Source organism: Mobula hypostoma, chromosome 10 (genome assembly GCF_963921235.1).
Source record: "Mobula hypostoma chromosome 10, sMobHyp1.1, whole genome shotgun sequence".
Taxonomy (NCBI): domain Eukaryota; kingdom Metazoa; phylum Chordata; class Chondrichthyes; order Myliobatiformes; family Myliobatidae; genus Mobula; species Mobula hypostoma.
The window spans coordinates 16,407,492-16,520,000 of NC_086106.1; the positions used below are offsets into that span (position 1 = coordinate 16,407,492).

Here is a 112,509-nt window from a genome sequence, read left to right on the forward strand (position 1 = left end):
TTGTCCCAATTGGCCAGAATCCACTGGATAGAGTACAGGAGTTATGTTGAAGTTGTTGAAGATATTGGTGAAGCCAGATTTGGAGTACTGTGTGTGGGTTTCTGGTCACCTACCTACAGGAAAGATGTCAATAAGGTTGAAAGAGTACAGAGAAAATTTAGAAGGATGTTGCCAGGACTGTAGAGCGTAGGAGAATGAGGGGAGATTTGCTAGAGGTATACAAAATTATGAGGGGTATAGGTTGGGAAAATGCAAGCAGGATTTCTCCACTGAGGTTGGGTGAAAATAGAACTGAGGTCATGGGTTAAGGGGTGAAGGGTGAAATGTTTAAGAGTAACCTCTCCACTCCTTGTGTGGTGAAACGAGCTGCCAGCAGAGGTGGTGGATGTGGGTTCATGGGAAGCGTGGACAGGTACATGGATGGGAGTGTTATGGAGGGCTATGGATCGATGAGACTAGGCAGAATAATGTTTCATTGAAGACCTGTTTTTGTGTTGCATTTCTCTATGACCCAGACCAGTGAAGAAAGAGCAGTCACAACAGTCAGCCAGTGTTCATCAAGTTTTTATTGGACTCCAAGAGAACCTCTGACCCCTGAACCCCACCCAGTTTTGACTCCTGACCCCTGACTCCCAAACTCCAAACCCTGAAAACCCAGGGCTGAACGAGGAGATGGAGGAGGGTGGAGTGAGGAGATGGAGCTAAGAGGCCAGTCCTGACCCAAACTCCCCTCCCCAAACTTCCTCTCTGACCCCACACCCCTCACTTCCCCTCCAATATCCCCTCCCCCCACTACCTCCACTTTACCTACCCTCCCTCACTCTCCCCTTCCCCCGCACTCAGCTCCCTCTCCTCCCTCCTCCCACATTCTCCTTCCCTCTCCCCAACTCTCCGTTCATCACCTCTCCTTTTCCCATCTCTCCCCGCCCAATCTTCCCCCTCCCTCACTCTTCCCCATCTCCCTACCCAGTAAGTGTCTCCCCCGCCACCACCACCACAGCCCCTTCCATGGCCCGGTCCAGCCGGTGCTGGGATCTTGCTGTGTGCCGAGGGTGGGGTGGGGCTAGGAGTAGATGGTGATAACCTCGCAGCCCCCTCCTCGGACCAGCAGCACGCGCTCCAGTCCCTCGGTCAGCACCTCCAGGAACTCCATGTCTGGTGGGAAGGTCAAGGAAAGGGAGGGGAAGTCTGCCCTGGGCGCCCATCCCATCTGAAGCACAGAACACGCACCTGTATGCGCGTGCGCGCGCACACTCACACGCGCGACCCCGTCCCCCCACCCAGGGCCTTTCCAAACTTCTACCGATACAGAGTGCAGAGCTCTAGGACTGGTTGCATCATTGCTGTCTGCTTTGGAGCCTCTGATGTACAAGATCACACGAGGTCACAGGGGGTTGTACACTCTGCCCGTTCCATCGCCGGTCCGACCCTCCCCGCCATCGAGGCGCTACCTCAAGAGCACAGCATCCATCCCTAGGGACCCTCACCATCCAGCAGACGCCCTCTATTTGTGACCACCATCAGGAAGGCACACACTCAACAATTCAGGAACAGCTTCTTCCCCTCTGAATGGTCCTCGAACAGTACCTTTTACACCATTTAATTATTTTGCAATTTATAGTGTAACACCCTGGGAAAGGTTTCACTGCTAACGTAATGGTCTTTCTGTGTTTAGAGATGACGGGTGCTTTGGAATGTGAGGTGTCCAATGGCGGGAGCCAGTTTCTGTGTTGCGTGCCCAACCCCGGTGTGAGCTGGGTCCTTTGTTTGGTGGGAGATAGGGGTGGGCATGGAGACTTTGTCTCCATCAGCAGGGGAGAGACTCCAGGATCCACGGGCACAGACTCAGGATGGAGGGACGACCCTTTCAGGACTGAGTTGAGGGATTTCTTCAGAGGATAGTTAAGCTGTGGCCAGAGAAAGCTATGGAGGCCGAGTCATTCGGTGTGTTTAGGGCAGAGATTGATGGGTTCTTGATCGGGAAGTGGGGGAAAAGGTAGGAGAATGGGGTTTGAAAAAGAAAATCTGCAGTGATTGAACAGGGAAGCAGAGGGAGGGAAACGTCCTAACTCTGACCCTCTATCTTATGGCAGACACAGACACACAGTCCCTAATCAGCCTACACTTCTCCAAATGCTTGTAAATCCTGTCTCTAAGAATCCTCTGCAACAGTCTACATTTCACTGATGTAAGACTCACTGTAATTGCCAGCATTATCCCCATGACCTTTCTTCAACAAAGGAGTAACATTTGCCACCCTCCAATCTTCCAGTACTCCTCCCGAGGCCTGTGAGGATGCAAAGATCATCGCCAAAGGCGACGGTCGGATAAAAGGAGAAGAGAGTACAGCACAGGAACAGGCCATTCAGCCCACAATGTTGTGCTGAACCACCTGAAAAACAAATCAAAAACACCCAAACACTAATCCCTCCTACCTACACCATGTCCATGTCCCTCCACCTTCCTCACATCCACGTGCCTATCCAAAATGTCTCTTAAAAGCCTCTAATGTACTTGTCTCCACCACCATACCAGGCAGCACATTCCAGGCATCCACCACTCTCTGAGTAAAAAAACTTAACCCTCACATTCCCAATTGAACCTACCCCCTCTCACCTTCAATGTATGCCCTCTGGTATTAGACGTTTTACTCAGCCCACTCTATCTCTGCCTCTCATCATCTCATAAACCTCTATTAGATCTCCCCTCAGTCTGCAGCACTCCACAGAAAACAACCAACCCCCACCCCCCTCCTCACTTGCAGACCCACTACCCCAGCAGCCACAGGGAGGATACAGTTCTCATCACCGTCGCTGTTCCTTGGGGGGCCTGGCATGTTGAGCAGAACCAGCCGTGCGTCGTGGGATTTGTTGACGATGACCTCGTTCAACCGGACCGCCGTGTGCATCCGCCGGACATTGGAGTGGTCACTGCGGACAATGGCATCCTTTACACGTCAAGACGCTACAGTCCACCCTGGCTCTCCCCTTTCCTACCACTCCCCACCTCCCCCTCCTTCCTCCCCTCCCTCTTTCTCTCCACCCCACCCCCCCAGCTCTCCCTGCCCTCCCACCGGACTCACGGGCGGATGTCCATCAGGTCCCGGAAGCCATCGGGGGTCTGGCATCGGCTCCACTGCGGTTCCTGGTACCGGTCCCGGGTCCAGGTCATCTGGATCCGGTCGGGAATTCCGTCAGCCTCGTCCTCCTCGTCGGAGCCCAGGCTGGCCAGCCGCAGCGTCGAGTTCCGATCCTTTACCAGCTGCGCCTGGGGGGGGGAGGCAGGGGTTAGACAGCAGTGAACCTGGACCAGGAGGAGGGATTGTGGGGATAGAGCGAGGGATGAGGAGGGGAGGAGAGGCCGTGGGGGAGGGAGGGAGGGAGGGACTCAGTGTTGTGGGATAAGAGGTCTGTATTGTTAGAGTGAGTGTGTGCATACACTCTCTCTCTCTCTCTCTCTCACACACACACACACAACACAAATTAAAAAATATGAACCAACAGGATGAAGCAAGCAGGAGCAGAAAGCAAAGTTCTAACACTACCAGCAGCTGGACAGAGAACTAAAACGAGGTACAACAAGCTGGCGTACAACTCCCACCCCACAACACACAACCCCCGACCAACTACTGGTCAACACAGCGAAAAGCGGAGAGCGAGGTAAAACGTGTACTGACTTGTGGGACAGGCAGACTGCTGAAGGAGCTGGTGATTCCCTGAGGAGAGAGACTTGTTTAACGATCGCTCAGTCCGGGCACAAAACTTACCTAAACACCCGCACCCACCCACACCAACCCCCCACCCCGGAACTCCTGGATCAGATCCCAGCCTGTAACCCACTCCCGGAGATCTGTTATTCTATATATAAACCCCCCAAACACCCGGCTCAGATCCCAGCCTGTAACCCACTCCCGGAGATCTGTTATTCTATATATAAACCCCCCCAAACACCCGGATCAGATCCCAAACTGTAACCCACTCCCGGGGATCTGTTATTCTATCTCTAACCTGTGAACCCCTGAATTAGATCCAAGCCTATAATCTGCTCCCGGGGATCTGTTATTCCCTATATAAACCCCTCTGAACCCCTGGATCAGATCCCAGTCTGTAACCAACTCTCGGGGATCTGTTATTCCCTATATAAACTCCCCTGAACCCCCGGATCAGATCCCAGTCTGTAACCCACTCCCAGGGATCTGTTATTCCCTATATAAACCCCCCTGAACCCCTGGATCAGATCCCAGTCTGTAACCAACTCCCGGGGATCTGTTATTCCCTATATAAACCCTGCTGAACTCCTGGATCAGATCCCCGTCTGTAACCAACTCCCAGGGATCTGTTATTCTATATAAAAATCCCCGAACCTCTGGATCAGATCCCAACCTGTAACCCGCTCCCGGGTATATTACTTTGGGTACCCAGCCCACCCGAGCCCCCTACGTACACAAGCTGGTGTGGGACATAAGATGTGAAGGTAGGTGTGGCAGGCCTGATCTGTGGGACGTTACCTCTCGGTCTCTTTCAGTTTTCGACAGCCTCATCTGGCGCAACATCTGGGATCGCTGCTCCATCATCAGCGTCCTCTCGTAGGTGTAGGCTGAAATATCGCTATCGTGCTGGGTTGGGAGGACAGAGGAGTCAGAACGCAGGACGGTGCAGGGCAGGAACTGGCCCTTTGGCCCACAATGTAGGTACTGACCACAGTGTCAAACTAAATTAACCCCTTATGCCTCCACTCCCTGCACAGCCACACGCCTCTCTAAGAGCCTTTTGTGATCGCTCTATCATACCTGCCTCCACTACCCACCCCTGGCAGTGCAACCCAAGCACTCACCCACCATCTTGGACTAAAAAATCTTGCCCCACACATCTCCTTAGAACTTATCTCCTCACCTTATCTGCACGCCCTCTGGGATTAGACGTTTCCACCCTGGAGAAAAAATACCTCTCACCTCTGCCTCTCATAATCTTATAAACCTCTATCAGGTCTTCTTTCCGCCCGCACCGCTCCAAAGAAAACAACTCAAGTTTGTCCAACCTTTCCTTATTGCTTCTGCCCTCTAATCCAGGCATCATCCTGGTGAACCTCTCCTGCAGCCTCTCCAGAGCTCCCATGACTTTCCTATGATGGGGCTTCTGGGGCTGAATGCAATATCCAGATACAGATTTATAAAGCTGCAACGTAACTTCCCAATGACCCAACTACTAAAGGCAAGCAAGTTACATGCTTCGATAACACTCTGTCAACCTGAAAGGCCACTTTCAGGGAAATGTGGACTTGGACACCAAGACCCCTCTGTATATCAACACTCTTAAGGATTCTGTGTTTTGTCCCTTTACGTTTGATCTCCCCAAGATGCAACACCTCATATTTGGCTGGATTAAGCAGCATCCGCCATTTCTCTGCCCATTTCTGTCCCGATATATTCTTTAGCAGTTCACACCCACTGTCCACAACACCACCAATCGTTGTGTCACGTGCAAACTTAGTAACCCCCCCAACTACTGTACATTTTCATCCAGGTCATTCATATTTCATATAAATGCCACCAGTGACCTACGGCGATGTTTTGCAAACAGCTTACAAAACTACTAGATACTCTAGTAGACATACTTCTGAACTGTGATTGCTGCAGTCTGCAATTTCCTTTTTAAGCAAGTTCTTTTGAACCAACTAAATGATCTGGCGCTTTTGCGATCTCCTGGGGGTTTCGGCCAACTAGGCTCTGGAGTGTGCAGGTACGGCTGGGGTGGCCAACGCTGGGGGTGGATGCAGTGTCAAGGCCTGATAGCGGAAGGCAAACCCGTCAGCTCTTTTACTCTGCGCCGATGAGAGCGGCGAGCAAGATTAAAATTGTCGGGAACAAGAGCAGAAAATGAACAGATGTTCAGCGCTGTCTGCCTGCATTTGACCATTCTCCTCTTCTCGCTGCTACCATCGTGCGGGAGGTGCAGGAGTCTTGGGCCCCATACCACTGGGTTTGGAAGCAGTTGTTGCCCTGCCACCTGGAGCTTCATTCGACTCAGTGCTGAACGGGTTCTGCAGCTGTGGCCTGCAGCCATTGGGCTCAGCTCAGCCCTGAACTGGCTCTGTGACTGTGGCCTGCAGCCATTGGGCTCAGCTCAGCCCTGAACTGGTTCCGTAGCTGTGGCCTGCAGCCATTGGGCTCAGCTCAGCCCTGAACTGCTTCCGTAGCTGTGGCCTGCAGCCATTGGGCTCAGCTCAGCCCTGAACTGGCTCTGTGACTGTGGCCTGCAGCCATTGGGCTCAGCTCAGCCCTGAACTGGTTCCGTAGCTGTGGCCTGCAGCCATTGGGCTCAGCTCAGCCCTGAACTGGTTCCGTAGCTGTGGCCTGCAGCCATTGGGCTCAGCTCAGCCCTGAACTGGCTCTGTGACTGTGGCCTGCAGCCATTGGGCTCAGCTCAGCCCTGAACTGGTTCCATAGCTGTGGCCTGCAGCCATTGGGCTCAGCTCAGCCCTGAACTGCTTCCGTAGCTGTGGCCTGCAGCCATTGGGCTCAGCTCAGCCCTGAACTGCTTCCGTAGCTGTGGCCTGCAGCCATTGGGCTCAGCTCAGCCCTGAACTGGTTCCATAGCTGTGGCCTGCAGCCATTGGGCTCAGCTCAGCCCTGAACTGCTTCCGTAGCTGTGGCCTGCAGCCATTGGGCTCAGCTCAGCCCTGAACTGCTTCCGTAGCTGTGGCCTGCAGCCATTGGGCTCAGCTCAGCCCTGAACTGGTTCCATAGCTGTGGCCTGCAGCCATTGGGCTCAGCTCAGCCCTGAACTGCTTCCGTAGCTGTGGCCTGCAGCCATTGGGCTCAGCTCAGCCCTGAACTGCTTCCGTAGCTGTGGCCTGCAGCCATTGGGCTCAGCTCAGCCCTGAACTGGCTCTGTGACTGTGGCCTGCAGCCATTGGGCTCAGCTCAGCCCTGAACTGCTTCCGTAGCTGTGGCCTGCAGCCATTGGGCTCAGCTCAGCCCTGAACTGCTTCCGTAGCTGTGGCCTGCAGCCATTGGGCTCAGCTCAGCCCTGAACTGGTTCCATAGCTGTGGCCTGCAGCCATTGGGCTCAGCTCAGCCCTGAACTGCTTCCGTAGCTGTGGCCTGCAGCCATTGGGCTCAGCTCAGCCCTGAACTGCTTCCGTAGCTGTGGCCTGCAGCCATTGGGCTCAGCTCAGCCCTGAACTGCTTCCGTAGCTGTGGCCTGCAGCCATTGGGCTCAGCTCAGCCCTGAACTGCTTCCGTAGCTGTGGCCTGCAGCCATTGGGCTCAGCTCAGCCCTGAACTGGCTCTGTGACTGTGGCCTGCAGCCATTGGGCTCAGCTCAGCCCTGAACTGGTTCCGTAGCTGTGGCCTGCAGCCATTGGGCTCAGCTCAGCCCTGAACTGGTTCCATAGCTGTGGCCTGCAGCCATTGGGCTCAGCTCAGCCCTGAACTGGCTCTGTGACTGTGGCCTGCAGCCATTGGGCTCAGCTCAGCCCTGAACTGGTTCCATAGCTGTGGCCTGCAGCCATTGGGCTCAGCTCAGCCCTGAACTGCTTCCGTAGCTGTGGCCTGCAGCCATTGGGCTCAGCTCAGCCCTGAACTGCTTCCGTAGCTGTGGCCTGCAGCCATTGGGCTCAGCTCAGCCCTGAACTGGTTCCATAGCTGTGGCCTGCAGCCATTGGGCTCAGCTCAGCCCTGAACTGGCTCTGTGACTGTGGCCTGCAGCCATTGGGCTCAGCTCAGCCCTGAACTGCTTCCGTAGCTGTGGCCTGCAGCCATTGGGCTCAGCTCAGCCCTGAACTGCTTCCGTAGCTGTGGCCTGCAGCCATTGGGCTCAGCTCAGCCCTGAACTGCTTCCGTAGCTGTGGCCTGCAGCCATTGGGCTCAGCTCAGCCCTGAACTGGCTCTGTGACTGTGGCCTGCAGCCATTGGGCTCAGCTCAGCCCTGAACTGCTTCCGTAGCTGTGGCCTGCAGCCATTGGGCTCAGCTCAGCCCTGAACTGCTTCCGTAGCTGTGGCCTGCAGCCATTGGGCTCAGCTCAGCCCTGAACTGGTTCCATAGCTGTGGCCTGCAGCCATTGGGCTCAGCTCAGCCCTGAACTGGCTCTGTGACTGTGGCCTGCAGCCATTGGGCTCAGCTCAGCCCTGAACTGCTTCCGTAGCTGTGGCCTGCAGCCATTGGGCTCAGCTCAGCCCTGAACTGCTTCCGTAGCTGTGGCCTGCAGCCATTGGGCTCAGCTCAGCCCTGAACTGCTTCCGTAGCTGTGGCCTGCAGCCATTGGGCTCAGCTCAGCCCTGAACTGGCTCTGTGACTGTGGCCTGCAGCCATTGGGCTCAGCTCAGCCCTGAACTGGTTCCGTAGCTGTGGCCTGCAGCCATTGGGCTCAGCTCAGCCCTGAACTGGTTCCATAGCTGTGGCCTGCAGCCATTGGGCTCAGCTCAGCCCTGAACTGGCTCTGTGACTGTGGCCTGCAGCCATTGGGCTCAGCTCAGCCCTGAACTGGTTCCATAGCTGTGGCCTGCAGCCATTGGGCTCAGCTCAGCCCTGAACTGCTTCCGTAGCTGTGGCCTGCAGCCATTGGGCTCAGCTCAGCCCTGAACTGCTTCCGTAGCTGTGGCCTGCAGCCATTGGGCTCAGCTCAGCCCTGAACTGGTTCCATAGCTGTGGCCTGCAGCCATTGGGCTCAGCTCAGCCCTGAACTGGCTCTGTGACTGTGGCCTGCAGCCATTGGGCTCAGCTCAGCCCTGAACTGCTTCCGTAGCTGTGGCCTGCAGCCATTGGGCTCAGCTCAGCCCTGAACTGCTTCCGTAGCTGTGGCCTGCAGCCATTGGGCTCAGCTCAGCCCTGAACTGCTTCCGTAGCTGTGGCCTGCAGCCATTGGGCTCAGCTCAGCCCTGAACTGCTTCCGTAGCTGTGGCCTGCAGCCATTGGGCTCAGCTCAGCCCTGAACTGCTTCCGTAGCTGTGGCCTGCAGCCATTGGGCTCAGCTCAGCCCTGAACTGCTTCCGTAGCTGTGGCCTGCAGCCATTGGGCTCAGCTCAGCCCTGAACTGGCTCTGTGACTGTGGCCTGCAGCCATTGGGCTCAGCTCAGCCCTGAACTGGTTCCGTAGCTGTGGCCTACAGCCATTGGGCTCAGCTCAGCCCTGAACTGGCTCTGTGACTGTGGCCTGCAGCCATTGGGCTCAGCTCAGCCCTGAACTGGTTCCGTAGCTGTGGCCTACAGCCATTGGGCTCAGCTCAGCCCTTAACTGGTTCCATAGCTGTGGCCTGCAGCCATTGGGCTCAGCTCAGCCCTGAACTGCTTCCGTAGCTGTGGCCTGCAGCCATTGGGCTCAGCTCAGCCCTGAACTGGTTCCGTAGCTGTGGCCTGCAGCCATTGGGCTCAGCTCAGCCCTGAACTGGCTCTGTGACTGTGGCCTGCAGCCATTGGGCTCAGCTCAGCCCTGAACTGGTTCCATAGCTGTGGCCTGCAGCCATTGGGCTCAGCTCAGCCCTGAACTGCTTCCGTAGCTGTGGCCTGCAGCCATTGGGCTCAGCTCAGCCCTGAACTGCTTCCGTAGCTGTGGCCTGCAGCCATTGGGCTCAGCTCAGCCCTGAACTGGCTCTGTGACTGTGGCCTGCAGCCATTGGGCTCAGCTCAGCCCTGAACTGCTTCCGTAGCTGTGGCCTGCAGCCATTGGGCTCAGCTCAGCCCTGAACTGCTTCCGTAGCTGTGGCCTGCAGCCATTGGGCTCAGCTCAGCCCTGAACTGCTTCCATAGCTGTGGCCTGCAGCCATTGGGCTCAGCTCAGCCCTGAACTGGTTCCATAGCTGTGGCCTGCAGCCATTGGGCTCAGCTCAGCCCTGAACTGCTTCCGTAGCTGTGGCCTGCAGCCATTGGGCTCCTGGATGGGCTTCACTCGCCTCAGTGCTGAACTGTCTTTGTGGCTGTCGCCTCACTTTTGGGGATTCAGCGGTTAATATTCTGTGTGTTATTTGTGTACTTTTTTCATTGTTTGCACAATGATTCATTCTTTTTTACCAAGTATCGGGAGTCTGACAGTCTTTGTTATGTGGTTTTATTTTTAAAAGGTTCTATCGGGTTTCTTTGTTTTGTGGCTGCCTGCAAGAAGACAAATCTCAAGGTTGTATATGGTATACTTTGATAATAAATGTACTTTATCCACAGTATCTCTGTGTCTGACCAACATGTTATTGCATTTGTTACACTGATAGCTAGGAGGGCCATTTTGTTGAAGTGGAAGGACACATCAGCTCCCACTTTGTCACAATGGTTGTCCCAAGTGATGCGATGTCTTAGTTTGGAGAAAATTAGAAGCTGAACCTTTGAACCTTTATTTGATCTTGAGAAAAGATGGGGCTCGTTACTATCATTTGAGTTGATTGATAGATTTCCTCCACGATCTAATTGTAAATTTTTGGTACATTTTTTTTCTTGCTGCCGGTTTGATGTTTATCTTTAGAAGCTTTTAGTATGACGCATGGCTCCAGGGTTAAACACCTAATGGGGATTTTTTTCTCACTTTTTCTTGCTTAGTAGGGTTTTATTTTTCTTTTTTTTTGTCACCAAAATTTTTTGTATCTTTAAAATAGTGTTTTTTTTCTTGAGACGTTGTAAGTGTTGCTTACTTCGATGTACTCATGTTAATTTTGGATAATAATAATAAAAAGATTTCAAAAGAAATGTACTTTGAACTTTGAACTTGAACTTTTATCTCAAAGAGCTGAGGACCCAGCACAGGTCCCTGTGGAACACCAGTGGTCACACACCTCCAGCCAGAATAAGTCCCATCGACTACTATCCTCTGTCTTCAATGGACAAGCCAACTCGGAACCCAGACAGCCAACTGACCATGAATCTCGTGCATCTTAATCTTCTGGATGAGCCTCCCATGAGGGACCATGTTGTCCATGTAGACAACATCCAAAGCTCTACCTTCATCATCTCCTCGAAGAACTCAACCACAACCTGTCCAACACAAAGCCCTGGTTTCCCAACTGCTCATCAAACCGATCCCTAAGAAGCCTCTCTGGTAACCTCCCCACCACTGACAGAGATCCACCAGTCTGTGGTTTCCAGAATTATCCCTGTTTCCCTTCTGGAATAAAGGAACAACATTAGCGACTCTTTATTCCTCTTGAGCCTCACCTCTACAGGCTAAGGAGAGCCTGAAGATCTCTGTCAAGGCCCCCACAATCTCTATCCTCTCTCAGTATCCTTGTGGTAGATCCCATCTGGTCCTGAAGACTTACCCACCTTAATGTCCTTCCAATGATCCCAGCTACACCTCCCCTCTGATCTCCGCACTCCCTAGAATGTCAGCAGGACCCTCCCTGATCGCACTGTCCTCGGAAACATCTCGGCCACTCCCTCTCCCACAAGCAGGCACTCACCATCTCCACCACCTCGACCTGGGCCTCGATGCGCAGGTGGTACAGGAAGGTGGCCAAGTCTGCCTTCATCTGGATGCTGTTGTCCTCCATTTGGGCCACCGTGAAGATGCGGATACTGCACTTCCGCCATACCTGGTGGTGGGGAGGGGGGAGACAGAGAGTCAGAGACCAACATGGGGGTGGGGGGAACGGGGTGAGAGATCAGTCTGGGGGTGCGGAGACCAGGATTTGGAGAGACAGGAAGCATGGAGAGTGAAAGACCAGAGGGCTGAGAGATGGGCAGTGGAGTGCCGAGGTTGGGGAGGAGATGACGAGTGATAGACCAGTGGGTGGAGGTGGTGGGGACAGAAGGAGAGAGCATGGGGGGGGAGATGGGGATAGATGACATGTGACAAACTGTGGGTGGGGGAATGGAGAGTGATGGAACCTGGGTTGGGAAGAGGAGAGGACAAGAGACCGCTGGGGGTGTGGGGAGATGGGTGGAGAGGGGAGAAGGACAGGGGAGTGGGGAGAGACCATCATGGGTAAAGCTCTCCCCATCCAGAAGCACATCTACATGGATCATGGTCGCCAGAAAGTAGCATCCATCATCAGGGACCCCCAGCACCCAGACCATGCTCTCTTCTCACAGCTGCCATCGGGAAGAAGGTACAGGAGCCTCAGGACCCACACCACCAGGTTCAGGAACAGTTATTACCCCTCACCCATCAGGCTCTTGAACCAGAGGGGATAACTTCACTCGGCCCACCACTGAGTTGTTCCCACAACCTATGGACTCACTTTCAAAGACTCTTCATCTCATGTTCCTGATACTTTTTTATTTATTAATAGTTCTGTCTATTTGTATTTGCAGTTTGTCGTCCTTTGCACACTGGTTGAACTCCTAATTCGACGTGGTCTTTCACTGATTCTATTATGGTTATTATTTTATTATGGATTTATTGAGGATGCCATGGGAGAAAATTAAAGGCAGGATGAGAAGATGGCGGTGCGACGCAGCTCTCCGGTGAAATGATATCGTATCTGTTAAATAGGAGCCGTGGACAATTCTGATTTGATGGAGACAGACGTGAGAAGCAGAGGAACATCGGGAGAAATTTCTGAAATGCCCGGTTCGCTGCCGCTGCTACTGTGCGATCAAGAATCTCCAGAGTGAAGGCCCTAAAATCCCCAGCTTTGCCTGCTGCTGGCGACCGAGGCTGGGGTCGAAGCGTTCGGTAGAGATGGTGCTCGGTACTCGGTGTCGGAGAGCTGATCAGAGCTCGAAGTTTTCGGACAACTCAGAGTCGGACTGTGGTCGGGCATGGCAGGGAGAGTTTTCTTCCTTCTCCCGTCTGCGTGAGATGTGGGACTTTCGAGAGACTTTGAACTTTTTTACTGTGCCCATGGTCTGTTCTTCATCAAGTTATGGTATTGTTGCACTGTTGTAACTATCTGTTATAATTATGTGGTTTTTGTCAGTTTTTCAATCTTGGTCTGTCCTGTGTTTCTGTGATATCACACCGGAGGAATATTGTATCATTTCTTAATGCATGCATTACTAAATGACAATAAAAGATGACTGCGAGTCCTCATAATCTAATCTAATCTCAGGGTTGTATATGAGTACTTTGATAATAAATTTACTTTGAACTTTGAGTGACGGACAGGGATGTTGGGTGGAGCCCAAAGGTTGTGGTGAGGTTGGGAGAGACAGACTGAGGAGGAACCCACCCCACCCCCGCCACAGGTGACACATCCTAAGCACCCCGAACCCCCTCACCTTGTGCTGGCGTAGCAGGAAGGGCAGTAACATGAGCAGCCCCCCATCGTGCACAATCCACCAGACGTCGACAGTGCCCTCGGTGAAAGGCTCCCCGTTGCCAGGGAAGAAGCTGATGTTCTTGGGCACCAGCAGGGCCAGCTGTGCGGCTGTGGTCACTCGCACCGTACCTGGGAGCAGAGACGCCGTCAGAGGGCCGGTTCGAGCACAGGCGGAGGCTGGGGGCAGCGAGGGAAGAAGGGCGAGTGGGTGAGGGAAGAGAGGGATAAGCGGGGCAAGTGATGGATGAGGGAGATGGAGAGGTAAAGGGAGAGGAGGGAGACAGGGAGGTGAAGGGAGAGGAGGGAGAGGAGGGAGTCAGGGAGGTGAAGGGAGAGGAGGGAGAGAGGGGGGTGAAGGGAGAGGAGGGAGACAGGGAGGTGAAGGGAGAGGAGGGAGGGAGGCATGAGCAGGTAGGGAGGGGATGAGGAAGGAGCAAGGGTTGGGACAAAGGATGAGGAGGAGGGTGTGGAGGAAGAGAGGGAGGGAGAGGAGAGAGGGTGAGGAAGGAGGAAGGGAGGGTGAGGATTAAGAAGGAGTTTGGAGATTGGGATGAGGCAGCTAAGGAAGATAGGGAGGCAGGGAAAAGGGAGATGGGGTGTGGAGGGAGGGGGGGAGTGACACTCACCGATGAAGGTTTTCCAGGCGCGGGGGTCTTCACTTTGCCTCCAACAGTTGGGCCAGCCCAGCACCACAGTGTTGTGCTTCATCCCACCCAGCCCACAGGACTGGATCAGGTGGGAGATGCCCTCGCGCACCTTGGCTGCCACAACCACCTGACAGAAACCCTTCACCCGCTCCCTGCTCATCAGGGACTTGATGGTCTGTGAGTGGGGAGAGGAGAGAAAGAGAGGGGGGAGAGGGGGGAGGGGGGAGAGGGGGAGAGGGGGAGAGAGGGGGAGAGGGGGAGAGAGGGGGAGAGAGAGGGGAGAGAGGGGGAGAGAGAGGGGAGAGAGGGGGAGAGGGGGGGAGGGGGGAGAGAGGGGGGAGAGAGAGGGGGAGAGAGAGGGGGAGAGAGGAGGGAGAGAGAGGGGGAGAGAGGGGGAGAGAGGGGGAGAGAGGGGAGAGGGGGAAGAGAGAGGGGGAGAGAGGGGGGAGAGGGGGAGAGAGGGGGAGAGGGGGGAGAGAGGGGGAGAGAGGGGGGAGAGAGGGGGGAGAGAGGGGGGAGAGAGGGGGAGAGAGGGGGAGAGAGGAGGGAGAGAGAGAGGGGGGAGAGAGGAGGGAGAGAGAGGGGGAGAGAGGGGGGAGAGGGGGGAGAGAGGGGGGAAGAGAGAGGGGGGAGAGAGAGGGGGAGAGGGGGGAGAGAGGGGGGAGAGGGGGGGAGAGAGGGGGAGAGAGGGTGGGAGAGAGGGGGGGGTAGAGGGGAGAGAGAGGGGGAGAGAGAGGGGGGAGAGAGAGGGGGGAGAGAGGGGGGAGAGAGAGGGGGAGAGAGGGGGAGAGAGGGGGGAGAGACGGGGGAAGAGAGAGGGGGGAGAGAGAGGGGGAGAGAGAGGGGGGAGAGAGGGGAGAGAGGGGGGAGAGAGGGGGGAGAGAGGGGGGAGAGGGGGGAGGGAGGGGGGGGAGAGAGGGGGGAGAGAGGGGGAGAGAGGGGGGAGAGGGGGGGAGAGAGGGGGAGAGAGGGGGAGAGAGGGGGGAGAGAGGAGGGAGAGAGAGGGGGAGAGAGGAGGGAGAGAGAGGGGGAGAGAGGGGGAGAGAGAGGGGGAGAGAGAGGGGGAGAGAGGAGGGAGAGAGAGGGGGAGAGAGGGGGAGAGAGGGAGAGAGAGGGGGAGAGAGGGGGAGAGAGGGGGAAGAGAGAGGGGGGAAGAGAGAGGGGGAGAGAGGGGGAAGAGAGAGGGGGGAAGAGAGAGGGGGAAGAGAGAGGGAGAGAGGGGGAGAGGGGGGAGAGAGGGGGAGAGAGGGGGAGAGAGGGGGAGAGAGGGGGAGAGAGGGGGAGAGAGGGGGAGAGAGGGGGAGAGAGGGGGAGAGAGGGGGAGAGAGGGGGAGAGAGGAGGGAGAGAGAGGGGGAGAGAGGAGGGAGAGAGAGGGGGAGGGGGGAGGGGGGAGAGAGAGGGGGAGAGAGAGAGGGGGAGAGAGAGGGGAGAGAGGGGGAGAGAGGGGGAGAGAGGGGGAGAGAGAGGGGGGGAGAGGGGGAGAGAGGGAGAGAGAGGGGAGAGAGAGGGGGAGAGAGAGGGGGAGAGAGAGGGGGAGAGAGAGGGGGAGAGAGGGGGAGAGAGGGGGAGAGAGGGGGAGAGAGAGGGGGAAGAGAGAGGGGGAGAGAGGGAGAGAGGGGGAGAGAGGGGGAGAGAGGGGGAGAGAGGGGAGAGAGGGGGAGAGAGGGGGAGAGAGGGGGAGAGAGGGGGAGAGAGGGGGGGAGAGAGGGGGGAGAGGGGGGAGAGAGGGGGGAGAGAGGGGGGAGAGAGGGGGAGAGAGGGGAGAGAGGGAGAGAGGGGGAGAGAGGGGGAGAGAGGGGGAGAGAGGGGGGAGAGAGGGGGAGAGAGGGGGAGAGAGGGGAGAGAGGAGGGAGAGAGAGGGGGAGAGAGGAGGGAGAGAGAGGGGGGAGAGGGGGGGAGAGGGGGAGAGAGAGGGGGAGAGAGAGGGGGAGAGAGAGGGGGAGGGGGAGAGAGGGGGGGAGGGGGGGAGAGGGGAGAGAGGGGGAGAGAGGGGGGGAGGGGGGGAGGGGAGAGGGGGGAGAGAGGGGGAGAGAGAGGGGGAGAGAGAGGGGAGAGAGAGGGGGAGAGAGAGGGGGAGAGAGAGGGGGAGAGAGAGGGGGAGAGGGGAGAGAGAGGGGGGAGAGGGGAGAGAGAGGGGGGAGGGGGGGAGAGAGAGGGGGGAGGGGGGAGAGAGAGGGGGGAGAGGGGGAGAGAGAGAGGGGAGAGGGAGAGGCGAGAGGGGAGGGAGGGGGAGAGAGGGGGAGCGGGGGGGCGAGAGAGGGGGTGGGGAGAGAGAGATACACACACCATCAGGGTGACGTTCAGCAAGACACTGTGCAGTGGTTCACGTCCAAATTCAAAGCAGCAGTCTGCACGAGGGGGTCGGCTGTGGAGGGGCAGCAGCTTTACATCGCTAGGCGTTAACATAGCGGATGACCTGTCCTAGGCCCAGCACGTCGAAGCAATCATAAGGAAAGCGTGCCAGCGTCTTTACTTTCTTCGAAGGTTAAGGAGGTTTGGCTAGTCACTGAACACACCTCTACACATGAACTGTTGGAAACACCCCATCTGGTTAGACCACGGTCTAGCAAATCGAACATACAGGAATGCAAGAAGCTGCCGAGGGTAGTGGGCTCCGCTCAATACATTCCAGGCACAGCCGCAACTCCTCCTAGGGGACCCCAACCTTGTCGTAGGGTTTGGAGGCTTGCGTGCCTCAGTGACCTGGAGAGCGATGCTGGCTGGAGTCAGGGCTTTGTGGTCTTGGTATGGTCGGCCGTGCTAAACAGGTCAAAGGGTAGAGGCCGGACTAAGAGTGGTCCACCAGTCCTCCAGCGTTGGGTTAACAACCCTGACTGGCAAAACAAAACTGTTACGGAAACAGCAATGAGGAATCCTTCTACATCTGAGTCAAGTAGTATTCCTGAGTCTCCACCCGGGACTTGCAGGGCAGAGGGTGGGGAGTCTGCAGAATTCATTGCCACAGATGGCTGTGGAGGCCAAGTCCTTGGGTATAATTAAAACAGAGATTGATAGGTTCTTGATTTGTCAGAGTGTCAAAGGTTACAGGGAGAAGGCAGGAGAATGAGGTTGAGAGGGATAGTAAATCAGCCATGATGGAGCAGAAATTGATGGGCTGAATGGCCTAATTCTGCTCCTATATTTTCACGGTGAACAGCAGGACCCTGGAGAGCATTATAGAACGTGGCCCCCTGAAAGTCAGGTTGCAGGTAGACAGGGTGGTCAGGGCACTGAGTACAGGAGTTGGGAAGTCATGTTGCAGTTGTACAAGACGTTGGTGAGCCTGGATTTGGAATATTGGGAGTTGCCCTGGAACACGGAGGTGTGTAAAGTCACCACGACCAACGTTAAGAGTTCCTTCAGCATTTTGTGCATATTGTTCCGATTTCCAGCATTTGCAGGTTTTCTCTTGTGGGTGCACTGAGTCTCTCTCGCAGGGTTGGGGAATGAAGATCTAGAGGGCACAGGGTAAAGGTGAGGGGTGGGGGGAGAGAGGTTTATTAGGGACTCAGGGCCATCACTTTCACCCACAGGATGTTCTGCATGTGGGATTATGGAACGAGCTACCAGAGGAAGTGGGTGAGACAGGTCCATTAACAACATTTCAGGGATACTTGTACAGCTACGTGGATCGGAGAGGTGTGGCTCAACATGGATGGGTCGGGCTGAAGGGTCTCTTTCTGAGCCGAGCGACATTGGGACACGTCGGCTAGGGAGGAGGGAGGCCCGCTCACCTGCTCTGCGGCAGCCGCCTCCCCGTAGCTCTGCAGGAAGTTGCCGGTCAGCACGGAGCCCACGATGGTGAGACCCTTGCCCGCCTTCAGCTGCGACGCAAAGGTGAGGAGGCCCGGGTACTTGACGTGCAGGTCCTCGTCCAGCTTCAGCAGGACCAGCAGCTGGGGTCTGGGGAGGGGAGGGAGGGGAACAGGAAGGGAGCGGAGGGGGAAGAGGGGAAGGGAGGGGGTGAGGGATACAGAGGGGCAGAGGTGGTGGAAGGAAGGGGGAGGGGGAGATGGGTGGGGAAGAAAGTGGAGGGGAGGCAGAGAGGACAGACGGGAGTAAGGTGGAAGGGAGAAGGTAAGGGAGGGTAGAAAAGGGAAGGGAGAAGAGAGAGGAGAGTGGAAGGAGGGAAAGAGGGAGGAGGGAGAGCATGGAGATGGGGGAGGGGGAGGGAAAAGGAGACGACAGCCCGATGAGATGAGGGGAGGGACAGAGAATGAGAGACAAAGTCACATTAGTAAGGTCAGTGCGGTGGGAATTTCATCCAAACCATCCCCTCCCTCTCTGCCCCATTTCTGCCCTCCCCCTCCTCCCCTCTCTCCCCGTCACTCTTCTCCCCACTCCCACCCTCTCCCCCCTCCCCCCTCCTCCCGCCCCTCACCTCCAATTCTTGGTGTGGGGCGGTCCCTCTTCCAGACGGAGCAGTGCGTACCTGGCCGCACTGAGGGAGAGACCGCGGATCCCGTCTCCCCATTCCTTCTCCGCCCTGCGGACAGTCGATCGTCAGTGACAGTCAGAACATGGGGCCCGCGCTGACCACCCCTCCCCGGCCCCACGCCGATCCGTGACCCTCCGCCAACCCACTGTGACCCACGACCCGCGAGCCAGCACATATCCATGGCCCCAATCACACCCACCCGTCACTCTGTGCCGATCGATGAACCCCACATCAGTGTGACGCCAGGCCCTGGGCTAAGTCAAATCCAAACAAATCAAGTTTAATTATTAATCAAGCATATGTGAATACAACCAGGGAAAAAAAACATGGTGCCTCTGGGACCAAGGTGAAAAATGCACACAGTGCATTCAGAGTAGCTCACAAAAAAACCCATGCAAATAAAACACACACATGTAGAGTCCGAGGCCCTGAGCCACATTGATGGTACAGTTTCCCGGCAGTCGACCCACATGGCTGAACCAACCTTCCCCAACCACGGTCCGCACCTCTCCCTCCCCTCCTACCTCCATCCGCCCCGTCACTCACCCCTGGAACTCAATGTACTTGTAGATCATGCTGGCGATGAGCATCGCCGCTATGGCGTAGTACCAGGAGGAGATGAACATCAGGGCCAGGCACAGGCTCATCCCCAGGAACGAGAGGCTCCTGCAGAGAGAGAGAGGGAAGGTCACCCTGTCAACTCTGACCCCGGGGGTGGGGTTCACCCTGTTAACCCTATCCCCAATAGTGGTCCCCCTGTGCTAGTTCTGACCCGAAGGAGAAACTCCTTCCCCTCTCTCACCAGCAGCAAAAACATCAGAGATGGAAACAACGCACATCAAAGTTGCTGGTGAACTCAGCAGGCCAGGCAGCATCTCTAGGAAGAGGTACAGTCGACGTTTCGGGTCGAGACCCTTCGTCAGGACTAACTGAAGGAAGAGGTAGTAAGAGATTTGAAAGTTGGAGGGGGAGGGGGAGGGGGAGATCCGAAATGGTGGGAGAAGACAGGAGAGGGAGGGATGGAGCCAAGAGCTGGACAGGTGATAGGCAAAAGGGATACGAGAGGATCATGGGACAGGAGGCCCAGGGGGAAAGAAAGGGGGAGGGGGAAAGCCCAGAGGATGGACAAGTAGTGAGAGGGACAGAGGGAGAAAAAGGAGAGAGAGAGAAAGAATGTGTGTATATAAATAAATAACGGATGGGGTACGAGGGGGAGGTGGGGCATTAGCGGAAGTTAGAGAAGTCGATGTTCATGCCATCAGGTTGGAGGCTACCCAGACGGAATATAAGGTGTTGTTCCTCCAACCTGAGTGTGGCTTCATCTTTACAGTAGAGGAGGCCATGGATAGACATGTCAGAATGGGAATGGGACGTGGAATTAAAATGTGTGGCCACTGGGAGATCCTGCTTTCTCTGGCAGACAGAGAGGTGGAAACAGAGATGTGGCACGGTAGCAGGCCATTCTGCCCCACTGAGCCAGTACCAACCGATTGCACCCACGTGACCAATTAACCGACTAACCTGTGCGTCTGAGCTGTGGGATGAAAGCAAAGCACCTGGAGAGAATCCAGGTGGCCACGGGGAGAACGCGCAGGTTCCTGAGAGACAGCGTTGGGGATTGGACCCGTTATAATTGTGTTACATTAACTCTACACTACAGAGTCGCCCCACCGCTCTGCCCTCCTCACCCCGCCAACCCCTCCCCCTCTGGCAACACTCTCCACTCACCTCCCCACCCCCACTGATCTCCCTCCACCCTCCCCTCTCACCAGTGGTAGTATCGGAAGCGAGGCCTCCAGTTGGGGGTGCGGAGGAGGGTCTGCAGGGCACAGGCCAGGTTCACAAACAGGTAGCACATCAGGAAGAACCTGTGGGAGAGATAGCATGGTGAGCACAGGGCGATGCCAGAAATGGGGAGAGAGGGGTCAGCGGAGAGTAATCCCAGAAATACGGGCAGGGGGTCAATGAAAGAGGTAAGGGGGTAGGGGGTCAGATGGAAGAGGGTGGGGTCAGAGGAAGTGGGAAGAGTTGGGCAGGGTCAAGGGTGAAAGGTACAGGCAATGGGGGGGGTGGCAGAGGAAAGAGGAGGGTTCGGGCTGGGAAGGAAGAAACAGGGTCGGAGGTCGGGGAGGATGGTTGATGGGGAACAGGGTGAGGGGTTTGAAGGAGTGGCGAGGGTCAGAGACAGACGAGAGGTTGGGGGGGGTCACTCACATGGAGAGGATGGGGGCCACCATGTCCAGTGAGGCGATGAGGATTCCCAGCTCAGCAATGGCCGCCGTCAGCAACAGGGCCCAAGTGGGCTCTCCGTTCCCCTTCTCCCTGCCGAATATCTGTGGGGAGAGAGAGCGTTAGGAGGGGAGAGGGAGTAGGAGGAGGGGTGAGGGAAGGGAAGGAAAGGGGTGAGGGGAGCGAGGGGTGAGGAGGAGGGGTGAAGGAAGGGAGGGGAGAAGGGGAGAGTGAAGGGTGAGGGGAGGGGTGAGAGGGGAGGGGTGAGGGAAGCGAGGGAGGGGGGAGGGATGGGTGAGAAGCAGGGGAGGAGGGTTGAGGGAAGGGAGGGGAGAAGGGGAGAGTGAAGGGTGAGGGGAGGGGTGAGAGGGGAGGGGTGAGGGAAGTGAGGGAGGGGGAGGGATGGGTGAGAAGCGGGGAGGAGGGTTGAGGGAAGGGAGGGAAAGGGGTGAGGGGAGCGAGGGGTGAGGAGGAGGGGTGAGGGAAGGGAGGGGAGAAGGGGAGAGTGAAGGGTGAGGGGAGGGGTGAAAGGGGAGGGGTGAGGGAAGCGAGGGAGGGGGGAGGGATGGGTGAGAAGCAGGGGTGGAGGGTTGAGGGAAGGGAGGGGAGAAGGGGAGAGTGAAGGGTGAGGGGAGGGGTGAGGGAAGCGAGGGGGGAGGGATGGGTGAGAAGCAGGGGAGGAGGGTTGAGGGAAGGGAGGGAAAGGGGTGAGGGGAGTGAAGGGTGAGGAGGAGTGAAGGAAGGGAGGGGAGAAGGGGAGAGTGAAGGGTGAGGGGAGGGGTGAGAGGGGAGGGGTGAGGGAAGCGAGGGAGGGGGGAGGGATGGGTGAGAAGCAGGGGAGGAGGGTTGAGGGAAGGGAGGGAAAGGGGTGAGGGGAGCGAGGGGTGAGGAGGAGTGAAGGAAGGGAGGGGAGAAGGGGAGAGTGAAGGGTGAGGGGAGGGGTGAGGGAAGCGAGGGAGGGGGGAGGGATGGGTGAGAAGGAGGGGAGCAGGGGTGAGGGGAGGGAGGGGAGAAGCGGAGGGTGACGGGTGGGTTACTGACCTGCAGGAAGGGGACGATGTTGTCCCTGGCGATGGCCTGCAGCAGTCGGGGGGCTCCAGTCAGGCTCTGCAGCCCGGCCCCACACGTGGAGAAGAAAGAACCAACAACAATCACCCAGTGGGTCGGCCAGGACAGGGCTCCCACCACCAGCGTCCCGTTCACCGCCCCTCCGAACCTGGGGGAGAGAGGGGTCACCCCAACACACACTATCACTTCCGGGGAACCTTGAGGGGAGGGGGAGAAGTCTTCCCCATCACACATTGTTAACCACACACACCATCACCAGCAGAGGCCCTTCATTATCCCCAAACCTGGGAAGTGAGGGTGTGAGTGAGAGAGTGTGTGAGAGAGAAAGAGAGAGACAGAGATAGTGATAGAGAGATAGAGACAGAGGGACAGGAGGGGATAAAGAATTATCATCCCAGTAATCGATCCAATCACTGGCAATGCCTGCCTTCTCCTGTCCCGCAGTCTGGGCAAAGAGAGAGGGTTAGGGTGCCCCTCCACACAGAAACTCTCAACCCACAGACACCCTGTTACCCCGAACACCGCCGTCCCCTGCTCTCCCCACCCCGGTGCGGGCAGCCGAGAGACAGGGTGTCAGTGACCTTACTAGTCCCTTTGAGGTGAGTTTGCCTGATAGAGTCTCTGCTCAATACGGGGGGAAAAGATGAGGTATGAAGGTAAACTAGCCAAAAATATAAAGGAGGATAGTAAAAGCTTCTTTAGGTATGTGAAGAGGAAAAAATTAGTTAAGACCAAAGTTGGGCCCTTGAAGACAGAAACAGGTGAAACTATTATGGGGAACAAGGAAATGGCAGATGAGCTGAACAGGTAATTTGGATCTGTCTTCACTAGGGAAGACACAAACAATCTCCCAGATGTAATAGTGGCCAGAGGACCGAGGGTAACAGAGGAACTGAAGGAAATTTGCATCAGGCACAAAATGGTGTTGGGTAAACTGAAGGGACTGAAGGCTGATAAGTCCCCGGGACCTGATGGTCTGCATCCCAGGGTACTTAAGGAGGTGGCTCCAGAAATCGTGGATGCATTGGTAATCATTTTCCTATGTTCTATAGATTCAGGATCAGTTCCTGTGGTTTGGAGGGTAGCTAATGTTATCCCACTTTTTAAGAAAGGAGGGAGAGAGAAAAAACAGGAAATTATAGACCGGTTAGCCTGACATCAGTGGTGGGGAAGATGCTGGAATCAATTATAAAAGATGAAATAGCGGCATATTTGGATAGCAGTGGCAGGATAGGTCCGAGTCAGCATGGATTTACGAAGGGGAAATCGTGCTTGACTAATCTTCTGGAATTTTTTGAGGATGTAACTATGAAAGTGGACATGGGAAAGCCAGTGGATGTAGTGTACCTGGACTTTCAGAAAACCTTTGATAAGGTCCCACATAGGAGGTTAGTGTGCAAAATTAGAGCACATGGTATTGGGGGTAGGGTACTGACATGGATAGAAAATTGGTTGGCAGACAGGAAACAAAGAGTAGGGATTAATGGGTCCTTTTCAGAATGGCAGGCAGTGACTAGTGGGGTACCGCAAGGCTCAGTGCTTTAGATGAAAGGAATTAAAAGTAACATTAGCAAATTTGCAGATGACACAAAGCTGGGTGGCAGTGTGAAATGTGAGGAAGATGTTATGAGAATGCAGGGTGATTTGGACAGGTTGGGTGAGTGGGCAGATGCAGTTTAATGAGGATAAATTTGAGGTTATCCACTTTGGTGGTAAAAACAGGAAGGCAGATTACTATCTGAATGGTGTCAAGTTAGGAAAAGGGGAAGTACAATGAGATCTAGGTGTCCTTGTTCATCAGTCACTGAAAGTAAGCATTCAGGTACAGCAGGCAGTGAAGAAAGCTAATGGCATGCTGGCCTTCATAACAAGGGGAATTGAGTATAGGAGCAAAGAGGTCCTTCTGCAGCTGTACAGGGCCCTGGTGGGACCACACCTGGAGTATTGTGTACAGTTTTGGTCTCCAAATTTGAGGAAGGATATTCTTGCTATTGAGGGAGTGCAGCGTAGGTTCACGAGGTTAATTCCTGGGATGGCGGGACTGTCATATGTTGAAAGATTGGAGTGACTGGACTTTTATACACTGGAATTTAGAAGGATGAGAGGGGATCTGATTGAAACATATAAGATTATTAAGGGATTGGACACGCTAGCGGCAGGAAACATGTTCCCGATGTTGGGGGAGTCCAGAACCAGAGGCCACAGTTTAAGAATAAGGGGCAGGCCATTTAGAACGGAATTGGGGAAAAACTTTTTCACACAGAGGGTAGTGGATCTGTGGAATGCTCTGCCTCAGAAGGCAGTGGAGGCCAATTCTCTGGATTCTTTCAAGAAAGAGTTAGATAGAGCTCTTAAAGATAGCAGAGTGAAGGGATATGGGGAGAAGGCAGGAAAAGGATACTGATAGTGGATGATCAGCCATGATCACAGTGAATGGTGGTGCTGGCTCGAAGGGCTGAATGGCCTACTCCTGCACCTATTGTCTATTGTCTAGTTACAGTATGGAGTCAACTCAGCCCAGCTGAACCTGCCCATGCATCTGTTCCACAGCGGCCCTTTTAAATCTGTTGCTGCTTTTCACCTTGGGCGGTGAGCTCCTAGTGGAGCACAGGATATGCTGACCTTCCATTTCCGCCGTCCAACGTAGGTGGCGTGGCGAATTTCATCAATGTTACCGTAAACCATCGTACAGGAGATTGGCCTATACAGCTTCACCAGAGCCCTGTTGACCGGCCTTACCCATTTCCAGCTCTCATGATGGGGACATGGGTCCAAATAATCACCACTATGGTTGTGGCTTCCAAATAATCACCACTTTGCAGGTGAACAGGAAAACTCACAAAATCCATATGTTTATTTATCTATCTTTTTATCTATATTTATTTAGCGATATGGTCCTTCCAGCCCTTTGAGCCACACCACCCGACAGACCCGATTATCCCTAACCTAATCACGAGACAATTTACAACAGCCAGTTAACCTACCCGGTACGGTTTTGGACCGTGGGAAGAAACCAGAGCACCCGGGGAAAACCCAAGTGTTCCACTGGGAGGACGCTGACGGCGTTGAACTCTGAACTCCGTAACGCCTGGAGCTGTCGCACGAACTGCTACACCACCATGTCGCCGCTGTATACCCGACATGTTCTTCAGCCCTCCGATCTCCGGGCCGAGGAATGTCTAATCATCTACCCTTGACGTTCACTGGCCTTGCCATTGCTGAGTTCACCAATGTCAGTCACCTCAGGGTCACGGTGATCAGAAAATCTCCAGTTGCAGCCAGGTAGAAAAGCATTATCAGGGATGCATCTCACCCTAACCATGGACTTTTTACTCTCCTCCCATCCGGTAGACACTACAGGAGCCTCCGCTCCCACACCAGCAGGCACAGGAAGAGCTTCTTCCCTGAGGCTGTGACCCTGCTGAACCTCTCATCACAGTGCTAAGCAGTATTGCATCCATATTGTACTGTCTGAGTACTTTTATATTTGTGTGCTGTAGCATTTACTTTTTATTTGCAGTTATTTTGTAAATAACACTATTCTTTGCATTTCTGGTCAGATGCTAACTGCATTTCATTGGCTTTGTATCTGTACTTGGCACATGACAATAAAGTTTAATCTAATCTAATCTAAATATCACGTGCTCCGAGGGACACGCCCAGAACTGTTAAAATATATCAAAGGACAGTAGGAAAACAGCCAAATCAGACAGATGATGGGCAGGACTGACCAATTATATTACAGACAGGTAGATAGGGAATTCAATGCTGACTCCAGGTTTCTGAACCATGACCAGATAGACGGTGAGGATTTGTTATCTTAGGTGGAGGCTCCCAGTAGCAGTGCAACGGCAGAGAGGGAGGGTGCCCCTCCACACTGAAACGCTCAACCCACAGACACCCTGTTACCCCAAACACCGGCGTCCCCTGCTCTCCCCGCCCCGGTGTGGGCAGCCGAGAGAGGGGGGTGTCAGTGACCTTACTTGTCCCGGAGAACGACTCCGTCCATACAGGCACCAAACAGGATGATGGTGGTGATGTCTGTCCTGGGTCAAGGAAAGGTTGGACCCACACATGGGGCGGGACCACGTACACACAAAGGATGGGGGGGGCTGCAGACGCCGGACCCTGTACACACACAGGACAGTGCCCATGAGCACCAAACTTTGTACACACATGGCGAGGACTGCCTACATTAGACAGTGTACACACAGGGTGAGACACGCATTCTGGACTGCAAACACTCGGTAGGAACCGGGTATACACATGCGGGCACAGTCTATATACGTACACAGGGACACGGACTACGTACAAGGGTAGACGGATGGGGCACACGGCCACACAGGAATGTGCACAGATGTAGGCGCAGAGTACGCAGTTACACACATCACTGGGGACTGGGAGCTCCCTCCTTCCCACCTGCCCCCAGGTGAGAGCCTCGGCTCTGTACCGTTCCTGTTCCTCAGGGAGGGAGGGAAGGAAGATAGGGGAGAGAAGAGGGAGAGAGGATGAAGGAGGAGGGAGAGAGTGAGGATTAGGAAGGGAGGGAGGGAAGGAAGATAGGGGAGAGAAGAGGGAGAAAGGATGAGGGGGAGAGAAGAGGGAGAGAGGATGGAGCAGGAGGGAGAGAGTGAGGATTAGGAAGGGAGGGAAGGGAAGTGTGAGAGTTGGGAGAGAGGGAGAGAGAGAGAGAGAGAGAGAGAGAGAGAGAGAGAGAGAGAGACAGGGAGGGTGATAGGTGGAGGGACACAGGGGTTCAGCCAACCCCCTTATAACCGGAAGGATACAGACGAGGGAGGGAGGGATGGGTAGGGAGAAGAGGGTTGATGGGGTAGGGGCGGGGCATGGGAGACCAAGATTGGTTCACGTAGGAAGGATACAGACGAGGGAGGTGGTGAGAATGGCCAGGATGGTCCCCATGGGGATCGACTTCTGGGCATCTTTCAGGTCCCCAGAGCGGTTGGAGCCAGCCATGATACCTGTGGGCAGAGAGTACAGTCAGTAACAGGACACCACATCCTTCCCCTACACCCGGACATGATACCTGTAGGGAGAGGGTAGAGTCAGTTATACCCTCCCCCTACACCCGGACCTACCCCTCCACTGACAACAAGAAATCACTTCCTTCCCTTGAATGGAAGCAGCAGCATTTGTATCGTCTGGATTGCCTCCATCTTTTCCTAACACGGACACCCTCCGTTCCCCTCCACCCTCCTTCCCTGCCTCTCCGCAATCCTTGATTCCCCGTTTTCTCACCCTACACAGTCCGTGATGTTGACCCTGTCTTCACAGATGCTGACTATTTTCCACACCTCTTTCGTTGCAGATTCCCAGTAGCTTCAGTGGTTAACATCGCAATTCCAGAGTTGTTTAATCTTTCTCTGCTCCGATCTCATACATTCCCTAGTTATACCTCCCCAAAACTAATCATTCCAAAGCCTCTAGCACAGCACCCCCCCCAGTGGCCTCACAGCCACTAACATAGGGGTTAAACAGACAGGCAGATTTACCTCTGACTGAAACAACTCTCCCCTACCCCAGAGAGAGAGAGAGAGAGAGAGAGAGAGGGAGAGGGAGAGGGAGAGAGGTGACATTACCGGTGACAGAGGGGAAGAAGATGCCGACCAGGATGGTGAAGGAGGTGGTGATGTCGGTGAAAATGTAGGGCATATGGTTGCTCGTGGAGCCGTGGACGTCGACCGAGGGCAGTGAGGCCTTCTCCACGATTCGCCCCTTCTCCTCGTGCTGGCTCCACAGGTTCTCTGGGGTAGGGAACAGGGCGTCAGTGCTGGGAGAGGGGGGACTTATTCTGCACCCTCAGCTCCCTCCCCTCCTAACCCCTCACTTCCCTTCCCACCCATCCTCCACCTCCCTCTCTAACCTGTCAACTCCATCCCTCCCTTACCTCCATTTCACTCAATTCCACCTTTCCTTACCTACGCCCCCCTCCCTAATCCCTCCATCCCTGTCTACACCCACCTCCCTCCCTAACAGCCCCCACAACTCCTCCCTTCTCCTCATCCCATCACGTTCCCCTTCAGATTGCTACCCACACCTCACTCCCTCTTCACGCCATACCACATACACCCTCTGTATCTCCCCTCCCTCCATCCCCACATCCCACCTCCCTCCCTCTCCACTCGATCAGCCCTCCCCCACACCAGCATCTCCTCTCCCCAGACCCTCACCTATCCTCCATCCCCTTTCGCCCTATCCTGCTCTCAGCTCACGTCCTCCCACCCCATCACCTCCCTCTCCCACACCCACTCACTTCATTTCCCTTTTGCCTCCCTCTCCCTCCCCTCCCTTAATGCCCCTATCCCCCCATTTGCATCCTCAACCTCATCTCTCCACCGTCCATTACCCACTTGTCCCTCCTACATCCCTCTCTCCTATCCAACCTATCCTCACCCCTCCACCGCCCTTTCTCCCCTTTCCTGCCTCCCCCCTCACTCCCCCCACCCCCCCCGCCCCGAGCTGCACCCACCGACGATGATGCCGCTGGCCAGTCCGGGGATGGCCTGGATGGGAGTGACGTTGTTGTGCATGAAGTAGGGGTCACAGGAGCCATTGGAGTCGCAGAAGTAATTACAGAGCTCAGAGCCTCCCGTCTGGTTGTGGCCTGGCACTTCCTTGGCGCAGCTGGTGAACGAGTGGGCTGAGAGCGTGCGGTTCCCCAGCATGCATACCCTGCGTGGGGGGGAGCACGGCGAGGGAGGGGGAGAGGACGAGAAAGAAATGGGGAGCAGGGAAAGAGAGAACATTGTAAACAAAATCAGTAGTAAGAAAGCACTTGGGGGGTGGAAATCAGGGAGGGAGAGGGGAATCTAGGGGAGTGGGGCTTCGGGAAGTGAGACAGGAGATCTGGGAGGGAGAGGGAGTCCAGGCGTTGGGGAGTGGGGCTTCGGGAAGTGAGTCAGGAGATCTGGGAGGGAGAGGGAGTCCAGGCGTTGGGGAGTAGGTTTCGGGGTGTGGGACAGGAGGTCTGGGAGGGAGAGGGAGTTCAGGCGTTGGGGAGTGGGGCTTCGGGGAGTGAGTGGGGAGATCTGGGAGGGAGAGGGAGTCCAGGCGTTGGGGAGTGGGGCTTCGGGGTGTGGGACAGAAGATCTGGGAGGGAGAGGGAGTCCAGGCGTTGGGGAGTAGGTTTCGGGGTGTGGGACAGGAGATCTGGGAGGGAGAGGGAGTTCAGGCGTTGGGGAGTGGGGCTTCAGGGAGTGAGTGGGGAGATCTGGGAGGGAGAGGGAGTGGGGCTTCGGGATGTGGGACAGGAGATCTGGGAGGGTGAGGGAGTTCAGGCGTTGGGGAGTGGGGTTTCGGTGAGTGAGTGGGGAGATCTGGGAGGGAGAGGGAGTTCAGGCATTGGGGAGTAGGTTTCGGGGTGTGAGTGGGGAGATCTGGGAGGGAGAGGGAGTCCAGGCGTTGGGGAGTGGGGCTTCGGGGTGTGGGACAGGAGATCTGGGAGGGAGAGGGAGTTCAGGCATTGGGGAGTGGGGCTTCGGGGAGTGAGTGGGGAGATCTGGGAGGGAGAGGGAGTCCAGGCGTTGGGGAGTGGGGCTTCGGGGAGTGAGTGGGAGATCTGGGAGGGAGAGGGAGTCCAGGCGTTGGGGAGTGGGGCTTTGGGGAGTGAGTCAGGAGATCTGGGAGGGAGAGGGAGTCCAGGCATTGGAGAGTGGGGCTTCGGGGACTGAGTGGAGAGATCTGGGAGGGAGAGGGAGTCTAGGCGTTGGGGAGTGGGGCTTCGGGGACTGAGTGGGGAGATCTGGGAGGGAGAGGTAGTCCAGGTGTTGGGGAGTGGGACTTCGGGGAGTGAGTCAGGAGATCTGGGAGGGAGAGGGAGTCCAGGCATTGAGGAGTAGGTTTCGGGGTGTGAGACAGGAGTTCTGGGAGGGAGAGGGAGTCCAGGCGTTGGGGAGTAGGTTTCGGGGTGTGGGACAGGAGATCTGGGAGGGAGAGGGAGTCCAGGCGTTGGAGAGTGGGGCTTCGGGATGTGAGACAGGAGATCTGGGAGGGAGAGGGAGTTCAGGCGTTGGGGAGTGGGGCTTCGGGGAGTGAGTCAGGAGATCTGGGAGGGAGAGGGAGTCCAGGCGTTGGGGAGTGGGGCTTCGGGGTGTGGGACAGGAGATCTGGGAGGGAGAGGGAGTTCAGGCATTGGGGAGTGGGGCTTCGGGGAGTGAGTGGGGAGATCTGGGAGGGAGAGGGAGTTCAGGCGTTGGCGAGTGAGTCAGGAGATCTGGGAGGGAGAGGGAGTCCAGGCGTTGGGGAGTGGGGCTTCGGGGTGTGGGACAGGAGATCTGGGAGGGAGAGGGAGTCCAGGCATTGGGGAGTGGGGCTTCGGGGAGTGAGTGGGGAGATCTGGGAGGGAGAGGGAGTCTAGGTATTGGGGAGTGGGGCTTCGGGGTGTGGGACAGGAGATCTGGGAGGGAGAGGGAGTCCAGGCATTGGGTGTAGGTTTCGGGGTGTGAGACAGGAGATCTGGGAGGGAGAGGGTGTCCAGGCGTTGGGGAGTAGGTTTCGGGGTGTGGGACAGGAGATCTGGGAGGGAGAGGGAGTTCAGGCGTTGGGGAGTAGTTTTCGGGGTGTGGGACAGGAGATCTGGGAGGGAGAGGGAGTCCAGGCGTTGGGGAGTAGGTTTCGGGGTGTGGGACAGGAGATCTGGGAGGGAGAGGGACTTCAGGCGTTGGGGAGTAGGTTTCGGGGTGTGGGACAGGAGATCTGGGAGGGAGAGGGAGTTCAGGCATTGGGTGTAGGTTTCGGGGTGTGAGACAGGAGATCTGGGAGGGAGAGGGAGTCCAGGCGTTGGAGAGTGGGGCTTCAGGATGTGGGACAGGAGATCTGGGAGGGAGAGGGAGTCCAGGCATTGGGGAGTGGGGCTTCGGGGAGTGAGTCAGGAGATCTGGGAGGGAGAGGGAGTCCAGGCGTTGGGGAGTGGGGCTTTGGGATGTGGGACAGGAGATCTGGGAGGGAGAGGGAGCCCAGGCATTGGGGAGTGGGGCTTCGGGATGTGGGACAGGAGATCTGGGAGGGAGAGGGAGTCCAGGCATTGGGGAGTGGGGCTTCGGGGAGTGAGTCAGGAGATCTGGGAGGGAGAGGGAGTCCAGGCGTTGGGGAGTGGGGCTTCGGAATGTGGGACAGGAGATCTGGGAGGGAGAGGGAGTCCAGGCATTGGAGAGTGGGGCTTCGGGATGTGGGACAGGAGATCTGGGAGGGAAAGGGGATAGAATACAGGGGATTGGGGAGGGAGAGTGTCCAGGAAGGAGAGGCAGGGGTTCAGGGAGGGAGGGAAGGCTTTCCAGGATGGACAAGGAAGTTCGGAGAGGGAAGAAGTGATTCTAGGATGGATGGAGGTTCTTAGGAGGAGACGGAGTTTGGGAATGGATGGGGCATTTGGAGAAGCAGGGAGAGAAATCAAAGGAATTCAAGAGACAGAGTGGTTTGTCGAGGGACAACGGAGGTTTGGCAGGGGGTGGGGCTCAAGAATGAAGAGGTGGTTCGGGGAAGGGGAAGGTCACGGACGGAGAAGGGGTGCAAGACGAAGAGAGGAAGGTCTCACGAATACCTACGGGAAGTCGGGTGGAAAGAAGGCAGACTTGATGGCCCCCACATAGATGGAGAGGATGGAGATAACCACACAGCCCAGGAAGACTGAGGCAAACTTGTTGACGTAGTTGACTCCCACGAAGACCACCAGGGCCATGAGGATCAGGAAGCAGGTTCCATACACACGCATGTTGTTCAGCATGGCCGCTGTCTCCGCATTCACGTCATTCGTATGGAAGATGGCCATCTTTGGGGACATGTATGTCTGTGGGGGCAGAGGGCCTGAGTGAGGGAGCCACCAGCACTTTAAACCGCCTACCCACTGCACAAAGTGAGGCTCCCTCCGCACCATCCCATCACACACTCCTAGGGTCAGACACAGAGTGAAACTCCCTCCACACCGTCCCATCAGACACTCCCGGGGTCAGACACAGAGTGAAACTCCCTCCACACCTTCCCATCACACACTCCCGGGGTCAGACACAGAGTGAATCTCCCTCCACACCGTCCCATCACACACTCCCGAGGTCAGACACAGAGTGAAACTCCCTCCACACCGTCCCATCACACACTCTCAGCGTCAGACACAGAGTGAATCTCCCTCCACACCGTCCCATCACACACTCCCGGGGTCAGACACAGAGTGAAACTCCCTCCACACCTTCCTATCACACACTCCCGGGGTCAGACACAGAGTGAATCTCCCTCCACACCGTCCCATCACACACTCCCGAGGTCAGACACAGAGTGAAACTCCCTCCACACCGTCCCATCACACACTCTCAGCGTCAGACACAGAGTGAATCTCCCTCCACACCGTCCCATCACACACTCCCGGGGTCAGACACAGAGTGAATCTCCCTCCACACCGTCCCATCACACACCCCCAGGGTTCTACACACTGTGAAGCTCCCTCCACACCGTCCCATCACACACTCCCGGGGTCAGATCAAAGAGTGAATCTCCCTCCACACCGTCCCATCACACACTCCCGGGGTCAGACACAGAGTGAATCTCCCTCCACACCGTCCCATCACACACTCCCGGGGTCAGACACAGATTGAATCTCCCTCCACATCACAGAACAGATACGTTGACACTCACCAACAGGATCTCGATGGCTCCCAGAATGTACATGGCTCCTGCAAACGTGGTCCCCAGGTAGAAACAGAGGCCGACTGCTCCCCCGAACTCCGGGCCCAGTGACCGGGAGATCATAAAGTAAGATCCCCCCGCTGGCAGAAAGACCACATTGTGAGAGAGAGTGGGCGGGCCAGGGGCGAGCTACAGAGAAAGATGGGGTGAATGGGTGGGCCTGTGGGGAGAGGGACAAGGCGATGAGCAGAGAGAGGGGAGTAGAAAGAGACGGTTTGCAGAGAAACTGAGTAGGGCAGAGAGTGGGAACAGATAGAGAAGAGCAGAGGGGAGAGAGAGAGTGAGAGAGAGAGAGAGTGTGTAAGTGGGGGAGGAGAGAGAGAAGGGGAGGGAGAGAGGGGGGAGGAGGGTGAGAGGGGGAGGAGAGAGGGGAAGGAGAGAGATAAGGGGGAGGGAGGGAGAGAAGGGGGGAGGGAGGGAGAGAAGGGGAGGGAGGGAGGGAGAGAATGGGGAGGGAGGGAGGGAGAGAATGGGGAGAGAGAGAGGGGGGAGGAGGGTGAGAGGGGGAGGAGAGAGATAAGGGGGAGGGAGGGAGAGAAGGGGAGGGAGGGAGAGAAGGGGAGGGAGGGAGAGAAGGGGAGGGAGGGAGAGAAGGGGGGAGGGAGAGAAGGGGAGGAGGGGCTGAAAGAGGGAACATAAAGATAAGAAAGAGGAACGGGGAAGGACCAGCAAGTGGGACAGACACAGGGAGTGAAATACAGAAAAATAAAGACTGCGAGACACTGAAATGAAGTAGTTCAGACAAAAACAACATTATTTCAGCACACTTAGTGTGGATAGGAAAAGTTCAGAAGGACACAGTTGGGTACAGGAAACTCAAACGGACAGGAACACAAGAGTCTGCAGACGCTAGCAGAATCTGTCTAAAACATCCCAGGCACATCCCTTCCCACCATCAGTAGAATCTGCAGGAGGCAACATCATCAAAGACTCTACCATCCATCCGTGCAAAGCCAACTTCTCACAGCGCCCATTGGGCAGGAAATACAGACAGCTGAAGTCCCACACCACCAGGTTCAGGAACAGATACTTCCCTTGAACCATTCAGTTCTCAAACCAAGCAGCACACTCCTAATCACTACCGCAGTACAGCAACACAGCGGCCACTTTGCACTGCAGATGGTTTGTTCCAAACACTGCGGATGTGTGTACAATTTATGATGAATTGTGTTCCCTTGTCAAAGTTGTGTCTCTCTGTCCACACTGGTCACTACTGTGTCTCACTGTTCACACTTGTCACTATTGTGTCTCACTGTTCACACTTGTTTCTATTGTGTCTGACTGTCCACACTTGTCACTATTGTGTCTCACTGTCTACACTGGTCACTATTGTGTCTAACTGTCCACTCTTGTCACGGTTGTGTCTCACTGTTCACTATTGTGTCTGACTGTCCACTCTTGTCACGGTTGTGTCTCACTGTCCACACTTGTAACGGTTGTGTCTGGCTGTCCACACTTGTCAGTGTTAAGGAGAGACGGGGGGGGTGGAGAGACATGGGGGAGGGAGAGATACAGGGAGCAGGGAGAGGGGGAGAGTGACAGAAAGAGGGGCAAAGGACAGGGAGAGTGTGCGCACACAGAGGAACAGTGAGAGACAGACAGACACCAGGCAAAGACAGAATGAAAGGAGAAGGCAGGGAGAAGTTAAGTATGTAACAAGCCCCCACCCGTACCTGGGACAACACCATTGGTGGCAATAGCACTCATCGAAATCGCTGTCAACATGGTCTGTAACACAAAACAGTCGTCAGTACACCAGAGAGGACAGACAGGCAGGCTTGGGGCGGCAGGAGGAAAAGGGGTAGTAAAAGGGGCAGAGATGAGGATGGATAGGTGGTGAGGGGGAGAAAGAGAGCGGGAGTGTAAGAGGGAGAGGGATACGGTGATGGATGGGAGATGAGAAAGAGAGAAAGCATGCAAGAGCAAAAGGAGAGAGAGGGAGAGCGAGAGGATGCAGGAGGGGGATGGTGTGGAGGGGAGAGGTTGTGGGAGAGTGGGAGAGGGAAAGAGGAGAAAGAAGGGGAGGGGGAGAGGGAGAGAGAGAGAGAAAGAAAAAGCAAGAGATAAGACAAGGGAGCCTAGAATAGGGAGAACTGAAAGTTCAGGAAGTGTGGAGAGGGAAAGCAAATGAGAGTTGTGAGTGGCTCAAGGGGGCTGAAGGACAGAGAGTTTAGATCCCTGAAGCCTAACCCTTCACAGCTCTGTCCCTGTCTGCACCACCCACACCCTCCCCACCGCCGCAAACCCCCCTACCACAGCCACCCTCCCACCCACACTCTCCCCGAGCACTCACACAGCAGCAGCAGAGCAGGACGATGCAGAGGGCCTGTAGGACCCCGGCGGTACCCACCACCCAGGTGAGCCGGAGGAACAGGATGATCCCAAGGATATTCTGCAGGCAGGGAAGGAAGACACCAACTAATGTTCCCATCTTTGGGCCCTAGAAGAGGGAGAGAGTGAGAAAGGGGGTAAATATATATGTGATATAACACCCCCTTATACAGGCAAAAAATTGCGAGCACTAGGTTGGGGGAGAGGGTGGAGGAGGAGGGAAGTGCAACGGAAAGGGACAAGGGGACCGAGAGGAAGGGGGAAGTGTCTTGGAGGGAGGAGACAGGGAGGGCTGGGAACAGGAGGAGCCTCCTAGAGAGAGGGGGCAGGGTAGGGAGGATCCCAGAGAAAATGGAGCGATGGGTGTTGGAGTCAAGGGGAGTGCTGGGGAAGGGAAGGGACCCGGAGAAAATAAGTAAAAGGAAGATTCCACAGAGGACGGAAGAGGGAGGGATGGGGGACAGATAGGACAGGGAGGTGGTGAAGGGAGGGAAGGCCCAAGGGGATGTAAGGGTGGGGTCCCTGAAAGGACGGGGAAGGGTCCCAGCGGGGCCATGGGGTAAGGGTGCCAGAGGGGCCGGGGGTACGGGTGCCAAATCGGATGGGGGAGGGTGTCAGAAGGGGAGGGGGGGGCGAGATGGAGGGGTCCCAGAGGGGACGGGGGGAGGAGTCCCAGAGGGTTCTCGGCCTCACCTTCACCGTACTATTGCGTCCGTCACCCACACTCTCAGCCTCCTCGTGCTCCCTGGCCCCTTGTGGCAGGTTGGTGTAGTTCGCCATCCGGTTCAGCAAGGACGACACCTTGGGTCGGGTGTCCAGCTCTTCCTGTGGGGGTTAGGGTGGGGGGGGGGGGTGGCAGATAGAGGGTGAGCCTGCACTGCCCACCTGAACCCATTCCACTCTCCCCCCCCCATACTGACCCACGCTGACCCCACTCCCCTCCTGTCCCAGCTCCCACTGCCCTCAGTCCCTCAGCCTGCTTGGCCTCATCATGGCTGTAGAGTGGACCCTGGACCAGCCCACCAGCCTCCGTGTCGAGCACACCATTCTTCGCCACTTCCAATGGGATCCTGCCTTCAAGCACCTTCTCTCTCTCTCCCCCCCACCACCCCTTCACTTTCCGCAGGATTCACTCTCTCCTTACTGCCTTGTCCATTCACCCCTCCCTACTGATCTCCCTCCCGGCATTTATCCCTGCAAGTGCTTCCACCCGCCCCCTACACTTCCCCCACTACCGTTCAGGGCCCCGAACGCCCTTCCAGGTGAGGCGGCACCCCACCTGGGAGCCTGTCAGGGCCATCTACTGTATCAGCCTCCTCTGCATCGGTGAGACTGGGGGAACCACTTCGTAGAGTAACCTTGCTCTGTGCACTGTAGAAGTGTACACAGGGAGGAAATCTGGAGGGCAAGAAGGCGGCATTTTATGTATATTGAGGGAGAAAAAATAATTAGGGCCTCGCAAAGACCAAAGGGGCAACTTTGTCTGAACTTCCACTCTGTCTGACGCAATAGCCAGGATTTCCCATGGCCACTGCTCCCTGTGGGTGCGTGGCTGCCCAGTGACGGAAACGCTTCCACACATATAGCCTTTGTTGACATGCAGCTGGGATTTTCTTTTACATAATATGCCTAGTGGGGTACCGCAAGGCTCGGTGCTGAGACCGCAGCTATTTACAATATACATTAATGATTTAGATGAAGGGATTAAAAGTAACATTAGCAAATTTGCAGATGACACAAAGCTGGGTGGCACTGTGAAATGAGAGGAGGATGTTATGAGAATGCAGGGTGACTTGGACAGGTTGGGTGAGTGGGCAGATGCATGACAGATGCAGTTTAATGTGGAAAAATGTGAGGTTATCCACTTTGGTGGCAAGAACGGGAAGGCAGGTTACTATCTGAATGGTGTCAAGTTAGGAAAAGGGGAAGTACAACGAGATCTAGGTGTCCTTGTTCATCAGGCACTAAAAGTAAGCATGCAGGTACAGCAGGTAGTGAAGAAAGCTAATGGCATGTTGGCCTTCATAACAAGGGGAATTGAGTATAGGAGCAAAGAGGTCCTTCTGCAGTTGTACAATGCCCTGGCCAGACCACATCTGGAGTATTGTGTACAGTTTTGGTCTCCAGATTTGAGGAAGGACATTCTAGCTATTGAGGGAGTGCAGCGTAGGTTCACGAGGTTAATTCCCAGGATGGCCGGACTGTCATATGTTGAAAGATTGGAGCAACTGGACTTGTATACACTGGAATTTAGAAGGATGAGAGGGGATCCGATTGAAGCATATGAGATTATTAAGGGATTGGACACGCTAGAGGCAGGAAGCATGTTCCCGGTGTTGGGGGAGTCCAGAACGAGAGGCCACAGTTTAAGAATTAGGGGTAGACCATTTAGAACGGAGCTGAGGAAAAACTTTTTCACACAGAGGGTTGTGGTTCTGTGGAATGCTCTGCCTCAGAAGGCAATGGAGGCCAATTCTCTGGATTCTTTCAAGAAAGAGTTAGATAGAGCTATTAAAGATAGTGGAGCGAAGGGATATGGGGAGAAGGCAGGAAAAGGGTACTGATTGTGAATGATCAGCCATGATCACAGTGAATGGTGGTGCTGGCTCAAAGGGCTGAATGGCCTACTCCTGCACCTATTGTCTGTAATGTTAATATAATTTTGAAATTACTTAAATATATATTTTTGAAATCTATGCTAATTGTAAAATATCCTGTAATTATGTGTGAATGCATAAATTTTGTAAATTAATAACTGTACCACAACCCTTTCTTTGAAACATTTTTAAGCTTCAATGTTTTTACATTATCAGTGTTTCAAGTTACAACATTATGTTATAAATTGTAACAATAAACACAGAATGGAAGCTGACAGCTCATTAATAAACCACCAGCCCTGTGAATGCAATGTGAAAGATTATCTTTGTTCCTTCCTTTCTTTAATTAATAAATAAAATCAAAAGTATGTGATTTTTGAATTTTCTTTCTAAGTATTTATAGTATGCACATTACAAAAACAAGTGTCGCGTAGTTTTCAGGCCGTAAAGATTTTTACTCCTCATGTATGTGAAGGATGTAAGAAATAAAGTCAATTCAATTGAATTCCCCTCTTACCCCTCTCTTCTCCTCAGCTGCCCATCACCTCCCTCTGGTGCCCTCTTTCCTTTCTCCTATGGTCCACTATCCTCCCTAATCAGGTTTCTTCTTCCTCTTAAACCTATTATCTCCCAGTTTCTTACTTCAGTCCCTGCCCTTCCAGCCTTACCTGGCTGCACCTGTCACCAGCCGGTTTGTTGTCCTTCCCGTCTCCACTCCTTTTTTATTCTGGCTTTTGCCCTCTACCTTCCCAGTCCTGATTAAGGGTCTCGGCCTGAAACTTCAACTGTTTATTCCCCTCCATAGATTCTCAATGAGTTCCTCCAGTGCTTCCTGGGTGTCTCCAGTTAGTCCTTCCTCACCAACCAAGTGGCCACCCCTTACTGGTGTGTGTTGGGCTAACAGATGCAATCCCTGATCCTGTGGTCACATTGAATGTTACCTCAAACAGAGCCAGGTTCCTATCTCCATACACATTCCCCGTGTAGTCCTTGTTGAGGAAAATGGTGAGGTCCTTATCCGGGTGGTCCCCTGTGGAGGAGGATGGTAATCACTCAGTGCAAGAGACTCCCCCTCCCTACCACCCACACCTCCATCACACCAGGGTAAACAGCTCATACCAGGGTAAATTCCTCACTCTCAGTACACACATCCAGTCAACTCCCACTGTCCGGACTCCAAATAAACCCCATTTCCCTTTCATTCCCACTGTCCACACTCCCAATGGGACCCCACCCCTTCCCATTCACTCCCACCATCCACACTCCCAATGGGACCCATCCCTTCCCGTTCACTCCCACTGTCCCCACTCCCAATGGGACCCCACCCCTTCCCATTCACTCCTACCATCCACACTCCCAATGGGACCCCACCCCTTCCCATTCACTCCCACCATCCACACTCCCAATGAGATCCCACCCCTTGTCATTCACTCGCACTGTCCATATTCCCAATAGGACCCATCCACACTCCCAAAGGGATACCACTCCTTCCCATTCACTCCCACCGTCCACACTCCCAAAGGGACACCACCCTTTCACACTTTCTCCCACCGTCCGCTCTCCCAGATCGTGCACAGTACCTAGGAGCTTGATGTGTTCACCTGTAACCGAGCTTTGACTTCTGTCTGCAAGAGATAAGAAAACAACTAACTTACGGTGAAATCCCATCAGAAATCCTGGCTAAAGACGGAGATCTATACACTTATAGTCTCTCTCTATCAAGGAGATCTGTACATTGACTGTTGTCTTTCAGGGGGACATCTTTACACAGATCGGTGTTACTCAATCCCTCTCTCCCAGGGCGATATCTGTACACTCACCGGTGTCTCTCAGGGGAAGATCTGTACACTAACTGGTGTCTTTCCGCGGAAGATCTGCGCACTGATCAGTGTCCCTCGTTTTCTCTCTCTCTCATGGAGAGATCTGTACACTCACTAGTTACAGGGAAGTTACTAGATGGGATTCTGAGAGACAGGATCTAGCATGATTTGAAGGCACAAGATCTGATCTGGGACAGTCAGCACAGCTTTGTGAGTGGGAAGTGACAATGAACAAATCTCTTGGAGTTCTTCGAAGTGGTAGGGCAGTGAGTGTTGTCAAGGTGGACTTTAGAAGGTTAATCATAGCAAGCCCGTCTGAAAGTTTAGATCACATGGGATCCAGGGGAGAGAGTGGGTTGGATTCACAATAGACTCAGCGGCAGGAAGCAGTGAGTGATGATCGAGGGTTGTTTCTCAGACTAGAGCCCCATGTCTAGTGGTGTTAATCCTTTGTCGATATAAAGAATTTGACCATGAATGACACAGACATAGCTAGTTAGTGTCCAGATGACGATAAAATAGGTGTTGTAGATTGCATAGCTGGTTATGAAACATTATGGGGGGGGGTCTTAATCAACTGGGTATATAGGCTGGGTGGCAGGGTGGAGATACGTCTCCCCCCGCTAGCCTGCAGGTCACCTTGGGCAAGGTGTAGCACCTGCTTAGCCCCCGATCAGAGTCAGGTGAAGCCATGGGGGCAGGTGGTGGATGGTCGTACGAGCAGCCGGTGCAGATCACAAGTCCTGGTTATGCGACCACTGACACCAGGCAGTCAATCTCTGAAGAGTATTGATCATGGCTGGGGTCACCCGTCTTGTGAAGACACTGGCCCAGAAGAAGGCAATGGCAAACCACTTCTGTAGAAAACTTGGCCAAGAACAATCATGGTCAAAGACCACGATCACAGCATGAGATGTTGCACTTGGGAAAACACACCAGGGAGGACTTCCACAGGGCATGGCAGAGTGTTGTAGAGAGAGAGAGGGGTTACAGGTACATGGCACCCTCAAGATAGAAGCAGTGAAGGTGTTGGGACACTGGCCCTCACCAGTTAGGGCAAAGAGTACAGAAGCTGGGATATTATTTTGCTGACATGCACACTGACCACTGTCTCACAGTTCCGATCTTTCAGGTGGATATGGTAAACTCAGCACATTAGAAAGGGGAAGTGGAAGAGAGAGGAGATGAAAACATTCACAATCGACAGAATAATCCCAAGAGAAAATATAGCTGATATAACAAGGGTTGTATGGTGACATCCAGTCCGCACCAGTATTGTATCCCAATGTTACACAGTGACAGACCCGTCCCCACCTGTACTATATCCCAATGTTACACAGTGTCAGACCCATTCCCACCAGTACTCTACCACGGTGTTATACGGTGACAGACCCGTCCTCACCTGTACTTTATCCCAATGTTACACAGTGTCAGACCCATCCCCACCTGTACTTTATCCCAGTGTTATACAGTGACAGACCCATTCCCACCAGTACTCTACCACGGTGTTATACAGTGACAGACCCGTCTCCACCAGTACTGTACCCCGGTGTAATACAGTGACAGACCCGTCCCCACCAGTACCATACCCCGGTGTAATACAGTGACAGACCCGTCCCCACCAGTACCATACCCCGGTGTTACACAGTGACAGACCTGTCCCCACTGGTACTGTACCCCGGTGTTATACAGTGACAGCCCCGTCCCCACCAGTACCATACCCCGGTGTTATACAGTGACAGACCTGTCCCCACTGGTACTGTACCCCGGTGTAATACAGTGACAGACCCGTCCCCACCAGTACCATACCCCGGTGTTATACAGTGACAGACCTGTCCCCACCGGTACCATACCCCAGTGTTATACAATGATTGACACCTTCCCACTGGTACCATACCCTGGTGTTACACAGTGACAGACCCATCCCCACTGTCACTGTACCCCTGTGTTATACAGTGACAGACCCATCCCCACTGATACCGTACCCCAGTGTTATACAGTGACAGACCCGTCCCGACCAGTACAATAACCCAGTGTTATACAGTAACAGGCCTGTCCCCACCGGTACTGTACCCCGGTGTTATACAGTGACAGACCCATCCCCACCAGTACTGTACCCCAGTGTTATACAGCGACAGACCCATCCCCACCAGTACAATAACCCAGTGTTATACAGTGACAGGCCTGTCCCCACCGGTACTGTACCCCGGTGTTATACAGTAACAGACCCGTCCCCACCGGTATCGTACCCCGGTGTTACACACTGACAGACCCGTCCCCACCAGTGCCATACCCCGATGTTATACGGTGACAGACCCATCCCCACTGATACCGTACCCCAGTGTTATACAGTGACAGACCCATCCCCACCAGTACAATAACCCAGTGTTATACAGTGACAGGCCTGTCCCCACCGGTACTGTACCCCGGTGTTATACCGTGACAGACCCATCCCCACCAGTACCGTACCCCGGTGTTATACAGTAACAGACGAATCCCCACCGGTACTGTACCCCGGTGTTACACACTGACAGACCCGTCCCCACCAGTGCCATACCCCGGTGTTATACAGTGACAGACCCATCCCCACCGGTACCGTACCCTAGTATTATACAATGATTGACACCTTCCCACTGGTACCATACCCTGGTGTTACACAGTGACAGACCCATCCCCACTGTCACTGTACCCCTGTGTTATACACTGATAGACCCATTCCCATTAGTACTCTACCCCACTGTTATACACTGACAGACCCGTCCCCACCGGTACTGTACCCCAGTGTTATACAGTGACAGACCCATCCTCACCGGTACCGTACCCCGGTGTTATACACTGACAGACCCGTCCCCACCGGTACTGTACCCCAGTGTTATACAGTGACAGACCCGTCCCCACTGGTACCATACCCCGGTGTTATACAGTGACAGACGAATCCCCACCAGTACTGTACCCCGGTGTTATACAGTAACAGACCTGTCCCCACCGGTACCGTACCCCAGTGTTACACACTGACAGACCCGTCCCCACCAGTACCATACCCCGGTGTTATACAGTAACAGACCTGTCCCCACCGGTACCGTACCCCAGTGTTACACACTGACAGACCCATCCCCACCAGTACCGTACCCCGGTGTTATACAGTGACAGACCCGTCCCCACCAGTACAATAACCCAGTGTTATACAGTGACAGACCCATCCCCACTGATACCGTACCCCGGTGTTATACAGTGACAGACCCGTCCCCACCGGTACAATAACCCAGTGTTATACAGTGACAGACCCATCCCCACCGGTACCGTACCCCAGTGTTATACAGTGACAGACCCATCTCCAATGGTATCATACCCTGGTGTTATACAGTGACAGACCCATCCCCACTGGTACTGTACCCCGATGTTATACGGTGACAGACCCATCCCCACTGGTACTGTACCCCGAAGTTACAGAGTGTCAGACCTATCCCCACCGGTACCGTACCCTGGTGTTATACGGTGACAGACCCGTCCCCACCAGTACCGTACCCCAGTGTTACACAGTGACAGACCCGTCCCCACTGGTACCGTACCCCGGTGTGACACACTGACAGACCCATCCCCACCAGTACAATAACCCAGTGTTATACAGTGACAGGCCTGTCCCCACCGGTACCGTACCCCGGTGTTATGCAGTGACAGACCCGTCCCCACCGGTACCGTACCCTGGTGTTACAGAGTGACAGACCCGTCCCCACTGGTACTGTACCCCGATGTTATACGGTGACAGACTCATCCCTACTGGTACTGTACCCCGAAGTTACAGAGTGTCAGACCTATCCCCACCGGTACCGTACCCCAGTGTTACACAGTGACAGACCCGTCCCCACCGGTACCGTACCCCAGTGTTACACAGTGACAGACCCGTCCCCACCGGTACCGTATCCCGGTGTGACACACTGACAGACCCATCCCCACCAGTACCGTACCCCAGTGTTACACAGTGACAGACCCATCCCCACCGGTACCGTACCCCGGTGTTATACACTGACAGACCCATCCCCACTGATACCGTACCCAGTGTTATACAGTGACAGACCTTTCCCCACTGGTACTGTACCCCAGTGTTATACAGTGACAGACCCATCCCCACCAGTACAATAACCCAGTGTTATACAGTGACAGGCCTGTCCCCACCGGTACCGTACCCCAGTGTTATACAGTGACAGACCCATCCTCACCGGTACCGTACCCCAGTGTTATACAGTGACAGACCTGTCCCCACTGGTACCATACCCCGGTGTTATACAGTGACAGACCCATCCCCACCAGTACAATAACCCAGTGTTATACAGTGACAGGCCTGTCCCCACCGGTACCGTACCCCAGTGTTATACAGTGACAGACCCATCCTCACCGGTACCGTACCCCAGTGTTATACAGTGACAGACCTGTCCCCACTGGTACCATACCCCGGTGTTATACAGTGACAGACCCGTCCCCACCAGTACAATAACCCAGTGTTATACAGTGACAGGCCTGTCCCCACCGGTACCGTACCCCAGTGTTGTACAGTGACAGACCCATCTCCAATGGTATCATACCCTGGTGTTACAGAGTGTCAGACCCATCCACACCGGTACCGTGCCCTGGTGTTACAGAGTGACAGACCCATCCCCACCGGTACCGTACCCCAGTGTTATACAGTGACAGACCTGTCCCCACCGGTACTGTAGCCTGGTGTTATACAGTGACAGACCCGTCCCCAATGGTACCGTACCCCGGTGTTATACAGTGACAGACCCGTCCCCACCGGTACCTCTCACCCGGCTTTTCTCCGCTCACCTTCCCCCGTTTCCACCGCACCGCTCGCTGATCGTCCCGGGTCGCCAACTCCCTGCGATGCCGCCGTCTCGCCGTCCTGCAGCCGGTCGGGCGCATCGCCCCCGCCGCCGGCGACATCGGGGCCTCCCCCCAGCCCCGGTACGTCCTCGGCGCGGGTCGGTGTCACCGTGAACCGCACCGACGTGGCCATTCCGTGTCCGGCCGCCGGCCGTCAGCGGTCGATCGGTGACCCGCTACCGGCCGACTGGCGGCGGCGGTGGTCGGCAGGAACAGCGGTCAGGATCCGATAGGCGGCCGGAGACCGGCTGCTCCGCCCCAGAGGGGCGCCAACAGGCTGTGACCTACGGGACCGGTAACCGGACGGAGGCGGGAACAGCTCGGCGCGCTGCCTCTCGCCGCCGCTACTGTCAGACAGCCTGGGAACAATCTGCGCATGCGCCGTTCCCTCCCGCCCCGACGGACACCGCAGTGCGCAGGCGCTGCTCGCCAACTCTGCCAGCGAACGCCGTCCCTGACCGCCCCAGCCCCCCACCTAGCTTCCGTCTCTGCAACTTCCCCACCGACAGCTAGCGCCTCACTGCGCAGGCGCCGCTGCCTGTCCTGCCAGGAGTCTCCCTCACTGCGCAGGCGTCGCTGCCCGTCCTGCCAGGACACCCTCACTGCGCAGGCTCCGCTTCCAGTACTGCCAGGACCGTCCGAAGTGCGTAGGTGCGTCCCACCACCTCCGCCGCCAGTCCAGACGGTGCCCCGGTGACGTCGGGAGCGGAAGTGACGCAGTGTTCAGTGCGAGCTGATTCCCTCGTGGAGCCGCGACCATGTTCCTGCATTACTACCTGAACAGTGACGGCGAGCGAGTCTACACCCTGAAGGTCGGGACCGGGGCCCTGTGGGTGCGTTAGGCAGCAGGGAGCAGGGGATGGAGCGAGAAGGGTCCTGGTCGGGGATCCGAGCGAAGCGGTTAGTGGTCGGGGGTCAGAGGGAGAGGGTTGGTGGTCGGGGGTCAGAGGGAGAGGGTTAGTGGTCGGGGGTCAGAGGGAGAAGGTTAGTGGTCGGGGGTCAGAGGGAGAGGGTTGGTGGTCGGGGGTCAGAGGGAGAGGGTTAGTGGTCGGGGGTCAGAGGGAGAAGGTTAGTAGTCGGGGGTCAGAGGGAGAGGGTTGGTGGTCGGGGGTCAGAGGGAGAGGGTTAGTGGTCGGGGGTCAGAGGGAGAAGGTTAGTGGTCGGGGGTCAGAGGGAGAAGGTTAGTGGTCGGGGATCCGAGCGAAGCGGTTAGTGGTCGGGGGTCAGAGTGGGATGGTTAGTGGTCGGGGGTCAGAGGGAGAGGGTTGGTGGTTGGGGGTCAGAGGGAGAAGGTTAGTGGTCGGGGGTCAGAGGGAGAGGGTTAGTGGTCGGGGATCCGAGCGAAGCGGTTAGTGGTCGGGGGTCAGAGTGGGATGGTTAGTGGTCGGGGGTCAGAGGGAGAAGGTTAGTGGTCGGGGGTCAGAGGGAGAAGGTTAGTGGTCGGGGATCCGAGCGAAGCGGTTAGTGGTCGGGGGTCAGAGTGGGATGGTTAGTGGTCGGGTTTCAGAGGGAGAGGGTTGGTGGTTGGGGGTCAGAGGGAGAAGGTTAGTGGTCGGGGGTCAGAGGGAGAGGGTTAGTGGTCGGGGATCCGAGCGAAGCGGTTAGTGGTCGGGGGTCAGAGTGGGATGGTTAGTGGTCGGGGGTCAGAGGGAGAAGGTTAGTGGTCGGGGGTCAGAGGGAGAAGGTTAGTGGTCGGGGATCCGAGCGAAGCGGTTAGTGGTCGGGGGTCAGAGTGGGATGGTTAGTGGTCGGGTTTCAGAGGGAGAGGGTTGGTGGTTGGGGGTCAGAGGGAGAAGGTTAGTGGTCGGGGGTCAGAGGGAGGTTAGTGGTCAGGGTCAGAGTTACGGTTAGGCTGTGGGTGTCAGAGTCTTGGGTCATCGGCAATGCGTAGAGGTCGGTGGTGATATGAGGGAGAGTGTTCAGGAGAGGGACGGGGGTGAAGGCAGAAATACGAAGAGTTGTTGAACAGCATGAGATGGGGGAGGGTGTTCATACTGAGGGAAGCTGTCCGCCGGTCAGAGAGGGAGCAGCAGGAGATGAGAGTGAAGGGTCCTCACTTCTCGAGGATTGTAGTGGGGAAATCTCACTAGGACAAGGCCCTTCTGAGACGGTCTATGACTCGAAAGGAGGGGTAGGAGCTGTCTTTGAGCCTGGTGGTATGTGATTTCAGTCTGTTTTATCTTCTGTCCATGGGAGACAGGAGGAGGCTGGCTGGTCTTCATGATGTGCTGAACTGTGCCCACTGGCAGTAAAGCAGAAAATTTCATTACAGCTTTACAATGAGGGAAAACCATAACGGAGCACGGAATAAAGTGTTAAATTTCCAGAGGAAGTACAGTACAGGCAGATAATAAAATCCAGAGGTCACAACGCGGTGCGTAGATTGTGAGGTCAATGGAACGTCTTGTATAGGTGACCATTCAACAGCGGGGTAGAAGCTGTCTCTGAGCCCAGAATGGGTGCAAGGATGAAGCTTTAGAAGGCACTGGCCAGACCACACTTGAAGGTTTGTGAGTAATTTTGGACCTTTTATCTAAGAAATGATGTGCTGGCATTGGAAAGGCTCCCGAGGAGGTTCACAAGAATGGTTCCAGGGATGAAAGGGTTAATGTACGAGGAGCATGGCTCTGGGTCTGTACTCGCTGGAAATTAGAAGAGTGAGAGAGGAATGTCATTGATACCTATCATATATGTCCTGCTTGAAGAATCTCAGCCCGAAACATCGACTACTTTTCCCATAGATGTTGCCTGGCTTGCTGAGTTCCTCCAGCGTTTTGTGTGGCTGGAATATTGAAAGACCTAGATAGAGTGAATGTATTTAAAGCAGAGGTTGCTAGGTTCTTGATTAGTCAGGTTATCAAAAGTTACAAGGATGGGGTTGAGAGGGTTAATAAAGTGGCCATGATGGAATAGGGTAGGCTTGATGGGCCAAATGGCCTACTTCTGCTCCTGTGCCATGCAGGTGGGGTCTTTGATTGTGCTAGCTGCTTTACCAAGGTCGCGGGAAATGCAGACGGAGTGCTGGGCTGTGCCCACAACTGCCTGCAATCCCTTGGTTCGCAGGCAGAGCTGTGATCATCTGGTTACGATGCTCTGAGTGGTAAACACTAGTGCCAGTCGGCAGAGACACGCCAAGGAGATGGAGGTGTTGGTGCACTTTCGTAACCGTGGGGTCTCCGTGGTCAGACCAGGACAGGCTGTTGGTTTAGAAAACCCTGTCGTGGTCCACTAGGAATTTGTGGATGGGGGGGGGCAATGAGTGACTCTTTGCTTCCAGTGTTCTAATCTCTCCCTTTCTCCTCTCCCCCTGTGCAGAAGGTGGACCCCCAGGGTCAAGTGACCACGACGGCCCACCCAGCACGGTTCTCGCCGGATGACAAATACTCCAGGCACAGGGTGACTTTGAAGAAACGCTTCAATATCCTGCTGACTCAACAGCCGTCCCCTGCCTTCTGACCGGCTGGCCAATGGCCAGCGGGCCCCAGCGCCCTCTGTCCTACGAGCTTTTGCTTCGCATGTGTGGCGTGCACGAGGAGAGATGAGGAGGAGAAAACCGTAATTGTTGTGTTACACACTGTCGCACAATAAAAGCTGCCTGGGTTAGCGTATAGATGTGCTGTGTGGTTTGTGATCCGATGTCTTTGCTGCTCCATTCCCATACGGAGACGGGAATTGTGCACGGAGCTCCCGATGTGGGTCTGACCCAGGGATACGGAGACGGGAACTGTGCACCATGCTCCCGGTGTGGGTCTGACCCAGGGATACGGAGTCAGTAACTGTGCACGGTGCTCCCGGTGTGGGTCTGACCCGGGGATACGGAGACGGGAATTGTGCACGGAGCTCCCGGTGTGGGTCTGACCCGGGGATACGGAGACGGGAACTGTGCACGGTGCTCCCGGTGTGGGTCTGACCCAGGGATACGGAGTCAGTAACTGTGCACGGTGCTCCCGGTGTGGTTCTGACCCAGGGATACGGAGATGGGAATTGTGCACGGAGCTCCCGGTGTGGGTCTGACCCAGGGATACGGAGACGGGAACTGTGCACGGTGCTCCCGGTGTGGGTCTGACCCAGGGATACGGGGACGGGAATTGTGCACCATGCTTCCGGTGTGCGTCTGACCCAGGGATACGGAGACGGGAACTGTGCACCATGCTCCCGGTGTGGGTCTGACCCAGGGATACGGAGTCAGTAACTGTACACGGTGCTCCCGGTGTGGGTCTGACCCAGGGATACGGAGACGGGAATTGTGCACGGTGCTCCCGGTGTGGGCCTGACCCGGGGATACGGAGACGGGAATTGTACACGGAGCTCCCGGTGTGGGTCTGACCCGGGGATACGGAGACGGGAACTGTGCACGGTGCTCCCAGTGTGGGTCTGACCCAGGGATACGGAGATGGGAACTGTGCACGGTGCTCCCGGTGTGGGTCTGACCCAGGGATACGGAGTCAGTAACTGTGCACGGTGCTCCCGGTGTGGGTCTGACCCAGGGATACGGAGACGGGAATTGTGCACGGTGCTCCCGGTGTGGGCCTGACCCGGGGATACGGAGACGGGAATTGTGCACGGAGCTCCCGGTGTGGGTCTGACCCGGGGATACGGAGACGGGAACTGTGCATAGTGCTCCCGGTGTGGGTCTGACCCAGGGATACGGAGATGGGAACTGTGCACCATGCTTCCGGTGTGGGTCTGACCCAGGGATACGGAGACAGGAACTGTGCACGGTGCTCCCGGTGTGGGTCTGACCCAGGGATACGGAGACGGGAACTGTGCACCATGCTCCCGGTGTGGGTCTGACCCAGGGATACGGAGACGGGAACCCTGCACGGTTCTCCCGGTGTGGGTCTGACCCAGGGATACGGAGACGAGAACTGTGCACCATGCTCCCGGTGTGGGTCTGACCCAGGGATACGGAGACGGGAACTGTACCCGGTGCTCCCGGTGTGGGTCTGACCCAGGGATACGGAGACGGGAACTGTGCGCGGTGCTCCCGGTGTGGGTCTGACCCAGGGATACGGAGATGGGAACCATGCACGGTGCTCCTGGTGTGGGTCTGACCCAGGGATACGGAGAAAGGAACTGTGCACGGTGCTCCCGGTGTGGGTCTGACCCAGGGATACGGAGACGGGAACTGTGCACCATGCTACCGGTGTGGGTCTGACCCAGGGATACGGAGGTGGGAACCCTGCACCGTGCTCAGGGTGTGGGTCTGACCCAGGGATACGGAGACGGGAACTGTGCACCATGCTCCCGGTGTGGGTCTGACCCAGGGATACGGAGACGGGAATTGTGCACGGAGCTCCCGGTGTGGGTCTGACCCAGGGATACGGAGACGGGAATTGTGCACGTTGCTTCCGGTGTGGGTCTGACCCAGGGATACGGAGACGGGAACTGTGCACCATGCTCCCGGTGTGGGTCTGACCCAGGGATACGGAGTCAGTAGCTGTGCACGGTGCTCCCGGTGTGGGTCTGACCCAGGGATACGGAGACGGGAATTGTGCACGGTGCTCCCGGTGTGGGCCTGACCCGGGGATACGGAGACGGGAATTGTGCACGGAGCTCCCGGTGTGGGTCTGACCCGGGGATACGGAGACGGGAACTGTGCACGGTGCTCCCGGTGTGGGTCTGACCCAGGGATACGGAGACGGGAATTGTGCACGGTGCTCCCGGTGTGGGCCTGACCCGGGGATACGGAGACGGGAATTGTGCACGGAGCTCCCGGTGTGGGTCTGACCCGGGGATACGGAGACGGGAATTGTGCACGGAGCTCCCGGTGTGGGTCTGACCCAGGGATACGGAGACGGGAACTGTGCACGGTGCTCCCGGTGTGGGTCTGACCCAGGGATACGGGGACGGGAATTGTGCACCATGCTTCCGGTGTGGGTCTGACCCAGGGATACGGAGATGGGAACTGTGCACCATGCTTCCGGTGTGGGTCTGACCCAGGGATACGGAGACAGGAACTGTGCACGGTGCTCCCGGTGTGGGTCTGACCCAGGGATACGGAGACGGGAACTGTGCACCATGCTACCGGTGTGGGTCTGACCCAGGGATACAGAGATGGGAACCCTGCACCGTGCTCACGGTGTGGGTCTGACCCAGGGATACGGAGACGGGAACTGTGCACCATGCTCCCGGTGTGGATCTGACCCAGGGATACGGAGACGGGAATTGTGCACGGAGCTCCCGGTGTGGGTCTGACCCAGGGATACGGAGACGGGAATTGTGCACGGTGCTCCCGGTGTGGGTCTGACCCAGGGATACGGAGACGGGAACTGTGCACCATGCTCCCGGTGTGGGTCTGACCCAGGGATACGGAGTCAGTAGCTGTGCACGGTGCTCCCGGTGTGGGTCTGACCCAGGGATACGGAGACGGGAATTGTGCACGGTGCTCCCGGTGTGGGCCTGACCTGGGGATACGGAGACGGGAATTGTGCACGGAGCTCCCGGTGTGGGTCTGACCCGGGGATACGGAGACGGGAATTGTGCACGGAGCTCCCGGTGTGGGTCTGACCCGGGGATACGGAGACGGGAACTGTGCACGGTGCTCCCGGTGTGGGTCTGACCCAGGGATACGGAGATGGGAACTGTGCACGGTGCTCCCGGTGTGGGTCTGACCCAGGGATACGGAGACGGGAATTGTGCACGGTGCTCCCGGTGTGGGCCTGACCCGGGGATACGGAGACGGGAATTGTGCACGGAGCTCCCGGTGTGGGTCTGACCCGGGGATACGGAGACGGGAACTGTGCATAGTGCTCCCGGTGTGGGTCTGACCCAGGGATACGGAGATGGGAACTGTGCACCATGCTTCCGGTGTGGGTCTGACCCAGGGATACGGAGACAGGAACTGTGCACGGTGCTCCCGGTGTGGGTCTGACCCAGGGATACGGAGACGGGAACTGTGCACCATGCTCCCGGTGTGGGTCTGACCCAGGGATACGGAGACGGGAACCCTGCACGGTTCTCCCGGTGTGGGTCTGACCCAGGGATACGGAGACGAGAACTGTGCACCATGCTCCCGGTGTGGGTCTGACCCAGGGATACGGAGACGGGAACTGTACCCGGTGCTCCCGGTGTGGGTCTGACCCAGGGATACGGAGACGGGAACTGTGCGCGGTGCTCCCGGTGTGGGTCTGACCCAGGGATACGGAGATGGGAACCATGCACGGTGCTCCTGGTGTGGGTCTGACCCAGGGATACGGAGAAAGGAACTGTGCACGGTGCTCCCGGTGTGGGTCTGACCCAGGGATACGGAGACGGGAACTGTGCACCATGCTACCGGTGTGGGTCTGACCCAGAGATACGGAGATGGGAACCCTGCACCGTGCTCACGGTGTGGGTCTGACCCAGGGATACGGAGACGGGAACTGTGCACCATGCTCCCGGTGTGGGTCTGACCCAGGGATACGGAGACGGGAATTGTGCACGGAGCTCCCGGTGTGGGTCTGACCCAGGGATACGGAGACGGGAATTGTGCACGTGCTTCCGGTGTGGGTCTGACCCAGGGATACGGAGACGGGAACTGTGCACCATGCTCCCGGTGTGGGTCTGACCCAGGGATACGGAGTCAGTAGCTGTGCACGGTGCTCCCGGTGTGGGTCTGACCCAGGGATACGGAGACGGGAATTGTGCACGGTGCTCCCGGTGTGGGCCTGACCCGGGGATACGGAGACGGGAATTGTGCACGGAGCTCCCGGTGTGTGTCTGACCCGGGGATACGGAGACGGGAACTGTGCACGGTGCTCCCGGTGTGGGTCTGACCCAGGGATACGGAGACGGGAATTGTGCACGGTGCTCCCGGTGTGGGCCTGACCCGGGGATACGGAGACGGGAATTGTGCACGGAGCTCCCGGTGTGGGTCTGACCCGGGGATACGGAGACGGGAATTGTGCACGGAGCTCCCGGTGTGGGTCTGACCCAGGGATACGGAGACGGGAACTGTGCACGGTGCTCCCGGTGTGGGTCTGACCCAGGGATACGGGGACGGGAATTGTGCACCATGCTTCCGGTGTGGGTCTGACCCAGGGATACGGAGATGGGAACTGTGCACCATGCTTCCGGTGTGGGTCTGACCCAGGGATACGGAGACAGGAACTGTGCACGGTGCTCCCGGTGTGGGTCTGACCCAGGGATACGGAGACGGGAACTGTGCACCATGCTACCGGTGTGGGTCTGACCCAGGGATACAGAGATGGGAACCCTGCACCGTGCTCACGGTGTGGGTCTGACCCAGGGATACGGAGACGGGAACTGTGCACCATGCTCCCGGTGTGGGTCTGACCCAGGGATACGGAGACGGGAATTGTGCATGGAGCTCCCGGTGTGGGTCTGACCCAGGGATACGGAGACGGGAATTGTGCACGGTGCTTCCGGTGTGGGTCTGACCCAGGGATACGGAGACGGGAACTGTGCACCATGCTCCCGGTGTGGGTCTGACCCAGGGATACGGAGTCAGTAGCTGTGCACGGTGCTCCCGGTGTGGGTCTGACCCAGGGATACGGAGACGGGAATTGTGCACGGTGCTCCCGGTGTGGGCCTGACCCGGGGATACGGAGACGGGAATTGTGCACGGAGCTCCCGGTGTGGGTCTGACCCGGGGATACGGAGACGGGAACTGTGCACGGTGCTCCCGGTGTGGGTCTGACCCAGGGATACGGAGATGGGAACTGTGCACGGTGCTCCCGGTGTGGGTCTGACCCAGGGATACGGAGTCAGTAACTGTGCACGGTGCTCCCAGTGTGGGTCTGACCCAGGGATACGGAGATGGGAACTGTGCACGGTGCTCCCGGTGTGGGTCTGACCCAGGGATACGGAGTCAGTAACTGTGCACGGTGCTCCCGGTGTGGGTCTGACCCAGGGATACGGAGACGGGAATTGTGCACGGAGCTCCCGGTGTGGGTCTGACCCAGGGATACGGAGACGGGAACTGTGCACGGTGCTCCCGGTGTAGGTCTGACCCAGGGATACGGAGACGGTAATTGTGCACCATTCTTCCGGTGTGGGTCTGACCCAGGGATACGGAGACGGGAACTGTGCACCATGCTACCGGTGTGGGTCTGACCCAGGGATACAGAGATGGGAACCCTGCACCGTGCTCACGGTGTGGGTCTGACCCAGGGATACGGAGACGGGAACTGTGCACCATGCTCCCGGTGTGGATCTGACCCAGGGATACGGAGACGGGAATTGTGCACGGAGCTCCCGGTGTGGGTCTGACCCAGGGATACGGAGACGGGAATTGTGCACGGTGCTTCCGGTGTGGGTCTGACCCAGGGATACGGAGACGGGAACTGTGCACCATGCTCCCGGTGTGGGTCTGACCCAGGGATACGGAGTCAGTAGCTGTGCACGGTGCTCCCGGTGTGGGTCTGACCCAGGGATACGGAGACGGGAATTGTGCACGGTGCTCCCGGTGTGGGCCTGACCTGGGGATACGGAGACGGGAATTGTGCACGGAGCTCCCGGTGTGGGTCTGACCCGGGGATACGGAGACGGGAACTGTGCACGGTGCTCCCGGTGTGGGTCTGACCCAGGGATACGGAGATGGGAACTGTGCACGGTGCTCCCGGTGTGGGTCTGACCCAGGGATACGGAGACGGGAATTGTGCACGGTGCTCCCGGTGTGGGCCTGACCCGGGGATACGGAGACGGGAATTGTGCACGGAGCTCCCGGTGTGGGTCTGACCCGGGGATACGGAGACGGGAACTGTGCATAGTGCTCCCGGTGTGGGTCTGACCCAGGGATACGGAGATGGGAACTGTGCACCATGCTTCCGGTGTGGGTCTGACCCAGGGATACGGAGACTGGAACTGTGCACGGTGCTCCCGGTGTGGGTCTGACCCAGGGATACGGAGACGGGAACTGTGCACCATGCTCCCGGTGTGGGTCTGACCCAGGGATACGGAGACGGGAACCCTGCACGGTTCTCCCGGTGTGGGTCTGACCCAGGGATACGGAGACGAGAACTGTGCACCATGCTCCCGGTGTGGGTCTGACCCAGGGATACGGAGACGGGAACTGTACCCGGTGCTCCCGGTGTGGGTCTGACCCAGGGATACGGAGACGGGAACTGTGCGCGGTGCTCCCGGTGTGGGTCTGACCCAGGGATACGGAGATGGGAACCATGCACGGTGCTCCTGGTGTGGGTCTGACCCAGGGATACGGAGAAAGGAACTGTGCACGGTGCTCCCGGTGTGGGTCTGACCCAGGGATACGGAGACGGGAACTGTGCACCATGCTACCGGTGTGGGTCTGACCCAGAGATACGGAGATGGGAACCCTGCACCGTGCTCACGGTGTGGGTCTGACCCAGGGATACGGAGACGGGAACTGTGCACCATGCTCCCGGTGTGGGTCTGACCCAGGGATACGGAGACGGGAATTGTGCACGGAGCTCCCGGTGTGGGTCTGACCCAGGGATACGGAGACGGGAATTGTGCACGTGCTTCCGGTGTGGGTCTGACCCAGGGATACGGAGACGGGAACTGTGCACCATGCTCCCGGTGTGGGTCTGACCCAGGGATACGGAGTCAGTAGCTGTGCACGGTGCTCCCGGTGTGGGTCTGACCCAGGGATACGGAGACGGGAATTGTGCACGGTGCTCCCGGTGTGGGCCTGACCCGGGGATACGGAGACGGGAATTGTGCACGGAGCTCCCGGTGTGTGTCTGACCCGGGGATACGGAGACGGGAACTGTGCACGGTGCTCCCGGTGTGGGTCTGACCCAGGGATACGGAGACGGGAATTGTGCACGGTGCTCCCGGTGTGGGCCTGACCCGGGGATACGGAGACGGGAATTGTGCACGGAGCTCCCGGTGTGGGTCTGACCCGGGGATACGGAGACGGGAATTGTGCACGGAGCTCCCGGTGTGGGTCTGACCCAGGGATACGGAGACGGGAACTGTGCACGGTGCTCCCGGTGTGGGTCTGACCCAGGGATACGGGGACGGGAATTGTGCACCATGCTTCCGGTGTGGGTCTGACCCAGGGATACGGAGATGGGAACTGTGCACCATGCTTCCGGTGTGGGTCTGACCCAGGGATACGGAGACAGGAACTGTGCACGGTGCTCCCGGTGTGGGTCTGACCCAGGGATACGGAGACGGGAACTGTGCACCATGCTACCGGTGTGGGTCTGACCCAGGGATACAGAGATGGGAACCCTGCACCGTGCTCACGGTGTGGGTCTGACCCAGGGATACGGAGACGGGAACTGTGCACCATGCTCCCGGTGTGGGTCTGACCCAGGGATACGGAGACGGGAATTGTGCATGGAGCTCCCGGTGTGGGTCTGACCCAGGGATACGGAGACGGGAATTGTGCACGGTGCTTCCGGTGTGGGTCTGACCCAGGGATACGGAGACGGGAACTGTGCACCATGCTCCCGGTGTGGGTCTGACCCAGGGATACGGAGTCAGTAGCTGTGCACGGTGCTCCCGGTGTGGGTCTGACCCAGGGATACGGAGACGGGAATTGTGCACGGTGCTCCCGGTGTGGGCCTGACCCGGGGATACGGAGACGGGAATTGTGCACGGAGCTCCCGGTGTGGGTCTGACCCGGGGATACGGAGACGGGAACTGTGCACGGTGCTCCCGGTGTGGGTCTGACCCAGGGATACGGAGATGGGAACTGTGCACGGTGCTCCCGGTGTGGGTCTGACCCAGGGATACGGAGTCAGTAACTGTGCACGGTGCTCCCAGTGTGGGTCTGACCCAGGGATACGGAGATGGGAACTGTGCACGGTGCTCCCGGTGTGGGTCTGACCCAGGGATACGGAGTCAGTAACTGTGCACGGTGCTCCCGGTGTGGGTCTGACCCAGGGATACGGAGACGGGAATTGTGCACGGAGCTCCCGGTGTGGGTCTGACCCAGGGATACGGAGACGGGAACTGTGCACGGTGCTCCCGGTGTAGGTCTGACCCAGGGATACGGAGACGGTAATTGTGCACCATTCTTCCGGTGTGGGTCTGACCCAGGGATACGGAGACGGGAACTGTGCACCATGCTCCCGGTGTGGGTCTGACCCAGGGATACGGAGACGGGAACTGTGCACCATGCTCCCGGTGTGGGTCTGACCCGGGGATACGGAGACGGGAATTGTGCACGGAACTCCCGGTGTGGGTCTGACCCGGGGATACGGAGACGGGAACTGTGCATAGTGCTCCCGGTGTGGGTCTGACCCAGGGATACGGAGATGGGAACTGTGCACCATGCTTCCGGTGTGGGTCTGACCCAGGGATACGGAGACAGGAACTGTGCACGGTGCTCCCGGTGTGGGTCTGACCCAGGGATACGGAGACGGGAACTGTGCACCATGCTCCCGGTGTGGGTCTGACCCAGGGATACGGAGACGGGAACCCTGCACGGTTCTCCCGGTGTGGGTCTGACCCAGGGATACGGAGACGAGAACTGTGCACCATGCTCCCGGTGTGGGTCTGACCCAGGGATAGGGAGACGGGAACTGTACCCGGTGCTCCCGGTGTGGGTCTGACCCAGGGATACGGAGACGGGAACTGTGCGCGGTGCTCCCGGTGTGGGTCTGACCCAGGGATACGGAGATGGGAACCATGCACGGTGCTCCTGGTGTGGGTCTGACCCAGGGATACGGAGAAAGGAACTGTGCACGGTGCTCCCGGTGTGGGTCTGACCCAGGGATACGGAGACGGGAACTGTGCACCATGCTCCCGGTGTGGGTCTGACCCAGGGATACGGAGTCAGTAGCTGTGCACGGTGCTCCCGGTGTGGGTCTGACCCAGGGATACGGAGACGGGAACTGTGCACGGTGCTCCCGGTGTGGGTCTGACCCAGGGATACGGAGACGGGAATTGTGCACGGTGCTCCCGGTGTGGGCCTGACCCGGGGATACGGAGACGGGAATTGTGCACGGAGCTCCCGGTGTGGGTCTGACCCGGGGATACGGAGACGGGAACTGTGCACGGTGCTCCCGGTGTGGGTCTGACCCAGGGATACGGAGATGGGAACTGTGCACGGTGCTCCCGGTGTGGGTCTGACCCAGGGATACGGAGTCAGTAACTGTGCACGGTGCTCCCAGTGTGGGTCTGACCCAGGGATACGGAGATGGGAACTGTGCACGGTGCTCCCGGTGTGGGTCTGACCCAGGGATACGGAGTCAGTAACTGTGCACGGTGCTCCCGGTGTGGGTCTGACCCAGGGATACGGAGACGGGAATTGTGCACGGAGCTCCCGGTGTGGGTCTGACCCAGGGATACGGAGACGGGAACTGTGCACGGTGCTCCCGGTGTAGGTCTGACCCAGGGATACGGAGACGGGAATTGTGCACCATTCTTCCGGTGTGGGTCTGACCCAGGGATACGGAGACGGGAACTGTGCACCATGCTCCCGGTGTGGGTCTGACCCAGGGATACGGAGACGGGAACTGTGCACCATGCTCCCGGTGTGGGTCTGACCCGGGGATACGGAGTCAGTAACTGTGCACGGTGCTCCCGGTGTGGGTCTGACCCAGGGATACGGAGACGGGAATTGTGCACGCTGCTCCCGGTGTGGGCCTGACCCGGGGATACGGAGACGGGAATTGTGCACGGAGCTCCCGGTGTGGGTCTGACCCGGGGATACGGAGACGGGAACTGTGCACCATGCTCCCGGTGTGGGTCTGACCCAGGGATACGGAGACGGGAACTGTGCACGGTGCTCCCAGTGTGGGTCTGACCCAGGGATACGGAGATGGGAACTGTGCACGGTGCTCCCGGTGTGGGTCTGACCCAGGGATACGGAGTCAGTAACTGTGCACGGTGCTCCCGGTGTGGGTCTGACCCAGGGATACGGAGACGGGAATTGTGCACGGTGCTCCCGGTGTGGGCCTGACCCGGGGATACGGAGACGGGAATTGTGCACGGAACTCCCGGTGTGGGTCTGACCCGGGGATACGGAGACGGGAACTGTGCATAGTGCTCCCGGTGTGGGTCTGACCCAGGGATACGGAGACGGGAACTGTGCATAGTGCTCCCGGTGTGGGTCTGACCCAGGGATACGGAGATGGGAACTGTGCACCATGCTTCCGGTGTGGGTCTGACCCAGGGATACGGAGACAGGAACTGTGCACGGTGCTCCCGGTGTGGGTCTGACCCAGGGATACGGAGACGGGAACTGTGCACCATGCTCCCGGTGTGGGTCTGACCCAGGGATACGGAGACGGGAACCCTGCACGGTTCTCCCGGTGTGGGTCTGACCCAGGGATACGGAGACGAGAACTGTGCACCATGCTCCCGGTGTGGGTCTGACCCAGGGATACGGAGACGGGAACTGTACCCGGTGCTCCCGGTGTGGGTCTGACCCAGGGATACGGAGACGGGAACTGTGCGCGGTGCTCCCGGTGTGGGTCTGACCCAGGGATACGGAGACGGGAATTGTGCACGGAGCTCCCGGTGTGGGTCTGACCCGGGGATACGGAGACGGGAACTGTGCATAGTGCTCCCGGTGTGGGTCTGACCCAGGGATACGGAGATGGGAACTGTGCACCATGCTTCCGGTGTGGGTCTGACCCAGGGATACGGAGACAGGAGCTGTGCACGGTGCTCCCGGTGTGGGTCTGACCCAGGGATACGGAGACGGGAACTGTGCACCATGCTCCCGGTGTGGGTCTGACCCAGGGATACGGAGACGGGAACCCTGCACGGTTCTCCCGGTGTGGGTCTGACCCAGGGATACGGAGACGAGAACTGTGCACCATGCTCCCGGTGTGGGTCTGACCCAGGGATACGGAGACGGGAACTGTACCCGGTGCTCCCGGTGTGGGTCTGACCCAGGGATACGGAGACGGGAACTGTGCGCGGTGCTCCCGGTGTGGGTCTGACCCAGGGATACGGAGATGGGAACCATGCACGGTGCTCCTGGTGTGGGTCTGACCCAGGGATACGGAGAAAGGAACTGCGCACGGTGCTCCCGGTGTGGGTCTGACCCAGGGATACGGAGACGGGAACTGTGCACCATGCTACCGGTGTGGGTCTGACCCAGGGATACGGAGATGGGAACCCTGCACCGTGCTCACGGTGTGGGTCTGACCCAGGGATACGGAGACGGGAACTGTGCACCATGCTCCCGGTGTGGGTCTGACCCAGGGATACGGAGACGGGAATTGTGCACGGAGCTCCCGGTGTGGGTCTGACCCAGGGATACGGAGACGGGAATTGTGCACGGAGCTCCCGGTGTGGGTCTGACCCAGGGATACGGAGACGGGAATTGTGCACGTTGCTTCCGGTGTGGGTCTGACCCAGGGATACGGAGACGGGAACTGTGCACCATGCTCCCGGTGTGGGTCTGACCCAGGGATACGGAGACGGGAACTGTGCACCATGCTCCCGGTGTGGGTCTGACCCAGGGATACGGAGTCAGTAGCTGTGCACGGTGCTCCCGGTGTGGGTCTGACCCAGGGATACGGAGACGGGAATTGTGCACGGTGCTCCCGGTGTGGGCCTGACCCGGGGATACGGAGACGGGAATTGTGCACGGAGCTCCCGGTGTGGGTCTGACCCGGGGATACGGAGACGGGAACTGTGCACGGTGCTCCCGGTGTGGGTCTGACCCAGGGATACGGAGACGGGAATTGTGCACGGTGCTCCCGGTGTGGGCCTGACCCGGGGATACGGAGACGGGAATTGTGCACGGAGCTCCCGGTGTGGGTCTGACCCGGGGATACGGAGACGGGAATTGTGCACGGAGCTCCCGGTGTGGGTCTGACCCAGGGATACGGAGACGGGAACTGTGCACGGTGCTCCCGGTGTGGGTCTGACCCAGGGATACGGGGACGGGAATTGTGCACCATGCTTCCGGTGTGGGTCTGACCCAGGGATACGGAGATGGGAACTGTGCACCATGCTTCCGGTGTGGGTCTGACCCAGGGATACGGAGACAGGAACTGTGCACGGTGCTCCCGGTGTGGGTCTGACCCAGGGATACGGAGACGGGAACTGTGCACCATGCTACCGGTGTGGGTCTGACCCAGGGATACAGAGATGGGAACCCTGCACCGTGCTCACGGTGTGGGTCTGACCCAGGGATACGGAGACGGGAACTGTGCACCATGCTCCCGGTGTGGGTCTGACCCAGGGATACGGAGACGGGAATTGTGCACGGTGCTTCCGGTGTGGGTCTGACCCAGGGATACGGAGACGGGAACTGTGCACCATGCTCCCGGTGTGGGTCTGACCCAGGGATACGGAGTCAGTAGCTGTGCACGGTGCTCCCGGTGTGGGTCTGACCCAGGGATACGGAGACGGGAATTGTGCACGGTGCTCCCGGTGTGGGCCTGACCCGGGGATACGGAGACGGGAATTGTGCACGGAGCTCCCGGTGTGGGTCTGACCCGGGGATACAGAGACGGGAACTGTGCACGGTGCTCCCGGTGTGGGTCTGACCCAGGGATACAGAGACGGGAACTGTGCACGGTGCTCCCGGTGTGGGTCTGACCCAGGGATACGGAGATGGGAACTGTGCACGGTGCTCCCGGTGTGGGTCTGACCCAGGGATACGGAGTCAGTAACTGTGCACGGTGCTCCCAGTGTGGGTCTGACCCAGGGATACGGAGATGGGAACTGTGCACGGTGCTCCCGGTGTGGGTCTGACCCAGGGATACGGAGTCAGTAACTGTGCACGGTGCTCCCGGTGTGGGTCTGACCCAGGGATACGGAGACGGGAACTGTGCACGGTGCTCCCGGTGTAGGTCTGACCCAGGGATATGGAGATGGGAATTGTGCACGGTGCTCCCGGTGTGGGTCTGACCCAGGGATACGGAATCAGTAACTGTCCACGGTGCTCCCGGTGTGGATCTGACCCAGGGATACAGAGTCAGTAACTGTACACGGTGCTCCTGGTGTGGGTCTGACCCAGGGATACGGAGACGGGAACTGTGCACGGTGCTCCCGGTGTGTATCTGACCCAGAGACAGGGACCTTTCACCTCCCAATCCATTATTATGTGCTCCTCCATCAAGTCTCCCCCCAGACCCCTGCGCCACTCCACCTCAAGCAAGGTCTTAGGCTATCGCCTCTGTCTCCTTTCCAATGTATTTATCCCTTTCCTGAAGTTTGGGGATGAGAACTGTACAAGGCTCTCCAGCTGAGGTCTGACCCTAGTTTTATAGCACCTGCCTCTTACAGCATGGGCGTTCAGGGCAACAATGAAGGTCCTCCATCTCTCTTTATAGAAGTATTTATTGCTGTTTCCGTAACAATTTTGTTTTACCAGTCAGGGTTGTTAGCCCTGCCCTGAACTTGGAGGACCGGTGGACCACTCTTAGTCTGACCTCTACCCTTTGACCTCTTTGGCATGGGCGACCCAACCAAGAGCCAATGGATACAGCCCTGACCCCAGCCAACATCGCTCTCCGGGTCATTGAGGCACGCAAGACTCTAAGACAAGGTTATGGTCCTCTTGGAGGCCAGTGTACTATAACCTCCCTGATCTGATATTCAGTGCCCCCAGTAATGAAGGCCAGTGTCCCACAGACACCACATCTAACAGTGATCTCACTCTCTGTGTATCATACCCTTGTACACCGAGGTCCCACTGTCCCTTGACACACCCCACCATTCACATTGTGTGTCCTACCCTTGCACACTGAGGTCGTCTATTAATCCTCAACTTTTGAAGTAGGAGGAGTCATCATGTTGTTGAGATCACCCAGTACTCAGTGGGAATTAGAAGAATCAACAAATTTGCAGAGGACACCAAGATTAGGAGAGTAGTGGACAGTGAGGAAGGCTATCATGGCTTGCGGAGGGATCTGGATCAGCTGGAAAAATGGCAGATGGCCGACACGTGTGAGGTGTTGCACTTCAGTAGGACTAACCAGAGTAGAACAGTAGGGCACTGAGGAGTGCGGTAGAACAGAGGGACCTGGGAATGCAGGTCCATAATCGTTGAAAGTGGCGTCAAATGTAGATAGGGTCATAAAGGAAGCTTTTGGCACTTTGGCCTTCATAAATCGAAGTATTGAGTGCAGGAGATGGGATGTTACGTTGAAGTTGTATAAGACATTGGTGAAGCCTAATTTGGAGTCTTCATGGCTTTGTGTGTGGAACGTCATGTCTAACCAATCTTTTAGAGTTTTTTGAGAAAGTTACCAGGAAAATCGATGAAGACAAGGCCTTCATGTCCTGTTGGTGTTGTCTAGGTGGACTTCAGCAAAGTCCCACATGGGAGGCTGGTCCAGAAGATTCAGTCGCTCAGCGTTCAAGATGAGGCAGTAAATTGGATTAGACATTGGCTTTGTGGAAGAAGCCAGAGTTTGGTTGTAGCAGGACGCCTGTGACTAGAGGTGAGCCGCAGGGATCGGTGTAGGGTCCATTGTTGTTTGTCACCTATATCAGTGATCTGGACGATAATGGTTCACTGGATCAGCAAATCTGCGGATGACACCAAGATTGGGGGTGGAGTGGACAGCGAGGAAGACTATCAGAGCTTGCAGTGCGATTCGGACCAGCTGATGCAATGAGCTGAACAGTGGCAGATGGGATTTAATGCAGACAAGTGTGAGGTGTTGCACTTTGGTAGGACCAACCAGAGTGGCTTTTACACAGTGAGTGGTGGGGCACTGAGGAGTGGGGTAGAACAAAGGAATCAGGGAATACAGATCCATAATTCCTTGTAGGTAGCATCACAGGTAGACAGTGTTGTAAAGAAATCTTTTGGCACGTTGGCCTTCATAAATCAATGTATTGAGTACAAGAGTTGGGATGCTATGTTGAAATTGTATAAGAAGTTGGTGAGGCCTAATTTAGAGTATTATGTGCAGGTTTGGCCACCTACCTACAGGAAGATGTAAATAAGGTTTAAAGAGTGCTGCCAGGTCTGGAGGACTGAGTTATAATGAAAGATTGAGTAGGATAAGACTTTATTTCTTAGAATGTAGGAAAGATTTGATAGTGGTATGCAAAATTATGAGAGGTAAATGCAAGCAGGCTTTTTCCGCTGAGGTTGGATGGGACAACAACCAGAGGTCATGGGTGAAGGATGAAAGATGAAAAGTTAAAGAGGAAACTTCTTCACTCAGAGGGGAATTAGCTGACAGCACAAGAGGTGCATGCGAGCTCGATTTCAACATTTAAGTGAAGTTTGGGTAGGTACAGGGATGGTAGGGATATGGAGGGCTATGGTCCCAGAGCAGGCCGATGGGAGTGGGCAGTTTAAATGGTTTTAAGATGGGCTGAAGGGCCTCTATGACTGTAACTATATAGGGTCATAACAGACAATTGTCAAAGGTAATCTTAATTCTCAGGCTCTGGTGAGGGTCAGAGGGAATGTGTCTGAGGCTCCTGATGAAGCAGAATTGTGAAGTGTGTCCAGGAAATTTTCGACATGCAGGCGGCCCTACCTGAGAGAGGGCAACAGTCACCCTCTTATCATATCGGAATTAGTTTATTATTGTCACGTACTGAGATATAGTGAAAAGCTTATCTGTATACTGGTTGTTAGGGTGTTACTCTGGAGATATGGAATATAACAAATATTAATTTCAACATCGACCTGTCTTCAGATCTGAATGTGGATTGTAGATTGAATTTAAAATGCAGCTGAGAACAATGGTCTTTCTGGAGCTGCAGACTGGGGTTGATTGCAAACCAGGAAAGCACCCCATTGACCTGAGATGTCTGCATATACATGAATGCAATAAACACTTCATTGACCTGAGATGTCTGCATATACATGAATGCAATAAACACCTCATTGACCTGATGTCTGCATATAGATGAATGCAATAAATACCTCATTGACCTGAAATGTCTGCATATAGATGAATGCAATAAACACCTCATTGACCTGAAATGTCTGCATATAGATGAATGCAATAAACACCTCATTGACCTGAGATGTCTGCATATACATGAATGCAATAAACACCTCATTGACCTGATGTCTGCATATGCATGAATGCAACTGAGAGACAGCAGTGATTAACATTCATTTTAGGTGTGTTGGAGTGAAGATTGTAGAGTTCAGAAAGGGAACACACACTAGTCCTCATAGAGGGATCTGATGGAGAGAGTAAGCAATTTTAATTTCCTGGGTGACCTAACCTGGTCCCAACATGTCAATGAGAAGAGAAAGTCTGCAGATGCTGGAAATCAGAGCAACACACAAAATTCTGGAGGAACTCAGCAGGCCAGGCAACATCTACGGAAAAAAGTACCATTGATGTTTCAGGCTGAAGGGTTGGATTTCCAGCATCTGTAGATTTTCTCTTCTTTGCGATTTGATTACTACACTGCAAAATCTCTTCCAGGGATGCCTACCCTGAAGAAGTTTAAATCTTCCCTTTTCCTCCTCAGTCCTGCCGAAGGGTCTCGGCCTGAAACATTGTCTGTACTTTTCCCACAGATGCTCCCTGGCCTGTTGAGTTCCTCCGGCATTTTGTGTGAGTTGCTCCCAACATATTGATGTAGCTATAAAGAAGGCTAGACAGCGACTATATCTCACTGGGAATCACCCAAAACACTTGCAAGTTTCTGCAGATGTACTGTGGAAAGCATTCTGACTGGCTGAATGCGGGATTGGACAGGCTAGATTGAGGAAGATTGTTCCCGATGTTGGGGGAAGTCCAGAACGAGAGGTCACAGTTTGAGGATAAAGGGGAAGCCTTTTAGGACCGAGATGAGGAAAAACTTCTTCACACAGAGAGTGGTGAATCTGTGGAATTCTTTGCCACAGGAAACAGTTGAGGCCAGTTCATTGGCTATATTTAAGAGGGAGTTAGATATGACCCTTGTGGCTAAAGGGATCGGGGGTATGGAGGGAAGGCTGGTACAGGGTTCTGAGTTGGATGATCAGCCATGATCGTACTGAATGGCGGTGCGGGCTCGAAGGGCCGAATGGCCTACCCCTGCACCTATTTTCTATGTTTCTATGTTTCTATGTTTCTATCCCCTGTCTGGTTTTGGGACGGGGGAGAGCTACTGCACAGGATCGAAGTCAGCTCCAGAGAGCTGTAAAATTAGTCAGCTCCATCATGTGTATTAGCCTCTGTAGTATCCAGGACATCTTTATTGTCGCCAAACAATTGATACTGGAGCGTACAATCATCACCGCCATATTTGATTCTGCGCTTTGCGCTCCCTGGAGTACAAATCGATAGTAAATAGTAAAAATTTAAATTATAAATCATAAATAGAAAATAGAAAAGGGAAAGTAAGGTAGTGCAAAAAAACCGAGAGGCAGGTCCGGATATTTGGAGGGTGCGGCCCAGATCCGGGTCAGGATCCGTTCAGCAGTCTTATCACAGTTGGAAAGAAGTTGTTCCCAAATCTGGAGTGGTGCCTCAAAAAGATGGCATTCATCATTAAGGATGCCCGCCACCCAGGTCATGCCTTGTTCTCAATGCTACCATCAGGGAGGAGGTACAGGAGCCTGAAGACACACACTCAGCGATTCAGGAACAGCTTCTTCCCCTCTACCATCTGAATGAGCATTGATCCGATGAAAACTACCTCACTTTTTAAATTTCTATTCTATTGCAATATTTATTTAATTTAACTATTTAATATATATTATTACTTTAATTCAGAGGTTTTTTCTCTATTATGTATTTCATTGTACTGCTGCGGCAAAGTTTACAGATTTCACGGCGTATGTCGGTGATATTAAATCTGAGTGTGATTATATGTAACTCAAAGGAAGCTTTATGAATCCATTGCAACTATAGAAATTGTCTTGTTAACTCTTGTTCTTTAGCAGATGAAAATGTGACGGAACTTTGGTCAGGGAGCTTCCCTCCGGAGTGACGCCAAATATTGTCAGCCTGGGTGTGTCAAATAAAAACTTCTATCCTTAGCAGCGTGTCTCTCCAGTTCGTTCACAGTCACAACAGTGTTGTCGTTGCTGAGCGAAAAGATTGCACAGCGCAAGATTTCTGCGGACACACTGGCCATTAGAGGGAACGTTGGTCAGAGGCAGCCTAATTAGAGAGACCCTCGTCAAAAGAAAAACCCATTCGATTTAGACATAACTTGCCCGGCAAAAAGCTGTCCCGGCTCCCTCTAATTAGGCCATGACTTTCCGAAAGCTATCTCCGGTAACTTCCCCGCCACTGGTGTGAGGCTCGCCAGTCTATCGTTTGCAGGATTACCCCTGCATCCCTGTTCGGTTAATGGAAAAAAAACATTAGCGACTTGCCAGTCCTCGGGGACCTCACCCATGGCTAGAGAGGACATAATTGGTCAAGTCCCCAACAATTTCTTCTTTTGCCTCCCTCGGTAATCTGGGGTATGTACCATCAGGCCCTGAGGACTTATCCACCTTAATGCTCTTTAAGGGACACAACACTACCTCCCCCTTCACCTTGCAGTCCCCTAGCATACGAATATGCTCACCACTGTTCTCCCTAACCTCCACATTCTTCTCCTTGGTAATAATCTAAGGTACTCATTAAGGACCTCACCCACACCAAAGCAAATGTCCCCCCCCCCGCCCCACTTTACCGTTTAGTGACCCTACCCTCCCGGCAGATGCCTTGGGATTCTTTTTGATCCAACTTGCCAAGGACTTTTCATGATCCCTCCTGGTTTTCCTAATTACCTTCTTGAGTTCTTTTCCAGCTTTTTTATAATCATTAAGGGCTCTGTTTGACTCTAGCTTCCTAAGTTTACATTCCTTTTTTCCTCTTGTCTAAATTCATCACCTCCCTCAACATCCAAGGTTCTCTTACCTTGTCACCCTTGTCCTTCCTTCTGACCAGAACACACCAGTCCTGTGTACAGTCAGTCTTTATACCCTCTACATGTCAGATGTGGACACCTCTGCACCCTTTCTATAGTTTCCACATCCTTCCTGTATGATGGCAGAATATAGTATTGATGGAAAGACACTTGGCAGTGTGGAGGATCAGAGGGATCTTGGGGTCCGAGTCCATAGGACAATCAAAGCTGCTGCGCAGGTTAACTCTGTGGTTAAGAAGGTACACGGTGCATTGGCCTTCATCAACTGTGGGACTGAGTTCAAGAGCCGAGAGGTAATGTTGCAGCTATTTTGGACCCTGGTCAGACCCCACTTGGAGTACTGTGCTCAGTTCTGGTCACCTCACTATAGGAAGGATGTGGACACTATATAAAGGGTGCAGAGGAGATTTACAAGGATGTTGCCTGGATTGGGGAGCATGCCTTATGAGAATAGGTTGAGTGAACTCGGCCTTTTCTCCTTAGAGCAATGGAGGATTAGAGGTGTATAAGATGATGAGAGGCATTGATCGTGTGGATAGTCAGAGGCTTTTTCCCCAGGGCTGAAATGGCTACGCAAGGGGGCACAGTTTTAAGGTGCTTGGAAGTAGGTACAGGAGAGATGTCAGGGATAAGTTTTTTACGCGAAGAGTGGTGTGTGTGTGTGGAGTGGGCTGTTGGTGACAGTGGTGGAGGCAGATGCAACAGGGTCTTTTAAGAGACTCCTGGATAGGTACACGGAGTTTAGAGAAATAGAGGGCTATGGGTAACCCTAGGTAATTTCTAAAGTGAGTACATGTTCAGCACAGCATTGTGCTGTAGATTTTCTATATGTTTCAGTAATGGGGCAAGTGAAGTTGTACTGACAGAGATACAGTACAAGACATATAAATTACGATAAGGTACAACTAGAATTAGATTAATAAATAGACTCATGCATGTATCTGTCTAACAGCCCTTTAAACACCTCTATTGTTTTTCCCTCCAACACCATTTCAGGCACCCACCACTCTCAAACTTGCCCCTCACAACTCCTTTGGATTTTTACCAGGGTTAAATACACCCTAGGGAAGAAGATATAGTCTATCCACTCATAATCTTATAAATCTCTATCGGATCTCCCCTCAGCCTCCACTACTGCTAGTAAAGAATCCCAGTTTGTCCAACCTCTCCTTGCAGCGTGCACTCTCTAATCCAGGCAGCATCCTGGTGAACCTCTTCTGTTCTCAGATTTAGTTATCTCTTTGTTACCTGTCACCTGCGGAACTCAGAGGAAGGGGAAAGAGAGGAGGGAAAGTGGAAGAAGAGAAGGAGGAGGAAGAGGGCCGGTAGGAAGGGAGTGAGAGGAGAGAGAAAAGGCAGAGACACCTCTTAAACACCTCTATTGTATCTGCCTCCTCCACCACCCCGGACAGCCTGCGCCCTCTGTGTAGAACAAGCACCGCAAAAGCATTTCTGGAAAAGACCCCGCAAATTTCCACGGATGTCCGGTGGAGAGCATCGCCGCCTGGTGTGGAGGCGATCGTCACACACACCTACACACATACCCCTCCCTCTATTCCCCCTTTGCCTCCCTTCACCCCTCTCTTCCCTCTCTCTTTCAATCACTCTCCCTCCCTTGTCTCCTCTCACACACACTGTCCCCCTCACCCCTTACCCCCATCTCTCCCCTCTTTCCCCGTCTTCCCGCTCCCCCCGCGGCCGCTCTCGCTTTCTCTCCCCCGTCTCTATTCTTCCCCCACCTCCCGGCCCCGCCCCGCCCCCGCGGCCGCTGTTTTCCTTTGAACCGCTGGTTGCCGATCTCGCGGCGGCACCGAGAGAGAAACTGTCCCGGGACACGGTGAGTGAGAGACTGGGGCAGGGAGGGAGAGCGTGGGCGAGGGGGGTCGGAGGGTACGGCGGGGATGGGGTGGGGGTGGCGATGGGGAGACGGGGTGAGGAGAGAGGCGGGTAGGGAACGCGGGAGAGGTCTCGGGGGTGTTGTACTTTGGGACGGGAATGTTGCTCTGCGAGAGGGGAGAAATATTTTGGGACGGGGTAGATAGACGCTCAGGGAGGAGGGGAGATGTTCTGGGATCGGCAGGAGATGTACTGTGACAGAGTGGGTTGTCTGGGGCGGGAAGGGTGGAGATATTCTGGGTGGGGTGGAAAATTCGTGGACAGGGTCTAAAGATGCTATAGGATGGGGTGGGATGGTCTGGGATGTGGGATCGTCTTAAACTGGAGGGGCAGATGTTTTGGGGCAGCGGAGATATTCTGCGATGGAGTGGGAAGTTAGAAACATAGAAAACCTGCAGCACAATACAGGCCCTTCGGCCCACAAAGCTGTGCCGAACATGTCCTTACCTTAGAACTACCTAGGGTTACCCATAGCCTTCTATTCTTGGACAGAAGAAAATGTTTTGGGACAGGGAAGATGTACGTTCAGGGTAGGTGTTCTAGGACAGGGAGGGTTGTTCTGGACAGGGAAGGTTGTTCTGGGACAGGGACATTTGTTCTGGGACAAGGAGGATTTTTCTAGGACAGGGAGAGTTGTTCTGGACAGAGAGGGTTGTTCTGGGACAGGGAGAGTTATTCTGGGACAGGGAGGGTTGTTCTGGGACAGGGAGGGTTGTTCTGGGACAGGAGAAAATATTCCAGGACAGGCGGATGTTCTAAAACAGGAGAAAATGTTCCAGGATAGGGGAGTGTTCTAGGATGGGAAGCACCCTCCATCTCTAACCCCTCTCCTCTCTGCACAGGTGAAGCCCACCCTCCAGTCCTGGATGGAGGGAGCGAGCCACAGCAGTCCCCCTGTCCCCCTATGGGGGGAGAGTGAGAGGGATCAGCCCCCTGGACCTCTGAAGCCCCATGTTTCCACCACCACCCCACTGCAACTCCAGCCAACTGCTGGCCCCAGCCACTGGAACCCACCCCGGGCGCTGATCCTGGCCTCACCCCCGCTTCCCCTCCGCTGGCTGAGGCAACCCCCCTCCTCTGGCCTCCGGGTGATCAGCCTGCCCGCTGGGGTCGCCCTCTGCAGGGGGGTAGTCCTCCACCGTCCTGCCGGACCCCACGTCTCCCCTCCTCACCCCCCTGCTCCTCCACCCCCACCACCCCAAGCCCCGGACTCGGGCCGCCTGTGGCGGGGGCAGGCAACCCCCCTGCTGCTCAGCCCGCTGGTGGTGGCCCCCCCAGAGGGAGCGGGAGGGGGGGCGCAGAGCCGGCCGAGTCACCCCCCTCCAGCCCGGCCCCCCCACGCCGGCGACTACTCCCGAGGCGTCTACCACAACTTCCGGAAGTGGCAGCAGTACAAGGGGCTGGCCCGAGCCCACCTCGCCCAGTCCCCTGACACCGAGGCCCTTGCCTGCTTCTTCATGTAAGAGGGAGGGGAAAGGGAGAGGGGAGGAGGGGGTCGTCGGGACTGAATAACCTCGACCTTCCAATCCCTGCTCCAGCACCTCCAACTCCCCCCTCAACCCTGAAACCCACCCATCCGCCCCAGCCCTTCCCCTTCACTCCCCTGCCTTGCCTGGCAGGATGCAGCAACTGTATCCAATTCCGCCACCTTCTGTTGATTTTGGATATCAACCACACTCTGTGTGGGAACACCTCTCGGCCCTTTTAAATCTCCTTCTTTACTTGCTCTTGATGCCCCAACCCTAGGGCTGAGGTCCCAACGTTTTATGCCATGGACCAATACCATCAAGCAGGGCGTCCATGGTCCCTAGGTTGGGAACCCCTGCCCTAGGGAAAAGGACGATTCATCTATGTCCCATCATCTTGTGAACGTCTACCAAGTCTTCCCTCGACCTCTGCCACTACATAGGAAATGCTCCCCAGCCTGTCCGATCTCTCCCTGTAACTAAAGTCTTTCCAGCCAGGCTTGGTGGAGGAGGTACAGATACGTTCAAGAACTTATCTAAGAACATGGTCTAACAGTATCAAAACAGGCTCTTCAGCCCATCTATGTGTCAACCAAGATTCCCGTCCAAGCCAGTATCGCTCTGCCTTCATTTGGGCCATATCCCTCTCAGCTTTTCCTATCAACGTCCCCGTCCAAGTGTCTTAACTATTGTTAATTTACCTGCCTCCACTATTTCCTCTGGTAGCTCTCTCCGTATGTGGGCCAACCTCTGTGTGAAAATGTTGTCACTCAGGTCCTTCCTAAATCTCTCCCCTCTCACCCTCTGGTTTTTGATTCCCCAACCCTGTGGAAAAACTCTGCACGCATTCACCATATCCCAGAATCCGATTTGGGTTTATAATCGCCGGCATGTGTCGTGAAATTTGTTAACTTAGCAGCAGCAGTTCAATGCAATACAATATAGAAGAAGAGAAAAATAATAATAATAAGTAAATCAATTATACTATACGTACATTGAATAGATTCAAAATTGTGCAAAAACCAGAAATAATATATATTAAAAAGGTGAGGTAGTGTTCATAGGTTCGATGTCCATTTAGGAATCAGATGGCAGAGGGGAAGAAGCTGTTCTTGAATTGCTAAGTGTGTGACTTCAGGCTTCTGATGGTAACAGTGAGAAAAGGGCATGCCCTGGGTGCTGGAGGTCCTTAATAATGGACACTGCCTTTCTCAGACGCCATTCCCTGAAGATGTCCTGGGTACTTTGTAGGCTAGTGCCCAAGATGGAGCGGACTAGATTTACAACCTTCTGCAGCTTCTTCCGGTCCTGTGCAGTAGCCCCTCCATACCAGACAGTGATGTAGCCTGTCAGAATGCTCTCCACAGTATATCTATAGAAGTTTTTGAGTGTGTTTATTGACATGCCAAATCTCTTCAAACTCCTAATGAAGTATAGTCACTGTCTTGCCTTCTTTATAACTACATCGATATGTTGGGGTCAGGTTAGATCCTCAGAGATCTTGACACCCAGGAACTTGAAACTGCTCACTCTCTCCACTTCTGATCCCTCTATGAGGATTGGTATGTGTTCCTTCCTCTCACCCTTCCTGAACTCCTCATGATTTTATACACCTCTAAAAAGCTCACCCCTCAGTCTGCCACACTCCAAGGAATGAAGTACTAATCTGCCAAACTTCTTCCTATAACTCAGTCCCTTGAGTAGTGACAACATCCTCGTAAACCCGTTTGCACTCTTTCGAGAACGGCATCTTTCCTGCAGCAGGGTGACCAAAACTGAACACCAAGTGCGGCCTCACCAACTTCTTGAAGAATTGCAACATTACGTCCCAACTCCTGTACTTGGGTGCCCTGACCGATGAAGGCCAGCGTGCCTCCCTGTTTACCTGTGACAACGCTTTCAGGAAAGCGTGTACCTGCACTCCTGGGTCCCTCTAACCTGCAACGCTCCGCAGGATCCTGTCATTCACTGAGAAAGTCCTGCCCCCATTTGTCTTCCCAAAGTGCCTCATCTCACATTGGCCCTCCCTCAGCACCGTGACCCAGCTGACGCAGAACCTCAAATCACCACCCCGCCCATCATTTTTTTGGGTGAAAGTGGGTTTGGGACAGCCATTGATGGGAATGACCCTCCCCTTCCCTACCCCGTCTCTCCACAGACCAGTTCTCCGCTCCCTCTCTCAGTTCCGACCGCAGCTGGGCACCGAGGAGGGAGTGCCCTTGGCCGTGCAGGAATGGTGTCGCCTCAGCAACTTCGATCGGATGATCTACTACGAGATGGCGGAGAAGTGAGTGGGAGGGGGCTGGCCTGCTGGGAGGGTCTGATCTCTGCTGGGAGGGCATGGTCTCTGCTGGGAGTGGTTGGTCTCTGCTGGGAGAGAAGTGGGAGGGCTGGCCTCTGCAGGGAGGGGCTTGGTCTGCTGGATAGTGATGGGAGGGGATGGTCTCTGCTGGGAGTGTCAATCTGCTGGGATGGGGATGATCTCTGCTGAGAGAGGTTGGAAGGGCTGGTCTCATAGAAGAGAGAGTAGTTGTGGGGCTGGTGTCTGCTGGGAATGGAGTGGGCAGTCTCAGCTGGGAATGGAGGGTGCCTTCTAGGAGTGTGATGCAAGGTGCATGCCAGTGGAAGCTCCTGACCCTCTGCTGAGATAGTGCTGGTTTCCAAATGGGGATGGTGTGCTGGGCTCTGCTGGGGTGGTGGTGGTAGATCTTCAGTTCTGCTGTGGTGCTGACTCTGAAATGACTCTCCGCAGATTCATGGAGTTCGAGATGGAGGAGAACGCTCCGCAGTCCCCTGCAGACCCAGTCCCACTGCAGGCTGGGGTCTCGCCTGGGGTCCAGCTGGTGTCCGGGACCAAGGCCAAACCTGGGAAACAGGTCGTGGAAGGTCAGTATAATGTTCCCTTAATGCTGACCCTCCAATGCCAAACTCTAACCCCTCAACCCTGACCTCAGCTCCAGACCTTAAACCCCAACTCATGGACCCTAGCAGTAACTATTCTGTTGGATTGGGTTGTTGATGAGGGTGATGGTTTGAACTGGTTCGGTAGTTGTACTGGGGACGGGATGGAAAGGGATAAGACTGGTAGTGAGTGGTTAGTAGAGTGGGCTGGGGATTGACAGATTTGGGTAGCATTGTGTTGGATTGGGTAGGGTTGGTTTGAAAAATGTTCTGTAGGGTTGGATTATGTTGGGATGGGTTTGTTGGGTTGGGTTGCCTTAGGTCGATTGTGTTATGTTGTGTTGGATTAGGTTATCCTGTGTTGTGCTTAGTTGTATTGGGTTGGGTTGAGTTGGGTTGTGCCGGGTTATGGTGGATTGGAATGTGTTAGATTCTATTGTGTTGTGTTGTTTAGGGCTGGATTGTGTTGAGTTGCATTGGATCAGTTAGGTTGGGTCAGTTTGGGTTGTGTTGTGTTGAGATATGGTGGGTTGGAAGGTGCTGGATTGTGTTGAGTTGCACTGGATTAGTTGGGTTGGGTCAGTTTGGGTTGAGTTGTGTTGAGTTATGGTGGGTTGGAAAGTGTTGGGTTGTGCTTAAGAATATAAGAAATAGGAGCAGGAGTCAGCCATCTGACCAGTCGAGCCTGCCCTGCCATTCAATAAGATCATGGCTGATCTGGCCATGGACTCATCTCCACCTACCTGCCTCTTCCCTGTAACCCTTAATTCCCTACTATGCAAAAATCTATCCAACCTTGTCTTAAATATATTTACTGAGGTGGCCTCCATTGCTTCATTAGGCAGAGAATTCCACAGATTCACCACTCTCTGGGAAAAGCAGTTCCTCCTCGTCTCCGTACTAAAACTCCCCAGAACCTTGAGGTTATGTGTAGTGTAGTGTTGTGTTTGGGATGAGTTGTGTTGGATTATGTTGTGTCGTGTTTGATTGTGCTGGAATGGATTGGTTGGGTTACGGTGGGTTGGAAGGTGTTGGATTACGTTGTGTTGTGTCCGGTTGGGCTGGGGTTGAGTTGGGATGGTTTGGTTGGGTTATGGTGGGTTGGAATGTCTTATGTTGTGCTTGGTCATGCTGGTTGTGTTGCGTGCAGTTATTTTGGGTTGGGTTGGTTGAGTTGGATTGATGATGAAGTCCCTCTGACCCCCGTCCCATGAATTCCCTCTTCCAGACCCGGGCGGACGGAAGGCCGGAGGTAAAGGAGGACCCCAGCGATCCCACAAGCAGCCAAAGACCCCGGACTGTGGCACGGGTGGGCACCACCAGCCCATCCCCCTCGAGGCAGTGGAGCAGTACATTGAGATCATGGAGGCCCTGGGCCTGCCACAGCCCGATACTGAGGCTCACCTGCCAGAACCCCCTGGGGAGCAGTGTGAGGAGGAGGTTGAGATCCTCAGGTACATCGAGAAACTCTGCAGTAAGGACTCCTTCATCAGCAAGGTAGGGGCCACCAGTGGTCGGTCAGAGTTGCTGCAGATCAACTGCTCTCAGCAAGGATCAATCAGTATCATAGGGTTCAATCTGGGTCACTCAGGCCAAATGGTGTCATCGGGGGCTGAATGGAGTCACTGAGAACACCCCATCTCCCTTTCTCTTCTCCCCGTGTCTCCTCCTTTCCTTACTTTCTCTTACCTCTTCCACCTCTCTCACCGCACCCCTCTTCAAGAGGGTCAGGGGTAGAAGAATTTTAACAGTCAGTAGTAAGGAGAAAGTTCTGGAAAGCTGTGGGTAAGTCACCCAAACTGGATGGACTACACCCCAGAGTCCTGAAACAGGAGCTGAAGAGATTGTGGAGACATTACTAGAGCGGTTTGGGGCCCATTATCTGAGAAAGGATGTGCTGGAATTGGACAGGGTCCAGAGGAGGTTCACGAGGACTATCCTAGAAATGAAGGGGTTAACATACAAGGAGCATTTGAAGGCTCTGGGTCTGTACTTGCTGGAGTCCAGAAGAATGAGGGAGGATCTCATTGACACCTATCTGATATTGAAAGGCCCAGAGACAGAGGACATGGAGAGGGTATTTCCTATAGCTGGGGGTGTCTAGGACCAGAGGGCACAGAATAGAAGGTTGTCCCACTAGAATAGAGATGAGAAGGTATTTCTTTAGCCAGAGGGTGGTGAGTCTGTGGAATTCATTGCCACAGATGACTGTGGAGGCCAAATTATTGGAGTATACTTAAAACAGAGGTTGATAGGTTCTTGATTAGTAAGGGAGGGGTCAAAGGTTATGGGAAGGATTGAATTGAGAAGGATAATAAGTCAGCTATGATTGAATGGGAAAGAAGACTCAATGTATCGAATAGTCTAATTCTCCCCACGTGTCATGGTTACATGCACCTTTCAAAAATCACTGGAGTTGCAGATTATCCCAGAGGACTGGAAAATCGGAAATGTCACATCCCTGTTAAAGGGAGGAGGCAAAAGACAAGACACTAGGTCAGTTAGCCTGACCCCAGTGGTGCTGGGGTTTTAGAGTCTACTGGTAAAGATGAGGTTTGAATTGAATTGAATTAACTTCATTTCTTACATCCTTCAGAATCAGAATGAGGTTTATTATCACTGGCATGTGTCGTGAAATTTGTTAACTTAGTAGCAGCAGTTCAATGCAATTCATAATGTAGAAGAAAAAATAAAATAAAATAATAATAAATAAGTAAATCAATTACAGTATATGTATATTGAATAGATTAAAAATCGTGCAAAAAACAGAAATAATATACAGTATATTTAAAAAATGAGGTAGTGTACCAGAGTTCAATGTCCAATGTCAACGTCCATTTAGGAATCGGATGGCAGAGGGGAAGAAGCTGTTCCTGAATCACTGAGTGTGTGCCTTCAGGCTTCTGTACCTCCCACCTGATGGTAACAGTGAGTAAAGGGCATGCCCTGGGTGCTGGAGGTCCTTAATAATGGATGCTGCCTTTCTGAGACTCTGCTCCCTAAAGATGTCCTGGGTACTTTGTAGGCTAGCGCCCAAGATGGAGCTGACTAGACTTACAACCTTCTGCAGCTTCTTTCAGTCCTATGCAGTAGCCCCTCCATCCCAGACAGTGATGCAGCCTGTCAGAATGCTCTCCACGGTACAACTATAGAAGTTTTTGAGTGTGTTTATTGACATACCAAATCTCTTCAAACACCTACTGAAGTATAGTCACTGTCTCGCCTTCTTTATAACTGCATCGATATGTTGGGACCAGGTTAGATCCTCAGAGATCTTGACACCCAGGAACTTGAAACTGCTCACTCTCTCTACTTCTGATCCCTCTATGAGGACTGGTACGTGTTCCTTCATCTTACCCTTCCTGAAGTCCACAATCAGCTCTTTCGTCTTACTGACATTGAGTGCCAGGTTGTTGCTGCAGCACCATTCCACTAGTTGGCATATCTCAGTCATGTATGTCCTCTCATCACCACCTGAGATTTTACCAACAATGGTTGTATCATCAGCAAATTTATAGATGGTATTTGAGCTATGCCTAGCCACACAGTGATGTATATACAGAGAGTAGAGCAGTGGGCTAAGCACACACCCCTGAGGTGCACCAGTGTTGATCGTCAGCGAGGGGGAGATGTTATCACCAATCCACACAGATTGTGGTCTTCCCAGTTAGGAAGTCGGGGATCCAATTGCAGATGGAGGTACAGAGGCCCAGGTTCTACAACTTCTCAATCAGGATTGTGGGAATGATGGTATTAAATGCTGAGTTATAATTGATGAACAGCATCCTGATGTAGGTGTTTGTGTTATCCAGGTGGTCTAAAGCCGTGCGGAGAGCCTTTGAGATTGCGTCTGCCGTTGACCTATTGTGACGATAGGCAAATTGCAATGGGTGCAGGTCCTTGCTGAGGCAGGAGTTCAGTCTAGTCATGACCAACCTCTCAAAGCATTTCATCACTGTCATTAAGGCAGCCCACATTATTCTTCTTAAGCACCAGTATAATTGTTTCCTTTTTGAAGCAAGTGGGAACATCCATCCATAGCAGTGAGAGGTTGAAAATGTCCTTGAATACTCCCACCAGCTGGTTGGCACAGGTTTTCAGAGCCTTACCAGGTACTCCATCGGGACCTTCTGTCTCACGAGGGTTCACTCTCTTTAAAAAACAGTCTAACATCAGCCTCTGAGACGGAGATCACAGGGTCATCAGGTGCAGCAGGAATCTTCACAGCTGTAGTTATATTCTCCCTATCAAAGCCGGCATAGAAGGCATTGAGTTCATCTGGTAGCGAAGCATCACTGCCATTCATGCTACTGGGTTTTGCTTTGTAGGAAGTAACGTCTTGCAAACCCTGCCAGAGTTGTCGTGCATCCGATGTCACCTCCAACCTCATTCGAAATTGTCAGTTCACCCTTGAAGTAGCCCTCCGCAAGTCATACCTGGTTTTCTGGTACAGGCCTGGGTTGCCACACTTGAATGTCACAGGTCCGGCCTTCAGCAGATGACATAACTCCTGGTTCCTCCATGGCTTTTGGTTTGGTAATGTACAGTAAGTCTCTGTAGGCACACACTCATCCACACAGGTTTTAATGAAGTCAGTAACATCCAGGTTCGAAGATGAATCCCTGAATACAGTCCAGTCCACCGATTCAAAGCAGTCCTGTCGGCGCTCCTGTGCTTCCCTTATCCAAACCTTCTTGGTCCTCACGACTGGTGCTGCAGTCTTCAGTCTCTGTCAATACTCAGGGAGTAGAAGTACAGCCAGGTGATCAGACTTCCCGAAGTGAGGGCGTGGAATAGCACGGTAGGCATTCTTGATGGTGGTGTAACAGTGGTGCAGTGTGTTGTTTCCTCCGGTTTTGCAAGTGATCTATTGATAGAAGTTGCTTGGTGATTTTTTCAGACTGACCTGGTTATAATCTCCCAAAACGATGGTGAAGGCGTTAGGCTGCGCTGTTTCGTGCGTGTCGATCCCATTGCTCAGCTCATCTAGAGCCTGCTTGACATTGGCCTGAGGTGGAATGTAAACTGCTACCGGAATGATCCCAGAGAATTCCCGTGGTAGGTAAAAAGGACAGCACTTTACTGCTAGATATTCCAGGTCTGGTGAGTAGAATTGGGACAGCACTGACATATTTGTACATCAGTGAGAGTTGATCATGAGGCCTACTCCTCCACCTCTGCTTTTGAGAGCCTCTATCGATCTATCCTGACGGTGTATAGTAAACCCGTCGATCTGGAGCGCTGCATCCGGTACGGAAGGGGTTAACCAGGATTCCGTGAAACAAAGGACCCACGCGGTCCTAATGTCCCTCTGATTCAGCGCCCTGGCTCTGAGATCATCGATTTTATTCACCAGAGACTGGATGTTTGCCAGCAAGATAGTCGGTATTGGGAGTTTAAAACCCCGCTTCCTTAAACACACTTGTAACCCCGACCCGCAGCCACGTTTCCTCCGTGGACGCTTCCGTCCACAATCTGTGTTGTTTCTGTCAGTTTTAAGCAGCAATACTTCGTTTAAACGCATTAAGACATCTTTGTTGACTGTACCGACCTTGGAAGCAGTTTGCTTTTTAGCTGTAACAGGCTGAAACGGGAATATTTAATCGTATCCATTGAGAGTACTGCTGCTACTCGAGCCGCCCCGAGGCACCACATACATGAGGAGTAAAAATCCTTACGTTATGTCTCCACCTGAATGTGCAAATTATAGTAATTTATAATAACAGGATAGTCAATATAACATAGAAATACAATTGTATCAGCGTGAATTAATCAGTCCGATGGCCTGGTGGAAGAAGCTGTCCCGGAGCCTGTTGGTCCTGGCTCTTGTGCTGCGGTACCGTTTCCCGGATGGTAGCAGCTGGAACAGTTTGTGGTTTGGGGTGACTCGGGTCCCCAGTGATCCTTCAGGCCCTCTTTACACACCTGTCTTTGTAAATGTCCTGAATAGTGGGAAGTTCATATCTACAGATGGGCTGGGCTGTCCGCACCACTCTCTTCAGAGTCCTGCGATTGAGGGAAGTACAGTTCCCATACCAGGCAGTGATGCAGCCAGTCAGGATGCTCTCAATTGTGCCCCTGTAGAAAGTTCTTAGGATTCGGGGTCTCATGTCGAACTTCTTCAACTGTCTGAGGTGAAAGAGGCGCTGTTTCGACTTTTTCACCACACAGCCGGTGTGTACAGACCACGTGAGATCCTCGGTGATGTGTATGGCGAGGAACTTCGCGGTACTGTAATTGGAGGCACATGATGAAATAGGCCAAGCCAGCATGGATTTGTTAAAGGGAAATCTTGTCTGACAAAGCTGCTGTAATTCTTTAAGGAATTCACAGGCAGGATCGACACAGGAGCGTCAGTGGATGTTGCGCACTTGGATTTTCAGAAGGCCTTTGACAAGGTGCCAGGCTGCTTGGCCAGATAAGAAACCCACTGTATTACAAAGAAGATACTAGCATGGATTGAGCTGTGGCTGATGGGCTGGAGGCCAAGAGTGGGAATAGAGGGGCCCTTTCCTGGCTGGCTGCCGGTGACGAGTAGTGCTCCACAGGGGTCCGCGTTGGGACGGCAACTTTTCACTTTCTAGACTAATGATCCGGAAGACGGAACTGGCGGCTCTGTGGCCAAGTTTACAGAGTTCAGTCGAGGATCGGGGAGGGTCGCGGAGTCGGGGAGTCTACATGAGGAGAGCGGGCAAAGAAGCGGCGGATGGAATACCGTATTGGGAAGTGTATGGTCATGCACTTTGTAAAAGGGAGAGAGGTGTAGGCTATTTTCTAAATGGGGGGGGGGGAAATTCAGCCATATGAGGTGCAAAGGGACTGTGGGAGTCCTGGTGCAGGACACCCTGAAAGTTAACTTGCAGGTTTAGTCGGTGGTGAGGAAGGCAAATGACACGTTGGCATTCATTTCCAGAGGACTAGAACACAAAAGCAAAGGTGTAATACTGAGGCTTTATAAGGCACTGGTCAGCCTGCACTTGGAGGGTTGTGAGAAGTTCTGGGCCCTGTATCCGAGGAACGACGCGCTGGTACTGGAGAGGGTCCGGGGGAGGCTTACGAGAGTGATCCTGGGAGTGAAAGGGTTAACATACAAGGAGTCTCTGGGTCTGTACTCGTCGGAGTTTAGGAGAATGGGGGGCGGGGGGGGGTCATCTCATTGAAACCTATCTAATATTGGAAGGCCTGGATAGAGTGGATGTGATGTTTCCTGTAGTGGACTCGGGGGGAAAGGACGTCCCTCGAGGACGGAGATGAGGAGGAATTTCTTCAGCCAGTGAGTGGGGAATCTGGGGAATCCATGGCTACGGGCGGCTGTGGAGGCCCAGTCACTTCTCATTGAAAGCTACTAGATACTGAAAGGCGGGATAGAGTGTGCAGAACGGTTCCGACTTCCCTGTGCCTACCCATTTCGGTTCGCTTTCCCGTCCCCACCCGGGCATGTCTGCACACGTCCTCCTCTATACCACGACGAGGCCACTCTCGGGTTCGGGTAGCCTCCCACCCGGTGGTGAGAACACCGACTTCTCTAACTTCAGGCGATTTCCATCCCCTCCCTCCTCCGTTTTCCCATTCCGGACCTGCCCATCACCTCCCGCTGCCGTTTCTCTTCCTTCCTGGGTCCAGTCTCCTCTTCAATCAGATTTCTTCTTCAGCCCTCTACCCACCCTGCATACCACACACCCCCCCCCCCCACAGCTTCTGACTTCACCTGCCAGCTTGTACTCCATCCCCACCCCTCCTCACCTTTTTATTCTGGCTTCTGCCCCCTCCCTTTCCAGTCCTGACGAAGGGTCTTGGGCTGAAACATCGACTCTATTCTGCTCCGTAGATGCTGCCCGACCTGCAAGGTGTTGTAACTTGGCGTGTGAGATTAGTTCCTTTACAGGAAAGATGCCATCGGCTGGAAAAGGTGTGGAGGGGGATTTACGAGGGGAGATTGCCGGGACTGAGTTACGGAGAGAGACAGGGCAGATTGGGGCTTCATTCCTCGGAGCGTAGGAAACTGAGGGAGAGCTTTCAGCGGTGTGTAAAACATGGGGGGGGGGGGCACAGACGGGGTGAACGCTCCCAGAATCAAGAACCAGAGGATATCGCATCTTTCCTGTAACAGAACCAAGCTCAATACTCGGGATAAAGAGTGGGAAAAAGAGGGGAGAGAGAAGGAAGGAGGAAGAGAAAGAAAAGGGGGGAAAGAGAAAGAAGAGAGATGGAGAGGGAGGGGGAGAAAGAGGGGAGAGAGAAGAGAAAGGGAAAGAGGAGAGAGGGAGGAGAGAGAAAGAGGAGAGGGAGGGAGTGGAGAAAGGGAGAGGGGGAGAGAGGAGGTAGAGAGATAAAGTGTGGGAGAAAGGGGAGAGAGGAGAGAGAGAGGAGAAAGAGAATGGGAGAAAGCAGATGGAAGGAAGGAGGGGAGGGAGGAGAGTGTGAGGGGGGAGAGAGAGAGAGAATGGAGGATGAAAAGAGTGGGAGGGGGCAGATTTAATCGGAACCTGAGGGACAACATTTTTCCCTAAAGGTGGTCTGTATGTGGCTGGAGGAAGTGGATGACGCAGGTACATTAACATCATTTAAAAGACTTGGACACTTAAGTATACAGGAGGGATCTGGGCCATGCACGGACAGAGGGGCCAGGCTCAGGCGGGAATCTGGGTCAGCATGGACCAGGTGGGGCTGAAGGGCCTGTTTCTGTGTTGTGTGACTCGGACTCTCTCTCCTCACAGACTGAAACCATCATCCACCCACACTTCCTGTCCGACCTCCTCTCCCCCCACGGATCCCTGGACTTCCCTCAGCTGCTCCGAGACCTGGAGTCTGAGGCCGAGGTGAGGAGAGTGGAAGGAAGGGATGCGGAAAGAGAGAGAGAGACGTGGAAGAGGGGAGTGAAGGGGAGAAATAGAGAGAGGGGGGGAGAGAGAGGAAGAGGGAGGGAGGAGAGAGGGATGAGTATGGGAGGGTGAGGGAAAGAAGGGAGAGAAAGAGGGGTTAAAGAGAGCAGGAGAAATAGGGGTTAAGAAGAGGGGAAAGGGAGAGGGGGAAAGAGAGAGAAGGAGAAGGAAAGAGGGAGAGAGGTAAAGTAGGGAGAAAGAGGGGCAAAAGGGGAGACAAGGGTGAGGTGAGAGTGAGTGAGTGGCAGAGAAAGGGGAGAGAGTGGAGAGAGAGGGAAGGAAAGGCCGAGAGGGAAATGGATCAGCCATGATGAAATGGCGGAGCAGAATTGATGGGCCAAATGGCCTAAGTCTGCTCCTGGGTCTTATTTCGGGGAAAGAGGGAGAATGGATTGAGGGAGGGTGGGAGAGTGGATTGAGGGAGGGTGGGAGAGTGGGAAGATGAGGATGAGGGAGGGAGGGAGGGAGTGGGGGAGGGAAGGAGGGAGAGCGTGTGAAGAGGTTATGGTGCATTTTGAGCGGAGATAAGAGGGAGGGAGGGCAAAGTGATCAACACCCCCCTTCCTCCCTCCCCTTTCAATATGCCCCTCTCGTCTCTGACCCCATATTTCTCCCCATCATCCCCATCCTCATCAACCACCCCTCTATTCCCTAAGCACCCTCTCCCTCTCTCCTCCCTCCCTCTCTCCTTACTCCCTCTTCCTCTCTCTCACCTCTCGTCTGCTCAGCAACAGCCCCTCACCCTCCTTCCCTTCCTGCTCCTCACCTCCTCTCTGCTCACTAACACCCTCCCTGTCTACCCTTCCTCCTCCTCTATTCCCAACTCGTTCCCCGTTACCCTCACCTCCTTTTCACTAAACCCACTATCTCTTCCCCTCCCTCTCCCCTCATCTCACCCCTTCCCCCTCTCTCTACCTTCCCCCCTCAAATTCCCTCGCTCTCCCCCTCTTCACTAATACCCTCCCTCCATCCCTCACCCTCCTGAACCCTCTCCTGCTCCACTCTCTCTCTCCTTTTCTCCCTGACGCCTACCCCCTCGCTCTATCACTCCTCCTTCCCCCTTCGTTCTCCTCACTAACTCGCCCCCTCTCTCCTCTCCACAGGATTCCAAGACCCCGACAGTGGGGGCTGTGACTGCCCGACCACCGGTGTCCCCCACCCTCCGCTGCCCCTCCCCACCCCCGGCCCGCCAACCCGAGGCCACTCAGTCCCTCCCGGCACTCCTGCTATCCCCTGTGGGGCAGGACTGTCCCTACTCCAGCCATCTCCAGTGCCTGGCCCTGCAGTCAGCCCATGGCCAGTCCATGTCCTCCTCAGTCAATGCCCAGGCTCTGGCCCAGCCTCCCCCACTGACTCTCCTGCCCCCCGAATCCTTCCAGAGGGTCTGTCAGACCCCTCCCCTCAGCCCTGGGGTAACTCAACCTGGATCACATGGCCCCATTGTCAGCAGAGACTCTAGGACCAGGCCACCGGGCCTGACTGATGGTGGGAGGCCGGCTTCAGGGCAGCAGGACGGACAGGCTGAAGACCTGGCCAAAGGTGAAGCTCCATCATTGGGCCAGGCCCAAACCGGGGCCCCAGCTGGAGGTAACGCCCAAACTAGATGTCCAGTTGAATCCCAGGGCAAAATCAGGGCCTCAACTGGAGAGGCTCCAGTCAGGGCCCAGGCAAGTTCTCAAGCCCAAGACAGGGATTTATCGAAATCCCAGAAACAAATCAAGGCCCTAGCAATGGCTCATACCCACAGCAAGGCTCCAACTGAGCCCCAGGCCCAAATCAAGGGCTCAAGTGAGGCCTGGACCCAAATGAGGAGTTCAACTGGACCTGAAACCCAAAACTGGTGCCCCAGTGAAGCCCAGGGCAAAATTGGTGGCTTAATTGGGGATGAAGCCCAAATCAAGGCCCCAGCTCTGGCCCAGAGCCAAATCAAGGCCAAGCCAGAGGCTCAAGCCCAAATCATTAGCTCAACTGAAGCCCAGACCCAAATCAAGTCCCTAACAGTGGCTCAGGCCCACAGCGAGGCCCAGGCCGAAGGTAAGGCCCCGACTCCATCCCAGGGTGCCGAGAATATTTCTCACAGCGATTTACTTCCTCAGGATCCCATGTCTGTCAGGGATGGCTGTGGAGAGGGTGAGGTGGCCGTCAAGCTGCAGGACAGAGCGTGCTGGAGGATCCCACAGGATGAGGCCCGGGGCCTGGGCCTGGGCCTGCTCTCCAATGGGCAAGTGCTAAGCTGTGCGAAGGCCCCAGAGGAGGCCGGGAAAGGCAGGGACTCTCCTGTCCCCAGGACACGGGTCCGTGTGGAGAAGAAGAAGCACGATGGGGTGGCAGTGCGGAGAAGTAAGAGGATGAAGAGGGACTGACGGCTGCCCAGAGAATCAATTCATATCCATTAGTGAATAAAGTATAGAGTTCACAATAATGTCCCTGGTGTTTGTGTCAGTACCGTCCAGTCACACGCTCAGACACAGAGTGAACCCCCTCCACACCGTCCCATCACACACTCCCGGGGTCAGACACAGACTGAAACTCCCTCCTCACCGTCCCATCACACACTCCCAGGGTCAGACACAGAGTGAATCTCCCTCCACACCGTCCCATCACACACTCCCGGGGTCAGACACAGAGTGAATCTCCCTCCTCACCGTCCCATCACACACTCCCAGGGTCAGACACAGAGTGAAACTCCCTCCACACCGTCCCATCACACACTCCCGGGGTCAGACACAGAGTGAAACTCCCTCCACACCGTCCCATCACACACTCCCGGGGTGAGACACAGAGTGAATCTCCTCCTCACCGTCCCATCACACACTCCCGGGGTCAGACACAGAGTGAATCTCCCTCCACACCATCCCATCACACACACCCGGGGTCAGACACACAGTGAATCTCCCTCCACACCGTCCCATCACACACTCCCAGGGTCAGGCACAGAGTGAATCTCCCTCCTCACAGTCCCCTCACACACTCCCGGGGTCAGACACAGATTGAAACTCCCTCCACACCGTCCCATCACACACTCCCGGGGTCAGACACAGAGTGAAACACCCTCCACACTGTCCCATCACACACTCCCGAGATCAGACACAGAGTGAAACCCCCTCCACACTGTCACATCACACACTCCCGGGGTCAGACACAGAGTGAAACTCCCACCACACCATCCCATCACACACTCCCGGGGTCAGACAGAGTGAATCTCCCTCCACACCGTCCCGTCACACACTCCCGGGGTTGCTGGTACCGCTCGAGCCCGGAAAGCAAAAGGTATCCTTGCTTTCTTTCCGGACAGTGTGGTGGAAGGCGCCTCCGCTCTCACCGAAATGGGCGCAGCTGCTGAGACCTAGTGTGCTCCCGCCATGAAGCTTACCATAGCTAGTCTCAATGTAAACGGCAGCAGGGGTCCTCTTCGCAGGCATAACAATCTCTCAGTCCTCAGGGATGGGCGGTATACGGTGAGTTTCCTGCAGGAAACCCATACCATCCCTGGGGACGAGTCTGCTTGGCTCCTGGAGTGGCGGGGCGGGGTCTACATGAGCCACCTCAGCTCCATTTCTAGCGGGGTGGCGATCCTGTTGGCCCCGACCTTCCAGCCAGTAATTGAAAGAGTCCAAGACGTTGTGCCCGGCCGTCTGCTCCACCTGGTTGTGCGCCTGGATGGCGTACCATTGCATTTTATCAATGTGTACGCTCCCAGGCGCGGTGTGATGCAGACGCGCCTATTCTGTCAGCTGTCCACCCTGCTGAGCTCCATCGATCCTGGGGACTGCGTCATCCTCGGGGGAGATTTCAATTGTACCCTCGAGGCGGAGGACCGTTCGGGCCTCCAACGCGACCCAGCATCAGCAAAAAAGTTAAAGGAGCTAGTCGGCTCCTTTGACTTGGTGGACAGCTGGCGGAATTTTCACCCCAACTCTAGCGCCTTCTCGAGAAGGTCTAGAGAAGGAGGTTCCAGGATAGACCGCATTTACATCTCTCAGGCCTACGCCTCCCGCGTGTCGGCGTCCTCCATGTGGCCAGTGTCGTGCTCGGATCATCACCTTGTGTGGATGGAATTTATTCCACTACACCCTCGGGTGGGATCCGGGTATTGGCATTTTAACAACCGGCTGCTGGAGGACAGCCGTTTCCGGGATTCGTTCCGAGCGTTCTGGGTCTCCTGGAAGGAGAGGCGGAGAGAGTTCTGCTCCCTACGGCTATGGTGGGATGTGGGCAAAGCCCACATCCGGTTTTTATGTCGGGAGTACACTAGGGGGTCGACCAAAGGGCGGGGCTCTGAGATTGAGCGGCTTGAGAGAGCGTTGCTTGACCTGGAGTCCCGCCTCGGTCCGACCACTGGAGACCAGCAGCTGTGGCAGGAATACCAGGAGAAGAAGGACGCACTAAGGGACTTGCAGCTTCAGCAGTCCCGAGGTGCGTACGTGAGGTCACGGATCCAAATGCTGCAGGATTTGGACCGTGGCTCACCCTTCTTCTACTCGTTGGAGAGGTGGCGGGGAGTTCAAAAGCAGCTAGTGGAATTGCTGGCTGCCGATGGCTCCTCCATCACGGACCCTGATGGAATTAACAACGAGGTCCGTTCATTCTATCGGTCCTTATTCTCGCCTGATCCGTCAAATGCGGAGGCGTGCAATGAGGTCTGGAAGGATTTGCCTAAGGTCAGTCCAGAGGATGCAGTGCGTCTGGATGCCCCCCTGACTCGGGAGGAGCTGTCCACTGCCCTTCGGCAACTCCGGAGGGGCAAGTCCCCTGGTTTGGATGGACTGAGTGTTGAGTTTTATCAGGCTTTTTGGGATGTCCTGGGGGATGATTACAGCCTTGTCCTAGGGGAGAGCCTAGCCACCGGAGAAATGCCCCTCTCATGGCGAAGAGCTGTTGTGGTCCTACTGCCCAACAAGGGAGACCTCCGCCTGCTAAAGAACTGGCGGCCGGTCTCCCTCTTGTGCGCGGACTACAAGATCTTCGCCCGGGCAATGGCCAACCGTCTGGGTTCGGTAATTGGACAGGTGGTCCATCCTGACCAATCTTACACGGTCCCGGGCCGCTCCATCCAGGACAATGTCCACCTAGTACGGGACCTGATCCACCTGCTCCAGGAGACTGGGACCCCGGCAGCGTTTCTTTCTCTTGACCAGGAGAAGGCGTTTGACCGGGTGGACCACAGTTTCCTGCTGGGCACCCTGCAGGCTTTTGGGCTCGGACCACACTTTGTGGCCCGAGTTCGGCTCCTGTACTCTGCCGCAGAGTGCCTAGTTAAGATCAACGGATCACTGACAGGACCTATCCACTTCCGAAGAGGAGTGCGTCAAGGGTGCCCCATGTCCGGTCAACTGTATGCGATCTGTGTCGAGCCATTCCTCGGCCGCCTTCGGCGAAGGCTGACAGGTCTGGTTCTGCGCGAACCGGACATGAGGGTCGTCCTCTCGGCCTACGCCGATGACGTACTCCTCATGATGACAGACCCCTGTGACCTGCGGAGGATGCGCGAGTGCCAAGATGTTTTCTCGGCGGCATCCTCCGCCAGGATCAACTGGGCGAAATGTTCCGGACTCTTCGTAGGCCAGTGGCAGGTGGACTCACTGCCGGAGGAGATGAGAGCTTTTGAGTGGAGCACCAGACGTCTTCTCTATCTGGGAGTCTACCTGAGTCCTTCTGGGGAGACCTGGCTGGCGAACTGGCAGGACCTGGAGACAAAGGTCATGGCCCGGCTAGGGCGCTGGTCAGGCCTTCTCAGGGTGCTTTCCTATCGAGGCAGGGTGGTGGTCATAAACCAGCTGGTGGCCTCCATATTGTGGTACCGGATGGTCACCTTGGCCCCCCCTGCCCCTTTTGTTGCGAGAATGCAGAGGAAGCTGGTGGACTTCTTCTGGGGAAACAGGAAACACTGGGTCTCTGCAGCGGTTCTGAGTCTCCCAGTAGGAGAGGGCGGACAGTCGCTGGTGTGTGTACGCACACGACTGGCGGCTCTCCGCCTCAGGACTCTGCAGAGATTCCTGTACGCCGAGCGCCCTCCCAGGTGGCACGTGTTGGCGACTTTCTTCCTCCGGAGGGGCTGCTGCCTTCACGAAGATATGCAGCTACCACCGGCAGGCGTCAGCCGTGCTGCTTTGCAGAGGCTGCCCGGCTTCTATCAGGACCTACTGAGAGTCTGGAACATGGTTGCCTCAGGCCGGGAATCCCCTCCTCTGGCAGAGGGCGGGGTCCTGGCCGACCCTTGCCCTGCCTCAACGGATGTCGGTGCGGCTCAGGTGTGTGGATCGACTCAAGCTGAGCTGCTCGTCGGGCCCAGGCCCCGCAGCCTTACCCGAGAGACGAATCCACACAACTTGAGCCGTCTTTCATCGACACCCACAATCCCATTCAGGGATGCAGGCAGGAGGTACCTTTATGGGCTGCTGCTCCACACCCTCCACTTCCTAGCCTCTGTCCACCGTCCCGACACGCCATGGCGGTCGGTCTGTCCACCTGGAGGTGAGGGGGGTCCCCAGTGGAAGTCCCTTTACAAGGGAGTCCTCCCCATGCACCTTGGGGATCTCGGCTGGAGGGTGCTGCATAAAGCGGTGCCCTGCAATAAGTTCTTCAGTCTGTACACGGATCTCCCAGCCGCGTGTCACTTCTGCGGGCTGGAGGAGACCGTGTACCACATGTACGTGGAGTGTGTGAGGCTGCAGCCCCTTTTCGCGTTTTTGCGTGGGCTGCTTCTCGCCTTCTGGTTGCATTTCAGTCCCACCCTATTTATATATGGTCATCCAGTAAGGAGGGGGGCACAGAGGGATGAGGATGTCCTTGTCAACTTGCTCCTGGGGCTGGCGAAAATTGCCATCCGTGGCTCCTGGAAAAGGGTGGCAGGAGGTTCTCCCCGGGCGGACTGCCTGGCTATGTTTAGGGGGTATGTTCGTGCCCGGGTGAACATTGAAAAGGAATACGCACAGTCCACGGCGACCGTAGAGGTGTTCCGGGACCGTTGGGCTCCGCGGGGTGTAAATGCCATCATTGATGAGGATGGCAATATATTGGTTTAAGATGTATTGTCTGTATGTAGTGTAGTAAATATGTTAGTCACTGGGTTTGTAAATATTGTATAGCACCGACATTTGTAATAAAGAATTTTGTAAAAAAAAAAGGGGTCAGACACAGAGTGAATCTCCCTCCACGCCGTCCCATCGCACACCCCCGGGGTCAGACACAGAGTGAAGCTCCCTCCACGCCGTCCCATCACACACTCCCGGGGTCAGACACAGAGTGAATCTCCCTCCAAACCGTCCCATCACACACTCCCGGGGTCAGACACAAAGTGAATCTCCCTCCACACCGTCCCATCACACACTCCTGGGGTCAGACACAGAGTGAAACTCCCTCCACACCGTCCCATCACACACTCCCGGGGTCAGACACAGAGTGAAACTCCCTCCACACCATCCCATCACACACTCCCGGGGTCAGACGCAGAGTGAAACTCACTCCACACCGTCCCATCACACACTCCCGGGGTCAGACACAGAGTGAATCTCCCTCCACACCATCCCATCACACACTCCTGGGGTCAGACACAGAGTGAATCTCCCTCCAAACCGTCCCATCACACACTCCCAGGGTCAGACACAAAGTGAATCTCCCTCCACACCGTCCCATCACACACTCCTGGGGTCAGATACAGAGTGAAACTCCCTCCACACCGTCCCATCACACACTCCCGGGGTCAGACACAGAGTGAAACTCCCTCCACACCGTCCCATCACACACTCCCGGGGTCAGACACTGAGGGACACTGCAGTGGATGTACGACTGATTTGTACTGCCAATACGTCATTGGTTGGGGGATTAGAGAGAGGGATTGGACTGTCCAGATGGAGTGTGAGATTAGGGATTAGGGGAGTCCAACAGCTGCCGACCCTGGAAATCACTGACCGGACCTTCAAATCTGTCTTCCTGCTGGATCCACGGGATGGTGGGAACAGGGTCTGTGACAGAGTGAGTGTGAGAGAACAGAGGGAGAGAGAATGAGAGAGAGTGAGGGAGAAAGAGAGAGAGGGAGGGAGAGAGGAAAAGAGAGGGTGATGAGAGTGGGCGGGGTAAAGAGAGAGGAGGGTGAGGGAGAGTGAGAAAAGGAGGAAGAGAGAGTGAGGGGTAGAGAGAAAGAGGGTGGCAGAGGGAGAGAGAATGAGAATGAAAGAGGTGGAAGAGAGAGGTGGATGAAGAGAAAACAAACAAACTGACAGAGAGAGAGAGGGAAAGGAAGAGAGACAGACAGACAGAGAGGGGGAGAGAGCAGTTTTTATGTGTGAGAGGGGAACTGTGAGTGTGTGAATATGTCTCCGTGTACAAGATAAACTGTGTGCGTGCGTGTGAATGTGTGTGTCTGTATATGTGTGAGTGTGAGTGTGTGTTTGTGGTGTGTGTGAGTGTGTGTGTTATTCTGCCTGTGCGGGACTGTGAATTAACGCCTGTTCCCTCTGTCCAGACCTGTCACCGCATCAGGGGCCCGGACGCCTTGTGACCCAGGTCACTGGGGTCATGACCCTAGCGAGGGACAAGGTAACCTTGCCATTCGGGGGTCACGGTGTGTAGATGTTGGGGAGAGGCCTGGGAACTGGGGCTGGACGGTTTGGGGTGACTACTGTCCCCATTCTTCATAAAACCACAAGCTGATTTATTGCCCCTCTCCCCATAACCCTTAACCCCCTTACTACTCAAGAAACCATCAACTCCCGCTTTGAGTACACCCAGTGACTTGGCCTCCATGGCCGTCTGTGGCAACGAATTCCACAGATTCCCCACCCTCTGGCTAAAGAAATCCCTTCTCATCTCCGTTCTAAAAGGACGTCCTTGATTTCTTTCTCACCCCTCTCCCCTCACTCCCTCCCTCTCCCTTTTACTCCACCCACCCCCTCTCCCCTTCCCGCCACCCTCTACACACAGGGCATGAGGGGAAGGGGGACACAGGCGCCCCACCCCCTAGTTTGACCCTCAACAACCGGATACTCCGTCTCAAGCAGAGAAACCGTCAGCTCCAACAGATGGTGGGGGCGCAGAAGGGAGAGATCGACAGGTAGGGAGGACGGGGAGGAGGCCGAGGGGAGTGCGGTGATGGGCAGGTAGGGAGGCGAGGGGAGTGGAGGAGCGGCTGAGGGGAGGGAGGGGGGAAATAGGATTAGGGAGGAGGGTGGAGGGAAGCAAAGAGAAACTGGGAGTGTGTGTAGGAGGGGGAGAAGGAGGTGGGAGGAAGGGGAGGGGAGGCATTTAAGGAGGAAGGTGAGGAGGAGGTCAGGGGAAGGGGAGGAAGGGAATGGAGGGGAGAATGAGGTGGGAGGGGAGAGGAGGAGGTGGGGGAGGGGAGGGAGAAAATGGGTAGGAGAGGGGAGTGAAGTGGAGGGAAGGGGGTGGGGTGGGGTGGAGAGAAGGATGTAGGAGAGGAGGGTGGGGAGGGAGAGAGAAGGGGGTAGGATGGGGGGAGGAAGTGGGAGAGAAGGGGAGGAGGTGGGAGGGGAGAGAAGGGGGTAGGAGGAGGGGAGGAACGAATTTTGGAGGGAAAGGGATGGGTAGGAGGGAGTGGAGTGTGTGTGATGTGGAGGGGAGGGGAGGATGTTGGAGGGAAAGGGATGGGTAGGAGGGAGTGGAGGGTGTGTGATATGGAGGGGAGGGGAAGGGTGGGAGGGGAGGGGTGGATGTTGGAGGGAAAAGGATGGGTAGGAGGGAGTGGAGGGTGTGTGATGTGGAGGGGAGGGGAAGGGTGGGAGGGGAGGGGAGGATGTTGGAGGGAAAGGGATGGGTAGGGGAGGGAGGGTGTGTGATATGGAGGGGAGGGGAAGGGTGGGAGGGGAGGGGAGGATGTTGGAGGGAAAGGGATGGGTAGGAGGGAGTGGAGGGTGTGTGATATGGAGGGGAGGGGAAAGGTGGGGGGAGGGGGGATGTTGGAGGGAAAGGGATGGGTAGGAGGGAGTGGAGGGTGTGTGATGTGGAGGGGAGGGGAGGGGAGGGGTGGATATTGGAGGGAAAGGGATGGGTAGGAGGGAGTGGAGGGTGTGTGATGTGGAGGGGAGGGGAGGGGAGGGGTGGATATTGGAGTGAAAGAGATGCGTAGGAGGGAGTGGAGGGTGTGTGATGTGGAGGGGAGGGGAGGGGAGGATGTTGGAGGGAAAGGGATGGGTAGGAGGGAGTGGAGGGTGTGTGATGTGGAGGGGAGGGGTGGATATTGGAGTGAAAGGGATGGGTAGGAGGGAGTGGAGGGTGTGTGATGTGGAGGGGAGGGGAGGGGAGGATGTTGGAGGGAAAGTGATGGGTAGGAGGGAGTGGAGGGTGTGTGATGTGGAGGGGAGGGAAAGGGATGGGTAGGAGGGAGTGGAGGGTGTGTGATGTGGAGGGGAGGGGAGGGGTGGATATTGGAGGGAAAGGGATGGGTAGGAGGGAGTGGAGGGTGTGTGATGTGGAGGGGAGGGGAGGGGAGGGGTGGATATTGGAGTGAAAGAGATGCGTAGGAGGGAGTGGAGGGTGTGTGATGTGGAGGGGAGGGGAGGGGAGGATGTTGGAGGGAAAGGGATGGGTAGGAGGGAGTGGAGGGTGTGTGATGTGGAGGGGAGGGAAAGGGATTGGTAGGAGGGAGTGGAGGGTGTGTGATGTGGTGGGGAGGGGAGGGGAGGATGTTGGAGGGAAAGGGATGGGTAGGAGGGAGTGGAGGGTGTGTGATGTGGAGGGGAGGGAAAGGGATGGGTAGGAGGGAGTGGAGGGTGTGTGATGTGGAGGGGAGGGGAGGATGTTGGAGGGAAAGGGATGGGTAGGAGGGAGTGGAGGGTGTGTGATGTGGAGGGGAGGGGAGGATGTTGGAGGGAAAGGGATGGGTAGGAGGGAGTGGAGGGTGTGTGATGCGGAGGGGAGGGGAGGGGAGGATGTTGGAGGGAAAGGGATGGGTAGGAGGGAGTGGAGGGTGTGTGATGTGGTGGGGAGGGGAGGGGAGGATGTTGGAGGGAAAGGGATGGGTAGGAGGGAGTGGAGGGTGTGTGATGTGGAGGGGAGGGGAGGATGTTGGAGGGAAAGGGATGGGTAGGAGGGAGTGGAGGGTGTGTGATGTGGAGGGGTGGATGTTGGAGGGAAAGGGATGGGTAGGAGGGAGTGGAGGGTGTGTGATGTGGAGGGGAGGGGAGGGGAGGATGTTGGAGGGAAAGGGATGGGTAGGAGGGAGTGGAGGGTGTGTGATGTGGAGGGGAGGGGAGGATGTTGGAGGGAAAGGGATGGGTAGGAGGGAGTGGAGGGTGTGTGATGTGGAGGGGAGGGGAGGATGTTGGAGGGAAAGGGATGGGTAGGAGGGAGTGGAGGGTGTGTGATGTGGAGGGGTGGATGTTGGAGGGAAAGGGATGGGTAGGAGGGAGTGGAGGGTGTGTGATGTGGTGGGGAGGGGAGGGGAGGATGTTGGAGGGAAAGGGATGGGTAGGAGGGAGTGGAGGGTGTGTGATGTGGAGGGGAGGGGAGGATGTTGGAGGGAAAGGGATGGGTAGGAGGGAGTGGAGGGTGTGTGATGTGGAGGGGTGGATGTTGGAGGGAAAGGGATGGGTAGGAGGGAGTGGAGGGTGTGTGATGTGGAGGGGAGGATGTTGGAGGGAAAGGGATGGGTAGGAGGGAGTGGAGGGTGTGTGATGTGGAGGGGTGGATGTTGGAGGGAAAGGGATGGGTAGGAGGGAGTGGAGGGTGTGTGATGTGGAGGGGTGGATGTTGGAGGGAAAGGGATGGGTAGGAGGGAGTGGAGGGTGTGTGATGTGGAGGGGAGGGATAAGGGATGGGTAGGAGGGAGTGGAGGGTGTGTGATGTGGAGGGGAGGGGAGGATGTTGGAGGGAAAGGGATGGGTAGGAGGGAGTGGAGGGTGTGTGATGTGGAGGGGAGGGGAGGATGTTGGAGGGAAAGGGATGGGTAGGAGGGAGTGGAGGGTGTGTGATGTGGAGGGGTGGATGTTGGAGGGAAAGGGATGGGTAGGAGGGAGTGGAGGGTGTGTGATGCGGAGGGGAGGGGAGGGGAGGATGTTGGAGGGAAAGGGATGGGTAGGAGGGAGTGGAGGGTGTGTGATGTGGAGGGGAGGGGAGGATGTTGGAGGGAAAGGGATGGGTAGGAGGGAGTGGAGGGTGTGTGATGTGGAGGGGAGGGGAGGATGTTGGAGGGAAAGGGATGGGTAGGAGGGAGTGGAGGGTGTGTGATGTGGAGGGGTGGATGTTGGAGGGAAAGGGATGGGTAGGAGGGAGTGGAGGGTGTGTGATGTGGAGGGGAGGGGAGGATGTTGGAGGGAAAGGGATGGGTAGGAGGGAGTGGAGGGTGTGTGATGTGGAGGGGAGGGGAGGATGTTGGAGGGAAAGGGATGGGTAGGAGGGAGTGGAGGGTGTGTGATGCGGAGGGGAGGGGAGGGGAGGATGTTGGAGGGAAAGGGATGGGTAGGAGGGAGTGGAGGGTGTGTGATGTGGAGGGGAGGGGAGGATGTTGGAGGGAAAGGGATGGGTAGGAGGGAGTGGAGGGTGTGTGATGTGGAGGGGAGGGGAGGATGTTGGAGGGAAAGGGATGGGTAGGAGGGAGTGGGAGGTGTGTGTGATGTGGAGGGGAGGGGAGGATGTTGGAGGGAAAGGGATGGGTAGGAGGGAGTGGAGGGTGTGTGATGTGGAGGGGTGGATGTTGGAGGGAAAGGGATGGGTAGGAGGGAGTGGAGGGTGTGTGATGTGGAGGGGTGGATGTTGGAGGGAAAGGGATGGGTAGGAGGGAGTGGAGGGTGTGTGATGTGGAGGGGTGGATGTTGGAGGGAAAGGGATGGGTAGGAGGGAGTGGAGGGTGTGTGATGTGGAGGGGAGGATGTTGGAGGGAAAGGGATGGGTAGGAGGGAGTGGAGGGTGTGTGATGTGGAGGGGTGGATGTTGGAGGGAAAGGGATGGGTAGGAGGGAGTGGAGGGTGTGTGATGTGGAGGGGTGGATGTTGGAGGGAAAGGGATGGGTAGGAGGGAGTGGAGGGTGTGTGATGTGGTGGGGAGGGGAGGGGAGGATGTTGGAGGGAAAGGGATGGGTAGGAGGGAGTGGAGGGTGTGTGATGTGGAGGGGAGGGGAGGATGTTGGAGGGAAAGGGATGGGTAGGAGGGAGTGGAGGGTGTGTGATGTGGAGGGGTGGATGTTGGAGGGAAAGGGATGGGTAGGAGGGAGTGGAGGGTGTGTGATGTGGAGGGGAGGATGTTGGAGGGAAAGGGATGGGTAGGAGGGAGTGGAGGGTGTGTGATGTGGAGGGGAGGGGAGGAATCAAGATGCAGGGTTTGTTTGTCATGTTTACATCAGAAGCTCCAGTGAAAGGCGTCTTTGGCCGAACAAGCAACACAGCCAACGACATGCTGGGGGCAGCCTGCAAGTGGGAAACAGTCAGGGGGCAGTCATTATCGAAGTATGAACAGAGAGCACAACCCTGAGATTGGTCCTTCCGCAGGCTGCCTCGGAACCCGGCCGACGAAAACATCGAACTCCCAATGCAGGAAGAAAGTTCAAACTGCGGCAACGGGACAAAGCGAGCGGTCAAACACAATCAGGCATCGAACCATGAGTCCGGTCGTATTCAGCGTCACACCGCCGGGCCGGCCCTCTGTGGGCCCCGGGGCCGGCCTTCGCCTCAGGCCCCAGCCCGCATCGATCAAAGAGAATACGCGCAACGTGATCCCCAAAGTCCCCCCGAGACGAGTCCACAGCCTGGCCGATCAACACTTCTGCAACGTGGACCCCAAGACTCCTGCACTTTCCTCGACAGCAGCCAGCGAGGACGGGGGCAGACCGGCCAAATGATGGCTGACACCCGCCCATCCCTCGTCCCTCGGCACCTTCAACAATCCAGCGGCAAGAGAGCAGGCCCACCATGCAGACACAGATCCCCGTTGCACGGAACAACGAACGGCAAAACTGTAGCCCCGATTTCCCCCACACCCACACCGAGACCTCCGGCCTGCAGACTCCGGGCTCTGAGAGGCAGTGAAGAGGGAAGGGGGGCAAAAACTAAAGGGAGAGAGGGGGCTACGCCAAGATGGGGTAGAGGAGAGAGAGAGAAACAAGGGAGGGAGGGAGAGGGATGAGGAGAAGTTTCTTCTGTTCTTTCTGAACTGTCCCCCCTCCCTTTCTCTTACCCCACACCCCACTCCATCTCCTCCTTTCCCCTCTATCCCTCTCTTCCCTTCTCCTTCTCTCCCCACTGTCTCCCCCTCTCCTCCTCCGGTCACTCCCCTCTCCTTCTCCCCCTCTCTTCTCTCCTCTCTCTCCCCTCCCCTTCTCCATCCCTCCCTCTCTTTCTCTCCCCATCCTCCTCTCTCTCCCTCACCCCACTACCCTCTCTCCTTTTTCTCCCTCCCTCCCATCTCCCCCTCATTCTATCCCATCTCTCTCCCTCCCTCCTTCCCTCACACCCCCTCTCGCCACTCCCATGCACCCCTTTCCCTGGACTCCACATCTCTCCTCTGTTTCCTCACAGCCTGGTCTCCCTTCTCATTCTCCGGACGGGGATCAGTGGGGACAGACCACATCGAAGGCCGCGGACAAACAGCGAGTGGGTCTCTGGTCGTGCGAGCGCGAGGGTGAGGCCTCAGAGGGGGAGACGGCCTGGAGACACCCAATCACGCCCTGGGGACGGGCTGACCAGACGAAGGAAGCCACAGCCCCACAACTCCGGCCTGAGCCAGCCCAAGACCCACAGGCCACATGTTCACTGTACAGGTAGGGGTTACGTCTGACCCCGGGAGTGTGTGATGGGACGGTGTGGAGGGAGCTTCACTCTGTGTCTGACCCCGGGGGTGTGCGATGGGACGGCGTGGAGGGAGTTTCACTCTGTGTCTGACCCCGGGGGTGTGCGATGGGACGGCGTGGAGGGAGCTTCACTCTGTGTCTGACCCCGGGGCTGTGCGATGGGACGGCGTGGAGGGAGCTTCACTCTGTGTCTGACCCCGGGGGTGTGCGATGGGACGGCGTGGAGGGAGCTTCACTCTGTGTCTGACCCCTTTTTTTTTACAAAATTCTTTATTACAAATGTCGGTGCTATACAATATTTACAAACCCAGTGACTAACATATTTACTACACTACAAACAGACAATACATCTTAAACCAATATATTGCCATCCTCATCAATGATGGCATTTACACCCCGCGGAGCCCAACGGTCCCGGAACACCTCTACGGTCGCCGTGGACTGTGCGTATTCCTTTTCAATGTTCACCCGGGCACGAACATACCCCCTAAACATAGCCAGGCAGTCCGCCCGGGGAGAACCTCCTGCCACCCTTTTCCAGGAGCCACGGATGGCAATTTTCGCCAGCCCCAGGAGCAAGTTGACAAGGACATCCTCATCCCTCTGTGCCCCCCTCCTTACTGGATGACCATATATAAATAGGGTGGGACTGAAATGCAACCAGAAGGCGAGAAGCAGCCCACGCAAAAACGCGAAAAGGGGCTGCAGCCTCACACACTCCACGTACATGTGGTACACGGTCTCCTCCAGCCCGCAGAAGTGACACGCGGCTGGGAGATCCGTGTACAGACTGAAGAACTTATTGCAGGGCACCGCTTTATGCAGCACCCTCCAGCCGAGATCCCCAAGGTGCATGGGGAGGACTCCCTTGTAAAGGGACTTCCACTGGGGACCCCCCTCACCTCCAGGTGGACAGACCGACCGCCATGGCGTGTCGGGACGGTGGACAGAGGCTAGGAAGTGGAGGGTGTGGAGCAGCAGCCCATAAAGGTACCTCCTGCCTGCATCCCTGAATGGGATTGTGGGTGTCGATGAAAGACGGCTCAAGTTGTGTGGATTCGTCTCTCGGGTAAGGCTGCGGGGCCTGGGCCCGACGAGCAGCTCAGCTTGAGTCGATCCACACACCTGAGCCGCACCGACATCCGTTGAGGCAGGGCAAGGGTCGGCCAGGACCCCGCCCTCTGCCAGAGGAGGGGATTCCCGGCCTGAGGCAACCATGTTCCAGACTCTCAGTAGGTCCTGATAGAAGCCGGGCAGCCTCTGCAAAGCAGCACGGCTGACGCCTGCCGGTGGTAGCTGCATATCTTCGTGAAGGCAGCAGCCCCTCCGGAGGAAGAAAGTCGCCAACACGTGCCACCTGGGAGGGCGCTCGGCGTACAGGAATCTCTGCAGAGTCCTGAGGCGGAGAGCCGCCAGTCGTGTGCGTACACACACCAGCGACTGTCCGCCCTCTCCTACTGGGAGACTCAGAACCGCTGCAGAGACCCAGTGTTTCCTGTTTCCCCAGAAGAAGTCCACCAGCTTCCTCTGCATTCTCGCAACAAAAGGGGCAGGGGGGGCCAAGGTGACCATCCGGTACCACAACATGGAGGCCACCAGCTGGTTTATGACCACCACCCTGCCTCGATAGGAAAGCACCCTGAGAAGGCCTGACCAGCGCCCAAGCCGGGCCATGACCTTTGTCTCCAGGTCCTGCCAGTTCGCCAGCCAGGTCTCCCCAGAAGGACTCAGGTAGACTCCCAGATAGAGAAGACGTCTGGTGCTCCACTCAAAAGCTCTCATCTCCTCCGGCAGGGAGTCCACCTGCCACTGGCCTACTAAGAGTCCGGAACATTTCGCCCAGTTGATCCTGGCGGAGGATGCCGCCGAGAAAACATCTTGGCACTCGCGCATCCTCCGCAGGTCACAGGGGTCTGTCATCATGAGGAGTACGTCATCGGCGTAGGCCGAGAGGACGACCCTCATGTCCGGTTCGCGCAGAACCAGACCTGTCAGCCTTCGCCGAAGAAGGCCGAGGAATGGCTCGACACAGATCGCATACAGTTGACCGGACATGGGGCACCCTTGACGCACTCCTCTTCGGAAGTGGATAGGTCCTGTCAGTGATCCGTTGATCTTAACTAGGCACTCTGCGGCAGAGTACAGGAGCCGAACTCGGGCCACAAAGTGTGGTCCGAGCCCAAAAGCCTGCAGGGTGCCCAGCAGGAAACTGTGGTCCACCCGGTCAAACGCCTTCTCCTGGTCAAGAGAAAGAAACGCCGCCGGGGTCCCAGTCTCCTGGAGCAGGTGGATCAGGTCCCGTACTAGGTGGACATTGTCCTGGATGGAGCGGCCCGGGACCGTGTAAGATTGGTCAGGATGGACCACCTGTCCAATTACCGAACCCAGACGGTTGGCCATTGCCCGGGCGAAGATCTTGTAGTCCGCGCACAAGAGGGAGACCGGCCGCCAGTTCTTTAGCAGGCGGAGGTCTCCCTTCTTGGGCAGTAGGACCACAACAGCTCTTCGCCATGAGAGGGGCATTTCTCCGGTGGCTAGGCTCTCCCCTAGGACAAGGCTGTAATCATCCCCCAGGACATCCCAAAAAGCCTGATAAAACTCAACACTCAGTCCATCCAAACCAGGGGACTTGCCCCTCCGGAGTTGCCGAAGGGCAGTGGACAGCTCCTCCCGAGTCAGGGGGGCATCCAGACGCACTGCATCCTCTGGACTGACCTTAGGCAAATCCTTCCAGACCTCATTGCACGCCTCCGCATTTGACGGATCAGGCGAGAATAAGGACCGATAGAATGAACGGACCTCGTTGTTAATTCCATCAGGGTCCGTGATGGAGGAGCCATCGGCAGCCAGCAATTCCACTAGCTGCTTTTGAACTCCCCGCCACCTCTCCAACGAGTAGAAGAAAGGTGAGCCACGGTCCAAATCCTGCAGCATTTGGATCCGTGACCTCACGTACGCACCTCGGGACTGCTGAAGCTGCAAGTCCCTTAGTGCGTCCTTCTTCTCCTGGTATTCCTGCCACAGCTGCTGGTCTCCAGTGGTCGGACCGAGGCGGGACTCCAGGTCAAGCAACGCTCTCTCAAGCCGCTCAATCTCAGAGCCCCGCCCTTTGGTCGACCCCCCAGTGTACTCCCGACATAAAAACCGGATGTGGGCTTTGCCCACATCCCACCATAGCCGTAGGGAGCAGAACTCTCTCCGCCTCTCCTTCCAGGAGACCCAGAACGCTCGGAACGAATCCCGGAAACGGCTGTCCTCCAGCAGCCGGTTGTTAAAATGCCAATACCCGGATCCCACCCGAGGGTGTAGTGGAATAAATTCCATCCACACAAGGTGATGATCCGAGCACGACACTGGCCACATGGAGGACGCCGACACGCGGGAGGCGTAGGCCTGAGAGATGTAAATGCGGTCTATCCTGGAACCTCCTTCTCTAGACCTTCTCGAGAAGGCGCTAGAGTTGGGGTGAAAATTCCGCCAGCTGTCCACCAAGTCAAAGGAGCCGACTAGCTCCTTTAACTTTTTTGCCGATGCTGGGTCGCGTTGGAGGCCCGAACGGTCCTCCGCCTCGAGGGTACAATTGAAATCTCCCCCGAGGATGACGCAGTCCCCAGGATCGATGGAGCTCAGCAGGGTGGACAGCTGACAGAATAGGCGCGTCTGCATCACACCGCGCCTGGGAGCGTACACATTGATAAAATGCAATGGTACGCCATCCAGGCGCACAACCAGGTGGAGCAGACGGCCGGGCACAACGTCTTGGACTCTTTCAATTACTGGCTGGAAGGTCGGGGCCAACAGGATCGCCACCCCGCTAGAAATGGAGCTGAGGTGGCTCATGTAGACCCCGCCCTGCCACTCCAGGAGCCAAGCAGACTCGTCCCCAGGGATGGTATGGGTTTCCTGCAGGAAACTCACCGTATACCGCCCATCCCTGAGGACTGAGTTTCATTCTGTGTCTGACCCCGGGAGTGTGTGATGGGACGGTGTGGAAAGAGTTTCATTCTGTGTCTGACCCCGGGAGTGTGTGATGGGACGGTGTGGAGGGAGTTTCACTGTGTGTCTGACCCCGGGAGTGTGTGATGGGACGGTGTGGAGGGAGCTTCACTCTGTGTCTGACCCCGGGAGTGTGTGATGGGATGGCGTGGAGGGAGTTTCACTCTGTGTCTGACCCCGGGAGTGTGTGATGGGACGGTGTGGAGGGAGCTTCACTCTGTGTCTGACCCCGGGAGTGTGTGATGGGACGGCGTGGAGGGAGTTTCACTCTGTGTCTGACCCCGGGAGTGTGTGATGGGACGGTGTAGAGGGAGCTTCACTCTGTGTCTGACCCCGGGGGTGTGTGATGGGACGGTGTGGAGGGAGTTTCACTCTGTGTCTGACCCCGGGAGTGTGTGATGGGACGGTGTGGAGGGAGTTTCACTCTGTGTCTGACCCCAGGAGTGTGTGATGGAACGGTGTGGAGGGAGCTTCACTCTGTGTCTGACCCCGGGAGTGTGTGATGGGACGGTGTGGAGGGAGTTTCACTCTGTGTCTGACCCCGGGAGTGTGTGATGGGACGGTGTGGAAGGAGTTTCATTCTGTGTCTGACCCCGGGAGTGTGTGATGGGAAGGTGTGGAGGGAGTTTCACTGTGTGTCTGACCCCGGGAGTGTGTGATGGGACGGTGTGGAGGGAGCTTCACTCTGTGTCTGACCCCGGGAGTGTGTGATGGGACGGCGTGGAGGGAGTTTCACTCTGTGTCTGATCCCGGGAGTGTGTGATGGGACGGTGTGGAGGGAGCTTCACTCTGTGTCTGACCCCGGGAGTGTGTGATGGGACGGCGTGGAGGGAATTTCACTCTGTGTCTGACCCCGGGAGTGTGTGATGGGACGGTGTGGAGGGAGTTTCACTCTGTGTCTGACCCCAGGAGTGTGTGATGGAACGGTGTGGAGGGAGCTTCACTCTGTGTCTGACCCCGGGAGTGTGTGATGGGACGGTGTGGAGGGAGTTTCACTCTGTGTCTGACCCCGGGAGTGTGTGATGGGACGGTGTGGAAGGAGTTTCATTCTGTGTCTGACCCCGGGAGTGTGTGATGGGACGGTGTGGAGGGAGTTTCACTGTGTGTCTGACCCCGGGAGTGTGTGATGGGACGGTGTGGAGGGAGCTTCACTCTGTGTCTGACCCCGGGAGTGTGTGATGGGACGGTGTGGAGGGAGTTTCACTCTGTGTCTGACCCCGGGAGTGTGTGATGGGACGGTGTGGAGGGAGCTTCACTCTGTGTCTGACCCCGGGAGTGTGTGATGGGACGGCGTGGAGGGAGTTTCACTCTGTGTCTGACCCCGGGAGTGTGTGATGGGACGGTGTGGAGGGAGTTTCACTCTGTGTCTGACCCCGGGAGTGTGTGATGGGACGGTGTGGAGGGAGCTTCACTCTGTGTCTGACTCTAGTAGCAGGCAGCTATCAATCCCAGGGGATCATGGGTTTGTGCCTCTGGTGGATTGTGTCCTCTGCAGGGCACAAGCCTGGGCAGGAAGATTTGAAGAACCGGCTGTTGCCCATGCAGCGGGTTCCCCTGTCCACGTCACTGACTTAGTCCAAGGGAAGGGCAAGTGCCAATACAGCTTGGCATCAGTGTCATTGCAGAGGTTGCCAGAGTGAAGTTGTAAATAACATCAAACTGTCTCAGGGACCCGGGCTCTGGATTTCTTCCTCGGGGCTTACTCCTGAAGCTGTTCCCATTGGTGGGTGTGGCCACGAGGCAGCAGAGGTTTTAAATCAGAGTTTTCCTTCTCCTAGTCGGGCTGCCATCCAAGGCTGACGAGCTCCAGCTGCTCGAAGCGACTGGTTTTGAGGTGCCAGTGGTCCGCCTTTGCCCCTTCTCTTGTCAGTAGAAACAGTTCCACCGGGTCTCGTAGCTAAACCACACGTGAAGGCCAAGAGTTGGACTTGGTTGTCAGAGGCTGTTAGAGACACACGCCATTGGGAGTAATTTATGGGTAGTGGGAGCTTATCCCCACCACCACCCCAAGGCTATGACAAATCGAGGAACCTGGGAGACTCTCTGTGTGACCAAGTGTTCTCTCCCGGACAGGTAGGCACGAAGAAGATGCGGAGCGCAGTCTGGAGGAGTGGACGGGGCAGGCGCGAGGAAAGCGCGGTCGGTGTGAGCCCCCAGAAAGTGGCCTGCTGTGAGTATGGAGCATCTGGAGCTGGGAGACCGGCCTGTCCCTGAACACCCATCACCGACTGTTGGAGATGGTTTAGTATTGCCACAAGATACACCGTGAGGAACCTGTCTCGTATACAGGTCAAATCATCAACACTGTGCATTGAGGAAGAAGAGAGGACTTGGGATAACAGAACAGTGTTACAGTGCAGACAGACATTAAGGTGGTAGATTTTGAGGTGAAGCATCCATCTTATCCTATTGGGGGACCGTTCACCTTACCGCAACGGGACCCGCATTCAGCCCTTTGTATCTTCTGTCCAATGGAAGCGGGGAGAACAGAGAACGCCCAGGGTGGGTGGGTGGAGTCTCTGATTATGCTCCTTATGATTATTCCGTGTCCACGTGGAGGGGAGGCTGGTTTCGAGGATGTGCCCACTTCCGGACACGGGCAGAGCAATTGCCACGTCAAGCCGAGATGCGCCTGGGTGCATTGTGGACGATGAGGAGGGGCAGATCGTGTTGGGGAAGCAGGGAGCCTGCAGAAAGACTTGGACAGGTCAGGAGAATAGGCAAAAAAGTGGACTATAGCGTTGGGGAGTGTCTGGTCCTGCACTTTGGTAGACGGAATAAAGACATAGTCCATCTTTGAAACAGGAAGAAAATTTCTGAGTTCTTTGGGAGTCCTCGTGTGGGGTGTTGGCGCGCGGCCAAGTGGTTAAGGTGCTGGACTAGTGATCTGAAGGTCATGAGTTCGAGCCCCAGCCGAGGCAGCATGTTGTATCCTTGAGCAAGGCACTTAACCACAATCCACCCAGCTGAGAGTGGGTCCTGGCAAAATGCTGGGGGTTAACCTCGTGATAGACTGGCCTCCTATCCAGGGGTGAGTCTCGTACTCTCAGTCGCTTCACGCCACGGAAACCGGCATAAGCACCAGCCTGATGGACCTATAAGGCTCGGGACAGACTCGAACTTTAACTTAACCTCATGTGGGACTCCCTAAAGGTTAACTAGCAGGTTGGGTCAGTGGTGAGGAAGGGAAATGCAATGTTAGCAATCATTGAGAGGACGAGAATGCAAAAGCAATCTCGTGATGCTGAGGCTCTATAAGGGTTTGGTCAGACTGCGTTTGGAGTATTGTGAGCAGTTTTGGGCCCCTTATCTAAGAAAGGGTGTGCTGGCAGTGGAGAGGGTTCAGAGGAGTTCATAAGAATGATTCCAGGAATGAGCAGGTATGAGGAGCATTTGATGGAACACTCACAATGTGCTGGAGGAACTCAGCAGGTCAGTCAGCATCAGTTGAAAAGATTAGTCAACGTTTCGGACCGAAACCCTTCGTCAGGACTGAAGGAAGAACTTTGTCTTAAAAGTTACTGTTTTTTTCAACTACCAGCATTCTTCAAACCCTCCCCAAACTTCTTCCTTCAGTCCTGACAAAGGGTTTCGGCCTGAAACGTCGACTAATCTTTTCAACTGATGCTGACTGACCTGCTGAGTTCCTCCAGCGCATTGTGAGTGTTCCTTTGACAACAGCATCTGCAGATTATTTTGTGTTTACAAGGAGCATTTGATGGCTGTGGGCCTGTACTTGCTGGAGTTTCGAAGAACGAGGCGGGGGAGCCTATTTAATATTGAGAGGCCTAGATAGAGTGGATGTGGAGTGGACGTCACCTATAGTGGATGAGTCTAGGACCAGAGGGCACAGCCTCAGAAAAGAAGGATGTCCCCTATAGAACAGAGATGAGAAGGAATTTCTTCAACCAGCGCATAGCAAATCTGTGGAATTCGTTGCCACAGACAGCTGTGGAGGGTATATTAAAGCAGATGTTGATAGGTTCAAAGGGTGTCAAAGATTACAGGGAAAAGGCAGGAAAATGCAGCTGAGAGGGATAATAAATCAGCCATGATCGAATGGTGGCGCAAACTCGATGGGCTGAATGGCCTGATCCTGAAACTCGTTAGATTCTGGACTAGTTCCTGAGGATTGGAGGGTGGCTAATGTAACCCCACTTTTTAAAAAAGGAGGGAGAGAGAAACCGGGGAATTATAGGCCGGTTAGCCTAACGTCGGTGGTGGGGAAACTGCTGGAATCAGTTATCAAGGATGTGATAACAGCACATTTGGAAAGCGGTGAAATGATCGGACAAAGTCAGCATGGATTTGTGAAAGGAAAATCATGTCTGACGAATCTCATAGAATTTTTTGAGGATGTAACTAGTAGAGTGGATAGGGGAGAACCAGTGGATGTGGTATATTTGGATTTTCAAAAGGCTTTTGACAAGGTCCCACACAGGAGATTAGTGTGCAAACTTAAAGCACACGGTATTGGGGCTAAGGTATTGGTGTGGGTGGAGAATTGGTTAGCAGACAGGAAGCAAAGAGTGGGAATAAACGGGACCTTTTCAGAATGGCAGGCGGTGACTAGTGGGGTACCGCAAGGCTCAGTGCTGGGACCCCAGTTGTTTACAATATATATTAATGACTTGGATGAGGGAATTAAATGCAGCATCTCCAAGTTTGCGGATGACACGAAGCTGGGTGGCAGTGTTAGCAGTGAGGAGGATGCTAAGAGGATGCAGGGTGACTTGGATAGGTTGGGTGAGTGGGCAAACTCATGGCAGATGCAATTTAATGTGGATAAATGTGAAGTTATCCACTTTGGTGGCAAAAATAGGAAAACAGATTATTATCTGAATGGTGGCCGATTAGGAAAAGGGGAGGTGCAACGAGACCTGGGTGTCATTATACACCAGTCATTGAAAGTGGGCATGCAGGTACAGCAGGCGGTGAAAAAGGCGAACGGTATGCTGGCATTTATAGCGAGAGGATTCGAGTACAGGAGCAGGGAGGTACTACTGCAGTTGTACAAGGCCTTGGTGAGACCACACCTGGAGTATTGTGTGCAGTTTTGGTCCCCTAATCTGAGGAAAGACATCTTTGCCATAGAGGGAGTACAAAGAAGGTTCACCAGATTGATTCCTGGGATGGCAGGTCTTTCATATGAAGAAAGACTGGATGAACTGGGCTTGTACTCGTTGGAATTTAGAAGATTGAGGGGGGATCTGATTGAAACGTATAAGATCCTAAAGGGATTGGACAGGCTAGATGCGGGAAGATTGTTCCCGATGTTGGGGAGGTCCAGAACGAGGGGTCACAGTTTGAGGATACAGGGGAAGCCTTTTAGGACCGAGATTAGGAAAAACTTCTTCACACAGAGAGTGGTGAATCTGTGGAATTCTCTGCCACAGCAAACTGTTGAGGCCAGTTCATTAGCTATGTTTAAAAGGAAGTTAGATATGGCCCTTGTGGCTACAGGGGTCAGGGGGTATGGAGGGAAGGCTGGGTTCTGAGTTGGATGATCAGCCATGATCATAATAAATGGCGGTGCAGGCTCGAAGGGCCGAATGGCCTACTCCTGCACCTATTTTCTATGTTTCTATGTTTCTATGTTTCTATGTCTTATGAATAAGGCAGTGGGCGATGAAGAGGGCTAATGTTCCCTCGGCCTTGAGGGTTTAAACTGGCACGTCCCACTGTAGTTGTAGAGGGTCCCCCGAGACCACACTGGGGATGCCATGGACAGGCACGGACTTTCCACCGCAGAAGAAGAGTTTGTCACAGAGGGAAGCAGCCAGGGACCATCGACCGCTCTGGTGGGTTTGTGTCCTGTCGGGTGGAGAAGAATGAGAGGGGATGGCATAGAAATTCAAAGTCAAAGTGGAGCTTATTGTCGTATCCACAGGTAGTACTGAACGGAATGGTTGAAGGGAAGTCGCTGTTGCTGAACCTGGTGGGGTGGGACTTCAGGCTTCTGTACCCCCTGCCCGACGGGGATCTTTGATGAGGCAAAGCCCCCTACAGATACTTTCTGGTTAGAACACAGGCTCACACAGAATGAAGCCAGGCCCTTTGGGCCAATCTGTCCTTGCTGACCCAGATTCCCCATCTAAGCCAGTTCCACATGCTCCCCACCTCTCCCTCCTTCTCCACCACATGCTCGTGTTTGGCCCAAGTCCCTCTGAACTCCCCGGAGCAAAGGGGGGGGGGCAAGAGCTGACTTGATGGAAGTCCAGAAGATGAGAAGAGGCATAGATAGAATGGACAGCCAGTGTCTTTCTCCCAGGGCGGGAGGAGGTGATAAGGTTATGAGAAGCAGAAACAGAAGACAATCATTATCTTTATCTTCAGAATGAAAATGTCTAATCCCAGACAGCATGCTTTGAAGGCAAGAGGGGTAAGTAAATCGAAAGGAGATATGTGAAGCAAGTGCAAGTGTTTTTCCACGAAGGGACCATGGAGAACCAGCTCCACGAGGGTCCCATCTCCGTGAGAGGACCAGCTCCACGAGGTGTCTATCTTCGTGAGAGGACCAGCTCCATGGGATGGGGGAGTTGGGGTCAGATCTGTGACGGGAACAGCTCCACAGGGAGGTCCATCTCCATGAGAGGACCAGCTCCACAAGGGTCCCATCTCTGTGAGAGGACCAGCTCCACGAGGGTCCCATCTCAGTGAGAGGACCAGCTCCACAAGGGTCCCATCTCCGTGAGAGGACCAGCTCCACGAGGGTTCCATCTCCATGAGAGGACCATCTCCACGAGGGGTCCATCTCCATGAGAGGACCAGTTCCACGAGGGGTCCATCTCTGTGAGAGGACCAGCTCCACGAGGGGTCCATCTCGTGAGAGGACCTGCTTCATTCTGTGAAGCGAACAACTCCACATGAGGTCCAGCCCACCACGGGGACTGAGCGGTCCCATTGCCCTGGCTGCTGGTGGTGGTGGTGAGGTGTCTGCTGGAGCTGAGCTGAGTTGAGGGGCAGTGGCAGAAGCCAAGGTACAGGATTGCGAGAGGGACGGCTCCGTGGTGCGGACAACTCCATGAGGGGGCCCAGCTCCATGGTGGGACCAGCTCCGTGGTGGGGACAACTCCATGAGGGGGCCCAACTCCATGGTGGGACCAGCTCCACGAGGGGAGGGAGGACAGCTCAGCAAGGTGACCAGCCCACCCCAGGCACTGAGCTTCTGTTGCCCCAACAGGGAGGCACTGGTGCGTCTGCTGGAGCCAAAGATGGAGGGGCTGCGGAGGGAGCTGAGGGACCGAGCCCAGGAACATGAGGAGGCCCTGCTGCAACTGCGGAGACATCAGGTGGCGGAGAAACGGTATCGGATCAGGAGACCACCTCCACCCCCCCGGACCCCATTTCACCCTCCCTCCCCACTGTCCCCAGTTCGCCCCTCACACTCTTCTCCCCTCCCCAACCCACTTCCCCTCCCCTCACCCTCCTACCCTCCCACTGCCTTTCCTCTCCCACCCTTTCCACATTCCCTCCCCCGTTGACAGTGACCCCTGACCCCTGACCCCTGCACACTGACAGATGACCTCTGACCACCCCGCTTCCCACAGGGAATCCATCAGCAAGAACATGGAGACGATCAGGGTGAAGAAACAACTGTCGGACGTCTCTGTCTCCCTCCTGGTTATGGAGCGGAGGTACAGCCTCCTGCAGCAGGTAGGGATGATGCGGAGGGAGTGGGAGGGGTGGCGAGTGGGAGAGGCAGCGAGGAGTGTGGGGGGTGAGGAGGGAGTGTGAGGGGTGGGGAGGGAGTGGGAAGAGTGAGGAGAGAGTGGGGGGTGAGGAGGGAGTGGGAGGGGTGAGGAGAGAATGTGAGGGGTGGGGAGGGAGTGTGAAGGGTGAGGAGGGAGTGTGAGGGGTGAGGAGGGAGTGTGAAGGGTGAGGAGGGAGTGTGAGGGGTGGGGAGAGGTGGTGACGGGACCTGACTCCCGGAACATCCACCCCAGACCCTTCACTGTGCAGCAGAGTTGTGTCACTAGAGAGTCAAGTATCGTCCTCTCGCTCTGACATCTGCCTCTCCCCCCTCTCCCTCCCACACACCCCATTTCCTCTCCCTCAGTACCTCAACTCAGAGATGGAGGTAGGTTCTTGAACTTCCTGTCATCACCCTCCACCCTCCTCTCAACACTCACCCCTCCCTCATCATCCCTCCCCTCAACAGTCACCCCTCCCTCATCATCCCTCCTCTCAACACTCACCCCTCTCTCATCCTCCCTCCCCTCAACACTCACCCCTCCCTCATCCTCCCCTCAACATTCATCCCTCCCTCATCCTCCCCTCAACACTCATCCCTCCCTCATCCTCCCCTCAACACTCATCCCTCCCTCATCATCCCTCCCCTCAACACTCACCCCTCCCTCATCATCCCTCCCCTCAACAGTCACCCCTCCCTCATCCTCCCTCCCCTCAACAGTCACCCCTCCCTCATTGTCCCTCCCCTCAACACTCACCCCTCCCTCATCCTCCCTCCCCCTCAACACTCACCCTTCCCTCATCTCTCAACCCTCACCCCTCCCTCATTGTCCCCTCGAAACTCACCCTCCCTTATCCTCCCCTCACCCCATCCTCACCCTCCTTCATCCTCTCAACATTCATTGTCCCTCCCCTCAACACTCACCACTCACTTTCCCTACTCTTTTCCTCCCATCCTTTGCCCCTCTATCCCTCCCTCCACCCATGAACCTCACTCTCTCCTCCTTACCTCGATCCCCCGTCCCCTGTCCTCACCCCCTCTCCCTTCTCCCTCTTTCACCAATCCCTCCTCCTCCACCTGCTCCTCCATTCCCTTCGCTCTCCCTCCCCACCTTCCTCCCCTCCATCATCCTCCCCTCCTCCTGGCCCTGTGTCCCCCTCCCCCCACTGACGTGCCCGTCTTCCGTCCCAGCGGAGGCCCAGTGCCGAGGGCAAGGGGGCCCTGTCCGAGCTCCGGGAGGCGTTGAGGGAGCTGAGGGAGGAGCGGGAGCTGACCCGGACCCTGGGGTCCCGCCTCGAGCAGTCAGCGCTCAGGCAGCGCCAGCTGGAACAGGTAGGGGCCCGTCCCGGGATGGAGGGGTGAGGGAGGGAGGTGGAAGATCTGCGGGCGGGCGTTGGAGGTGAGCAGAGGTGGAGGAGGAGGAGGGAGGGGGGAGTCCGGGAGGGAAGGGCAGAGGGGCGAGTGTGAGGGGGTTAATGGGAAGGATGGGGTAACCTGGGCTCAGGTCCCTGAACTCTGACCCCGGTGATGGTGGCACCTCTTCAGTTGCAGGTGGAGGTGGAGGAGAGCAAGAGGGAGCGGGAGCTGCTGAAGAAGGGTTACGACGCGCTGGTGGCCAGGTGAGGCCCAGCAAGGACGCTGCGGGACGTCGCGGTCCACCCTTTACGGCTCGGGCAATCCCGGGGCTCCGAGTTCAATTCCCGCTTCTTCCGTGAGGAATTTCAACACATTCGCCCTCTGGACCGCGTGGGTTTCCTCCGGGTGCTCCGGTTTCCTCCCACAGTCCGAAGACATTGTAGAGTCGTAGAAAATACAGCACAGAAACAGGCCCTTCGGCCCCTCTGGTCCATGCTGAACCATTTAAACTGCCCACTCCCATCGACCTGCACCCGGACCATATCCCTCCATACCCCTGCCATCCATGTACCCATCCAAACTTCCTTAAACATACAAATCAGAATCGTATCCACCACTTGCGACGGAAGCTCCTTCCACATGCTCATGGCCAGTCACTAGGTTAAATGGGCGTTGTAAATTGTCCCGTGTTTAGGCCAGAGTTAAACTGGTGGGTTGCACGGGGCATCGCAGCTCGAAGGGCTGCAGGGTCCTGATCGCATTCTCTGTGTGTGTGTGAAAGGGGGATGGAGGAAAGGGGAGGGCAAAGAGAGACAGGGATAGGGGAAGAAACAGAGAGGGAGTGGGGGAGAGAGAGGAAGGGTGTGTATTCTGCCTCAGACCACCACGTGCACCTCTCTCTCCCCTCTCTGTCCACTCTGTCTCTCTCCTCCTCCATCCTGACACACCCACTCGCCCCACCCCTGCCCCCTCCCCCCTCCTCTCTCTAACTCACCCCCACCCCCCCCACCCCCAGTTCTTTGGAACAGGAGCAGGAACAGAAGAACCGTGGTCGCCGGATCCGACAGCTGGAGCTGGACCTACAGGGGGCGCTCCAGAGCCAGCAGGAAACGCACAGCAAGCTCCAACAAGAAGTGGGTAAGTCCAGATGGAGAGTGCACAGCAAGAGCCCAGGGTGGTACATCGGGGGGGGGTGCAGGTGTGCTGGGAGATTCAGTGGGTGGGGGGAGAGAGAGTGCCAGGGGAGTGTCTGTAGTAGATTCAGTGGGTGGGGGAGTGTCTGTGTTCTGTGGGAGGGGATCCCGTGGGTGGGGAGAGAGTTGGTGATGTTGTTCTAGAGGTGGGTGGATTCGGTGACCCTGGAGACCTGTTGACCTCAATTGCCCCGCCCTCACCCCCAGAAACGAGCGAGAGGCTGAGGCTCGAGGTGGCCCGTCTACAGCTGGAGGTCACGGCAAGAGAAGGGCCACAGGGAGACCCCACCCTCCCTGCCCAGGTCACCCAACGGCAGTTTAATCCTGAGAAGCTCCAGGTAACCCATACCTGATCCCAGATCATTGCTCCACCAGATCCTGCCTCACCCTGGAGCCCCCAGTCCCCGTTCCAATCTTAATGCCAAACCCAACTCCAATCCTCATCCTGAATGCATCCAGCCCCAGTCCCGATCTCAAAACTGATCCCAAACTCAATCCCATCCCAGAAACAATCCTGATATTAATTCCAATGTCATCCCAAATCCGCTCGCAATCCCAAATTTCACCCCAGTCCTGATCCCAACCCCATTCTAAATCCCTGTCCAATCCAAATTCCATCCTAAATCCCAGCCACAATCCCAAAACTGATCCCAATCTGAATCCCATCCCGGTATCGATCCCAGTACTAAACCTGATCCTAATCCCAACGTAAATCCCACCACCAATCTCAAATGGAATCGCATTTCCAATCACAAACCTGTTTCCAGTCCCAATCTGATCCTAATCTAACCCAGCCGTGATAAAATCTCCATCCCAGTCCCAACCCTAACTCTGGTCTGGATGACATCCCAAATCCCCACCACAATCAAATTCTGATCCTAATCAGAATCCAATCACAAACTCAATGCCAATCTCATTCCCAAACCAGATCCTAACTCTAATCCTAACCCTGGCCCCAATCCAACCCCAAATCCCTATCGTAATCCAGCTCTAAATCCCAGTCCCGATCCATCCTCAGATCACACCCCGAACCTGGTCTCCATCCCAATCCCAATGCCTAACCTGAAGCAAGTCACATCCCGAATTCCCATCTCAATCCCAACCCCAGATTCACTGTCAGACTCCTTCCCGGTCCCAACGTCTCGCTCTCCCCGATCGCTGTTACAATCCCAAACCTCTGACCGAGCCTGACCACAAGCGGACCCCACACAAACCCCTCCAACCTCTCCCTGAAACCCTCACCCCAGTCGAACTCACCCCTCCCAACCTCCTCATTTCCCTCCCTCTACCTTCTTCCCACCTTCCCTCTATCCCTCCTTCCATTTCTCTCCCTGTCTCCTCCCACTTTCCCCTTTTCCCTCTGTCTTCCTTCTCTCCCACTCTTCCTCTCCCTCCCTCCTATTCTCACTCTCTCTCTCCCACACTCCCTCTCCCTCAATCCCTCCCTCCCACTGACCCTGCTCCCGCCCACAGCCTGGGCTCTCGGACGGCAGGCTCGGCTGGTGGATGGAAGCGGAGACGTCTGGCCGGGAGCAGGAGACGTCTGGCCGGGAGCTGCTGGAACTGCAGGCGGTGCACGCGGAGACGGTGCAGGAGCTGTCGAAGATGCGGACCCTGCTGCTAACAGAGAACCAGATCTCACGGCACTGCCAGGTACTGCTCGCTGCCTCGGGGTCAGCAGGGGAGGCCGTTCGGTCCATTGGGGATAGCAGGGCAGACCACTCAGTCAGTCGGGGGTGATGGGGGAGGCCGCTCGGTCAGTCGGGAACAGAAACACAGATCCTTCCGTCCACCAATGATAGAAGTTCTGTCTGGGACAGGCG

General features: G+C 55.7%; 3 protein-coding genes across 5 annotated transcripts; 2 read left to right on the forward strand and 1 right to left on the reverse strand.

Annotated features, from left to right (window-relative positions):
* Window positions 1-925: 925 nt before the first annotated feature.
* Window positions 926-44,333, reverse strand: LOC134352676 (solute carrier family 12 member 6-like). Of its 3 annotated transcripts, none has more exons than XM_063060053.1 (26): window positions 43,827-44,333; window positions 38,787-38,810; window positions 38,127-38,215; window positions 35,282-35,413; window positions 34,551-34,697; window positions 33,931-33,985; window positions 32,207-32,337; window positions 31,126-31,367; window positions 28,053-28,255; window positions 27,163-27,327; window positions 26,446-26,544; window positions 25,549-25,606; window positions 21,539-21,713; window positions 20,483-20,601; window positions 20,038-20,136; window positions 18,815-18,934; window positions 18,212-18,316; window positions 17,565-17,733; window positions 13,809-14,004; window positions 13,142-13,311; window positions 11,380-11,511; window positions 4,508-4,615; window positions 3,677-3,715; window positions 3,083-3,267; window positions 2,797-2,930; window positions 926-1,155 (listed from the first exon to the last, which is right to left on the reverse strand). In XM_063060053.1, exons 1-26 carry the CDS (start codon window positions 44,014-44,016, stop codon window positions 1,064-1,066), a joined length of 3,378 nt encoding a protein of 1,125 aa, XP_062916123.1. In that variant the 5' UTR covers window positions 44,017-44,333; the 3' UTR covers window positions 926-1,063. The 3 variants fall into 3 exon arrangements, with proteins under 3 accessions (XP_062916123.1, XP_062916122.1, XP_062916124.1); XM_063060052.1 differs by having other exon boundaries at window positions 927-1,155; window positions 38,766-38,810; XM_063060054.1 differs by lacking the exon at window positions 3,677-3,715 and having other exon boundaries at window positions 927-1,155; window positions 38,766-38,810.
* Window positions 44,334-44,493: 160 nt separating this feature from the next.
* nop10 (NOP10 ribonucleoprotein homolog (yeast)) lies at window positions 44,494-47,491 on the forward strand. Its single transcript, XM_063060055.1, has 2 exons — window positions 44,494-44,695; window positions 47,199-47,491. The coding sequence occupies exons 1-2, from the start codon at window positions 44,642-44,644 to the stop codon at window positions 47,337-47,339; spliced, it is 195 nt and encodes a 64-aa protein (XP_062916125.1). The 5' UTR covers window positions 44,494-44,641; the 3' UTR covers window positions 47,340-47,491.
* An 18,408-nt stretch (window positions 47,492-65,899) lies between these two features.
* LOC134353208 (NUT family member 2G-like) lies at window positions 65,900-84,074 on the forward strand. The gene is made up of 7 exons (XM_063061225.1): window positions 65,900-65,923; window positions 69,305-69,921; window positions 72,087-72,215; window positions 72,681-72,814; window positions 74,058-74,326; window positions 81,547-81,648; window positions 82,815-84,074. Exons 1-7 carry the CDS (start codon window positions 65,900-65,902, stop codon window positions 84,072-84,074), a joined length of 2,535 nt encoding a protein of 844 aa, XP_062917295.1.
* Window positions 84,075-112,509: the final 28,435 nt, after the last annotated feature.

Coding starts and splice junctions, on each gene's coding strand:
- LOC134352676 (XM_063060052.1), bottom strand. CDS start 44,016: ATGGCCACGTCGGTGCGGTTCACGGTGACACCGACCCGCGCCGAGGAC. Junction 21,714..25,548: donor GGAGTCGTTCTCCGGGACAA/GTAAGGTCACTG, acceptor TCTCTCCCCCAG/GTTCGGAGGGGCGGTGAACG. Junction 20,137..20,482: donor GTGGCCCCCATCCTCTCCAT/GTGAGTGACCCC, acceptor TCTCTCCCACAG/GTTCTTCCTGATGTGCTACC.
- nop10 (XM_063060055.1), top strand. CDS start 44,642: ATGTTCCTGCATTACTACCTGAACAGTGACGGCGAGCGAGTCTACACC. Junction 44,696..47,198: donor AGCGAGTCTACACCCTGAAG/GTCGGGACCGGG, acceptor CCCCCTGTGCAG/AAGGTGGACCCCCAGGGTCA.
- LOC134353208 (XM_063061225.1), top strand. CDS start 65,900: ATGACTTTCCGAAAGCTATCTCCG. Junction 72,216..72,680: donor TACTACGAGATGGCGGAGAA/GTGAGTGGGAGG, acceptor GACTCTCCGCAG/ATTCATGGAGTTCGAGATGG. Junction 81,649..82,814: donor ACCTGGAGTCTGAGGCCGAG/GTGAGGAGAGTG, acceptor TCCTCTCCACAG/GATTCCAAGACCCCGACAGT.